The 144,179-nt window shown below is 34.4% G+C and overlaps 4 protein-coding genes across 5 annotated transcripts; 3 read left to right on the forward strand and 1 right to left on the reverse strand.

Moving 5' to 3' along the window:
• The first annotated feature begins 14,918 nt into the window (after window positions 1-14,918).
• On the forward strand, window positions 14,919-99,066 carry LOC128243290 (neuronal acetylcholine receptor subunit beta-3-like). Of its 2 annotated transcripts, none has more exons than XM_052960978.1 (7): window positions 14,919-15,107; window positions 76,694-76,887; window positions 91,427-91,536; window positions 92,602-93,062; window positions 94,871-94,957; window positions 95,578-95,693; window positions 96,896-99,066. In XM_052960978.1, exons 1-7 carry the CDS (start codon window positions 15,008-15,010, stop codon window positions 97,364-97,366), a joined length of 1,539 nt encoding a protein of 512 aa, XP_052816938.1. In that variant the 5' UTR covers window positions 14,919-15,007; the 3' UTR covers window positions 97,367-99,066. The 2 variants fall into 2 exon arrangements, with proteins under 2 accessions (XP_052816938.1, XP_052816932.1); XM_052960972.1 differs by lacking the exon at window positions 14,919-15,107 and adding an exon at window positions 38,692-38,965.
• A 9,260-nt stretch (window positions 99,067-108,326) lies between these two features.
• On the forward strand, window positions 108,327-109,471 carry LOC128216573 (uncharacterized). Its single transcript, XM_052923181.1, has 2 exons — window positions 108,327-108,724; window positions 109,355-109,471. Exons 1-2 carry the CDS (start codon window positions 108,497-108,499, stop codon window positions 109,469-109,471), a joined length of 345 nt encoding a protein of 114 aa, XP_052779141.1. The 5' UTR covers window positions 108,327-108,496.
• Window positions 109,472-113,002: 3,531 nt separating this feature from the next.
• LOC128241483 (putative nuclease HARBI1) lies at window positions 113,003-115,997 on the forward strand. The gene is made up of 4 exons (XM_052958443.1): window positions 113,003-113,200; window positions 113,420-113,492; window positions 113,882-114,063; window positions 114,746-115,997. Exons 1-4 carry the CDS (start codon window positions 113,031-113,033, stop codon window positions 114,957-114,959), a joined length of 639 nt encoding a protein of 212 aa, XP_052814403.1. The 5' UTR covers window positions 113,003-113,030; the 3' UTR covers window positions 114,960-115,997.
• On the reverse strand, window positions 115,344-117,772 carry LOC128216581 (myb-related transcription factor, partner of profilin-like). Its single transcript, XM_052923193.1, has 6 exons — window positions 117,380-117,772; window positions 117,055-117,121; window positions 116,698-116,799; window positions 116,322-116,388; window positions 116,043-116,084; window positions 115,344-115,393 (listed from the first exon to the last, which is right to left on the reverse strand). The coding sequence occupies exons 1-6, from the start codon at window positions 117,526-117,528 to the stop codon at window positions 115,344-115,346; spliced, it is 477 nt and encodes a 158-aa protein (XP_052779153.1). The 5' UTR covers window positions 117,529-117,772.
• Window positions 117,773-144,179: the final 26,407 nt, after the last annotated feature.

Here is a 144,179-nt window from a genome sequence, read left to right on the forward strand (position 1 = left end):
CAAGGTTTAGAATGTCTCTGCTTTATGGCATGTCCATGCTCATAATGTTTATCGTTTTACTGCATGCCAGAACAAATAATTGTACTTCAATGGTCTTTGATTTATTTGGAGTAAATATGCAGAGTGTCTCAAACACTCAAACCAATACAACAAGTACTTCACAGAACATATCATGAACTGGCTACTGTAAAATACAGCATTGTTATTCCTGTTATCGATTAGTTGTGGTTATTCTGACAGAAATTGTTCTTTTTATTTTCCTGACTGGTCGCTTTTTATCATCCATCAAAACAGCAAGTCACAACGAGGTGTTGAAACTGTCTGTCATTACACGTTATAATATACATTAACAAAAGTTTTCTTTTGCACAACATGCCTCGCTTACATATTTATACATCTAGTAAAGTTATTTCTGATAAAAAAAAATAGACTGTAAACTAAATACACCATATTGTCTAGAATCCGGACACGATTGTGTCGAGGCTCAGAGAACGTTAGTCTAACACTAGACGGGACCACAACAAGAGAAAGGTCCATCCCCTAGGATAGTAAGGGTATCATCGGATCTAATTATTTTTACATATACAAGTACGTGACACAGTAGGCCTTTCAGAATTTATAAATACCCTGTGTTATAATTCCGGTTAACGGAAAAGACACAAGCATGTTTTTCGTCAGTGTCTTCTATCTTAAAAAAACACTTAACTATGTACATGTGTATGAATTAATTTACCTTTATACACTACCAAACGTTCAGGAGTACTCTCGAACTTGTATCTGTAAACATTGCTGTAAGTGAGAAATCGATGAATACATTACCATGCTAATGGAAATATTACTTTCTTGCATGCGATACTTTACGCCTGTTATCTCAAGTTCCCTAATTTGGGTTAAAGATTCAGCAGTTCCGATCGATAAATAAAACAATATTTCTTTCGGATGAGTAAATGTTTTAAGGGCAGAAAGCAAAAGAATGTCATTCTTCTATCAGACTTTTGTGGAAACAACCGTCATACCTACAGTATTTTTTATGATATTGCTGGTTTGAAACACAAGCAAAAACAGAACAAACACATGTAGTTAATCATTGTAGCCTTAAACTAAACCCTTGGGTACTGGCTTGGAATAACTTGATTGAAAAGTTTATAACCAAAAGGATACATTCAAGACTTTCCGAAAATTGACGTGTTAAAAGTTTGAAAAGTACCGCATATATTTAGTTATCATGGGAGCTTATCATTGGAGCTTGTTTACATTTAGGCTATTGTTAAAATAATGCTTTTTGATGTCATAAATGAAAACATATAAAAGCTTTAAGTTATCTCATTCGTGTATTTAGATATCCAATATATAAACATAAGCCAAATTTGGATTTCTTGTGACCGAATACAAATGCGTCTATCAGCTTTGAATAAATACCGCGATTAATCTTTATGTGTATAGCAACACAATGACATACATGACGTCATAGTCAATAACTTAATTGAACTATAACTTGGACTATTTTATTTGAACTTTTGTTTAAGGTCAGTCGTAATATAATGTTTGATATCATTAAACACATAATTCAATTGATATCTTCTCAACTGTAATACCTACCACAGTGCTAGAAGTTTGAAAATGCAACTATCATTGCTGATGTAAAAGTGTGTTTTTTTGTGTCCGTTCGTCACAGAAAATAAGGATATGAATGTACAGAGCAATGCATAAAACAAGAATTCATATGTAAAATATGATTCATTAAAGTTTTATATCTATATATATGGAAAATGATAGTTAAAAGTTGGCTGATGATGGGGTGTATATCTCGTCAAATGGACCTTAAGGATTCAGGCCACAAGCGGTTTCAGAGGGGGCAGGCGGCGCGCGCTTCCCCTTATATCATCCAAGTCTACTTTTTATGTTAATATCGGAGAATAAAAAGTAATATAATACGCTCAATATGCAGCATTTACGACTTGAATTGTTAAAACGTTCTTTGGAGAGTACCATCAACACCCATGCCTAACAATATAAATTTCTGTTTTTAGGGAGGGGCGCATGTCGAAAGGTTGCGCCTCTATGTTACACCCGCTCTAACGTCAATTCTTGGATTAGCCCCTGGATTCTAAATGTCACGTTTTTTGGTCCATAAAACAGGCTATACGCCGATATCAATAAGCAGTACAACTTTTGTTACATGTTTTTAGTAAAAATATTCCTTGAAAACTTTTAAGATCATGTACCGGAAGTCAATCTGCAGATAGACCTCGCGGCACTTCACCAGCGGCGACCAGCACCAATGCACCAATGCTAGGCGGACGGATGGACACCGATATCAATAGGCTGTTCAACTTTTGTTACATGCTTTTAGTAAAAATATTCCTTGAAAACTTTTAACATCATGTACCGGAAGTCAATCTGCAAACAGACCTCGCGGCACTTCACCAGCGGCGACCAGCACCAATGCACCAGTGCTAGGCAGACGGATGGACTGGCGTCAGTAGGGGTGTGCAGATGGTATGTAGAGGGTCAAATCTCTTTATTTTTGAGGTTTGTTCATGGCATAAATAATTAGCTGATAGTGATCTAATTTATAAACTTGCAAACAACTATATTGTTTTTTAATATGAATCATGAAAGAAAAGTAATTCAAGATTACTATTAGTATATACATCAAGTATATTTTTATAGGAAATTTTAAAACCGAAGGGCCAAAAGAAATAGATGCGGTACTTTGAATCAAAAATGAAATGTGTATACGTGTTTGCTCGAAATGATTTTTATACTGTTTTTGATTAAATTTTTAATATATTTTAAACACTGCGGCGACCGTTTTTATATATACATTCTATTTATATATACGTGCACGTGGACACAACGATTTACACCATTATTGTGTTTTAAACAACATTTTCCATTACAATATCCAGCATCTTTTTGCAAACGACATGCTTAACACATAACGTGTTATTCTTCAATTTCACATAGTGTTAAACTCTTTTAACGAACTAGTTAAAATCACTTTAAAGTGCCGATACCACTCAAAGCATTTAAAGATGTTTGTACAATTTCTTCTTTACAATGTACCTGATCTCATTTCCTTGTATTCGCACGAGAATGTCTCCTGCTACAATATTTACAAAATGAGATTGTCGTCTGCAAAACGCGTTTAGGCTTTTCAAGTAGTGACAACTACAAAACTGTTGAATAAAATCTTTTAGACAAAGTGTCAATAATATTCACTATCCAGACATATAATTTATTTAAAGCAAGCAATGACGTTTTATATATTGTTTTGTTTTCTATCTAGACCCATCTCATAGATGTGAAAGCCCTATCATCACAAGTGACTTGGTCATTAGGCACGATCACAACACAGTCAGAAGTTCCTTAAGCTCTTGTCAACTCATGTATTTATGGGAGATAAACGAATGAATATATTTCCATGTCATTTGATGGTCTGTGGATATTTCACTATTATATCACGGCACAAAATTTCTTCAGACCATTCTGATACTAGTTGACAATACGTCACTAATGGCGTACACATTGGAATCAATTTTGTATATTTATTTAAGGCGCGGAAATAGTAGCATGCATCAATTGACGTTTCACGGGCCGTAGACATAGTGGTTCTACAGTTCAGAATAAAGCTCGAAATCAGGAATTAGAGCTTTTATCTTTAGAACATTATACAGTGGTATAGATTGAGGTTTTGCTCAGACATTTGCATAAATAACAGTAGGAATAACATGCAATTGCATATAAATAAGTTTGGAAACAGTTTCAAAAGGGACCCAAACACCATGACTCTGCTTTGAACATGACTCCCTCATACTCCCCACGCAAAAAGGACACGGGCATAGACGGCATAGGCTAGATAATATCTTCAAGTTATAGACTACCAATGATATACGAATCGAAATATGTCATTAAAAAGTACACTATACAAGAATGGGTAGAGGGAAAAGATTAGATCAAAGAATGTGACAAACATATCGATAATATATACTAACATATACTCCGCGAAATAATCAAAGGGCCTCATTTTGTTATGGGTATATCTTATAAAGTGTCAAGTTCAATGATATACATTACAATGAAATGTGTAAAGTTGGAGCTAATGTTTATATATGGCCGTATGGGCAGGTGAAGTGTAATAACAAAACGGGCAATACATCTACAGAAATGCGTTCAAAATGGATATTGCATAGTTTAAAGGTTTAAATAATTTAAAAATTAATCTCCTCATCTTATAGTTTAAATGGTGCATTGCAAGGAGGTTGTCATATGCCTTTTTCTTGAGTTAGGGTCTCTACCTGAGTTTGGACATCTGGAGCTGGTGCATCTTCCTCGTGAGCACACTCTTCCTCCCCTCCACCATTGTTGAATTGTCCGCCAAAGCCTACCTCCGTGTGGACTAGTACCATGCGCTTTCTCGAACGGGCTCAAGCAAAACGTCTGTCTATGTTGTAATTGAACTGCAAGTAGCTTGAATTGCCAGCAATTTTATACATTTATTATAGCTTGCAGCCGCGTCAGAAATTCGATAATTGAAACAAAAGATCGTACATTGTGCTGAGTGAAACAAATTAAAATTTTAATTTTACCACAATATAAAGACCATTTATATTTTGGTTGTAATATCGGAATCATCCCGAAAAGACAATAACAACTAAAACGGATTAGGTTGTTTTATTTAAAGTGTTCGTTTAATAGCTTTCCCTGAACTCGTTGACCTTTCTATCACTCCTTAGGGTTACTGGCTTCCGTGCATCATAAAACACATAACACTTAACGCTTATGAACGGTGTCTCCGGCACTGCCCAGTGAAAAGATGTTCAATAATTCATAAGGTATAATTCTGGTTGAGGAACCAGTTGTTTAGAAATGCTACCATATCATTTTGGACAACTTTATTTTGTTCATGATGTCTTTATATATTTAGAGAGGTCCAAAAGGCAAAACTCCCGCTATTTTGTTTGTCTAACGTTGTTGGTTTAAGGTTTAATGCAGACTTTTTTGTAATCTTTTATGTAAAATATGTTAACAATAACTACTATTATTATCATTACTATTTAGAAATCTCTTTAAAAAACAAAGTTAGAGTGGTTGAGTAGTATATATTCCCAGATGAGGTCTCTCTGAATGCCTCATAGAAAGATACACTCAATCATTTTTGTTTTGATGAAATTGTTGTTACTTTGTTGTTTTAAATCATATTTTCTTGTTTGTTACGTGCAGTTAAGATCATTCATCATGCTTGCTTTGGCTTAGTGAAAACATGAAAAGTCAATACTGGAGAGAAAATTTCTATTCACATGAATTGACGTCTGCTGCTTTAATACTCTATTACTCTATACATGTCTTTTGTCAAACCCATTCTCTGTAAAACAATATATTGTTTTTTAATTTCGCCGATAATCCAGCCATTGCCAGAATCACCATTAGCATCCCGCCTACATGCATGTAAGAAAATAAACAACAATGAATTCTAAATCCTGAAGAATAATACCATGGTAACTATAGGGAAAAATCGAAATTCACACAGCTCAATCAGATGGTTTCTGCTCAAAAACTTCAGTAGAAAAGTGAAGAGACACACTTGTAGTTTCCTTTAAGGTTATGAGAATCGAGGCAAAGTCCTCTGATATTAGAAAACTAATTACAAATAGCTCTGCTCAATAATTTGAGGCGGGAACTTGGTATATAGCAAGCTACTGTGATTGCGTACATTTGGATTGCATTGGGTAAGTTAAATGGATGCATAGTGATGAATCATGCTGTGTAAGATGTGGGGAAATACATTCAGAATTCTTTTCAGTTCAATATGATCAATATAAAAATCGCAAAACAATTTATGCTCAATATGTTGGTTATAATGTAATTTTATGAATTGTGGAACTTGTCACGTTTATAGTTAAATTCGAGCATGAAATTTAAGAACAACTGTTTTGTTCAGCATAGTATTGCGTTAAATTTCAACAAGGAAGCGCAGAAAGTTCCATTTCATGAGTTGCTTTTCTATGCCCTTTGTAATGGTTTTGCGCGATGATAATATCTCGCACTCTGTAGAGAGTTCTGGAGTTGGCAATTAATTAAAGGGGCTTTTGATGGCTGTAAACTTGCTTAATGATCCAGTGACCTGGGATTTATATGGCTTCTGCATCGGTGGTTCGGTCCCGTAAATTACCAAATAGCATATAATACTGGAAGTTAAGGGAGTTCACTTTTGTATTAGAAATTTCCCTAAATGTTAATCATATGAGTCTAAAGTGTCCAACCCAAACGTTTATAACAATGGTTATTTATTACGTACTTCCAGAGCGTTTATTGCTATATTTTCTATACAATTGTTACTTTTATGAAAAAGGCAGGTAACGTGAATGAGATTATTAATGGGACCGACTTTACAAAATAATAAAGCACTAGTCATAGTCTATAATTGTATGACTGTAAGATGTTCTGTAAACAATGGCCAATTAAGATTGATACACGTCTACCGTTTCAAATCCTTTCCCGTGCACCATTGTTATACATTTGGTTCACTCATCGACGTTAACACAGGTAACATAGGTAACACAGGTAACATAGGTAACACAGGTAACATAGGTAAATACGGTTTGCTCAGTTATGTACATGGGTCACCGTTTGTATGTTGTTAAAGTTATAGGAGCCGCAACTAAATTCATTGCATATGCGTTCTATGAAGCTATAAATCATATAACCCAGTAAAATGTGATAGGACAGGAACAGATTCGATACCACTGCGTAGTTCATGCCGACGTATTTTCCGTCCATCTGAGTAGATTAATGGGTAGATGAAACGAGTATTTAAACGTATTGTCATGACTAAGCTCAATGTTTGTCCATCAGATAGTATAATTAAATTGTTTTAAGTTTGGTAGAGGTCCATAAACCTTTCTTTTGAACTTATTCTGTTTGAGCTATGATTGTCTGTCAATACATACACACTTTTTCACTCCATACTCATCTTTTCTTCCATTACAATATTTCTAGAGATGTTCTCTGTGCACTCTTAATTTTAAAACGCCACCCTCTCTTCTCCACGGGACCATGACAAAAAAATAACATCGCAACATCGTGCTTCATATTGTACATCCGACATTCAAAAATATCTGTAAACTTTATCAGCATGAAAATGTTCACTACCGTCTTTCCAATATCATCGGCAGTACTTTTAGTACTTTAAATAAAATTTAAATCTGTTTATTGCCTCTTCATTATCACTAAAACCCAGACCGCCGTGCAACGTTACTGTTCATTGGTTCAATTGATGTTTCTAATTGAGTAAAACATGTCTAACGTAAACATGTTAGATGATTGTTTCTTGGATTTAATGGGCCGCCCGCGCCTATTGTATGCATAAAGCTTTTACCCCGCCGTGGAGCAAAAATTAAAACATTAAAAACTGGTTTCAATGCCATTAGTGACATTATATATCACTGACATATAACTGACTAACACACATATGGATATTAGCAGAATTAAATGTACTCTGAAACAAAAAGGTCCGGATGTTAAATCATTGCTCTATTTAGAAGAGACTTCTCGGTCCTTTAACGAGCCCAACGTAAAAAATCAAATACACGGGATACATCTTTCCTTTACTGTACTTAAACGAGTACTGAGTATTCCAAAATTATGTGTACTGCACTCTAACGCCGAGCGCAGGGCTAAGAAGTTACTGATAACGTAGATCGGTATGGCGCAGTCTAGGATTGGACCCAAAACCTTCCGCATCCGCAGATGACGCTTAACCGGTGAGCATTCGAGTCGATTTGTGTTTGATTTTGTTATCATGTTAAAATTTCACAAAAAAAACCCCATATTTTATGAAAATAAATTTTGTTTAGAAATAATATATATAATAAGACATGTTTCTAGCGAAACCTTAACTTCGAACGAAAGTTTAATGTTTCCTAATACTGAAAGGCTTTTCTGAACGTGAACGATACACGGTACGGTGTAGGGTTTTCGCAATAGCTATGCTTATAACATTTGTATATAAAAACAAATGTTTCTCTTGTTATTAGGATATTTCCGTGTTGTAAAACGGTTATTAAACCACATGTGGAAATGAACTCTTAAGCCAATGTGTTAATGTAAGTATAAATCTAACAATCATACGACGCATCAGCGTATAATAGAGGTAAAATGGCAGTGCAAACAAATAGGGCGATCACACACAGGTCTTCCCATGTTAATCTTTTGATCACAATCATTAATAAGTTACTTATTTTTCAGTGATACTCCTGATTAAGACGATGATATACAAGCTAGGGGTTACTTTGGATATCTGAGAAAACATATTGCATTTCAGTTACACAAAAATGGTTGAAGAGAAGAAAAAGAAATGTACTGATTGTCTAATCTGTTTAATACCTATATAACTTTTTCCTCAATCAAACATGGAATAATTTATTTTTACAATAATGATTCATTTATGATATCACAAGCACAACACATCTCAGAATATAATGTTTCATAAACATGGAAATGTATTCATCAGCTTCTCACCTATAGTAATGGGATTTGTACAGATAATGAGAACGTTAGGAGAGCACTCTTGGACTGAAATTAGTTGAAAGGCTTGTATAAATGGATAGAAAAAAAAATGTTTTGTCTCAAATTGCGGTATTGTTAGCTTAGTTTACTCTATACTATATTATGAAGATCGATTGTAAAGCTACAAAAACAAGCTTGAATCTATTCCTGGGTAGTACTACAACAGGCGCCAACGTAAAAAGGCAGGTGGTGGAATGCGGACACCTAAACCACTAGTCCCCCTCTCTCTCTCTCTCTCTCTCTCTCTCTCTCTCTCTCTCTCTCTCTTTCTCTCTCTCTCTCTCTCTCTCTCTCTCTCTCTCTCTCTCTGATAACAGTGTGTGTATACCACGTGATAAATTACGTCAGAAGGCATCATTTTGCTGAAGACTTAAATGAAGACTTATATCAAAGATAACTTTTCTTTTACTGTACCATTTTAAACGAATCAAAGTGCAGTCTAGGCCGTTTCCAGAGCCTCGCCTTCGTTTTATTACCGCAATTAGATAAGGTGATAAGTTTCATCAAACTCATTGGCAAACCTGTTTCCAAAATGATGTTTTGACAGTGCTCCATCAGACGGACGTATTGTGAAAAGGTTTGTCGACGTGTTTTAAGAAACTACACACTTTTTCACTCCATACTCATCTTTTCTTCCATTACAATATTTCTATATGGCGAGAGATGTTCTCTGTGCACTCTTAATTTTAAAACGCCACCCCCTCTTCTCCACGGGACCATGACAAAAAATTAACATCGCAACATCGTGCTTCATATTGTACATCCGACATTCAAAAATATCTGTAAATTTTATCAGCATGAAAATGTTCACTACCGTCTTTCCAATATCATCGGCAGTACTTTTAGTACTTTAAATAAAATTTAAATCTGTTTTTTGCCTCTTCATTATCACTAAAACCCAGACCGCCGTGCAACGTTACTGTTCATTGGTTCAATTGAGTAAAACATGTCTAACGTAAACATGTAAGATGATTGTTTCTTGGAGTTAATGAGCCGCCCGCGCCTATTGTATGCATAAAGCTTTTACCCCGCCGTGGAGCAAAAATTGAAGCATTAAAAACCATAAGTGGCATTATATATCACTGACATATAACTGACTAACACACATATGGATATTAGCAGAATTAAATGTACTCTGAAACAAAAAGGTCCGGATGTTAAATCATTGCTCTATTTAGAAGAGACTTCTCGGTCCTTTAACGAGCCCAACGTAAAAAATCAAATACACGGGATACATCTTTCCTTTACTGTACTTAAACGAGTACTGAGTATTCCAAAATTATGTGTACTGCACTCTAACGCCGAGCGCAGGGCTAAGAAGTTACTGATAACGTAGATCGGTATGGCGCAGTCTAGGATTGGACCCAAAACCTTCCGCATCCGCAGATGACGCTTAACCGGTGAGCATTCGAGTCGATTTGTGTTTGATTTTGTTATCATGTTAAAATTTCACAAAAACCCCCCATATTTTATGAAAATAAATTTTGTTTAGAAATAATATATATAATAAGACATGTTTCTAGCGAAACCTTAACTTCGAACGAAAGTTTAATGTTTCCTAATACTGAAAGGCTTTTCTGAACGTGAACGATACACGGTACGGTGTAGGGTTTTCGCAATAGCTATGCTTATAACATTTGTATATAAAAACAAATGTTTCTCTTGTTATTAGGATATTTCCGTGTTGTAAAACGGTTATTAAACCACATGTGGAAACAAACTCTTAAGCCAATGTGTTAATGTAAGTATAAATCTAATAATTATACGACGCATCAGCGTATAATAGAGGTAAAATGGCAGTGCAAACAAATAGGGCGATCACACACAGGTCTTCCCACGTTAATCTTTTGATCACAATCATTAATAAGTTACTTATTTTTCAGTGATACTCCTGATTAAGACGATGATATACAAGCTAGGGGTTACTTTGAATATCTGAGAAAACATATTGCATTTCAGTTACACAAAAATGGTTGAAGAGAAGAAAAAGAAATGTATTGATTGTCTAATCTGTTTAATAACTATATAACTTTTTCCTCAATCAAACATGGAATAATTTATTTTTACAATAATGATTCATTTATGATATCACAAGCACAACACATCTCAGAATATAATGTTTCATAAACATGGAAATGTATTCATCAGCTTCTCACCTATAGTAATGGGATTTGTACAGATAATGAGAACGTTAGGAGAGCACTCTTGGACTGAAATTAGTTGAAAGGCTTGTATAAATGGATAGAAAAAAAATGTTTTGTCTCAAATTGCGGTATTGTTAGCTTAGTTTACTCTATACTATATTATGAAGATCGATTGTAAAGCTACAAAAACAAGCTTGAATCTATTCCTGGGTAGTACTACAACAGGCGCCAACGTAAAAAGGCAGGTGGTGGAATGCGGACACCTAAACAACTAGTCCCTCTCTCTCTCTCTCTCTCTCTCTCTCTCTCTCTTTCTCTCTCTCTCTCTCTCTCTCTCTCTCTCTCTCTCTCTGATAACAGTTTGTGTATACCACGTGACAAATTACGTCAGAAGGCATCATTTTGCTGAAGACTTAAATGAAGACTTATATCAAAGATAACTTTTCTTTTACTGTACCATTTTAAACGAATCAAAGTGCAGTCTAGGCCGCTTACAGAGCCCCGCCTTAGTTTTATTACCGCAGTTAGATAAGGTGATAAGTTTCATCAAACTCATTGGCAAACCTGTTTCCAAAATGATGTTTTGACAGTGCTCCATCAGACGGACGTATTGTGAAAAGGTTTGTCGACGTGTTTTAAGAAACTACACTCTCAATCAAAAAAACGAAGGCGGGACTCTGTAAGCGGCGTAGACTGTGCTACGCTTCATTTAAAACGGTGAAGAAATATCTTTGTTTAAAGTCTTCATTCGAACAAAATATTGTCTTCCGACGTAGCATTATGACGCAATTTATCACGTGGTATACACACACTGGATAATATAGTGTAATATTTGTTATATTTATAACCCGGTGTAGACATTCGTGACAAGGATTGTCCCTTCTGTTTGAATTTGATTTAGATCAACTAGTGCTTTTACATCCACAAATAGTAATAAGTTATATATATATATATATATTAAGAGGGGTGCGCGATCTACGAAATACTAACAAATCAATAATTTGACATAATCCAATTTTAAGGCTTAATCATTATCTGAAATAAATCCTAATACGTAAATTATATGACGTCGTCGAAGGAAGGAAATCCTATAAACATTATTTTATTATCTTCTACAGGATTTCTTTACTGATTTAGAGACATTCATTCCATACAAATTATACATGAATCCTCATCACGAAAATACATCAGTCTGCATTTTTAATAGTCGAACGATACTTTGTCAAAAAATAAGGCAATAAATAAAACAAAACAACGGTAATCATTAACACTTTCAGATAGCAGAAATTCCACTTCTGTGAAAGAAAAACATGGTATATAAATTACAAGACTCGTGCGGGTTTTTGTTAGTAATACTTTAACCATAAGCTTCATAAACTCATTGGCTCAACCCAAAGTATCAAATCAATGCCTTAATTGATCAAGAACGTTTTGGAACGCCCTAACGGACGATTGTCGGCATTCCCAAGCTCTTCCCAGCGTTTAAACATAATCTAGGAAAAAACTAGAAAATAATCTGGAAATATCACAATGAATAATACAATCGTTCGTTTGTTCTAGCTGTAAAAATATACATTTAATTTTAATGTCTGTTTTTCAAATATGTTGGGTTTTTTTATCATTTTAGTTAATGTTAAAAATCTTTTAAAACAAAATACAGTTTGAAAACGTATTTTACCCGGCGTGCTTAGTGGTATCCGAATGTCCAGTCAATGCATTAATATTGTAAACAAAAACTTCGCCTACGATTTGAATTGGTGAATGAAAAAAATCCAGTAATCAATAAGTAATTGAACAATTTTTTTTATATTAAAGATGCACTCTTACTCCCAAATAAGATTTACCACTATTAATAAAATTGTTTTGATATACCAAAGAGGATGAATAAATGTCGAATACAATGGTTCTTATGGAGGATACTGAGTTTAATTTGAAAGAAAGGTACAGAAAACACGGTATTTCTATCTTACGATACTATAGTAGATCACAGTAAAGCATTTAGCATTCACCAATCTTTTAATATTTCTGCCTTTCAGCTTTTAAATACACGGTTTCAATCTTGCTATCAGTTATTAATATTTTCCATGAATGCATTATTTAGTAAGTAGTTAAAGGTTTATCACTCAAAATTATGTTTGTCATTCATGTGTATGCATTGATTTTGAATAAGAGTGTCACTTTAATGTGTACCATATTGGTAAATGCTTTCTTATATTCTCATATCAGACTGTAAAAGCTCATACCACGCGATTAGTAGCACTCTGATAAATTTAAATGCTATTTCCTATTGAGAACGCTAGATATAGAATGTTGTCGTTGGCGACATGGTACAATCAGTTACTAATGCCTTGGAAAAGGCCACTTCGAGCTCGTGTATGATTTTCATAACCCGGGTAGCGGATGCAGCAACAAATACTAGTTCTCATTGTCACGGGCCAAGGACTTCATATTTTCGTTTGTAATTGTACGAGGGAATATTTTTTATCCTAAAACACTGTCGGTTAGCGTAAGTAACATTAAAGAAAAAATCGTGTAGAGACCAAGACAAATGGAGACGGAAACCCTACGATTATTTTGCTTATTCTTTATCAATGTTTATGAGAGCATTGACCAATCATAACCCATAAAACAACTAATAAGTACCTCTACAAATGTAACCTTAATGTTATGGTCCCTTTGTCTTATTTAATATGACTGAGTGAATCTTGGCGTACGTCACGCAATATGATTGAGTGGTTCTCGGTGTACGTCACGCAATATGATTGAGTGGTTCTCGGCGTACGTCACGCAATATAACTTAGTGGTTCTCTGCGTACGTCACGCAATATGATTGAGTGGTTCTCGGCGTACGTCACGCAATATGACTGAGTGGTTTTCAGCGTACGTTGCGTAATATGACTGAGTGGTATTCTGAGTACGTTACGCATTTGACTGAGTGGTTCTCGGCGTACGTCACACAATATGACTGAGTGGTTCTCTGCGTACGTTACGCAATATGACTTAGTGGTTCTCGGCGTACGTCACGCAATATGACTGAGTGGTTCTCGACGTACGTCACGCAATAAGATTGAGTGGTTTTCAGCGTACGTCACGCAATATGACTGAGTGGTTTTTGGCGTACGTCACGCAATATAACTTAGTGGTTTTTTGGCGTACGTCACGCAATCTGATTTAGTGATTCTCGGCGTACGTCACGAAAAATATGACTTAGTGGTTCTCGGCGTACGTTACGCAATGTGACTGAGTGGTTCTCGGCGTACGTTACGCAATATGACTTAGTGGTTCTCTGCGTACGTTACGCAATATGACTGAGTGGTTCTCGGCGTACGTTACGCAATATGACTTCGTGGTTCTAGACGTACGTCATGCAATATGACCTAGTGGTGCTCGAAGTACGTCACGCAATTTATCTTAGTGGTTCTCGGCGTACGTCACGCAATATGACTGAGTGGTTCCCGGCGTACGTCAAGCGATATGACTGAGTCGTTCTCGGCGTACTTTACGCAATATGACTGAGTGGTTCCCGACGTACGTAACGCAATATAACTGAGTGGTTATCAGCGTACGTCACGCAATATGCCTGAGTGAATCCCGGCGTACGACATGCAATATGGCTGAGTGGTTCTCGGCGTACGAAAACGCAATCCTTCAAGGCAAAGACAGCTACATATGCATAACGTATAAATGTAAATACATGTTCAGGTTACCGACACGAACGGTCAGTGAAACATGGGTCAGCGAATCATGGGTCAGCGAAATATAACGAAACATTGGTCGACGAAACATGAGTCAGCGAAACACAGCGAAACAGGGGTCAGCGAAACATGAGTCAGCGAAACATGTGTTCAATTTGAACCATTTCTTGACTGCTTCAGCTCACACTTATCGAAATATTTATAAAAAATATTTCTATGGTCACATTTAAATAAATGATGATGTCACAAACAAGAACACATAATGCATATAAGTGAACCAGTTTGGCCGTTAATAAATATTGAGATAACCCCTGAAACGGTCAATGAAAACACTATGGAATAATTGGACATGCAAAATAAAGAAATGAAAGTAAATTACCTATTCCATCCAAAACACGTCGCTGGTCCCAGCGTACTGTGAAGCGGTTCCCCTTCAGATGGTTTTCCGATAAGACTGATGAATAGGAAAAACTCTATGATATTTCGAGCACTGTGTTATAAACGTTGCATGAGTTGGGAAGTGATTTGTATAAATGTGGATTAATGGAGTTCATTTAAATTACCTGCTGTTGTCTGTGATATGTTTTAAAAGAAAGAATGCGTGCTATTTTGTGGTCAGTTCTGCAGCTGTCTGTTAGTAATGTACTGTACACTGTTGGCCAACTGTCGAAGAGTGCCCTTCTTAAGGACAATTCAAGTAAGTAATATACAACCACTATAAAATTTGCTTCTTATTCACATTGCAATATGATATAATAACAGGTTGTAAGGGTTGCCGATATATTTGCCTTAACTTTAACGTTTGTAATAGTTTATATCTTATAAATATTAACATAAATATATCATTTATATTGTTTCGTGTTTAACTTAAGCAATCTTAAAGAAATTATTGTTCGCACCGGAGTATAACCTTATATAAATTCAAAATCAAATTCTACCAAGAAGATTTCCGAATTTCTTTAGCAATAACAAATAGGAAAAAAAAATATTCGAGGCTAATCAAACAACTGTCTTGCAAATGAAAGAGTCATTAGGAACAACGTGTGTGCGTTTGGACATGTAATATCCGTAAATGGAACAACACTTGAAATAAATCGATATTGGTTTTAGCGAGTTTCAATTTTGTCAGCTTTTTTAATTCCATGTTAAACATTTATCTTATTCAGTTTAAACATAGTCCTGATATTGCCGGTCGTCAAAACTGTTGTTTTTTGTGTGTGTTTCTTATGTTTACATTCAATTAGGAATAACCTATAAAATAAATTAGCTGCAGTTGATTGAATAGTTGAACCATACACGCTTGCCAAATTATATTCTGGCAAAGAGAGCTGTGACGCTACAATCTAGGGATCATGCCTGAACTCCTCTTGGTCAGAATCCCGCTCAGACTATTCGCACGACCATACTTTGTTAATCGCCGCATCCAGGAGACAGTGATATACATGATATTCGGAACCAGAGTTGCGCAGCTATAGCGCTTGACCCTCATTCTGAAATAAAATGATTCCAATGCATCATGATTTACGAAATGGCATCAAAACCAAACCAATCCTATTAATATACTTTAAATTAAATTTCATATTACAGTTTTCATCAACGGGAGGAAAACGTCAAGTTTTAACAAACTTAAAGTGTTAGGTGTTGTTCAGAATGCTGTCATAAACAACATCAAAATATAACTGTGTATCTGAGGCGATGGATGAATTGTTGACCAAATGAACAATGTTAAGACAGAGCTACATATTAATATATAAAGCGATTTATAAATTACTAATATTAAAAAGAATGATAGATTCAGACATATAACGAAAAAGAAAAGACAAAAAAGGTTTATGTAGATATTTATATCCTTTGAAACGAGTAGAAAAAGAAAGGTTTCGACAATTAACCTGATTAAATCATATTAATTCTGCTTTGTATTAGAGCAACATGTGTATAATAACAGCCATGTCTTTTAAATACACAGTAAAACATCTAAAATTTAGACATATTTGAAACATGTTTAGATATTTGACAAGTTTTAAATTAACTGTTTAAGAAAGCTGTTGTGTTGTGTTGCTTTTTTTATTTTAAAATAATTTAATAAAATGAAAACCTGAAAATTATCAAACCCTCTCAGAAGTTTAAACCTATACCGTTCATTCTTCACGTACATATAAGAACAACCTGTTGCTGGGTGGCCTCATTGGTCGTGCTTGAAAGATAGTTTTACAGTTCTTATTTAAAGCTAGATAGATACGTTTTGACAAAAAAAAATTGTCTTGGAACGAGCCAATGTTTTGCGAAAATTCATGGAAAGCAGTTAAATAAGACTGCTGACAAAAAATAAGATTTTTATATTTTAAGTTCAAAAATTGATGTTTTATGCATTTTTCGTAAACCGTTAGTAACGGTTTAGGTCATAAAACATTGTTGAACGGAAATATGAAAATCTACGATTATGACTTTTTGTCAGCAATCTTTTATCATTGGTTTGCAGATATTTACTCAAAAATTTGCTCTTTCAAAGACAAAAAATAAAAAAGTTGTAAAATTGGTAAATCTGTGAGAGTGCAGCTTTAATTACCATTATGGAGTTAATTCCGATGTACAATGATAGAATCGCCAGAACGAAATTAATTCATTATATATTCGACGGGTTAATTTGCCGCTATACAGGATCAAATATAAACGCATCTTATTTCACGAGCCTGAAAGTCAAATATAAACTATAAAACAACGAGATGAATGAGAAATCAACAAGAGACACAACAGGCAAGGAGAGCTACATCAATGTCATTATGAATATCAAGAATTACATTTTAGCGAGGCAAAGCTATTTAAACAATGCATATTCAATATTTACCATTGTTGTTTCTCTTTAGGCATGAACATACATTATGTGTTGTCTGTTACGCCATGGTTTGGAATCGACGAGTGTGATAGCGATTTCCAAAATTCGTAGGCAAATACCAAAACATATGACCCTTATGAGTTTTTATATTTAAATACCAAAAGTCGACTGGTAAACGCCAGCATCAGCCTTACTTCTCACCATGAGGTAATGATGGTAATAATGATGATAATGATGATGGTGCAGCAATGATTGAGTTATAACATTCAAATCAAGGTGGCGATTATCTTGTTGATAATGATGAAATCGATGATGACTACGAAAATACGTCTATTGCATTATATCGGTCTTGTCAGATATACCCTTCGCTACCAAAATCGATAACAATACTTCTCGATATCGAACTACGGCGTAATGGTTATCGAAAGTAGACTGAGGCACATAACGTTACATGCGTTCGTATCTATTAATGTCACTTCATCCAAGCCCCTACCCACAGTCGAGATGGACTATTGCTTTGACACGCATAATAACGAACCAACAAGATGTTCAGAATTCAAGTCGGTTTTTTTGGAATGAGGTCCAATAAAATGTGCCGTGTGCGATGTTGACACTTGATTATAAAGGTACAATTCCAAGCGTCTGCTAGTGTCTGGTAGCCTTGGCAGTTTATATTCATATCCCACTCCAATACTCATAAAATGCATTTAGAACGTACTCAAAACCAGACAGACATGGACAAGTAAGTGAAACAAAATGTTGACTACTTTTTTGGTTTAGTATTTTTGCCAACTACACGTGTCCGCCCATCAATCAAGATTTTTAACAATTTAAAAAAAAATATGAATATCTTCTTTGAAGAAACAACACCTTGTAACTGCTTATTATCGGTCTAAACCATAAGTCGGTAAAACCATAAGTCGGTAAGCAGGGCAAAGCCTGACTATGACTATATTGTATGAACTATCAAGAATAAATAGATATATTAGTGAGTGGGTTGTCAGGATTAATCAGTTTTAAATTAACCATTAATTAATTCACAAAATATAATTGTTTTTTTACATTGTTTTTGCTAATGTTAAAAATTCGTAAATGTAGACAAATCGGCGTTATACCCATTTTAGTCTAATAACAATAAAATTGAGTCTGATCAAGAGCTTCGAGATGGTTTGAATAATATGTGTTTTAAAATATGATACAAAATAATTCATATTAAACATAATTATAGGGAAAACAATATAGAAACATTATAATTAAGTTGAAATTAAATTGTCCATTTTGGCAAAACCAGGGTCAGGAATCACGTGACTTCAACGGGGTTCTCACGTGGGTCACCACGGATCAAACCCGATGTAAACATGAAAAAATGGCGTTCATTTTTAAAGGACTTTTTTAACATAAAAGATATGAAAGTATTTCTTTCTATTTAAAAAAAAACTGTGCTATTTTTCTGCTTCTTCACGGGTGAACTATTTTAGATTTGCTTGTATCTTAAAGATGCAATCCTTGGCAAAAGTTTCAACTTGACGGAATTTTGTAGAACCATACGCTGTGTGCGCCGTGATTTTTTGTTTTACATGCAATTCTTAGTTATGAGTAATATTTTACAAGTCAGACTAGCGCTAAAAATTGGTTCTGTTCATTAATTTCATAAAACGAATTGTTTGAAAATTGTCGCTGAGTTTTCTTCTGTCAATCGTTCGAATTTCTTATGATTAGTACAAATAAGGAATGAATTGCGGGGTTGATGTCATTATTGGGGTATGAACGCAATTGGGTTGGTCAATGTGTGTGGAGTCCGAAGGACTCCACGCGTACTTTGACCAACCCAATTGCGTTCATATCCCCGATAATGACATCAACCCCGCAATTCATTCCTTATATTTACACCAATGTTCATTATTTCATTCAAGAATTGTTAAAAAAATACTTCATTTCATTTAAGAAAACCTTTCAGTAATCCGTTCTTACCCATTCTGTTAATAGAACGACCCGACTATAACCGGGAACATTATTTTTCAAATGACGTTACAATAAAGCGGGAAAAGATCAACCACTTGAAATCACTTTAAAACGTTAAATTGAAACACTTCTTGTACCAATATATTTAAAATATAATAAACTAACACTTTTAAAAATGTTGATCTATATTTTACGGGACCTGCAGACACAATACAACCAATAACAAGATCAATAGCTTTCATGTATATTGTTATGCAATGAATTACGATCCGAACATATCCGAAGATGTTGCGTTCATCGATTGATGAACGCAATTGCCGAAAGGCAGTTCATTTAAGGAATGGAAGTTGAGGTGTAAATATTGTGATTTAACGCCACTTGGCTTGAAAAACATAACAGAATTGTTGATGAAATGTAAAAACGTTGTCTGGTACAGGTATGAAATAAATTCTTAGGTAGAGAAAACGAATTTGGTAGAAGGATAAAGAACGGGGATGGTTGTCGTTATGCGGAGGTCAAATCGAGATGTGTGTTTAAACAATGTACTCCTACCTAGGTTCTGCGCAACGGCCTACAAATGGACAACTCGCCACGGAACCGATTTTTATTGAATGTCTTGCTTCACTCAAAACATCTGAAATAAGGTTATCAGTACTATTTGATACACTCTTCATGTCGTTATCAAATAAACATAAATGTGGTCGGGTTTTTTATTGTTTTTGTGTTGACGTTTTTTAACAGCAGTAGACAGCAATTTACAGCAATTAACAGCAAATATAAATATTTCATTTTCTGTGCATATATAAAAAAAACATTTAACAACGTAATCAACTTGTACAAAACATGATAGAAACAAAACTTAGGATAGAAAAAAAACGCTTTAAGTTTATATTTCTGACTCACCAGGTTATCTGCATATATCTCCTTGAAATGATTAAATCATCACCTTGATAAGCGATATGTTCCATGTATTTCTTCTCAGTGATAGCTGTGAAACTGATTAACATTTCCGTATTTTGTTCTTTACGCGTAATAAAGAATAAAATTCCAATTGGCATAAAGCAGACAGGTCTGAAGGTCATTAGATATGAGTGTAAATCTCGTTTAAAAATATTTTAATTGTTCTGAAGACTGTCTGCTAAAATTAAAATCAGTTTCTGCTAAACTAAAAAAGAAAAAAACTTTGAATTTAATTTTCGTAATTCATAAAGAATATGTAACATACAACAATTTACAAAGGCCTCAATATAATTCATTTGGTTCAGTATTGTTACATTAACGATACAATTCAATACTTAAGCTACTTTGTTCGTTTTGGTTTGGTATAATAAAAGACATTTCAATAGATTTCCAACTTTATGCTTCAGTGTCCTTGGAATTTCATTGCTGTCATTGAGGAAACATTAAAAGTATAACTGCCTGTTTACTGCCCGTGAATCGTTTTGCATTATTTATGCATATATTTACGGCATGTGATCTATAACAATGCTTTATTTGTCAGAACTCTTCGCTAATGAAGAACTAAAAGTGAATGCTGTTCTTGTTACTTGATGACAGAGCGTTGTTTTGAAAAAGCCATAGTGCTGAACATTGCTTGGTGAAGTGTATGCGGTGTAGCAATGGATACGGGAGTTGTGGGAGTAGAACCTTGGACAGCCCCCGCCTCGTCCTAAAGATTATTCAATTCATTGATATGATTTCGGTAACTAAATCCTTAACTAAGAAAGTATATACATACCATCAAACAGCATGTAAATTTATTGATCCGTGAATCTCCGGGATGTTACTGCAGATGACAATAAATTGAAAGGCTTTTCAATTTGCAGTATTGTCCAGATATTCAAGATGATAAGGCTTTCAAGTTGCTGAGCCAGTCAGATTATAAACAAGATATACAACAGAACGTCGTAAACGTTTGTCTTAAAGTGCTAGTTGCAATACAATTTGTGTCAAATAAGAGTATATTAAGGATAGCGTAATTTGTTCATAGGAAACGAATGAGGCAAAAGGCCATTGGTTCGCCCTGTATTACCCAAGGTCTGCAATGTGCCGAGTATAAACCTGTTTAGACCGTATTAATTATAACCAACCTCACATCGATTTCGGCAAGCCGGGCAGCTGTGTTTTCTCCGAGGTCTCTGGTTCCCCCCCCCCCCCCCCCCTCAACACAAAACCACTCTCACGCGCAACATTCTGCCAACGACAATGATTTAGCATTAGTTATCATAACTTTCTTCACACTCGTTATATAATACATAATGTTTAAATATTTTCATATAAAGTAATTCATCGAAGTGCATACAAGTATTATTGTCTTCTATATAGAATATAATAGATATTCACATAAGGACATATTTAGACGGTAATTAATCTTTAAATTAATTGTTTTAAACATTTCAATTATTGGTTAATGTAATGAAATGCAAACATAGAGTTGCATATGCTTCTAACTAGATCAAATATATATCATTTTCATGTGCAGTAAAAGGAATCGACGGTGCATTGGAACTTTGTCAACAGCAACCTTACGTCCATTCTGGCTCAGTGTGCTAAAATATGAAGACTACAAATCTTTAAATGCAAAAGTAACTTTACTCCCTTCAGCTTTCTTATCAATAATGCAATTAAACCTATATAGAACGAAGACCGACATTCAAATATCTAAAACGGTACAAGGAGCAAAAGTACGGAGTCTAATGAGAGATAAACAAGAGTCATTCAAAGGCAGTTTACATCAATGATCATATATGAATATCAGATATTATATTTTAGGGAAGAAGAACTATGTTAACCATGCATACTAAATAATTACCATCGATGGTGGTGATGATGATGGAAATGGAAACGATTGATAAAACACGCCTTGTCAGTTCTGTATGAGTTGTGCATTCTATGTCTATTAACAGAATAAACATGAATCTGATTCAAATCATTTAAAATGCATTTCAGTGTATTTTGACTGTGTTATAAATGTACTATGTCTGATTGTGACAATTTATTACACAGGTTCCATTTCAAGAGTCTGCTTTTCAGGTAGCTTTAATCGTTTATATTTCTATCCTACTCCAATACCTATCAAAAGACATTTAGAATATATATAAAACCAGACAGACAGATGGACTGGTAAGTGACAGAAAATGAAGAGGTTTTTTTATTTATTGTTCGTATATATTGAAACTATCTGTATCCATCCCTCAACCAAATTTTTAACTAATACAAATATACGTATTTCTTCTTTGAAGATAACACACCTGTCTTTCCATCACCCATAAAACTATCATTTATCAAATATTTTATCTCATTTAAGTGATTGTGTTTATAAACCATAAACTATAAAGTTGGTAAGCCAGGCGCAGCCTGGTGCCGAATGCATTGTATAACAAATCGAAGATAAATAATATATATATCTGTTTGGTGTAAAATGTCTCTATACTAGCTAGCGCGCATACGCAAACCGTTAAACAACTATAATACTAATACACCAATAAATGACTAAATGGCATTTTGGCGGTCGTTTTCGTTCGAAGCTTTGAAAACGGCAATTTAATAGCTCTAATTCTGTTTTTTTCAAATAGTAATTTGGCTTTTGTAGACATATCGATTACAAAGAGCGTGCCTTAATAAGCACTCCACGATTAGTAAAACAATATCTATTTCAATATATATAGAAGAGAATACTACAAACATTTAACATCGTAATAGAGAACGTTATACAGAAACATTAAAATGATATAATTAAATGATAAAGATTGTACCCAAACAATGAAAGATATATAGCTATATATTATAATTTACTTCTACCAGTACTAACATAATTCCAGGACAAGTTAAATACAATTGTTTATTTCATGCATACCGGTGAAAGAGTGAAAAATATTAGTAAATGATAACTTGATCATTTCACTCTGGCTGGAGTGAAATGATAACCCTTGCTCATTCCACTCTGTAAAGACAACTCGGGACTATTTTTTCCAGATTTGCTTCCCTTGACTTTGAAAAAATACATGTATGTCACAAGTACATGTTTCTTGTCGTCTGTAGTGCAGTAATATATACACATTGACCGAATCGTATTGAATTGTCACAATCAAATTATGCAATAGTTTTAATAAAACAAACATTTTTTTTTGCGATTGATTATAACTATTAAAAAAGAACAAGCTTACCAATTTATGTATGAACTATTTCATGGAAAATACTGTTACAATTGGTAGGTATCGGTTGAATATTTACTTGGCCACATGTGCTAGTAATAGAGTTGATAGACCATTTCTTCCTACAAACTCTAACCGCGTACATGTATGCACAAGCATTTTGAATTTGACCAATTTCCAGTTTACATTCATCAGTTCAACAATACATTTTTCTTTTTAAAAACTTTCAAAGTTTGCGCTGCATCCCTCTCAAAAGCATCTTCTGGCACATCCTCGACATTTCCTCTGGGGTCTTCATAAACACACGGGAAAGAGGCCACAGAAATTTACTCTAGCGGGGTAACACACGATATATGCATGAAATAAAAAGAAAATTTCCTCTATGTATTACATGATGACGAGTGTCAGATCCGTTTTATTGCATGCGTTTTCCCGGTAATACATAACAAAAATGTCGTACCTGTTCCATCGGCTCCATAAATGAGCCGAACACCAGAAACGCAATGCTATTTCCCGTGCTACATGCATTGCAGAAATATGTACTTCTTTATTCCAATAAATTTTATTATAAAAACAAATGAGAAGTAGGCACGCGCATGACTTGCTAGTAAGTATATTTTACAGTACAAGATTTTCATAATAAACCGGATTCACTGCATAGCATGTGATAAAAAAACTGACACGATGTCTTGTCAGTCTGTTTAAATTTTTGAATTGGGAAATTTTAAAGCTGGGTTAAAACGAAAGTTTGAAAAATGTACAGGACTTATGAAGGGATGTAGGCTTTTTTATTTGTGTGGGTAAAACATAACAGCGAAAAATGCTTAGGCCGAGAGAGAAGAATCCGGTTGAAGACGGAAATACGGGGAACAATTTAGAGTACCTTATCAAATACATCAACATTCTATATTGTTGAATCTAGGACCCTGACTTTACAGATGGATACCTACAACGATACTGATATCTAATTAATGTATTGTTACCCTTTTCGGCATAATGTTGATTTGAAAGGAGTCCTAGATACTTGCATACATATGTATTTTTCCTCATTGAAGGCCCCTTTTTGCCCCATAATAGAGACCATTGGACCGCGGCCTTCCTCTCGGGCCCTTAAAACTTTCATTCACGGTACCATATCATTGTGTATAATTTGCTATTATCATATAATCATAAGCATATTTGCCTTTTATTGTCTTTCCCGTTCTTTGAAACAAATGAAAACAGCAATTAACAGCAGTGAGCAAATATAAATAGTTCACCTCCAGTGCATTTGTAAACGCAATGGAGCAACATAATTAACTAGTACAAAACATGACAGAGGAATCTTCTGTCTTTGCTATACTTTACCATAAAAACAACAACACAAATGTGCAATACCAGACGAGTTGTCTATTAGATGATGACGTGCATCCAGGTTAAGTAAGTATAAAACGAGCACATGTATTTATGTAGAGAACAACACAATGAAAGTCACTGGCTAATAAAGTCCTATGCAGTGCAACCGACCGGCCAGGCAAAACCAGAGACGGTTAACTCTGGAAACCTGTGTTTGTTTGCCAAGTGTCGATCCACAAAGTATGAATGTCGAACCTCATTCATTTGTCTGGTTTCAAATATGGATATAAAACAGTGGAACAAAATCACTAAAAATATTGAAGTGAAGATTTAGGTTACGAAGTGAACTTAGTGAAGTCGACTGGTAGAATGACACTACACGCTAATATACCAATATAGCAAGAAATTCTCGTGCAAGACTGACAGCTACTGTATTAAAATACTATCATTTCGCCAAGACAAATATTTCACGCTATACTAACGAAACGCGTGAAATGAATATGGTAGTTAGTTATCTATCCAAACTATTGTATTAGCTTGTAGCCTTTATGATGTTAATTAAAACAATACAAAACTTCAAACGTTGTTCATAGTTCTGAATCACCAGGTTTACCCGCATTTATCTCCTTGAAATGATTAAAATCGTCACCAGTCATCAAGCGGTGTGTATCCGTGTATTTCTCCTAAGGGATATCTGTGAAACTGATTACTATTTCCTTATTTTGACCGGAACGATATCTGAATTACTGACAAGAATAAAACGTGACAATATAAAGATTTACAATTGCGTTGTTCTAAACGCTTCAGAAAGAATAGAAGTCATCCTGGCAAAAAGCAGCTGGTGCCTGGTCCAATTCGGCCTAGTCTTTTTCGACCTTCTTTTGAAATGAAGCGTGACAATGGAATGCCGATTGGTAGTATGTTGTTCACAACTAATTTACGGAATATAAAATAGCCGTTAAAGTGTTAATGTAAATGTCAAAAGACCTTTGATAATTGAAAATTGCAAAGGATGCACATGATGTCTGTAAATTTAATTATACTAATTATATCTTATTGTTCTTTGTTCTAAGGATTGTCTGCTAAAATCAAAATCAGCTTCAGCTAAACTTGTAAAATGTATTTCATTTCCGTTATTCATAAATGGTTTCCATAATTATATTATTATATTTTTCGAGTGGTTCCGGATAATTCATTTGGTCCAGTAGTGTTTCATTATAAGTACAATTCAATACTTAGACAACTTTGTGCGTTGGTGGTTTGGTATTAAAAGCGGCATTGCAATACACTTCCAACCATGTGCCTGTCTGCTTCCGTGTCCCTGGAGTTCCATTGCTGTCATTGATGAATCATAGAAGTACAACTGCCTGTCTACGGCCCGTGGACTGTATTGCATCATTCATATTTACGCTCTGTGAACTATAACAAGGCTTTATTTGTCAGAACTCATTGCTGATGAAGAACTATGAGTTTTGTTTTGAAACACCAGAGTATTGATGCAGCGTGAAGGCTTTATTTGTCAGCACTCATTGCTGATGAAGAACTATGAGTCATGCCGCGGTGCAGCAACGGATTCAGAAGTTGGCGTTTGAGAGTTGCCCACCTTATTCTACCTAATACTGTCCGTTCTGGCCGTTTATGGTGACAGCTCTTCTTTTAAGATTTTTTTTCTTGGATGCATAAAAAACGCAAACAACAATAGTGTTACCTTCTGTTTGGTTACAACCTGTGCTCCAATTGATAAAAACTAGAAGGTAAATGTCAGATTTTAAAATATATTGTTTTTGTTGATTTATTTAGTTGATGAAACCGTTACCAAAATGATCACATTGTGTATATGTTATATATTTTCTCTCTGACAAAAGGTTTTTATCGTTTGTGACCCATGGTGACCCATGTGTTAACCCCTTTGAAGTCACGTGATTCCTCCCCTGGATATATTTCAATCGATTGAATAAGCGCAATTTATCTTCTTCTAAATTAACGCCCATTGGTAAATTACTACGTGGTAACAGTTGTGTTCATCTGAACCACAGGGTTAGGGTTTTATAATTGTAATGTCACTAGATTTTTTATGCAATTGTCATATGAGTGCCTGTTAATTTTATCCGGATCATTGTACACTAACTATATTTGATGGTATTTGATGGTTATGCTAAATGCATTGGATCCATCAGCCATACGAAGCTACCATATCAATAGCCAAATTATGAAAAATGTAGACTGAACTATTTTAAAAGTAAACATGATGCACCTCCGATTTCAGACTACATAGTAATCTATTTTGCAGTGTTCAATTATGTTTGCATATCGGACAAAGAAACAGTAACTTATATGGGTAAGAAGAAACGATAACGTTTGAATTTGAGATAACACTGCGACAGAATTATTAGTTTCCTCGAACCCACGATCGCTTGTGTGCTCGGTGGACATTCATAAAATGCCTGTGAAACCACTCACTTCATTATTTCATAAAGAGAATAGTGCTATCACCAATCAAAATATTACAGCTTTGCGACGGCGTTTGTACATCTGCGGTGAATTTGGACATTATTCTTTTACAAGGAAGTTCTCTGATTTATGATAATATTATCGTTTTATGGATAAAGGCAGACAAGAGAAGTCCCTGTATGTCGAGTAATTAACTTGTTTCAAATCATTTGATAGTTCTGAAACAAACACCAGAACCTAATCAATAACGGCGAACATCCAAATATGTAGATTAGGTATTTTTCAATTTAAGTGCAAATTATTGTGGAAGAACATGTTTGTATGTTAAAAGATTTGTAAAGCGACATATTGCAATTCTAGTTTTAGCTAAGATAGCATTGATGAAGTACTTTCCTTTTATCAAACAGCAACCAATATAAGGGTATAGCACTTATAACAATAACATTATTATTGTTTTCTAGGTGAAAATTGCAATAAGGCAATCTTATAAGTTACAATCTAATGCAAAAAGCTTGGAAACATAAAATTTAAAGTCTTATTTATGTTTCAGCAATGATATTTTGACAAAACGTTTACGCCAAATGACAGAACGCTGCTAAAATCATAACAATAGTTAAACAATAAAACTCAATCCCGATAATCCCAATGAAGGAATATGAAAAATACAACCGAATACAGACTTCGCCAACATAAACTCCTTCGGAAATGTTAATTCTAGCTGCCAAGAGTACACCAGATAGTGATACATTTGTTGAATACAACGTGTTCTTTCGACCCCCAAGACAAAGGGATGTACGAGTAGGTGACAATAAATGAAATAATATGATAACAACACTGGTAATCACCAATACTTGACAGATGTAAGACGTTCGACGTGACAACGCGGCTACACTACTCGCACAATAGGTGGTATAGAAGATAACTGTTTGTTTCAGTGTAAGATCGTTCTTTATTTCACCAAATGAACGCCAAAACCTTTATTTTAGGAATGGCATAGCCTAGAGTGAAATATTTACTTTTGGCGTTCACGAGCTGAAATGTGTTGCAATCTTTAACTGAAGCAATCATTTTTTTTCTTCTTTTTAATATATGCCTAGTAAAATGTCAGTGTATTGTAGCTTAGGAAAGTGCACACACTTGTATGCGATCGAACGTAATTTCGGAATTGACGTCGTTGAACTTGAGTCCCAGACCTATTTGCGGTGAAGTTTAATGTAGATTTGAAAGCGGGGTGAAATTTCAAGAGGGAGAATTACAGTATCAAAATGTAATTTAATTGATTTTATACAGTGATATATTATTTTTATTTCACTTATAAATCCCTAAAAACAACCAAAAAGCATATTTTTATAAATATGTTTATCAATAACGTATCCATAACCATCATCTTATAATTACACCGTCCAATTCATGATTAAAACCATGCAATAAGACTACACCGAGTGAACCACGCACACTTTTTTCACATTTTATAGCAAAGTAAACTGCGAATCATGGTCTTTGAAAACCTAAATGCGTTTATTTGAAGGAAGACGCCACTTTCACGTCATAATTGAATATCTTAAAGTAAAAATTTGTTGTTGTCAAATATTGACAAATTTCCAGATAAAGAGTATGTTTAAAAAAGTATTTTTGTCTTGTATGAAGTATACTGACGCCTTTGAGGGACTGTTATCATCGATCGTGTCGTACTATGGAGTTTTCAAATCGTGATGGAAGAACATATCTTTCTAAACTTTAAGTTGTTTTTGTCAGTTCGAAGAGTTTATTTGAGCTTGCTAGCAAACCGTTAAATCTTACCTGCAACACTGGCATAATATCGAACTGAAATTCTTGATCTGATTTTTCTATGGACAGGTCGCGGTTTAAACTTTGACATTGCGCAATGTAAAAGACATTTCTAATATTCTAGGTTTATGTTTAAAGTTGCCCAGTTTCGGTCAAAGATAAAATGAAACAAAACACGCTTAGAAAGATTGCGGGAAATTCTACCTTAAGGATAATTAGACTGCAAACTTATTGTTTATATTTGATCATTGTATTTGGAAGCATGACCGGTCGCAGCTCCTGTAAAACATTAGCTAAAATAGCATTTTTACATAGAGAAGTATGTATACGATATCTAAACACAACGGTTACTAAGTCAATGGCAGTTGAATACGTTCGAGTTTTTAAAACTCTTACCTTGAATTGATGCTATCGATAAGATCTTACTTATCATGAGAAAAATTAGATTAAATAATCTGCCTTGTAAGTGGTGTACAAATAAACAAAAATATTGTGAGTTGGTTTCATTACCAAAGTTACATGAGTCTAGTCAAGTATAATTCCTTTTAATAAGCAAGTGTAGTTTTATTCATGAAGTTTATCTGTGTTAACTAAAATTAAATTTTAACGTCGTATGAATTGATACAAAATCAACATCGAAATCAGCCACGATGTTTTTACAATATATCTTAAGCCGGGTAATACAGGAAAAAAGTAAGCTTGTGGAAAATATGAAAGGAGTGTAAACGCATTGCAAGTTGGCGTGTTTGTAGCTAAGCCTCAACTATTTATAAAGAATATACAGCTAATAAAAGTGTGATCGTTTCTTATTTTCCTGTACCATAGGTCGACAAAAAACAAATAATGTTTTTGATATCTGTTGAAATTTATATGCAAAAAGCTACAGAAACATGCTCAGTAGCAAAAAGTTTAAACATAAACCCGGTTTAGTGGCAATGGGCAACGCCAAAGACATAGAACACAAATTCACTAACAAGTAACATAGATCAGCACACAGCTCTACAAACAGCACAGTGCATAAATACTATATATATATATATGTATTAACTTGAGGAAACTAATCAATAAAACAAATAATAATAAAAAACGAAAAGGTAAACCCCAAGTACTTCATGGGTTAAAGTTAAAGTGCAAAAGATCAAACTCAGCATATTTCATTACGCCCGTTTTTTCTTCAATTAAAGCAATGACCTCATTAAAGGCAATCTCCGTAGATATTAATTTCAATCGGTCCCCGTGTGGCCTTCTTTCCAAGAACTTTTTAGGGTGAAGTGTGTCTTTGTCAATTTGCTAGAATTATCTAAAAAAAAATAGTCCCATTGAATGAATTAGTGTTATTCTGATTAAGAATGACAGGATGAACTGACGGAGATATCTCCTGAAATCTTATGTTACAGCCAAGATGCTATGCAACATGAAAAGTACTGCAATTGGATATATATGGTAAATGCCGACCCTTGTATCTAATTTCCGAAATATAAGGAACATGGTGTTCTATAGCCAACGACAAGAGATAAATGCCCCATTACACTTCAGAACATATGATTTAGGCAACCATCTCTTCCGAAAACTAAAGTATCATATTAATAGATTATTTATGAAGTATTGTTTCTGTTCTCATTTTAAATTTTTGCTATAATTATGCATCTTAAATTTCGTATAAATCATACAAAAGTGAACATTTCAAATCGACAACAATGTTTTTCAATATATTATAAGAAAAGAATATAAAGACCACGGGAAGTCTTGGACAAATATTAGCCAAATGCAGATACATAGGACGCTGGCTTATTTGAATTGGAAAGTTCTGAAAGAGTTTACCGGATGGCAACTAAAGTAGTTAATGGGTTTTGCTATTGACCCATCACAGCAAACGTTCTAGCAAATAATAGTATGATTGCTTATTACAATTAAGGGTGAAAACGGATATTTCAAAAAGTACATTAAACGGTATTGGAACAAAAGTCTAATTGATTCGTAATTGGTTTTATCGTGTTTAATTTTGATTTCATGTTAAACACGAACCAAATTTGATTTCTATCGTTAAATTAGCGTATGCCAAACATGTTTGCGTTGGCTCATATTAACAATGTGTTTGTATTGTTAACATGTTTACTTATCTAATTTATAAATCACAATCGTTGTTTGCAGAAAATAATTTGGTTCAGAAACATTTCATTGGTGTATATCATGCAAGTATCATACACTAAAGGACATAATTTTTAGTGTAAGTAAAAAGAGGATCCCGATTACCAAACACAACCTGCTTACTGAAAAAAACGAAGATGTGAGTGTGCAGTGACCGTTTAACATTATAAAACCTTTTAAAAAAATCGGCAATACCAGATGTGTTCAAGCTTGTTTGTGGTTTATTTTATTTCAAAACAGGGATAACACTTACTAGTAATACAAAATAACATTACAAACGCCGGCATGGTTTGCCTACTACAGGGATCAATAACTAATTCTGGGAATTATTGTAAGTCTGTCGGGCCTTTGGGATTAAATGTAATGTTTATAATTTCTAAACATAGTTCTCATCAACTCAAAGAAGAGATGACTTTAAGCATTTATTTCATGTAAGCGTATTTTGTAATATATACAGATATGATTGTTTCTTTTGTTAAGTTTGTGTGTTTAGTCTTCATTCATTGACAATCCATCGTGAAGTTTTATGATTTCGGATCGACGGGAAATGTGCGTGATCATGAGGTGACTTCTCAACGTTGTTACTGCTTCAACCATAAGCATTAAATGATACGGTTATCAGGTTGTTTATACCAGTTAATGCAATGGTTGTCATGTTCGTCAAAACTATCATTAAAATTATTTTTAAATATATTTCCCCTAAAAATACGAGTTTGTTACATATTGCTTTTTTATCTTATTCTTAAAATTAAAATTATCGATCTTATTAAGATAGAAACAGAACCAAATAAACCAATATGTCGGTCTGGGGGTTTAGCGGTATATAGCAATTCGTGTATGTTGCTCATGCTGATCCTTGACGAACAAAAAAACAAGGACAGTTATCTTACATTTAACTTGTCGACAGAATAAAGGATCGGGATTTTTCTAGTGTTTCCAAAGATTCGACGCTTTTTCAAATGCTTCAGCTCATTTTACAGCATCTACAAACAATCATTACTTTTCACTGACTGTAATCTTCAACAATTATTGATAACGATATTCTATTCTCAAATATTTGTACATTACAATTCCGGCCCAAACTCAAGAACCACGTCGACATCGTCCACTTCCTCCACATTTGCGTTGCCTGACTTATCTGGTTACTTCTCATTTGTTCACTACTATGTGCACAGCGTTCTTCCAAAACTTGACCAATTCAATTCAGCGCATAAGGATTTCGGTATTCTTGCATGTTCTGGGACTTGGTTTAAAAAAGATCTCCCATCATAAGGGATTCTCAAGATTGATCATTAAATGTCCCAAACTTCATCTGCGTAAAGTAAATCACCTGTTTCGTCATTGGAGGCAAACACCGATTCCTGTGTAGCCTTTCTTCTAAGTGTACTTGCGTGAAGTCGCTGGCATTAAGAACGCCCGATTCGTCTCCTGTTTCAATTACGTGTGATGAGTTTATTCCGATTTACGATGACAGGACGTCTGAACGAAATTGAACCGTTTCCGAAGACTTCGAGAAATTTATATGCCTCAAAACAGTAGTTAAATATCATACTCATCCTATTTTACACTCACCGAGACATTTGAAGAAACAAAACAAAATCGGCATTCCGTCTGCGCTTCATACGTAGATTTCTTAGTTTATTTTTAATTTTATTTACACGTTGAGTTTGATACTTCGAGACTACATCCAACGTTGTTGTCGAATTTTATCTTTTACTTTTGACCAGTTTCAGTTTATAGGCAAAATCAGGAAATGCATGCGCTTGGTCAAAATTTACATCAATATTTATGCGAAAAGCTACAGAAACAAGCTGAAAAGCAAAAAGTTTAAACATAAACCCGGTTTAATGGCACTGGGTAAACGCCAAAGACATATAACATAAAATCACAAACAAGAAACATGGAATAACAGCACAAAACTCCACAAGCAGCACAGTGCATACATACTATATATAAAAACTAGGTATGTTTTTCAAGGATTGTTAGGTACCGCCTTGGAACAGTCAGTAAAATGTAAATTTACTGGTGGTTTAAACCAGTTTGTGTGCACAACCTCAAATTTCACAGGAAAGAAAATAGAAATTAATGATGAGTGAGCAATTGTACAATGTTTCGAAATGATAAGCAAAGTAACAATGAAATGAATATGAACCGGGTTTTTTTATCTGAACTCAGACTTGAGGCTGCTAGTAATAATTACCCCTTACCTATAAAAATAGAAAGAATTTGTATTCGTCTATTAATTTGAGAAAATGAACAAACTTTCTTTAAAATCTAAGTACATTTGATAAGAACACTAGATTAAAATGGTTATAAGGTAAATCTTTTGTTTATAATCATTCGTTTAAAGGAAAGAGGGTGCTGGCAAAAGGCAGTGGGTGCATCAACCTGCTATTTAGGCCTAGCTGGAGCACTAAATCGTTGCGTATTATGCAAAGAGCAAATAACGATTTCGTTTCGAAACATAGAATTATTGTGTTCCCATTTCGTCGTGGTCCTACATGTGATAGATTACTATGAAGCGTGCGTCTCTCGGATGATTTTCCGATTAGTCTTGTATAGGAACCCGGCGATTGAAGACTGTTTATGATATTAGCACTGTGAACTTAAATATTGGTTTTAGTTGGATGACAGTGAAGTAGCATGCTAAACCTCAGAAACATGATTTGTATAAACTGCTATATAATGATGTTAATTAAGAAATTATGTTGCGCCATTAATATTTGTTTTTTTAAGAAAATGCGTAGTATTTTATGGTCTGTTCTACAGCAGTATATTAGTATCGTACTTTTCTCTGAAGGTCAACTGTCTAAAAGTGCCCTGATCAGCGAAAATGGAAGTAAGTAATTTAAACTATGTAAACAGTTCGCTTATATTTTGCGATTTAATATGAATCGGAATGATCAACTCATTATTGGGTTTGAACATACCCCCACCATAAAGAGAGTATTGTTTTATTTCTGCATGAATTTATATACACTCATAAACAATGTCGTTCAACGTCAAATTAAAAGATCGACACTACTACATTTCAATATTCTTAAGAAGTTACAGTTATAAAAAGAATGTTAAGTAATCAAATCAATGAAAATATTGCTTCAAATTAAAAAGTATAACTGGAGAAAAATCTGAGAATGTCTGAGAGTTCTGAGAATCTTTTTACCGTAGTGAAAATCCAAGTTGTTTTTCTATCAAAATATCAATGTAAACTGTCTAGCAAAATGAAGTTCGATAATCTTTTTTACTTAATTGAAAGAAAACAAATATTGAATCGTGTTTAATCGTGCTTAACATGACCTAAATTTAAATGTATTCATCAATATCGTTATCTGTCAAAAAGTTGAGGTTGGCACGTGTAAAAATGTGTTTATTTAAGAGTAAGATGTTTCTTGTTATCTAAATATTGAATAATAGACGTTTTCCAGTAAGTCTTTAGAACGGCAATTATTTTAAAACTGACCGATGACTTAATGCCACATGTACGCTATTTAAATGAATTAAATCGGTGTATTTAATGAGCCGGTCGGGACAATGCAAACAAAGTCGATTCCTTAAAGGAATATATAGTTTTCATAACTTGAGCAGTTGAGGTAGACATGGTTAAAGGAAATGTAAGATCGCTATAGCTGATGCTGTTAGGCTTGTACAGATTCTGACTTATTACTAATGTTGGAAAACGTCCCCTTTTCAGGTTATATACTACTATGTGTTTATTTAACAAGCACATATTAAAACCACAAAACCTAAATGACTTCTTAAGTATTGAATTAATAATATCAATATTGTGCAGTAACACAATTAAGAGAACTGGAATTCCAATTTCAGGCTGTTCACCATTCGAAGTCGTAATTTTTGTTCATCGTAAAAATTAGTTTTAATGGGTCCCTGGGTGGCCTGTTCTGAAACTACACTCGAGTGAAATCTGTCTGATTCGGTTTGTCGAAGTAATCACATGTTTCAATTAAAAGTAACAAAGTTATTCCTATTTACGATGACATGATGGCCGCAACATAATTGGCATTTGTTCTCTGACTTTAGGAGGTTTATCTGAACTTAAGTTTTATAATACTCTCATGTTGTTTCGACAAAAATGTTCAGTGACCAGCTTACATTGCTTCTAGTCCCTATACGTTACAATATGTATAAAAACAAACAAGTACTTCAAAACCAAAACAGCTACAGTTTCGCTTTAAACACCTCTCGTCTACACTTTACGTGTTTGTCTTAATGAGTTGTAATCGTCATCAAAAGCCAACCCGACAAGGAGAGACCTACAAAACAGCACACATTTGTACATGAATGTTTGAAAATTAAAACCAAATATGCATGTTTAGATATTGCCAAAGACGATATATTATTTGTGATAAAACATATACATTTACAAACTTTATGTTCAGAAACTAAATAATTCAATAGGAAATATTTGTTTACAGCTATAACTTGGCTATTGTAAATAGCACACGTACTGATCTGTCCGTAATTGTCTGTTATGTTTAAGACAAAATAAAGCGTGACACAGAGGCTTAATTATAAAGCGCTTGTTTCTCTAACCGGAAATATACCTTATTTATTATTTATTGTGTTTTAATTGGACAATGGCGCAGACACCGTTCGCTGATTTCAAGTGTTTGTGATTTATGATTCACGAGAAGTGATTTTCACTCAAAGGATATAAACACCGTTCAATGGCACAACGTCGATGACAGAGAACCGAAACACAAACATTAACAAACAAGAAACACGAAACAACAGTACAAAACTCCCCAAACAGCACACTACATATATAATATGTAATATATATGGCGTGTATCATGAATTGTTAGGAATCGCCTTGGAACGGTCAGTAAAATGTAAATTTACTGGGGTTTGAGTTAGGTTCTGTGCACAACCTCACTCTAACCCCAATAATCTCAAATAAAGTAAAAGCGTGAATGGTCAATCCTATCGAAGTATGCTTGAAATTGAGGAAACTCAGCAAATGATAATAAAACTAAAAGTACTTCTATGGTTATAGATGCCAGCTATGTCTGCAGACGAAAGAATACAATTTAGAGTACCTTATTCAAACAAAGATGTGATGCAGATAATGTTTGGAACTATAACACAATCTACACAGTCTGCCTTAGTAAATAAAAGGTTTAAAATATAGTTTATCCGAATAAAATAAAAACGACGCGGACCTTGATAATGCAGATGATATTCAAATAGCTTTAAATGTTCCTCTATTCAAGCACATAGAATCAAAAAATATGTTTTAATAATTCTTGAAAACTGCTTCAGACTGTTATATTTAATCCGCAAAACAAGTCATTTCAAGTTCTTTTAAAGATCCGAATCACTCCATTAAACCTGTGCAAACCTTTAGATTGATATGTGCTCGATCCACGTTATTGGCGGGTTCTTGCAATATGGCGTCCTATGTTATACTATTAATGATGAAATGGAAACAGCTCGTAGGCGCGTCCGTTCGAGAGTTTCTCAAACAGTTTTACCATAGAATACGACCATGTGCTTGTTTCAAATATCCGTCCAAATATTTGATATCGCATATGCCGAGTTAGTGACTTAATAGTTTGAGTACTTACATCTTTTAAGATGAAGCTAAGCCCATAACTTGTTGGTATAAATTGCGTTTTTTTTCATTATTTCGAGTTTTGAAGGTTTAAATGGAAAATATTTTGAGGATAATCACTAACACTTTATTTGATCTTCTATTCTTATCATCAAGTGTGATCAATTATTTGGTTTATCAAAAAAGAAACATTAATAAGAATTTTTAGAAAATGTGACGGCTCTTCTAAGACATTAAACGAGTCCTTTAACATGATCAAATACATACCTTTACAGCTGATAGCTTTGAAACGTGCCATTCAAACTTGTTTATAGTTGTTTAGTTTTGCACCCTTCAATAAAAAAACAATTGATGAATTTTAGTTATCGCAATGTTTGCGTTCGGAATTTGCCGATATTTCTCATCAAAACGTGCATTATAATACAGCGTATTGGCTCATCCTCCACGCCTTGGCTCAAGCTAACTGGCATTTGGCTCCAGCTCAGCCCAGAAAAAGAATATATACATGCTTATTCCGGTAAACAGTCGGTCACTTTTATTCCCGACAAAATAAAAGCACTTGATAATACTGGTTTTATCTCAAATGTAAGCTTCTTTGGTGAAATTAAGCTGAAAATTGGTGAAAAGTTCTACTTTCGTTTGTAAGCATGCATGTGTTTGATGGGAAAAATCGGTTTTATAATTCTAATTATAATAACCGAAATAAGTGTGAAGATTAAACATATGTATATGACACTGCATTCCCCGATTTCTCAAATAAGCCCTAATAATTGTGATATTATATAAAATAACGAGTCATACCTACGTTTATGATAATATCCGTTCTCTTGCTCTAGCTGGGAAGTGTCATTGGCTCTTTTTTATACACATCTCCTAAAAGAGCTGGAGCCACTGTTTCGCATCCGTGTAATAAGGGGTAATGCTTAGTGTGTCTTAAAAACTCTTTGCACTAGAAAACAAATCCCAGACCATTGCGTGTAATGGTGAAGTGAAATTGTTTGCAAACATTAAAACCATAAATCTCATCTCATTTTGCAAAGTTCTCGCTTTTTGAATGTTAGCTTTTAGTTTCTTAAAACGGCCGTTCCTTCGTGACATTTAAATGTGTATAATAACTTCGTCATTTCATATGTATAGTTCTTACCTTACTTTTTCACATTGTAATAGTTGTTATAATACTTCAAATGGGTATTTGATTTACTTAATTTACAGGAGAGATTATCTTGTATTCCAGATATGTTTGAAAGTAAACTGTATATCATGTTACTGGAAATCTGTCTGGTGTTTGTTCTTTGCTTGTCGAAACATTCACTTTGTGACGTGAAGCTTGAAAAGGACGTCCTATGTTTTAAACTTACATAAGCTAATTATCATGGACACCTCTAACAAATCCTTTAACATTTCCTAATGATAACTGTACATTACAAAACAGATATGTATAGTTTATTAAAACTTGTATATGTTATGCTGTGTTGCTAACAATAACAAAAACAGTATCGTAAATGTCTAAAAACAAACTGAACACTTAAACACAAAATAATCACTATTATCATTTGCTGGTACTGAAACCAAATGTGTAAATTATTTCAATGTTATAAGATATCGTTAATCATAATTAAGTCTAAACGTTTTAAACATGCCTGAATGCAGGGACAATTATTTGTACAATCAACGGTAAGCATAACTTGGCGGAACACGTAGTATTTATGTTTGACTATAATAGCTTAGATAGCCAGAAGGTAAATTTGCACTTCCAGAGATCTGTTAACAGCTATCATATATTTACTTCAATTTCTTACTTACATAATTCAGTACCAAAATACATTGGTCCAATACTAATCAAATGCTCTTAAATTCGTGGGAACATTCTATGATCGATAAACATTCAAATATCAAATCACGGATTTTAGCTCAACGAAAGTCATTAAGATTTTGAAATGTTCCTAGTTCTGAAAGCTGACTGTTATGCGGTCTGCTCTTGGGTGATTCTCCGATCGGTATTGGATAGGAACCTAGCGATCGGAGGAGTTGTCTATAATATAAACACCGTAATATTAACTATTGACTTGTTATTGTACGAGTGCGAAACAGAATGTTAAAGCTCTGAAATCAGGAGGCCGGGATGTGATATACGTATAACATTCGAACTAATAGAAATATGAATATTTCATGTTGTGGTTTTCAATGGATAAGGTGATATGCATTGATGACAATGCGAGGTATTTTGTGGTCTGTTCTACAACTATATATTAGTAACGTGCTGTATACTGTTGGTCAACTCTCAAAAAGTGAACTAATCAAGGAAAATGATAGTAAGTGATATACATATCGAAATACCATTCCAGATATATAAACATTGTGTTATTATAGATCTTTATATTTCTTGATTTGTTTTATTTATAGAACAATGTATGTAGTCTAGATTTCGAACAACTTTTTCAATTCTTACAACTCGGCCACAGAGTATTTCAATATAGCAATTTCATGCAGTAATTTTGCAGAACAGATTCAACAATGGCACACAAGTATAGCTCTACCTTGTTTGCCGTGTAAATAAAGGCAACGTCTAGTCCTTTATACATATATCAGCCGGATGACAATCCCAGACATTGATGAATTTTAAAATTGACTGATCAAAGTAAATTCTCTTTGAAATAAAAGTATGATTATTTACTCCGTTTGTGGCCTTAAGCGAATGATATACGGAAATTGAAGAAAGCCGATTTAAAAACGTCATTTTTTTGCGTGTTTTCCTTTCAATTTCATGTTTAACATAATTTTTATTAAATTCTATACCTGGAGTTGCCGTTGCTCGATAATAAATGCGTTGTTTCACGTTCGCATTTATTTCAATTTGCATTCAAATTGGAAGATAGACCCTAATGTTTAAAAATATTATATATAATCATGTTATAAAATATCTTATAATTCATGCCTTAATCATTTCATCGTCGTGGTAAAGATTTAAAACCTGCATTTCTTTAATCTTACAGAACAGAGTAAAAGTAAAACTGATAACTTATTATAATATTCTTTTCTTCAGAGAAAGGTTTATAATAAATTATCAGTGCGAGATCCAGCAACACTTTAATATCAGTCGCTGTTTAGAATTTTTGACTCATTTTTAGACTATCTGCGCATGCGCGCATGTAGTCTTTAGACTGCAAAATCCGAAGAACTACTTCTTTTCATGTCGTTTTAACCCATTTTTTTGTCTCAATGCGCTCTATGTTTAGAAGAATGACGACGAAATCATAAAAATAGATCAGTTGTATTGCGATCCGAGTATGAGTTCTTGCTTGTTCGGTTATTTCCGCACTGTGTTTTTGTATCCCGGCGTTTTATTTTTAGCAGAATGTAAGTATTTTTAGATCGTTATATTTATCAGATTAATGTCGGTCAAAATAATGCTCTGATAGGAAGGTAACATACTGATATTTACTCTGAGGTTAGCCCAAGATGTTCTAGAAATTATTACCGACTGCAAGTGTCCCATCGCCTGCAGAGTTGTTATTATAACCTGGTGTGACCCTGAAGCACGCTTATTTGTAATGGTGTATTTTTTTATATTACTTTTATGAGATAAGATACAAAAATGATTGTCTAAAAGTAAAAATGGTTGTATCTCAGGTTTCGCGTTGCTAATGCTTCAAATACTATGATTTGCCTGCTATACAATAACAAAATGCTATTCATTCTATGATTTTTAGGCGTATACTTTTCTAATAAGATGCTTTCATTTTTTGCGTAAAAGCTTCGTTCCGGTGTATTCTTGGCATAGTTTTGGACATTAGCCTTTCAATTATTCTTACACACATGCCCTGATACGACAGTGAGTTATGCATACGTTTGATGAAGCAAAGTAGTTCGGATTTTACTTGTTAAACATCCAAAGAGTGCGAAGCATTCATAACAGCACTAGTATTATTTCTACACAGATACTTACATAAATAATAAATAACATTTATTTATCAATAAAAAGTGAAAAAGCACAATCATATTCCCATTCTCAGAACAGACTATTTCCGATAATCTAAAAAAAGTTTCAACTACATTAACTGACCGATTTTCTAAAAATAGTTTCTTCATACATTAACTGACCACATGTTTGTCCTCACCGCGGGAAAACGACCATCTGATAAGCTCTGCATTTTGATTGGAATTATTGCTAAAGTGGCTCGTAAAGATAAAATCATTTTCCTTAAACAATTAAAACGTGTTTGTTCATAAAACTTGCCTTACGTATGATATCTAATCAAAGCACCGAAAACCCTTTAGAAGCGATTGAAAGGGTAGTGCATTGTAACTTTGAATACATGGGGATACGTCAACTGAAGTGATAAGCTGTGCATTTTGTATGGAATTATTGCTGAAGTTGTTTATAAAAAAAAAGATTTTTCTTAAAAAAAACGTGTATGTTCATAAAAGGAAATGATATATATGATATATTGTATTTCCCTATCGTATGATATCTATTCAAATCATCGAAAAACCTTTAGAAACGATTGAAAGGGACATTAATTGTAACATTAAATACATGGGGATGGGGGATTACGACAATTGAAGTGACATTTACATAAACAAAATGACACAAGACGCCATAAAATAGATATAGATTGTTTTCTCGCCCAGTGTGGGCACAAGCGCTCTTGGCCCTCGGCACATTTTTCACTTTTATCTATGTGCCCTTCAATCATTCCCACAGTTCAAATAAAATTTGCAACTCTCACATATTTGTCCACAGATAGTCTTTCAGCGCCTCGCGCTTTGATTACTGTTTGCGCTCATATCTTTTGGCATAGCTGTATCGTTTGCTTTTACCAAGGTTTTAAACTAATCATTTTTGATCAGCCTCTTATTTTTTTTATTCGAGGCGTCATCGACTGGCTTCGGCTTAAGTACTGAAAATAATCTAAAGGATAACAATATATGCCTTATATTATTTCCTATGGTTTAATGTAAAATATGAACATGCATTTTAATCGTGGCGGAATTTGTCAAAATTACATCAAAAGCTGTCTCATTTCAATCTAAAACAAACAGGTAACACTCTTGAACAAGGTAATATGTTTGTCTACACATTTCGCTATCAGGCAAAAAGTTAGTAAAAAACGTTCGTTATGCCAAATGCAACACGCATTAACATAGTTCTTATAATGAGAAAATATATCTAATATTGAAAATAATTCACAAAAACACAAAACAGTCACACTAAAAAGTCACACAAAAAAGCCACACAAAACAGTCACACCAAACAGTCACATAAAACAGCTACATAAAACATCCATACAAAACATCCACAAAACAGCCACACAAAACATCCACAACTCAGCCACACAAAACAGTCACAAAAAACAGCCACACAAAACATCCACACAAAACAGCCACAAAACAGTCACACACAACAGTCACACAAAACAGCCACACAAAACATCCATACAAAACATTCACACAAAACAGTCACACAAAACAGTCACACAAAACAGCCATAAAAACAGTCACACAATACATCCACACAAAACGTCCACACAAAACAGTCACACAAAACAGTCATACAAAACATCCACACAAAACAGTCACACAAAACATCAACACAAAAAAGCCACACAAAACAGTCACATAAAACATCCACACAAAACAGCCACACAAAACATCCACACAAAACAGTCACACAAAAAATTCACACAAAACAGCCACACAAGACAGCCACACAATACAGCCACACAAAACATCCACACAAAACATCCACACAAAACAGCCACGCAAAACAGCCACACAAAACAGCCACACAAAACAGTCACACAAAACATCCACACAAAACATCCACACAAAACAGCCACACAAAACATCAACACAAAACAGCCACACAAAACAGTCACACAAACAGTCCCACAAAACAGCTACATAAAACATCCATACAAAACATCCAAAAAACAGCCACACAAAAAATCCACAACACAGCCACAAAAACCGTCACACAAAACAGTCACATAAAACATCCACACAAAACAGCCACACAATACAGCCACGCAAAACAGCCACACAAAACAGTCACACAAAACATCCACACAAAACATCCACATAAAACAGCCACACAAAACATCCACACAAAAAATCCACACAAAACATCCATACAAAACATCCATACAAAACAGTCACACAAAACAGCCACACAAAACATCCACACAAAACAGCCACACAAAACAGTCACATAAAACATCCACACAAAACATCCACACAAAACAGGTCAACAATACAGAAACACTTTGGCATTATTGCGGGATTTGTTTCAGTTTACCAATATATCCTACTATTCTGCTGTGGGTTTATAAAGACACCATCAATAAAACGAAATTTCCAAACAATTGAGCGGATAATTTCTAGATAGTTAGTTTCCTATCTGGAATTATTCCTTATGAATTATTGAATGCCATTAAATTCCACAGTGCCACAGACACATATTCATATAGTAAACTATTTTTGTGTTTTATGATGGACGTCACCAAGTTTTATTGTCAAAGAACTGATAGGGAAGTCAATAATTAATTTAAGAGCCAGCAAACCGACACCCTGAACATTAAATTATTATCACTTATTTGTTATAACATATTAAACGATCATGCAAACTATTCAGAAGACAAAATTAATCACAAAGCCAAACCCAAACTAATGAATTGTATTAGATATCTGATTGAACGTGTTCAAAAGGAATTATTCAATTCAGTCGCCTTTATGTATGCCTCACACTGGAGTCACATTTCGATACAATTGAATAATTGAACTAATCTGCTTGTTTCCGCAACGGTAGTTTACCACAAATGAATTTTAGCCCTACGAGTGTCTACTTCCATGTCATTGGATGTGCATTGCTCTCATTTATTTATATTAAGGTATGCTACTGCCATTCTGTGCCCCGATGAATGTATTGTGATACGCAAGATATCACATACGTGTCTTGAATAATTACAACGCTGTACTCTTCGCAGTTGATAAATTATTGTCAACCTGTCATGCCCGAGTTGATTGTGTTTTAGGTAGAGTTATCGACCATATTCTTATTATCCTTCTTGAATAACATCGAAGGAGCATTATTTTTGGAGTACTTGGAGTTTTTTCTGACAGTGTACTGTACAATTTGGAAAAAGGATATATTTAAACATATACTATTCGGCAAATTTGAAGAAAAGTTTTATCCCAAATTTCGTTATAGTATTTAACGCCATTATAAGTGCCAGTAATTAAATAAATATAGCTACATAATAGTATTTGTCATCTGTGTGTCTCCCGAAAATAACCTAGTTTACAAAAGTTAAGAGTTCTTTTGATGCTATTAAAACTGCAGGTGATAAGACTTTTGCAACGTCGTTCTTATAAAACTATGAACACGTTATAACAATTAGTTGCGATACATCTCGAAACGTTTGAAAAATGAAGAAAAAAATTATACCGTGAACTATGTCTTTACAACTTTCAATTTTTATTATTTCATTACCATCTATATCCATTAGTATAATAGGGTTTGGTTAAGTATAAGATGAAATTTCGAAAGGAGATGTCGAATATGAATGTTACTGTTGGAAGTTCGATGTTCTCTATTCAGGCAATTTGGTTTGTGTTATACATTGCTTGTGAGCATATGGTCTCACGTTGCGTGACTGTAAACTCTGGCTCGGGTTATACTTGTAGTACATTGTGACAATTCAGTTAGTGGTTTAATTAATATCGTTGTGAGGGTCAGATACATGCAGTTTACATGCCATTAAAACAGAAAACAGAAGTCCCTGTGTGTCAAGTAATGAATTATCTTCAAATAAAATGAGAACCAAAACAGAATATAATCATGAATGACGAATATAAAAGATTAATTTAACATATTTCGAACGTCTATATCACCTACTATGAGTTCCCCCCGTCCTTACCATCCAAAGTCCCCCTTAAACTACCGCAGTGACAAAATAAGATTAATTACTTTAGTCGAATATTAAAAAAATAAACATATATATATAATTATATATATATATATATATATATATATATATATATATATATATATATATATATATATATATATATATATAATTGATACGTTTATAGAATTGTCAAGTTGAATATTATAGTTTGTGTTTTGACTGAGGCATTTAGAGATTACTTTTCCTTTTAATTGAACAGTAACATTTTATCTATAAACATTTCAGAGACAATGAGTCAATAAAACAAACTATTTATAAAGAAAATGATAAGCTTCAAGTGGAATTTTGTAATTGAGTCAAGTTTTGTCGATTGATCAGGAGCTCTTTATCAAACTCTTATGCCTGTGCAACAGTGCAATGATAAAAAAGAAATGGATACAAATTATTATTGTAAAATCTTAGTAGCAGTTGATTTAATGTATTGCAAATAAGTCATGTATTCTTCATCATCAAGCAAATCCAAAAATGTACTTGTAATATACAGAGGCGCAGAATAATATCAAAAAATAAAAAATGCCTGTACACTCAAATGCAAGTTAAAGTTTAAAATATTTTGATCAGAAACGGTATGTTTAAATTTATTTTTGAAGACGTATCGTGGGCAGACGGAAAGATCAGATCGCTTTTACCATATTTACGATCAATATAATTATAGTGTTTTTATGTCGAAAAACTCATTTTTCATAAAGCGTTAGAAACACCTTCAGCCACTAAACATTCATTTTCAAAAGTTAATATGATAAATGACATATGATATTTTGTCAGCAGTCTTAAATCACTGGTTTTCAGATATTAACGCAATACTGGCTAATTCAAAGTCAAAAAATTGAAAACTTGTCAAAGCGGTCAATGTTTGAGAGTGCAGCTTATAAGCATCTCATATGTAACTAAACAAATCGTATACATATGGGGGCGTCACACTTGGCAATACGTTAATAACTTCTGATTTGACTTTGTTTTGGACGTGAAGACTGGCACAGGTTCAATTCAAACAAATAAATAGCAAAATAAGGAAATTATGAAACTAAGATAATTTCCCTTTACAACTATTTTCGCTTGGACCCAGAAGCTGTCATCCACCGGAGGATTTTCCGATAGGTCTTGGGTACAGAAACCAGAGTATTGGAAGAGTTTTCTATGATGTAATAAGCTGAATGAAAGTATGTGCACTAGCTGATTATAGCTCTAAAACTATTAATACTAGTCGACATAATCGAACTTTCTTTAGAGAAAATTATCTGTATAAATACGGAAATGAGAGCAATTTAAGTTTGCATGTAGGGCTAATCAATGCCAAAAGTGATAAGTGATGAAGAAAATGCGTGGTATGTTGTTTTCTGTACTGCAACTGACTGTGAGTAATGTGTTGTACACATTTGGTGAACTGTCGAAAAGTGCCCTGTTCAAGGATAATGGATGTAAGTTGCCTTTGCGTATTCGCTAACCTTATAAATATTTCTTTTTTTCGACTTCAGTAACATGAAGTTGAATCCATTGTCGATGTGGTATACATATTAACAAAAGTCAAATCTGCAAAATAGCTGAAAAGTATCTTAATATGTGTTTCAACGAAATAGGTTAGTCAACGGTGTCAACGATATTATAATTTTATTACCATTATGGATCAAAACGACTTAATCATAATTGATGTGTGCTTGTTGTCTTTCCTGATTTTAGATTTAAATGTTAAACTGGAGTCTTTAAAAGAGTGTTGAATTTGTCAAATATTTAAATTTTTACTTATGTTAAACGTGTTCGTTTACAAATCATTTCCAAACTTAGTTCGTAGAAACATAATTTGCTCGTAAATCAATTCCTTGATTCGCAACATACAAATATATGACCCACATGGGCATGGAGTGTTTAAGTAAGAATAAAAAGCTGCTAGAAATGTTTTCAGCGGCCCATACAAATACTCTTACATCGTTTACGTTATTGACAACATGCCTCCTCGCTGTTTTTAAAACAGAAATATTCTCTGTTGTGCACAAATATTGTCTACACCAATGTTTGAAATTCAATTGAATCATTTTAAGTTTGTTCGTCGGTCATTTCAAACAAATGTCAGGGTGTTGATTTTGAAACATACATCGAAAAGCCTCTCGGAAAATGTTAAATATGTACAACTTAGGTAATGCGTAATAAAAATAAATTGGCACATGTTCATAACTGTTGCATATCTTGGTGGGAGTGGTAGCGGTGGAAGTGGTTGTGGTAGCATTATTGTAAACATTCGTTTAAGGTTCATGTGCTTCTTCCAGTAAAATTGAATCTAATAAAAGAGTAAAGGTTTAATGTTAGGAAGCCTTTAACCATTATATTTCATGCCCCGTTCAAGGAAATAATTCTTATTGGTTTTACAACACAATTTATGTATACGTAGCCATGCAAAATATATGTTGTATAGAAATTAAAAACTATGTCCATGCATATATTTTCTAAGCACAAAACACGTTGCACAACTTCATCTAAGCGAAATAAAAACAACAACAACAGTATTTTCTTTTAAGTCGCAATTGTGCAGGAGAGCAAATATCATACATATTATTCTAATCCGTTCCTCTGTGGCCTTCCTGTCAAATCCGTACTTGAATGAAGCCTGTAATATTTCGCTTGCTGAAATAATCTCGTTTTTTTCAATTAAATGTAAAGCATTTATTCTTGTTTACGATGATGAACAGAACGAAATGGGTCCCTTTTCAGAGATTTCAGAAGTTTATATATCTCCCAGAACTAGTCGAGTATCTTAGGAGTCTTATTTTACTTCTTTATTTACATTTATCTGAAATTTGTGACAAGTTTCCGTTATTTAAATTTGTTTTTCCAGTTTGAAGAGAGCAAATACGGAACAATATAGTTTTGTGGACATCATAGTTTGTTTAAATACATTTGTCAATGATTGTGAAACCAGTTCACTTAATTAAAAATTGCATGTATCACTCTTGTTGGCAATATATTATAGTGGTCTTGTATTGTGAGTACCCGGAGAAACATAGTCGTCCGACTTAGTGATCTTTCATGAGCCTCACATAACCCCAGCAAGAACAAAGAGCTGATATGGGATTGCGCCAACCACTTACTGGATAGCCTATATTGAGATATCACAAACGCGTTGTCCTATAGTTAGATGTTGATGTGTTTAATGATACACGTCAGGCAAAATCATAATATTGATCAGAATCCTTTTTTTACATCATTAGTTGAGATCCTATATATCAGTGTTTACGTCACTTGCTTTAGGAGGTCCCACTTACTAGTGTACCATACCGAAATTATTTTTCATTTTTCTAAAAATTTGATACAATTAAAGAATTGGCTTCTTTCCTGGTCGGTATTCTATGGCAACTCAATAAATCCTGGTAACATGATTGCATGTTTTTGTGCTCTCGAAGGTAAATGAATAATAACTGTTTACGCTCTGTGAAATATATTGCATTATGAAATGATAATAGTTTGGCGCTGTGAACAATTACAAGGGTTTGATTCATGTTCGTATTGTGCCATTGATGACGTATTATCATATACTTATGCCGGAGTGGGTTGTGTAATTGGAAGGATGTCTCGACCATGGTGCTGTTTGAACTATCATTCTGTTTGTCAAGTTTGTTATATACGGCGCTAACCGCTGTAGCCAGATGGCGTTTAATAAATATCCTCCAAAAAATGTATCTTCAGTTGTGGAGTACGGTGACCCTTTATAATATATTTGTATATATACTATAGGCACAGGCACATTTAAAGCTTTAGACTAATGTTTTGTTTTTCTATAAAATCGAAAGTAACCCTTTATTTGGAAATTCCTGCAGCTTTCTCGTAAGTCGGGTAGTGATTTTGTATTAATTGAATGTCATACATGTAACAAGAATGGCAACAGCGTATTTTTATCTGTGTTGTGATGCAATATGTCTCTCGATCAGTCTATGTAAGGTCATAGTCTTGTGCCTTTAATTATGGTTGTAAATGTATTGACTTCTGCGATTGTCCCTGTAGTTTTCAATGGTATCAGACTCCGCATTTATTTACAAATAGCTTTGTCATTATCAAGAGTTGATGAGCAAACGTGCACCAACGAATAGCATTGTTTGGCCCTATGCATTCCATATTTTCCTTATAAATAATTCGTAAACACAACAAAATTACTATAACGTCTTAAATTATTAAATTATCCACTGAATAGATATGCTTAAATACTTAATACAATGTTAACATTAATGTTAAATAAATTTTCCAAACATTTACAAACAATTGTATAAATATTTTACAAGTTGTAAAGCTTGATAATGATACAGAGGATTTTTTTCTCATTTCATTGCTTTATTTCACGCGTATCACAGAAAAGCAACGAGTGAAAATATGTTTTTTTAAGATCACGAGTGAAATGAAATACAAGCTTATACTAAAGTCAACATTTTTCCTTTTTGTTTAATGCTTATTGTCGGAGATGGTTTGGAATTAAATTTATTTCACCCCGTCACGCAGTTTAGGTCCCCGATGACGTTTATTGTCGTTCCTACGCAAACTTGTTGCAAAACAGTGATTAAATTTTTATTTAAGGGCTAACTTGAGCTTGAAGTGTCCAATGTGAGCTATTGTGATTCAGTTTTGTCCGTTGTCCGGCGTCAACAATTGCTTTAAACAACATATCATCCTTAACCGTTTGGACAATTGTGATTAACTTTACAGGGATGTTCCTTTCAAATCCGTTTAAAGAAAAACATTCAATGCATAACTCTGGCTGCGGTGGAAACCAAAAGGAACACATTTTATATTGTGTATGTAGCATCATAAAGCGGTCTTCCACCAAGTTAGTTCATACTTGCCCCGCCTCAGAAATTACACGATTCCTGTAGACTTATAGGAAATTCCACTTGGAAAACATTCTTGTCTCAAACCGCATGGCCTAGATCTTTGATATTTATTATGTTACATCTTATGAAAGCCTTCTACCAAGTTTGTTCAAAACATGCCCCTGGTACCACTCCATTACCATATTGCTGTTTCAAAAATACGTTGCTTAAAAGTTAAAAATGTTAAAATTGATATCCTCAGCTCGCTGTGTAAATGTCAGTTGTTATTTCACTCATAAAACTCCATATGTAACCGAAAAGCGTGAAAGAATATATTTTGACTTTTCGTACTTTTGGAATACAAAGCAATGGGTAATTTATCAAGCTCAAATGACATGACATTTTGTGCTATGATCTAATTTTTAAATATCTACATATTATCATATTGTAAGGACATATATCCATCCGTATATCCACGGAATATACTGGAGTTATCAAGAGATTAAGGTGTTGTAAACTTGCCTAATGATCCAGTCACTGGAGATGATAAGGCTTTTGCATCGGTGAGCTTGTCTCATAAAACTGGAAATTACATATCACGCACAGCTCCATACACTCGCCTTTTGTCGAAAAGTATGTTTGATGGTGCAGAATGCAGACACTTTATGTCAAATAGGAAATACTACAGGATAACTCAATTTGGTTATCGATAATGCAACAAGCAATAATGTAATGGTTCTTCAGGTCGTGTACTTTTGCATCAGTTTATTGGTGATTGTTTTGCATGTGACTATGTTTTTTCTATCCAAACCAACGACGACGTGGTTCAAGCACCAAACCAGTGGATAAAGTATACCATATAGCCTATAATGTGAAGGTTTTTGTTTGGTTATTTTTGAATATTTTATTCATACAAGGAAGCCCTAGCAACTCAAGATTTAGACATTTTCCTGCGGTCAGTATGCTTTGCGTCCCAGCAGAACTTTCTTGACGTTAAAATATATTTTTGAGTTAAACAAGACGACTTAATCAAAAGAAGGCTGATACATTGAACTCGTTTTGCAGATCATATTCTTGATATATTGTAATAAACGCGTAGCCGAAAATATAGAAATAACTTTTTCTTTAAGTGAAATATAATATCGGTTTCACTTAATAAGCAACAAAAGATATTTCTTTGATATCATGCATTATGTTTTTAAAAAAACATTCATGAATTTTCTGTTTTAAAAATGTTTTAGCTCGGTTAAGTAGGACAGCGATGACCTTAAATATGTCTAATATCTTCCCTTTCGCAACCAACACTTATGTCATTTTAAAGAAGCGTTAATGTGTAGCCATCTAACTATCTCCATCTAACATCTCAGGTGCAACAGCAAATTGTTTAATACAGATAAGTTGTCGACGGGTTACCTTAAAGCTAGTGTGCATTTGACTGGTTTATATTAATATTTTGACCAGTCTATATTGTTTACTATTCAATAGACAATTAACATAAACAATTCCCTGCCTGTGAAAGGAACAACGTAGCAAAAACTGTATTCTTTATCAGTAGTTTGTTCTTTACCTTTCCTATACTCAGCTCTTGGCTGGAGCACCGGAAGTTTGATGCTGTGAATTCATACAAGTACGGAATTGAAATAGACGCATATGTTTTCGGAGTGTTGAAAAGCCCTACCCGGCTGAATTCGTCTGCAATCCGTACGTATCGAACACGCGGAACTAAGGTTTCATGTCGTGCACGTCCAGTAAACGTCCCAGTTCGTGACAATGCCGTGGATATATTTGTCGGGGCATACTCATAAGTTTCAGCCTGTTTAAAAGCCTGTCGTTCGTAGATAATATTTATTCTTGAACTATGAAAACAATGTGAACGTTAGCGTCAACATGCAAGAAATAAAAAAATATCCCAACTGCATGAATAGTTTGAATACACTCATTAGGTAGTTAATTTGTTATTAGAGTACGAGGCTATTATCGAAGTAAAACATTGTTTAGCGAATTGTTTACGTTTGAGATTTGATAAAAAATCGTTTTTGATAACTGTGTAGACGATTAAACGGAAAATCTTAGGCCACTAAAAATTTAAATAATTGGAAAATTCATTTCATTAAAAAGGTGTAGACTTCCATTGAGAATTTCTCTGTTAAGCCCTCATTATGAAAATGTGAACAGTTGATTTGGTTTATTTGATGACTTCCATTTCCCAGGAGTTGTGTAATCAAATACCTGCAGTGTGTTTTTTCTCTAGATTCATCTTAGTTTCAGGTAAACATTACGTCTTATAAAAAGTGTGATTCGCTGGTGTTTGAAGATGTTAAAACTATCAAGTTGTTAATTTCATGCGTGGTCGGAGAATCATTACACCCACTTAATAAGTAGGATTTATGTATGCATCGTTAACATTGAACACTTGACATCGAACAATCATGAAAGCAAAATCACTGACATCGGTGATGAATGGAAAAAGAATGTTACTGCTTTAGACATGTCGCATCAATAATTTAGTTGTTACACCAGTAATGTAGTACAATCCTACCTTAAGGTTTGCAGAATTCAATCACATATATCAAGTCTGACTCAATGCTCGTTTCGCTTGAATGGAACTTTTTATTAGAAATAAAACATGCACAGAGCCAATAGCGGAATCGAGCACAAGGCTCTTCTTTCCGTACAACAATTGTCACAGATCCGGATATATTCGATAAGAAGCGTTCATCTCCGAATCCGTCTTGGATTAACAATCGTCCAGATCCGGATACCTTATAATGAAGCATTCATCTTCGGATCGTGTGTCAGATCAACTATCGTCGCATTTCCGAATATATTATGAGGAGGTCTTCTCCGGATCGGACTCAGATAGATATGATGTAAGCACCGTGAAAATAATAATTTGGATAGTATGAACTAGCATGTCGTGACTTTAAAGTTAGTGATCGGTGATGTTTTTTGTATGCAATTCGAAATTATGGAATGATTGCAAGATTGCATGTGGTATTCAATGTTTTAAGTCATATGCATTTAAGAAACGAACATTATTTTGTGGTATGTGGTCTGTGGTACAGCTTTGTGTTAGTCATTAATGTACACTGTTGGTAATGTACATTGTTGCGAAAGGCATTGTAAAAAGCCGTGTACTGTCTGCAGCTACTCTACAGTGGTCAGAACGAACTTTATCCGACGATGACTTTAGACGCTTTAGGATTTTACACCCTAGCGTTACACATGCAATTGTGTATCAAGTGTTCGACTTCAGTTATTACCGGCACATTCAAACCTGTATTGCAAGACTATGGTGCAAAGTGCCTACAGATAGCATTCGTCGCTGTGAACATTGCAACGAGGAAACAGACAATATAGAGACGCATAAAGTGTACTCGTGCTATAAGCATGAACGTTCGAGATGGCGTTTTATTTCTGACGTCGAAGCGATCGACATGGATCTAGCCAGTGTACTTCTATCAATGGACAAAGACTCGTTCTATCTGGCCCTCATTGGCGCCGAACTGTCAGTGCCGAATTATCTCAGTGTACGCCATGTATTTTTAAGGTGTGCATACACATACATCCATCATTGCATAAGTACATAATGCGCTGCAATGTTGTTGTAAAGAATATGGACTGTCTTTTCATATATATCATGGTATATAATATGTGTAGACTATTAAACATTATATCATATCTAAATCAAATGTTCATGTTTAACCATGCATACATAAGTATTTAAACATTGTATTGTATTGTAATTAGCAGTTATTTAAGTTGTTTGTACATATAATGCATATCATCGATTTCGGTGGAAATAAAGATAAGTTGAGTTGAGTTGAGTTGAGTTGTCAAAATAACTGATAAAAGACAACGGCATTAACGTAATGCAACTATCGTAAGAATATAACGTATACCGTTGAAATACTAGTTATATATGAGAGTTATCTATATTTTCGCTTAAAGAAATGAATTGTTTTATATTTTTTGAACTTATCAACTATTATATAATTTTCTTTTTTAAAACGTACCTTGTGAATTTCGGCCTTGAAGTATTTGAGTGTTTGTAAAACAATACAGTATTTGAACATATCAGCAAATGCAACCAAATATGACGCTTGCTCTTCCGCTCTCTAAAGGTCCCGAGCGAATCGTTACGTATCAAACGGAAGACAATCCATGTGGTTAATGGTTTTTAGTTTAGACGCATCAAAGTAAACTATCGCGACAATACCAGTATGATAGTCTACTACATGTTTGGCTGTAACGGAAATTATACGGAAATGGAACAAACCACAATTGAATTGTATTCTGTGTTTTCTTTTCAATTGTATGTTCAACATGAGCTTTAAATCTATAGCTGAAATCGTCGTTTGTGGAAAGCGTATGCTTTGTCTCAAGTGTTTCCTGCATTGCACGATTTTGCGTTTATTTGAAGAAAAGTTGGACAAGTTGAAATGTTAATATTCAGTTTAAAGGGGCTGCACACCGTATGATGAAATAGCGGAAAAAAAAAAGAAAATTGTCGAAAACTGACATAAACTTGGTATCGATGTGTACAATGCATTGAAACTTACTAACTGAAGTACCATATAGTTAACAATTAATTTATTTGTCGTCGTTTTTTCGTATTTTTCCATTAAAAAAGATTACTAGGTATGTCTAGAATTCATTCATTATGCGTGATTGGCTAGTCGATGTTATCACGTGATATTACCGAGGTAGGTATATAGCTTAAATATTCCAACAGTTTAGGGTAAGCCTTCGTAGCACAGTGGATACAACACTGGACTGCAATTTTGGCGACACCTGTTCGAACCCGGTCTCCGACCCGATTTTTTTTTACATTTTGGTATTTTTTTACAATTATGATATCAAAGAGTAAAACATATTGTTAAATAATTGTCCTGAGTTTCGCTACAAAAAAAAGCGTTTTTTGGTGCCAATCTGGTGTAAAGTCCCTATAATGTGTTCACTAATACAAATTCATGAGCCTCGTTAAATCGTTGGTGTCCATCAATTGTTGAATACATTGCATATCACATAGGCGTGTTAGTACAAAAGGGTAACCCTTTCTTGTTCAAATAGCGTGGGTTTTCAACAGAAATAATGTTCTAAATATGTATGAGCAAAAGTGCTAATGTATAGGACTAGCTTTGGTAAGACTTTACATTATTCAAATATACATGTTGTATGTCTATGCATAATTGTTTGACTTTCTAGAAAAAAAGATAATTAGACTTCAAATAAATTAAGACTTCTCTTTATAATCCCTCTATTATTCAACGAATTAACAAATTATGTAGACTAAACATATGTTTTAATATGTTTAATACATAGGTGTCATATTCATACAACGACGTGAATCTTTTATTCGCCATTGAATAAGATTGTTAATCCGTCAAATTCATCAGTTTCATTTACGGCATAAGTAGTTTTTAATAAAATTAACCGGTACCTCGTGGTGACCTCTTTAATTGTGTTGCGTCTATTACATTTGTTTTTATTTATGATGAAAAAATAAACATTACGATTTTTGTATTTGTTCTCAGACTTCAATGCTATTATACCTCTTAACACTAGGTGAAAAACATCATCATTCTATATTTTATTCCTAGACCCCTATCATTTGAAAAACAATATTGGTCTGACCTTCATTTATTGAATTTGATATCATCTGTTATTTAAACGTCGAAGGAGAAACGCAGGGACGGAAGACGGGGTGCAAAAAATTAGTCTAGACTAATAATGAAATCAATGCCACTACGATCCTGCTGATAATATGTATAATACATATCGATCCAGAAAGGAAAAACCCCGAATAGAAAACATCTAGAGATACAGACTAGACACAACGTAGTTTAAGTAATAATTAAATATCAATATCATAACGTCTGTACTTCGATGCATACGTAGCAAAAGCCATTACTGGCCTCTACTGACCAACATGGTTCATTATTTGTTGTAGATTGTTCCCATCCACAATGAATACATTCAATAATAAACTAAGCATCCATCAGTACATGGATCTTTAAACTATAATGAAAACGTCAGGGACAGTAGCCAATCATTTATCTTGTTCAAGCACACACGGCTAGACCTAACAGACACTATAAACGAGATATACAGAACGTACAAACAACACAGATGGACCACAGTGACATCGAAACATCTTAATAATATGTGGGGTCAACGCCGCATTGGAACGACTGATCGAAACATGAGTCCACTTGGAAGGGGGGGGGGGGTAAACTAGTTTATCTGGACACAACCCCACACTTGTCCCAATGACACGAAATCCGATGTGATCAAATATAAATGATACCTTATGGTTAGAAATTGGATCATGGCAAGAGGACTTATAGCGTCTGAAATTATACATTGGATACAAATATGTCCATTTACCAGTTATTTCTGAATATAATTATCAGCACTCATTTTGCAGACACCTGTAAAAGTATGCTGCATGACGTGTATGATATAACTTTAAGTAGCTCTTGATTTGCTTTATTACGTTTTAAACGAACTATAAGTCATCTGATTAATGATCTTATTTTGTTATATTAGAAACGCATTATTGTTATTTCGAAGCCAAAATTTCCGATTATTATCAAACGGAAGGTTGAACAAAATTAATTTGAAGAAAACGAGAGACATATTTCAGCTATAATATTAGTTTATCAATATTTCATAGCCTGCATTATCTATATAGAGACACTATCAACAAACTGAAGCTGTCAAAAATGATAGCGAATAATTACCAAACAACCTGTATTATTCCATATGCAGCATTGCATTTGATTGGTTAGAGCCGCAGACGCCATTCACTAGCGTTAAGTGTTATTGGGTTTTATGATGTATGACAGCAAGCGGGCTCTGGCAAATGTGATGTTTAAGTCAAAGAGTCACGTAATAAAGTTGTGTGAAGTTAGCTAAACATACGACATTGGACATTGGACATTTAAAATCGAATGTTGTGCTGGCACGACATTGGACATTGGACATTCAAAAGTGAAAGTCGTGCTGGCACGACATTGGACATTGGACATTGGGATTTCAAAAATGAATGTCGTGCAAGCACGACATTGGACATTGGACATTCAAAATCGAATGTTGTGCTGGCACGACATTGGACATTCAAAATTAAAAGTCGTGCTGGCACGACATTGGACATTGGATATTCAAAAAAGAATGTCGTGCCAGCACGACATTGGACATTGGGAGTTCGAAAATGATTGTCGTGCTAGCACGACATTGGACATTGGACATTCAAAATCGAATGTTGTGCTGGCACGACATTGGACATTGGACATTCAAAATCAAATGTTGTGCTGGCACGACATTGGGCATTCAAAATATGTCGTGCTGGTTAGTTGTCTAGTTAACAAATATCAATTTTAGACCCATGATAGACAGAGACTTCGAATGATCCTTTAAGAAAGATTTTAGCAGTTCACCCGTCCATGAGCTGAGTAATACGGGACCAGTACTGTTGTCGAATTTAACTGTTTGTTTTATATTTGAACAATTATTGAGGGCGATATTTATGAAATGTTGTAGATGTTAGCACCAATAAATTGAAATCCAAATTGAACATAATTATAGTCATTGTACATATAAAGGCAGTAGATATATAACTACATAATGATCCTTTACAATTGTTATTGTACAACCTCAATATGAATTATTGTTTGGTGGTACGCAATTTTGCAATCGATTGTGTGTTTTTTTATTCATAAATTGTGTTGATTGCATTTATTGTTGATATACAGCATACGTCTGATTTCAATTTGGATAGTTTTAATCCATCAAAGGTGGACACCCTGCTGAGAGCCGGAATATGTTCAGTAAAGGTGTTATATTTTTATTGCTCAATATAATCCGCAGAAACAATAACGCTTTAACTAGCTCTTTCATTTCACATTTTATTACTTTTATAATCATCAAAGACTTTTGTTTGAAAAATAATTTATACAAGGTTTGCATACTTTTGGTGACCAATAAAAAAACCTGATATTAAAAGGAATAGGCCATTTTGTAAACAGATATAAGTAAACCTCAGAGAATGAATGAGTGTCAAGCGGTTGATTTCAAACCGTTTTGAATTTGAATGTCCAATGTCCAATGTCGTGCCAGCACAACATTCTATTTTGAATGTCCAATGTCAAATGTTGTGCCAGCACAACATTCGATTTTGAATGTCCAATGTCGTGCCAGCACAACATTCGATTTTGCATGTCCAATGTCCAATGTCGTGCACGACATTCAGTTTTGAAATCCCAATGTCCAATGTCCAATGCCGTGCTGGCACGACATTCATTTTTGAATGTCCAATGTCGTGCTGGCACGACATTCACTTTTGAATGTCCAATGTCGTGCTGGCACGACATTCATTTTTGAAATCACAATGTCCAATGTCCAATGTCGTGCTGGCACGACATTCATTTTTGAATGTCAAATGTCCAATGTCGTGCCAGCACAACACTCGATTTCGAATGTCCAATGTCGTGTCAGCACAACATTCGATTTTGAATGTCCAATGTCGTGCTAGCACGACATTCATTTTTGAAATCCCAATGTCCAATATCCAATGTCGTACCAGCACAACATTCGATTTTGAATGTCCAATGTCCAATGTCGTGCCAGCACAACATTCGATTTTGAATGTCCAATGTCCAATGTCGTGCTAGCACAACATTCGATTTTGAATGTCCAATGTCGTATGTTTAGCTAACTTCACATAGCTAAACATAAAGCAGAACCAGACATTTAATTGTGCATTTCAGTTATCGAATTGTTTGTTAAAATTGATATTGAATTTTCAGAAGGCATCATAAACCAAAGTATGTCTTGTTTATTTGACACATAATTGTTGAATATCGATACAAATGAATGATCGGGATATTTTCCGGTTTGTATTCTAGACCATCTCAATAAACTTTAGCAGGTATATGTTAGGTAGCTGGTTCTACTTTAAGTTATCTTCAAAATTGGCACTAATCATTGTTGGTGTTTGTTGGCACATTTGGCAGAATCGATGAACGTAAAATTAATGAACAGAAAATTGAAAACTCCTTGATTGTCATTGGCCCAAAGAAAAATGCAAAAACCAAATTTCGTGTCCCTTTCCGTTTCCTTAGTGGTCTATTGCTATTATTGATGAATCAATGAGGTTCAATTATACTCCTGTTATTCCCCGTAAATGTATCTTATTATGCATAGTGATGAACACCTCTCTAATTGTTAGCATGTGGCCGTGTGATGGCTGGCAGAGGGAGCTGATTCTTCCTCAATACCGAATAAATGTGCATTTTGATGTAATATACGTGGACCTTTCTAATACTTTAAAAACGAGTTTCCGTTTTAAACATTTATAGGTCCAATGTCGATCATTGAGAAAATCTAATCAAACAATCTTGCAAACTTAAAGCGTATTTTGAGTATAAATATAAAACGAGCTATTTAGCTTTTTAATGATCAAAGAACTTTTTTTTATTAAATGCGGGAAGCGAACAAGGTTTTAAAGATAGATACCGACCATAAAATAGCATATGAATGTATACATCCGTTAACTTCCTAGGTGGAACCTGGAGTTGACAAGAGATTACTGATCATTCGCATCGGTGACCGGACATATAAATCTGTTAATAAACTACAACATATGGCGTCATTGGCTTGATTTCTTTTATGTAGATCTGATATTGCAGATAATAAATCAAATACTCTAAATATATTCCACAATAGTATTTGACATATGCAATGTGTAGTATACTGTTTGCAGATGACAGTCTCATCCTTCAACGTTTCTTTGTATACAAATGGACACGTCAAAACAAAAGAAAAGGAGAAATACAAAATAAAACCTCTTTTATTAATACTCTCAACACCTTCATCAGCACGTGCATATATGTTGTCAACGAGTTGTTCCGTAAATATTTATGCACAAAATTTGCTTTCATTTAACATTCATATTGGACATCCGAGAAGGTATACTTGATATCACTAATATTATGTTTATTTAGAAAATGTACAAGTCGCTAGTACGAAATGTCGTATGTAAACTTATCCAACACCGATGATCTTAGCGTCTGATTTATTTAGCACGGTAAGTATTTGCCATATTTACGCTTGGAGCTATTACAGTGTGCAAATGAATACTGTTACATTTGATATGGCAATATTCGAGAAGCTGTTTAACCAAGTACGTGTAAATATTTTTATTCTGGAATGCGGTATAGATATGTGTTTGTTCTTTGATCATATTTCAGCCCAACGGTATATTTAGATGGCCACTGTAGATATGACATTAATACTCAAGAAAAAATGCGTTATCTATAAACACTTGTACATATATAGGATCTGACACGAGTTGTCATTTAATACAATATTTTATTAAACGAGTTTATGAAATTTGATAGTAAGCGAGCCTCTGGCGAGCTTACTAACAACTTTCATGGACGAGTTTAATTAAATTCCTGAATTAAATGACAACGAGTGTCAGATCTTTTTTATCACATGCTTAAAACGGTGTTTTTATTACCAATTAAGTTCCACTTTCTGAACCGATTGTTTGATAGCCAAAGTACTCAGAGTAGAATGTCAATGATGCGCCATATAAATAGTTTCAAATTAAAATGACTAAAGTAACTAGCAGTTATCAAGTTTTAAAATCTGATAAAGCGCTTAACAAGTCACAATATAAAAATGTGTAGTAAAATATCCAACAACATGAATAACGAACGATTTTAACCAAAAAAAACCCAATAAGTACACAATTTGATGACGTCACACTCAGAGTACATGCATTTACGCGGCTTATGTGACCTATATCGGTCTGGTAAGTTTTACTGTGTGCACGGATTTAAAAGTTATTCGCTGTCGCTTTCTACGATGATTTTGCAGCGTTTTCTTAGTGTACATGGCGTTTCACAACATGCAGATGATAACGGCGAAGCCTTACTCTGTACTGCATGGATGTTAATGTTGAAAAAGTTAATTTCCACCAGGAATGTTTCCAGAGAACATGATGTTCTAGCCGTCATGGGATGTGTAATGAGATGTCTGTGCTGGGGAATTCGTATTTGTGTTTTCGGTAAACGACAGCTGATTAAATTGGCAAGCAAATGGCATTGATTGCATATTGCTTGTGTTGGTCAAGTTGGAGATGTTTGAAATGTTCTTGTGGTGTTTGTCACTATTGTGGCTGTATTTGTTGTCTGACTGGATATTTTTGTGATCTGCATTATCTGGTTGGCGGACCATTGTTATCAGAAAGTTTTTGTACAAGATGCATTCTGGCACTATGATTCGTTAGCCATTTCTCTCCCGGAAGTCTTACAGCTTCATTATTACGGTAAGTATTTGTTGGCATTTAAATCATTTTGTTTACAAACAATGCGGAGGGATATCTAGGTTGCGTGTGATTAGTCTGGCCAATAGAAATGTCTGATAGGTTATCTTACACATGTGTAAGATGAAAATATTCGTAATGGGTATATTACACGGAAAACAAGGGTAAGCATGTGATAAATATATATCTATGTTAGAGAAGCGAAGCTGCTTTGAACCTAATACTGAAAATAAGGCGACAACACGATTCACGTATAGCATCTCTGAAAATTAAATCCTTCCGGTTTATATGGTAATGTATTCCTTAATGTCCGCCTTACAGCAGTGTGATTTGTTCCGACTCGGGATCATGTTTTGAAGTAAAATATTGGACTAAATTTACTCCATTTAAGTACATGTTAATATAGTGTACATAACGAAGTGTCAGCACCATTTAAATAAATGTTTTAGTATAATTCATGAAAAAGACCTGGTCCGTTTCAATATGTCTTACACTCCAATCAAGTAGAAAAATAGCAGAATCAAATCATTATCTTTGTCAAAATACATATTTCTATTGTGTTTTAATTATTTATTTTGTGAACAGAAATAATGCCACAGGCTTTACATACTAATATTAAAACGTTTTAAGTATCGAATTGTTGTACAGTAGCCTGGTTATAGCTGTAACTGTCAAGACCTCGATGATATTGCTTTGAATCTATGAATTTAGTTTTCGTTCCCACGTAGTTCTTATTCAGTTCCTGTAAGATGTAATGGATATTCGATAACAAAACGAAACATATGCAATTATGTTTGTACCACCCCAAAAGTTACGTTTGATCAAAACTAACGCGTCAGGTAAACATTTATTACCCGCAGTTAGTAGATGTTAGCAGACAATTACATTGATTAGAATGGGAATTGTAGATATATTCATCTCCACCTTCTGCGCGGGCGGATTCTATCTTTCATCCCTCAATTTCTTTTGATGGTGGTGTTCGTTCAATACAGTATCTTAAATGAACGCTTGAAAATGTGGGAATATTGTGAAGTGTTTAGTACTGTTTATGGGAAGCTAGAAGCACCAGTAACAACATATTGCAACATTGTGTCAATACAGCACTTAGCCGCGTCACTTAAAATGTTTAAACATCTGTTACGTTGACGCCTAATACACACACAACTCATGAATGAGTCATGATACATCTACACCGCAGCGTTGTTTACGCAATAAGAAATTGTCTTAAAGAACAGACAGGGGAATATGGGAAGTTTTCTCTCTGATCTCCACGCAAAATACAACACGAATAACCATGTTGGGTCACAATCTTACAAAATCAGTATAAAATGTGTCTCATAAAAGTAATTACAACGGAAACGAATGGCAATGAAACATTTCCAGTGCGTTAGATCGTATTGCTGTTTTCTTTAAATAGTTTCGATATAAACAACAATAATGAAAAGTAAACGAAAGCAATTGAGTTAGAATCAAGTTCTGAACAACATTGATATCGTCCTCCCCAAAAGCACACAATTATACGTGATAAATAATTGGCGCATAACATGTGTAAGAAAAAGGTTAAGAACATGGACTTTTGATGTCAGTAAATTTAAAAAGCAAGAAGGAAAAAGAAAGGGTCAGAAAGTATCTGACTCACTGCTTCAAGGAGCGATTGGTCAACATTGCTTTCTTATGACGATTGTAAACTTACTGGTCTTGCAAGGCCCATACGCTGTATTTCAATAATGCCACTGAACTATGAAGACATGCCCATAAGCTTGAATTCAAACAACAAAAAAACAACGCTGGGCCTTATAGACATTTCAAACATTTCGAAAATGTTTTACATATTTGATAACCGCAGCTTACGGAGCACACAACGCGACAGAAGTCATATGCTTGAAGATTGGTATATGATATATAACGCATGGAGACGGTCAGCAAAACAGTGGAGTTGGCTGAGTGGTTCAGTTAGAATATGGAAAAGCCAAGCATCACACTTGTCCAGTCAATCATAGCGAACTGAATCATGTAAGGCTTATATGGGCAAGAGCTTATTATAAAAACAACTTCTAAATAAATAAACCTTCAGTACTTAACGACCAGATGCAGACATTAAAGAGATTGGGAAACATGTACACATGTACTTGTACAATACATGTGTGCGTGTGTGTGTAGCTACATGGCATGTCGTTCCACAACCTCTCTTATACTTACAAATTCCGGGCTGACAGTTTTGATAAGTCGAGGCCAAAAACAATTGTTTTGCTTGATTAGATTATATGTGTGTCTTGAAATAATAAAGTGCTCGACAATCAGATACAGGCATACCATTAATCAATTAACAATTAATATGAGTATATGTTCTAATGGCATTTAGATATGGGACATCGCGCGCATTGTATTTTTCTGCCATAAATTTAATCTCGTTTCCTGGAGGTAATACAATAAAATGGAGACAATTGGGTTTAAAATAAAACATCCTGCAATTCTCACTAATGATCGTTTAGAGAAATATATAGTTTCTAAAACAAGTGAATCTATAGTAGTTCTGCAATTATGCCATACCAAATTGTGTTCATGTTTAGCGACTTTCCTTGGTATGCAAATCTATTAAGCTATCCTGAAAAAAACTAGCCTCTGAAAAAAAACGAATACCAAATGAGTAGCATGGAGAGTTTATGTAGAGTAAAAAAACCAGTGCCTCTTTAGTCCATTCTGGACAATTCTCAATTGTAAGACAGATTTTCACTGCAAACAATTTCAAGTAAAGCGTTTACGTATGTCTGTTGACATCACACAGAATGCAACATTTTCTGATACCAAAGGCCAAAACTACTAGCACAAACCATGAAGCATTCACACTTGTGTGCTGGTATTGGAAATTAAGGTAAAAAGTAATAAAACCTATCCAGCAACATCGTTTAACATATAAAAAATGAGGTTTTCGATCGGGAAGCGCACACCCTTTCCGCCTGCGTACGCTTAACACAGAAACGATGGATGTCGTCTTACTTGATCAACATGGATATATATACATGATGTTATTGAAACAATTGGCTGTGCGATATCGTACGATACACATATTAATCTCTATCTACATCAAGCCAACCGAAACATTCCACACACAAAGAGGCATACCATTTGTGTTAACTTGTGCTTAAATTGCTGTTCAATGTTTTTCGAATATATAATGTTATTTTATTAAAAAAAATGAATGTTTAACATTAATACGATAAAACCATACAGCACATTACGTTTTAGTTTGATACATTGCGCCATATCATTAATACAGCACCGGCGTAGCCTTTGGTAGGCCGGTTACATTGCGTATGCCGTTTACACGAAGAGCATCTGAAGCAGTCTGAATACAATCAAAGTGCTGAAAGCACTGATGGACTAGGGCTTCATTTAGGGGAATGTTGATAACCATGTTCTAAGCATTAAACAAATCGGCTCACATCACAAGGGGTCACTGTTTAATGGGCTAGCTTAAACTATAGACTAAAACTGCTTGCAAGCTGCAAAGGAAATTTTAAAAGTGTGGGTAGAGGGAGGGGGGGGGATTAAAGTGTTTAATCAGATAAAGTCATAGTTCTTTTGAAAATCTCAATGTCGTTAAATCAGACCTAAACAAATTAATTTACGTGGTTGGCGTATGTTAACCAAAGTACACATAATTGTTTAATTTGATTAAATCATTTCATATCAAAGGTTTGTTATTTGCAGTTTCAGAGAAGATTTTCAATGATGTAATTATATCCTATATAGAAAACCTGTCACCTCTTTTTCAGGGGAGCTTTAAACCACAGGGCCATACTTTGGATAATATTTGTAAAAGACATAAATAAATGCAACAGTAGGCCATTCGTGTATTGTCCTCTGTCTCCTGTGTCCTGGTAGCTCACTATCTCAGTAGTTGCAAATGGTTGTAGGTTCATGATTCTCCTGGTCATTGGTCATACAGAAAGATGTTGAATGTAGAATCAAGAAGCTTTCATTTCAGGCACTCCGAATTGAATAGATTTGTAACATTTGGAGTGCCTAGAATTGATACAGGTTACTTTTTTCAAATCTATGATTTAGATTGCAAAGTATAACTTATATAAATAAATATATGTTCTTAACTTCTAATAAGTAATTAGTTAATTTGTCAACTGCGCACCAAAACACTGAATCTGTATGTATACGCAAGCTTATGCATCAGTCAATTAATTTTAACCATGCACCCCACCCCCACGGTCCAGGGAATAGTGGGGACTTTTACTTTCGGTCAAGCCAACCCAAGCTAAAATCCCCGCCCTGCAGGGATGATCTGATGGCATAGTCCCCACCAAATCCCCCCAGCACCCAAGGGACATTAGGTTAAGCCACATCCGCACTGTATTTTCCACGAAGACCCGATACTGCGGGGCCACCTGAAAGTAAAAACACGGCCCATTTCCCCGGTATAGCCCCGGATGTGGGGACCCTGGTTACAATTGACTGGTGCATGCTGATCCATAGTAATCCAATCTCATGCCAAGACGATTTCTGGTCTGACATCTCCAGGTAAGTTATTCTTAAGCATAAAAAAGCCTGGACAGCTTTTGAGAAAGACTGTTGTGAGGTAAAATCTTCATTACTTCACTATGCCACAACATTGGGTGATTACTGATTTTCATTCTTGGCGAGGAAACAAAAAGTGAGCTCAAAGCGTCTTCAGAAAAAGAACTTTATGCACCAGTCAAATGTAACCACGCCCGCCCCCCTCCCCTCCAGGTCTGGGGAATACTTTGACTTTCAGTCCAATCAATCCCCTATAAAATCCCTGCCCTACCCTGCGGGAACGAACTGGTGGTAAAATCCCTGCCAAATAACCTCGCAACCCAAGGATCTTAGGTAAGGGTAATTCCCCGCTATATTTTGCTGGAAGACAAAACCACAGCAATCATCAGGCACTGCGTGGACACCGCTGAAAGGTGAAAACACTGCCCTTTTCCCTAGTATACCCCGAGGGGGTGGTAACAATTGACTGGCGCATAATAAGAGTAGAAATCAAAAGTGAGCAGGCAAATGGCGATGGTTTATCACACAATGTCATTGAACAAAATGTACTTACACTGAGAATGGCTCCAAGACATTTCTATGCACATAGGTACACACTCATCATATTCATAAGCCAGATGCTACGCACATATTCATACATTTGGCTTCATTTAAAATGAAACTTTATAAATAAGTATGCGCATATTTGATATTTCTTTATCTCCATTACACAAAATTGAAATCACATGATTTTATCAAACGAACTTGTATTGCTTGAAATTCTACGTGTCAAATTAAACAAGCTATCCACGGTAAGACAATAAATCCGTTTGATGGTGGTAATCATTCAATGGCGACTTTATTGATAAATTTCTTCAATATAACACGTATAAAATTCACATCATCAGCATCCGGAAGTAATGATAACATGTACATGTGTGAATCATTCGACCGCTCTGATCAGAGTGAATGAGTCAATACAGTAGACTGGTACCCGAATTTACTTTTCCTCAAGAACACAAGTTATAACGTTATACAGGTACGCGGCATATGGTTTTTTATTTTACATTAATAGTATTTAAACAATCAATACCAAAAATCATGCTGTATTTAAAAAAGTGCTGAGTGACATGCAATGATTAGTTAAAAATAAACTTTGTATTTAAAAAGAAAATGTCACGGCAACATGCAAATTATGTCGAAAAAAAGAACAGCCCTGTTAATAAATTAATACCAACATTCTATACAAAGGATAACAATACTTTTTTAAAAAAACAACAACAAATATCTTGGTTGTTTACTACTTAGACCGCAAGCATGATTATGATTTACGTACCCAAAAGACATATCGAATGCGCGACGGGCATCGTGGTTAGCTGATACTGGTCTCTTTTCGGATAAAAGAGAAAGCGGCTACCAGTCTATCAATCAAGAGCTTTGAACGAAAAATGTCGATGCGTACTTTTCCAATATGTTCATATTCTTATTGCATTTAATCAGACCGTATGCAAGAACATTCATGTAGTTAACCCGATTAACTCACTCGCTACATACCCATTTCTTGTGCTTCATTAAAAGAACATACAATTAGCTTGTCTTGTTAGGAGAACTATTTTTATTGGATGTTTTCATTGTAATCAGTTCTGGTACTACTTTGATTATTCAAATTTGCTAACGGCAATCTAATCAAAATACAGCGTATGAATACATTACGTCAGTGAATCCCCAGATTCGGCTTGAAAATGCAGACATCGCGATTACGGCTATAAACTAGGCCACAAGTGCCCTAGTCCAAAAAGGCGATCGAATAGTTCCCAATAATAATGTGTTTGTCGTTTGTCGGCCAATCGACACACGGTTGTTAACGCCGGTGATTTTTGGATTGTAGCCCGGCATTCGGAACTCCTCGGCCATTTTTATCGAAAACAACCTCGGATGTATGCCGGCACATCAGAAGTAATTCGTAAATTTTTGAATTATATCATTAATAAAAGTAGTGTTTTACCGTTAATTGATCTGAGTTTAAATTGATTGCCAGTGAAGTGTATTATTGTAAACATAATAAAGATACCCAAGAGTAAAGTCATTAAGTTTAACTGCTAAATAAAATTGCTATGCGATCTACTTGCAGCGGACTTAAACGTACCACTTTTTGAGTATGAAAACCTTCCAAATACATCCGAGGATGTTTTCGATAAAAATGGCCGGGGAGCTCCGAATGGTAGCCCGGCTTACTTTAGCGTTCGCCTCTAAAGCAAATAAAGTGAATAAACATATAAGTCCGTCCATCTGCTAGCTGAAGGGGAGTAATTATAGTACCCCGTGTTTGCTCAAAATCTCCTCCATCGATTGAACTTGTTTCATATGATCAGTTCACCAGGTTCATGTCCGGATCTTATCTTGGAATCTCGTCAGCTTAAACAAATTCACAAAAACATTCAGAGTGTCTGAACGTTACATGCCGAGTTGGCAATTTTCTGTATCCATTGTATTGCCAAATGCAATCATGAATATAAAGCCGGTGTACACGGTCAAATTTGGTTTGCAAACCTTGTGCTTAGTAAACAGTCTTATTTATGAAGTTGTATTTACAAACCATGGACGTTAACAAACAGATGAGGTGCTGTCAATGTTATCATATGACGTTTTAGTTTAAATAATATATTATTTCTTACAGCAATAAAAGTTAAGACGAAGATAACGTAACTTATATAAGGTGAAATATATAAATGAAACAAATCAAAATATGACATTTCAAAGTATATGTATTACGAAATAATTTACACAAAACTACCAACCAAACTTATTTTATTTCCTCTCTAAAAGCTATAATGAATTGATTTCATAATATAATTGCGAGTTGTATCCTAAACAAATTCATGAAAGATACTTTGATAAGTAAGTCAATTGAAATGAAAGTTATTTCTACATTCACTCATTCTTATCAGAACCGTTATCATAAAACCCCAGAATTACCCCGGAAACGTATAAACAATCAATAATGTCTATTTTACCAAATAATGCTCGGTTCTATTCCGTAACCCTCCCCCAAGGGTTTCGCCCCATCAACATGGTACAACTTGCAAGGTGTACATCGGCGGTTTATCGTGTACTTTTAGTGTGTAAATGCCTTATGCGAGTTTCACGGCGCATCACCATAAATGGCCTGTGCTTCTCCCATTCCTCAAACGCGAATTATCAAACAAACGAGATATTTTCTCCGACAAAGACCGTAATTGAGAAATGTTTTTTCGCACACAAGATTTATTTTCGTGCAAATGTGCAAACCCCGCGCAACTATTATCATATCAGCATCAATGTCTATTGTTTAGGAACGAACATATCACGTTTAAGAATATAAACAAAGATTTTCCTAAGTAATACGGATACTTGCAAATGTTTATAACAGTATATTTGCAAGAAAATTTGAACATTGATCTTAAAGCTTATCAATTTAAACCTTGAATATTAAATCTATAAGAATGTGGTGATCTTTGCATTGATAAGTATAGATAGTTTGTACCGTACATCTTTTGACGGTTTGTACCGTAAATCTATGGACGGTTTGTACCGTAAATATATGGTCGGTTTGTACCGTAAATCTATGGACGGTTTGTACCTTAAATCTATGGACGGTTTGTACCTTAAATCTATGAACGGTTTGTACCGTAAATCTATGGACGGTTTGTACCTTAAATCTATGGACGGTTTGTACCGTAAATCTATGGACGGTTTGTACCGTAAATCTATGGACGGTTTGTACCGTATATCTTCGGAAGGTTTGTACCGTAAATCTATGGACGGTTTGTACCTTAAATCGTAGGACGTTTGTACCTTAAATCTATGGACGATCTTTGCATTGATAAGTATAGATAGTTTGTACCGTACATCTTTTGACGGTTTGTACCGTAAATCTATGGACGGTTTGTACCGTAAATATATGGTCGGTTTGTACCGTAAATCTATGGACGGTTTGTACCTTAAATCTATGAACGGTTTGTACCGTAAATCTATGGACGGTTTGTACCTTAAATCTATGGACGGTTTGTACCGTAAATCTATGGACGGTTTGTACCGTAAATCTATGGACGGTTTGTACCGTATATCTTCCGAAGGTTTGTACCGTAAATCTATGGACGGTTTGTACCTTAAATCGTAGGACGTTTGTACCTTAAATCTATGGACGGTTTGTACCGTAAATCTATGGACGGTTTGTACCTTAAATCGTAGGACGGTTTGTACCGTAAATCTATGGTAGGTTTGTACCGTAAATCTATGGACGGTTTGTACCGTAAATCTATGGACGGTTTGTACCTTAAATCTATGGACGGTTTGTACCGTAAATCTATGGACGGTTTGTACCTTAAATCTATGGACGGTTTGTACCGTAAATCTTCGGACGGTTTGTACCTTAAATCTATGGACGGTTTGTACCTTAAATCTATGGACGGTTTGTACCGTAAATCTATGGACGGTTTGTACCTCAAATCTATGGACGGTTTGGACGGTTTGTACCTTAAACCTATGGACGGTTTGTACTGTAAATTTATGGACGGTTTATACCTTAAATTTATGGACGGTTTGTACTTTAAATCTATGGACGGTTTGAACCTTAAATCGTAGGACGGTTTGTACCTTAAATCTATGGACGGTTTGTACCTTAAATCTATGGACGGTTTGTACCGTAAATCTATGGACGGTTTGTACCGTAAATCTATGGACGGTTTGTACCTTAATAACGGACGGTTTGTACCTTAAATCTATGGACGGTTTGTACCGTAAATCTATGGACGGTTTGTACCTTAAATCTATGGACGGTTTGTACCTTAAATCTATGTACGGTTTGTACCTTAAATCTATGGACGGTTTGTACCTTAAATCTATGGACGGTTTGTACCGTAAATCTATGGACGGTTTGTACCGTAAATCTATGGACGGTTTGTACCGTAAATCTATGGACGGTTTGTACCTTAATAACGGACGGTTTGTACCTTAAATCTATGGACGGTTTGTACCGTAAATCTATGGACGGTTTGTACCTTAAATCTATGGACGGTTTGTACCTTAAATCTATGTACGGTTTGTACCTTAAATCTATGGACGGTTTGTACCTTAAATCTATGGACGGTTTGTACCGTAAATCTATGGACGGTTTGTACCTTAAATCTATCGACGGTTTGTACCGTAAATCTATGGACGGTTTATACCTTAAATTTATGGACGGTTTGTACCTTAAATCTATGGACGGTTTGTACCGTAAATCTATGGACGGTTTGTACCTTAAATCTATGGACGGTTTGTACCGTAAATCTATTGACGATTTGTATCTTAAATCGATGGAAGGTTTGTACCTTAAATCTATGGACGGTTTGGACGGTTTGTACCTTAAATCTATGGACGGTTTGTACCTTAAATCTATGGACGGTTTGTACCTTATATCTATGAACTGTTTGTACCGTAAATCTATGGACGGTTTGTACCGTAAATCTATGGACGGTTTGTACCTTAAATCTATGGACGATGATGGTGACCCCTACATTGATTAATATAGATTGTTTGTACCGTTAATCTATGGACGGTTTGTACCTTAAATCTATGGACGATGGTGGTGACCATTGCAATGATTAATATAGATAGATTGTACCTTAAATCTATGGACGATGGTAGTGACCCCTGCAATGATTAATATAGATAGTTTGTACCGTAATTATATGGGCGATGTGTGTACCTTAAATGGAAGATTAAGGTGACCCTTGCATGGATTGATAAAGATGGTTTGAACCGTTAAACTGTGTATGAATGTGACCCCTCCAATGATGAGTTATGTGACCTTATGTAAAATATTAAAAAAAAGTTTTGTTTATATCAAGTTTGCATTAATCATATCATGGCAGTTCTGAAATGGTCGGTAATTTTGGGATTGTAAGTCATATGGCAAGTAACCATTAAATGAATCTAACGTTAGCGCTAGAAATTACCGTTAGCGTTTAATTTTAAAAGCATTCAAACACAAACAAATATTTGGTAAATACTCTCAGCATATCGAACTGTTAAATCCCACGATTTGGATAATTTGTTTCTACAGTAAATGGAATGTTAAACCAATTTAATGATACCTCTGTTGACTATTACCGTTTTCCCATAAATAAGCAACACAGAACAAGTTGTTAACTTTGTGTTTTTCAATCTATTCAATCAAATTACAATTGGTAAATGATGTACAAAAAATCGGAGGAAGTGAAATTTACATAATGGATTATCCTTGCAATGTTTTTCGAAACCGTCGGAATAAAGAGATATTTTCCTTTCGCGTTATACCGAATCGTCGGATATGTGACAAGATTTAACACATTCGCTTCCCCATGTTGTTAAAATTGATAATCTAGTACAGTTTACCTTCTCAGCTGATGTTTTCCTTTTGTCTGTACTTAAAACATTGTCAAAAACATCAACTTCCATCAACACGAGAAAACAGCGTTCCTTAGGCAAAAATGAACACTTTAGGTGTCTCATGCACTTTATTTCTTTATTTTTAACCTGATTATGTTTTATTCTATTTTGGATCAAAAAAAAAATGATATAAATATTGTATTCACACAATTTATTGTACAAAAGGACTTATTTTCAGTTTATAGTGTCTAACATGCAATTCAAATTGTACACGATTGTGAAAATCTGATTTTGATTCATATACAGTCTTAATAAATGTTAAATTACATCCTTGTTAAACCATAAAAGGTGTATTTACATCTAAACTGTATGATTTGTAGACGATGTACGTTCAACAAGTCTTAATAAACTGTCTATTCTTTTCGTCGTTAACGGACATGTGTACCATACACAAAATTAATAAATAAAACCCCTTCATGACCATTGATACTGGTTTGATCTTCCATGGACATAGATTTACCGATCGTGTACTTTTAACACAAGGATTAAAGCTACGCAATACTGCAATCAAAATCAGTCGAATAACTGCTAAAAATGTCCATGGCTTTCTTACTTTGTATATGGACGCTTAAAATATACTTTATTTTTTGTTTTCAGCTTGCGGTTCCAGACACATTTTGTGGTTGCACTACATTAAAAAAGATTTATATAAAAAAAAGATATGACCAAATCTAAAAAATGAGCGAGAGCAATACCAAATGAACGCTCATAGGCTAGATGCTATAAAATATCGTCTTGACAATTTCTCCACTTACTCGTTTTCCCAAATCCAGTATAGTATACGTACAGTCCATGAACAGTGTGATGGTAGAATACCAGCAAGATACCACTCGTTACTGATGTTTACCAAGTAAAATTGAGAAGCTGTAAAATTGGGTACAACTTCTTCACCGAACTCTCATTGGCTATGATATCAGACACCATCTTGGCAAATTCTCTTCTAACTTGCTCTCCGTAAATTTAAAAAAGTAAACGTAAGGCTTTGTTAACCAAGGATGACAGTAATTTCTCCAATTTACGTTATAATCATATATGCTAATGAAAAAATGTCAAACTCTACAAATTGTATCCGTTAAATTGATTACGGTATCTGATATCCAAATATATGACATAAGAATGCCTGGTGAACCAACTTTATTTTGGTATCAGTTTAAATGGTTTTATGAGAACAAAAATACTATGTACTATGTAAAAACATCCGATATTGTGGTTTACAAAAATAAAACTTTTATTGTGTTTAGATATTGCAAAATAGAAATCTCAGAAGTATTTTTTTATATAAAACATTACAATAATATAATCATAAGTGTGTATTTGGTCATTTATCCCATTCACAAATTGCAACAAAACCGAAATTGAAATATAAATTTCGTGCGCACGTCATCACGAAAATGGATTTGTCGTGACTGTTTAATAAAGCAAATTCTCTGCATATTCTTTGTTGCATTATATACTAATTATTTTCCTTTTTTAACTAAGAAGTTATGGTTTAAGTGTTTTTTAAATACAATTATTATTTTTACAGTGTTATTTTCATGCAATATTTGAATTGAAACATAATGCAAATGTTATGATACCGATAATTGTTAAATATGAGTACATATAGGATATTGGTCCTATATATGATATTTATTGATGAATCAACAAAACCACAATAGGGTACACTGTAAAACATAAATACAGCGTTGGCCAACAGCGGTGCACGTTTTCTTTTGAATCAAAGTGTATACTAAAATAATCGTTGGGTAAAATGTTTCAGGGAACCAAGGTATGCCTGGCTAGAAAGCACCAGGAATTCTAGTTCGAATAAGCATTGAATTAGGAAAATATTCAGCGCTTGTGTCTCCAGTAGACAAAAGTGATCAATCAATCTGCAGACGAATATTTTGCTTGTTAGTAAATAAATGAAAATAAAAGATATCAAAATGAATATATTTTTAGTGTATTATTAAATCCAGTAGCATGCTGATTGCCTTGCAACCATGCACGTTCAATCTTCATAGTAAAAGCTTAAATCATAAATCTTAAATATAATTCAAGCAATCTTTAACGAATATCAGCGTCCAATTCTCTAAAACTGGTTTTCTGTTTTGATTAGTAAATCTTTTCCTAAATCGATATTGATTCGTCCATATTTATCCAAGGATAAGTATTAACCAATTTAACCATTTGAATATAAATGCAATCGACGATGGTCTGAAGTATCTTCCATGGCCAAGAGTGTAAGATAGGTTCATTCCGACCCGAGCGTAGGGTGTTTTGCGGAAACAAGGTTTCTCCCGCCTCAGTCAAACAAAATTAAGTAAAAATGTATTTTTTGCTGGAACTCTTTTGTGCGTAGTGAAAATAAATGCGTATAGACATGCAATAATTCGTGGATATATAATACAGTGATTCAGATCTTGTTAATAGTCAAACTGGTCTTCATATAGTTCTAAGGAGAGTGAAGCATTATTTCTTGAAAGATGCGTGAAAACCTTTTTTTGGTGACATTTGAAGCGAGAAAAAATTATTTAGCGTTCTAAATATTGCCACAAGACAATGTTCCCATGATGCTACAGACGACAGTCTTCAACAAGGGAGGTAATTACAATGTGGTGACCATTAAAAAAGAGTTCCATAAAGGCATTTTATCTTCGCCCGTGGGCAAGATAAGAATTTTTAGCATGGTTAAATTATGGGATCTACTTATCTGAGTTGGGACAAATATCGATCTTTTTCCGAAAGTTATTTTTTTAGTTTGACATGTCTTTTTTATTTTGGTTATATCGAATGTGCGTAATCTCGATGCATTTCCCGAGATTCCAGCGACTTCGAGATAACGAGGTTTGACTACCAAAAGATGGTCAGCATAACAAAGTGTTGTTGTGTTTTTCTAATTAATTGCGTTTACTATCCTGTTTCTGACATTACCAAGACAGTCATTTAGAAAAAAACTATAGTCACATTTTCATTATTTCAAGAATTTGGAGAATCAATTAAGATTAATATATAGAATGCTGTTTTAAAGGACGTCACCAGATCAAATCCTAGAAACAAATCCAGTCGTTTATTCAATAGTCTTTATCCAATTGTTATGAAACTTTGTCGGAATACACGTTTTCATGTTTCTTGAAACAATAATAAATATGGATTATCTCCGATCAAAACCTAGGTCACGAGGTAAAATCTTAGAAAACACACGCATATCATTAGTCCAACAGTTTTCATCCAATTGTTATGAAACTTGTCTCGAACAATTATGAAAAGTCACGGGATTTTTCGCCCGAAACCACTTTTAAGTCGAAAATGAGAAATGAGTAATTTCTGACAGTCCTATTTTTCCGGATAAAAGTACTGAAGAGAATTATGGCAAAAACTAGAAGGGCACTTGTTTATGAATCAGCTAGACATTTGGTGAAGTTCAAGAATTTATTGAAACATTTGTATTCAAAGATATACATCACTACAATATTCACAATTACCGCATTATTACGACATCAACATATTTTCAAAACCATTCTAAATTATAACTGAGAAAATAAATGAAAATTATTTGGTTACTATGGCAACCATTATTAAAAAGGGCGTTTTGGGGGTTTAATTTTATTTAAATATACAATAAATGTCATCTGCAGCATTTAATAATTATTTATTTGTTAATTGATATCCTCAAACCTTACTGTAGCAGTTGTATGTATTTGATATTGAAGAATATGTCAAAACAAATGAAAACTGTTCTCCAAGTACAGCAGTTAATTGACAACTACACCAATTTACCTCAAATGTGACTTTATGTAAAAAAGTATGTAATACACGATGTCTTATTATAGAATGTGTGACTAGCGGACTTTGTCCATGTAGTGTTTATTGTTTTATTGTCCCTGAAGTTTCTTATTGTTTTCATAAAAAGAAATGTCTGCAACATTTTTCTTGGTATTTAAAAAACTTCAGTGAAAATGATGACAGCAATGAATTACGATTAAGAGCATTCGTCATATTGTGTAACAAAATTACAGATTGCGACAGTCTTAAACATGAATTCAATCCAAAAGCCTTTTATTGTTTGCTCAAATATATCACATGAGTCCAATTGATGTGAGAGGTAACTCATTAATCATCACTGATGGTGACATTCACGCAAAGAAGCGTTTTCAGTGAATATCACGTCAAGATGAATAAAATTTCTGGGTGCGAAAACGAGCGTTTGTTATAAATTAAAGATCAGTTAGCTGTTATTCGAAAAGGAATAGATATTCAAGATGAACTCTATGGCTATATAAATATAATGCACCTGCTAATATTTAGGTTTAGAAATCTTATAAGTTCTGATTTTGTTTCCTTAAGGCGGTAGACACTAATCTAACATAAACGCTGCTGGTTCCCGTTAGAGGTGAGGCTACCAAAGCGCTAGTTTTCTTTTGTATACTTTTGATATTTAAAGTCGACAGTTCAGACTTAATAAAATGCTTTTATATGACTACGACCGCTGTCATACTTATCCACTTTGAATAGAATAGAATACATTGAAACCGTCCACATGCATTTTGTGTTCAAACTGAAAGTTACCATGTATCTTATAAATATCTCTATCTCCATTGGTTAACTGTTATAACAATTTATATCGGAGTGGTTCGTTGTCAAGTCAACTGCGGAATTGATATGTTACTAAATTCGAATGATGTATCGCGTACAACAAGTTATTTGGTAATGATATCAGTTCTAAGCTGTCTTTAAATTATTATTTTTGTAAAACTATCAAATGACAGAGTAATGTCATCCTGCTTAAATTAATCGTCGACACTTTCACCTTGACCTATGCCTAGCTTTTCAATTATCGTATGCGGTTATAGTTTTCTGAACACCCAAAATTTCACTTAAAAATATTGAACAATTTAGGTGAACATTCACAAACCGTCTATAGATTGTGGAAACGCTCCTAATATGTATGACTTGACTATAGTTTCATTTGATTAAGATTGTAAACGTGCATCTATTCCGCTATTTCAGCGTTCATTCAGACGTGCCATGAGAAGCGGCTCATCCGGACGCTACTGGATGAGTATGAGGCTCGCGGCCGGATGGGGCGGCCTATCGACCTTGAGAACAGTACACTGGACGTATACTTCGGCCTTACACTCATTCAAATACTCGACCTTGACGAACGCAACCAGGTCCTCTCTACAAACGTCTGGGCGGGCTATGTAAGCTACTTTATTAATATTTATAAACAAATGGAGACATACATTAATTGCATTGTGTGCTTCCGTAGAAACACTCTTTCAGAAAATCTTAACTTGTTCGGTGTTAATATTGATTTTGCAAGTTTGGGTTTAAACGTTCTAAAGAGTGATTGAAATAAGCGACAATTTATGAGAAATGTGGAAAATGTTCGATAGATATAAGGTCGATACCAGGTGCGTACTTGCCGAATCATGGCTGCCTTTTTCAGTACTTGCTATGCTGCTATGTATTGCAGATAGATGCAGTGTATAGGATAACAAGGGGAGTAACTATTCATATGCATATACGAATGGCATACTCGAGTTGTCTGTACTATAACTTACGCTAAGGGCTTTAATGGTACCCTGTGGTTCTTACCTTTTAACATACGACAGGTATGCGCGTGGGAATGTAGTGATTTTCAATAGACAACTGGCCATAGGAAATTGTGAACCTGTATTCATATAGACGTAAAAATAACACCTTTTTACTCATTTAAAAATTATATTTCCTCAAATATTTTCTAAATGAACACTGACATTTTATTTCTAACTGCGTCATCAAAATGACGTCACAAACATACTTTCTTTTGCAAACTGATTTACGAGCTAAGGTGGTGTGTTTGGAAGATGAATATCCTATCCTTAAATTCCGATGGCTGTTAATCTGCAGAAGTTCTTTTGAACTGAGTAATTAGATGATTACGTGATCCGGGTGGAGAAACGTTCAATACAATGTTTGTATATTATACAGTACAAAGTGCATATTTATTCGGTATTATAATTTTTAGTTTGGAATTATAAGATTTTTTTTATTTTAAAAAAACAGACTGAGTTTGAAAATCCGGTGCCAGTGATCTAGGACATGTTCGGGCTAATTAACGCGTTAATGGGACGCACACCTTAAAGGGACGCACACATTAAAGGGACTTACTCATATTTGGTAAAATGACTATTTTAAGACGAAATAAAGTGTGGCGCAACATAAGGATTGCCAAGGCTAAGATACTGACGGCTGGCCAACTTCAACAAATGTTGCTCAAATATTGTCTCTAAAGTCCAGGTTGAAAAGCGTTAGTAACGCTTTTCAACAAATGGCTTAAATATTAATTTATCCCTCAGTTAATGTTAGAGTCGAGGAGGGCGACCGTTTTTTCTCAGTTTTCTTATTTCATTCTTGACTGTACCGGCGTTGATTCGCTTCCCAATAACATCAGGTTTTAAATACTTTGATTGTATTTTTTCAGCAATTTCGGTATCAAAGAGTGAAATGATTATAATATAAGTGTTTTCAGATGCTTAACAGTGAAAACAAATGGTCTAAGGACGTTAGCCAGTCCCTTTAATACTAATACTGTTCACCGACAATAAGATCTATAGAGACGAGATATCAAAATAATGAAATTCCAGAGGAATCATGTGTAGATCATTGTTTTAGATCTCATTTGAAATTAGTTTCAGAGCTCAGCATGAATCATAGAGAAAAGGGTTTTAGACTTTCAATGCATATCAAACTGTTCTACTTTTGGATCTGTTTGCTAAATAGATCAGGAAAGCCATCACATAGAGTTCAAGACTCAAATCGATGTCAATGGTTTCTTCAAGTTTGTCTTTTAAATCAGTGAAAGGCTTAAACTCAAATGTTGATATTAAATGTAAACAGAACATTATTTGAGATATTTCCACAAGCTATTTTTGCTGATGAAATAAATTTGACTTGTTTGCATAAAAGTTAGCCTTGAAATTAGTCAGCATCCAATTTGAATACGAACTTTATTACTAACACGTTATTCTGTCCTTATTGAACAAGTTATTATTCGTATATTATATCTATGAACCTCAGTTACCGATCTGACAAATGTACTGTATAATATATATATGTGACATTAAATATAGTAACGTTTTACTTCCGATTAATTCCCACCAAAACGGGTATTTTCTTTTCTTTTTGTTCCGTATTCGTTATCCTTTAAGCGAAATGGCACAACTATTTTGGCTTGATCGACCCTAGCATTAACTCACTTGCTTGATCGATCCTGGGCGTACTCACATGCTTGATCGACCCTTGGTGTACTCACATGCTTGCTTGACTAGAGTCGTACTCACATGCTTGATCGACCCTTGGGGTACTCACATGCTTGCTTGACTTTAGCCGTACTCACATGCTTGATCGACCCTTGGGGTACTCACATGCTTGCTTGACTTTAGCCGTACTCACATGCTTGATCGACCCTTGGTGTACTCACATGCTTGCTTGACTTTAGCCGTACTCACATGCTTGATCGACCCTTGGTGTACTCACATGCTTGCTGGACTTTAGCCGTACTCATATGCTTGATCGACCCTTGGTGTACTCACATGCTTGATTGACCTAAGCCGTACTCACCTGCTTATTTGACCCTGGGCTTACTAACATGTTTGATTGGCCCTGGTCATACTCACATGCTGGATCGCCGCTAGCCGTACTCACAGGTTTATTCAACCCTAGCCGTACTCACATGTTGGATCGACACTAGCCGTACTCACATGCTGGATCGACACTAGCCGTACTCACATGCTGGATCGACACTAGCCGTACTCACATGCTGGATCGACCCTAGCCGTACTCACATGCTGGATCGACACTAGCCGTACTTACATGCTGGATCGACACTAGCCGTACTCACATGCTGGATCGACACTAGCCGTACTCACATGTTGGATCGACACTAGCCGTACTCACAGGTTTATTCAACCCTAGCCGTTCTCACATGTTGGATCGACCCTAGCCGTACTCACATGCTGGATCGACACTAGCCGTACTCACATGTTGGATCGACACTAGCCGTACTCACAGGTTTATTCAACCCTAGCCGTACTCACATGTTGGATCGACACTAGTCGTACTCACATGCTTGATCGACACTAGCCGTACTTACATGCTGGATCGACACTAGCCGTACTCACATGCTGGATCGACACTAGCCGTACTCACATGTTGGATCGACACTAGCCGTACTCACAGGTTTATTCAACCCTAGCCCTACTCACATGCTGGATCGACACTAGTCGTACTCACATGCTGGATCGACACTAGCCGTACTCACATGCTGGATCGACACTAGCCCTACTCACATGCTGGATCGACACTAGCCGTACTCACAGGTTTATTCAACCCTAGCCGTACCTACATGCTTGATCGACCCTAGCCGTACTCACATGCTGGATCGACACTAGCCGTACTCACATGCTGGATCGTCACTAGTCGTACTCACATGTTGGATCGACACTAGCCGTACTCACATGCTGGATCGACACTAGCCGTACTCACAGGTTTATTCAACCCTAGCCGTACCTACATGCTTGATCGACCCTAGCCGTACTCAAATGCTGGATCGACACTAGCCGTACTCACATGCTGGATCGACACTAGCCGTACTCACATGCTGGATCGACACTAGCCGTACTCACATGCTGGATCGACACTAGCCGTACTCACAGGTTTATTCAACCCTAGCCGTACCTACATGCTGGATCGACACTAGCCGTACTCACATGCTGGATCGACACTAGCCGTACTCACATGTTGGATCGACACTAGCCGTACTCACAGGTTTATTCAACCCTAGCCGTACCTACATGCTTGATCGACACTAGCCGTACTCACATGCTGGATCGACACTAGCCGTACTCACATGCTGGATCGACACTAGCCGTACCCACATGTTTGATCGACACTAGCCGTACTTACATGCTTTATTGTTACTAGCCGTATCCGCATGCTTTATCGACACTAGCCGTACTTACATGTTGGATCGACACTAGCCGTACTTACATGCTTTATCGTCACTAGCCGTATCTGCATGTTTTATCTACACTAGCCGTACTTACATGTTGGATCGGCACTAGCCGTACTTACATGCTTTATCGTCACTAGCCGTATCCGCATGCTTTATCGACACTAGCCGTACTTACATGCTTTATCGATCCTAGCCGTACTTACATGCTTTATCGTCACTAGCCGTACCCACATGCTGGATCGACACTAGCCGTACTCAAATGCTTGATCGACACTAGCCATACTTACATGCTTTATTGTCGCTAGCCGTACCCACATGCTGGATCGTCACTAACCGTACTTACATGCTTTATCGTCACTAGCCATACCCACATGCTGGATCGACACTAGCCGTACCCACATGCTGGATCGACACTAGCCGTACCCACATGCTTTATCGTCACTAGCCGTACTTACATGCTTTATCGTCACTAGCCGTACCCACATGCTGGATCGACACTAGCCGTACTCAAATTCTTGATCGACACTAGCCATACCCACATGCTGGATCGACACTAGCCGTACTCACATGCTTGATCGACACTAGCCGTACTTACATGTTTTATCGTCACTAGCCGTACCCACATGCTGGATCGTCACTAGCCGTACCCACATGCTTTATCGACACTAGCCGTGCCCACATGCTTGATCGTCACTAGCCATACCCACATGCTTGATCGACACTAGCCGTACTCACATGCTGGATAGACCCTAGCTGTACCCACATGCTTTATCGACACTAGCCGTACTGTCATGATGGGTTTACACTTGCCGTACCCACATGCTGGATCGACCCTAGCCTTACCCACATGCTGGATCGACACTAGCCGTACCCACATGCTGGATCGTCACTAGCCGTACCCACATGTTGGATCGACCCTAGCCTTACCCACATGCTTGATCGACACTAGCCGTACCCACATGCTGGATCGACCCTAGCCGTACCCACATGCTGGGTCGTCACTAGCCGTGCCCACATGCTTGATCGACACTAGCCGTACCCACATGCTGGATCGTCACTAGCCATATCTACATGCTGGATCAACACTAGCCGTACCCACATGCTTTTTCGACACTAGCCGTACTGTCATGATGGGTCGACACTAGCCGTACCCACATGTTGCACTGAACGTCAATCATTTACCAATAAATGTTAACCAGATTGAATATTTGAGAAACGGAAACTTAATGTAGGTTTAAGTTTATTTTATTCACCATTTTAGATAATGCGATACCCAGAAAAACTTGGCGGCTAATCTTTCTTATGTCATACTGTCATGTAAGCAAAATCAGCAAGAAAGCTCTACTTACATTTTCAAGCTTTTAGAAGATTTTATGCCAAGAAATAGGACACTTCATGTATTGTTTAAAGCAGATAATATCAGAAAAAAAACCATTTCTTTGTTATCCAATGGCCATTGGTGTTCACGTCTTAAGAAATTTACCAGATGAAATCAGACTGAAAGGTGTGCCGTGGTTGGTCTTATAATTTAATTATTTTTGCTTGATTTTGAGGAATGCTGCTGTATGTTATTTTTTGCTGCGAGTTAGACGGTAGAACTGTTTTTATTCGGTTCTAAACTTTATGTTTTAAGTTTTTTGCATTGAAGATATGAACTGTGCATTCTAGTGTAGATTTTTATCATGCAAAAACATCAAATCACTTTTCGGAGGTAATCAAGTCGACATGAAAACTGATCGTAAACTAGTCAGATCTCTAAAAGGGCAAACAAAAAAGGACGGGGATAAATTAGACATTGATGGGTCGATATTATTTTTTTCAGTAGTAAATCAGTGTCATGTTTAGGCTGGAGGCATTCGTTCTGTATTTTTGTAATTCGTTATGCTCAGCAGAATAATTCCGGCAGCAACCGAGCATGACAATATATAGATAAACCATCGAATCGTTAATATCAGGACCCACAAGGAGTCAGATTGAGACTGATTTCAGTATCTTTTTTTAGTGCTCAATATTTTATTTTGACGAATGGTAGGCAGCATTTCTCAAGTTTTCCACTATATTTATTTCAGTTAATCAGCAGTCAGCTATCAGTGACTTAAATCTGGTGTTCACGGAGATGATATGTCACTGCAGGTTTAAGTAGATATCAATTCGTGTCTATTATACGTTTATATGCGATTGGTTTGCATTAGTGAACATGTTTGTATGTGTACAAAATGAATAATGTAAGAGGAATTCTATGTTTAATGTAAAATTAGCAATGGTATGAGAGTAATAAACCTTTATGTTAAAAAGAAAGAAGAAACAAAATAGCAAGCACTTTAAGGTTAGTAAATATCTTGATCATATTACCGTATTAAAATAAAGTATATATTAACAAAAGGACCCATCCGCTCAACTACCTCAAGTACGAAGTTAATAGTCCATCCATCAGTTATCTACCTTTACCGTTGCCAACTGACATCCAAATTAACAGGGTACATACACTGGCCAATCTACCTCATTTTGAGGTCCTCTGGAGTGAGCGTTCTTCAGATATTGACAGGAAAAAATCAACTTAAGGTCACCAGGAACTTGACATGTGACCAACTGACCTCAATACCTATAGAGTTCATAATATTCTGGCTATGAAAACCCTGCCTCCCAAGTACGAGGTCACCCCGATCTTGAACTTTGACCTTGAACGGTCTTGAACAGCCTAATACCACGACCTTGACATTGACCACCTGATCTAAAAACCAATGTGGTTTATTTATGAAGATGTGTAGTAGTGAAATATATGCATGTATCAATAAACCAGGACCCAAACCGATCGATAACTTTCGCACTTGTTTACTGCTCGGCCCAACTATGAAATATTCAGCGTCCTCAAATATCACTATTTGCATTTTATATTCATTTTCTGAGACTTTTATTCGTATTAAATTCATGTATGTGGACCATGTATTGACATTTATTGTGGTTTTAAAATCGTTGCTTAGTTTCCATGCTTAATTAAAAGAACTCATGGACAATGGTTAAATACTAAATCGTATTTTATTACTGAAAAGTATCCACTTCATATAAAAACGTTCTCAAGAAGAAACAATGTCTTGTTTTAAAACATTGTTGAGAAATATTTAGGCCAAACGCTTTCAAAGACTACAAAATTGGTTCGATTTTAACTAAAATATCTGAAAAAAATGCCCACCAAACATACTGCATGTAAGCCATAGTATAGCTGTGACAGTATTCTTTTTAATAAAACATGTTTATAATTCGTTTGTCAACGAGTTTATTAACTCTTAAAACTAATTCATGGCGCCCTTTGATCTTTCTTGTGAAGTAATATATGCCAATATTACTTTATATATACATTTATTTATTTGCTGTATAAATGCAAAATATATATTATAATTTTGAATCTGTTACAATTTAGAAGTAATTTCTATTATTTATCATAAACGAGATTCATTGGCATGACAAACTGAATGCATATGGAATTAATTTAGAAAAAATCTCAGTAATTTTGCTGCTGATGTTGCTGTTGTTGTTGTTAAAACATTTCTTTAAATAATAGCATCCTCCACTGCGTACACAAATAAAAGTTACCCTTCAAACAAGCGGTTTGTCCTTGATCTTCAAAACTAATTTTCTGTCGGAATGTTTATACATTTAATGTTTGCACACTGTTGTTTTTTTTCACCGCTTTATGCGCGTATTGTTTTCGGAAAAAAGAGATTTTGCTTTGTTAATGACAAGCCTAATGTCACGTTCATAAATCAATGTAAATAGCAGCTGACAAAGAATTGAACAGATCAATCATTTTGCTAGAGTCTTATCTATCTTTTAGTACGATAAGAGAGCATAGAATTTCACAGAAAACTGAAAACAAATATAATTATTCATGAACATCTGAGAATCAAGAGGACTCTAAATATCAAAGTATCATGGTAGCTATGTAAACGATCATGTGATGAGTGTGAAGAACAGGGGCAACTTTTGCCAGCTGCTGCTTTGCAGAATGAGGGGGGGGGGGGGTCGCTTGAAACGGATTCAAATTTTCATTAAGGTGTAGTAAAAGTGTATATTTTCTTAAAAGCTGCAATTTAAAGCGACCTTTATTCAGTTTGGTTGAGATTTAGCATTTTAGGGCCTTTGTACAGGTTAACGTTTATAGTCAAGGCGTGCGGTGTGGTCCTCGCGCCCAATGCCTTTGATGCAAATGAGCTGTATAAAACAGTGTATTGGTCTCATATCTTGGAATTATAATCAACAAATCGCAGACTTTTACTATATACATTTCATATAGGTCTTATTACCTTGCTTTCCAAACATAAACTGCTATCATTAAGTCTTCCACTTGCTAGTATCCAATTTCCACAGCGGATATACTCCAATCGAAGTCCAAATTACGCCCTTTTAGATGTTTTTAACTTAGAAGTTAAGTCGGCCATACACCACCATCGGTTGCATCACTCATGCGTGCCGTGATCAGCTTTTCTAATGTACCTCAAAGTCGTTCCATTAACAATTTGTTTGTGACAGCGGATTTGATGACCACCTAACATGACTGTTTACATAGTATGATTAGAATCAACTTGAAAGGATGATGTAAAAAATATTTTCCTTTACATCTTGAATTCTTTTGGACAGACAAACTATTTTCGGAAACCCTTTTCGTATGCATTTTACAATTCGTATCTGTCAAGTGGTGCATACTTTGAAGACATTACCCGTCGTCAGGAATTCGTAGTATGAGGTGTATCTACTTCATCAATTTGCTTTCTACTCTAAAATCAACTTCATGCCATTACAGTATAATTTATATTCCAGACATTAAGTGATCATGTTTTGCTGTAAAAAGAAACACTATAGATATTTGATTTATGTTCTGATTACAAGTGGTTTTAACGCGTTTTTATAATTGTTTTTATCAACGACTAAAGAAGCTAAGCATGTTACCTTTCAGATGTAAATAGCCTCGGTTCGATATTGAAACTGTTCATGGACAGATATATTATACGTAAAGCACTGTCGGCGTTCTTAGCATAAGCTAAAGCAGCATTCTCAGGGGGTCCAACGTGAAATGTGTATTTTCACCTGGTAAGTAAGTTATATCACCTTTCTCACAATATAAATACGCCTACCCGGAGACCACACGTGTAAGCGTCTCTCGGTTTTTTAACCTCTGTTTCTAGAGGACTTTACAAAAAAGTTATTGAATGTATAAACTGAACGATTGATTGTTTACAAAGTGAAAATAGAAAATTGCGTGACTTGAAACTGTGTTTTCGGCCCAAGTTAACCATTCTTGTACCTGTTTAAGCTATTTGTTATTGAATATTTGCATTATTGATCTTTTCGACCGCTACTGCACTTACATAGGTATTATAAGGCCGAATTTTTCATGTTTAAACACCTTTTATGTTGGGCGACGAAGTTTTATGCAGATTTTGTGTGAAGCAGAATCAGAATAAGCGTGCTTTAAAGCTGCATTTTCACAGATGAAACAGTTTGACAACTTTTTAAATTATCCTGGAACGAGCCATTTTTGCGAAAATCCATGGAAACCCGCTATATAAGACTGCCGACAAAAAATATATATTTAAATTCAAAAATTTATGTTTTATGCATTTTTTTTAAATCGTTAGTAACGGTTTTAGCTATAAAACATTATTATTTTAACGGAAATATGAAAATCTGCGATCTGATCTTTGATTAATAATCTTTTAATATCAGTTTACTATTACTTACGCAAATAATTGTTCTTACCAAGACAAAAAATAAAAAAAGTTGTAAAAACTGAATATCTGTGTGAGTGCAACATTAATAGCGTTCTTAAGACACATTTTAATTAGGGATGCAAACGAATGGCAAAATTGATATTCGAATATTCGATCACCGAAATACATATTTTGGAAAATGTAGTAAACTACTATTATTATTCGCTTAAGTAATAGCCCAGGCAATTTTACACTACTTTGTCGCGCGGTGGACCCTGATTTTCCTAAATGAGCCTTTGAAATTCGATATTTTCAGGAATAAAGAAAAACAGTACATTATAAACAGACAAACAACAAAATCAAATAATTTCACTTCCGTTGCCTTTATATTTGTAAACAATGTGAAATAAGATGCATTCCTAGTCAAATGGCGTTTTGCGCCAATGGAGGGTCTTTCCGTAGGACAAGCCGCCTCGTTCTGAGATTGACCTCTAATTTGACGAAATATAAATTTGGAAAACTCAAACCAATTGGGGAACTAGTAAAATAATAAAACGAAAACATATCTGGATTTGACTCATCTATTGAACAACAATAGAGAAAAATTATCCTAAAACGCTATACTATATGTTTACATTTCAAAGCACGAACATTGTATCGAAACATGGAAAACAGTTTAAAGCACAAATATGTAACAACATTATTGTAGCACATGGCATTCATATCATCACGGCAATTTGAGCTATGTTGCACAGCTTAATTTCCAGCCAAGATATAACATAAGTGTTAAAGCCGATTCCTAGTCAGATAATGTAACAGGGGGACTTTTTACAGTACCCGACGATATGTCCCTAAATGACATATGACACGTGTTTAGTGTATTGTCATCACATTCACACCTCTTGCATTAGGGGCCAGTCGTTGTAAAAACAAAACGAACAAACTTTATGAACAACAGCAGTGTTGTAGGCAAAAGGTTTTTTATTCTCTTTATTGAGAATTAGTATTATTACTTTTTTTCGAAAATTCGAATACCGATTTTGACATTCGAATACCAAACGTTTGATCGAATATTCGAATATTCGTTTGCATCCCTAATTTTAATATTAATAATAAAAGGAAATGTGGTACCCGATAAGAACATACCACGTGTTTTTAATGCAAAATTACACACCAGATACACCTGTGTACTATTTTAGCAAAATTGTACTCTAAAATTCACCATTTTACATTGACCGAAGATACATTTATCGTATGGGAAGACCCCACAGCCTCTTTTAATTCATAGACGATGTTGAGGGTATAAACACTTCACTACGGTTCACTGAAATACGTGTTCCAATGTTAAGGTAGTCTTAAAGGGTCTAAAATAAATAGTTGAGTGGGTTATACATTTGCGTGAAATTCCACTATCTATAATCCTGCATTGATAAGAATACCATATAAAACAAATTATTTTAAACCAGATTAGACAACATAAATATCATTACATTTCAGTGAAAGTAAGTCATTGTGCTTTATTATTATATCATAACATTTATTTCATACATATATTTTGTTATTTATCGTTGTACCCAAAGATCCATTGCAAGACAACTGCCGGGGTTGGTGGGGTTGGGTATGGGTATGGCTAGACTTAAACTGCTTTAAAACGTATTTTCATTGGTAAGATAAAATTAGACTGATAATGTTGCATTCATTGTATTTGCCGTATTGCGGGACGTTCGTGTTACATCAAGAGTTCTTATATTTATTTACCGAGTAATAATTTCATTTCCGAGTTCATATAGATGAATTGCTGGAATACTATACAAGTAATTTTGCATAACAAATACACGGTACGTTCAAATTTCCTTTTGTTATAATTATTAACATGTGTTACAGCTTATGTCTTAATTAAACTATTATTAACGCATGCATATTCTGATTCTGCTTCACACAAAAACTGCATAAAACTTCGTCGCCCAACATAAAAGGTGTTTAAACATGAAAAAATCGGCCGTATAATACCTATGTAAGTGCAGTAGCGGTCGAAAAGATAAATAATGCAAATATTCAATAACAAATAGCTTAAACAGATACAAGAATGGTTAACTTGGGCCGAAAACACAGTTTCAAGTCACGCAATTTTCTATTTTCACTTTGTAAACAATCAATCGTTCAGCTTATACATTCAATAACTATTTTGTAAAGTCCTCTAGAAACATAGGTTAAAAAACCGAGAGAAGCTTACACGTGTGGTCTCCGGGTAGGCGTATTTATATTGCGAGAAAGGTGATATAACTTACTAACCAGGTGAAAATACACCCTTGAAACACCGACATTCCTTTCAACGCCGCCATTTCATTCGGCTTCACACAATTTCCCTCACTTAAAATTCGGCGAACACATTTCACGTTGGACCCCCTGATTCTGTTTTGCAGAATCAACACTCCTATATATCAGTGTGTGTATACCACGTGATAAATTGCGTCATAAGTGCTACGTCGGAAGGCAATATTTTGCTTCGATTGAAGACTTAAAACAATGATAACTTTTCATTTTCTTTACCATTTTAAATGAAACATAGCGCAGTCTATACCACTTACGGAGCCACGCCTTCGGTCTTTTACCAAATTTTGATTGATAGTTTAGTTTCTTAAAACACTTCGACAAACCTTTTCACGATACGGCCGTCTGACGGAGCACTGTCAAAACATTGTTTTGGAAACAGGTTTGTCGAAGTGTTTGATGAAACCTATCACCTTATCAAACTCCGGTTATAAAACAAAGGTGGGGCTCTTTAAGCGGCATAGACTGGCCTTTGTTTCATTTAAAATGGTGTAAGTGAGCGAAACGTTATCTTTGATTTAAGTCTTTATTTTAAGCAAAATATTGCCTTCCGACGTAGCATATATGACGTAATTTATCACGTGGTATACACACACTGTATATTCAATAAGCCCAAAGTCTCACACAATAACAGTACACCATACGAGGTTTGAACAAAGGTCACTGTTATACATCCAGGGACACAATTTTATTTTTGCATTAGTATGTTGAACGGTTTGAAAAGTGCATAAAAGTTTTGTTTAAGCCAACAAGTGATTTGTTAAGTCTTTATTAACATTAGTTTAAAGGCCAGGTGGCAAAACAATTAAATAAGTGTGTTTTAAAATATTGATATTAAAGACGCTTAGCTTTTGATTAAGCATTTTGATTTGAAGACATAAATGCTTAAAATCTAATATCAATATAAATCCTGTTTAATTATCACGTCATACAAACTTGTGTTAATAAACACATGTAATATGTACATAACTGATGACAATACGGACAATTGGGTTAGGATCAACCTATATGAATATAGTAAGTTTTTGAACACCAGTGAAGCGCTGGTTTCCGACCATCTAAAAGTTGTCTCCCCGACAAAATTGGAACCCCGGTATCCCGCATAAAAGGCGGTGATACAAACATAATATCCATGAACAAGGCATAGCCACTTATCCAGATATAAACCTCATTGGACATGTCATTACAGATTGGCAAGCTCCTTCAAACAGTTTAAAGTCCGCACGTTCTTTAGAACTGCCGCTTATTATCGTCGCCCTATGAGGAAATTATCCTAATCTAAGCGCCAAAATACTTTGGGCTTGGTCTTGGGTGACGCCGAGAAGTGCCTTTTCGGTTTTGAAGAGACACTCTCGTCTCATATTCTCGCATTTCGACTTCACAAAATACTTCAAAGTTCACAAAGACGCGAGTGGGTATGGTTTGTTGGCAGTGTTTCTGAAATGGTTTAAAGAAGAACACACAGAAAATATAATCGCTTGCAAAAGCTAAGCTATCTGTCAATGCGAACCCAATAATCCTGCATATCATCTGGAGCTCCTCGATATTAAGTGGACTGTGACCCATACATTTCACGATTGACTATTCGGCAATATGTTTGTGGTCACGACGGAAAACTCCTTGACTTGCATATTTTCTACTGCAAAAGGTCATCTTCGATTGCATCTGTTGCTGCTTAGTTTTACATTATGTTTGCCAGGTGCGACAGCTCCTTACCTGGCCAATGAAGATATCGTTTCCCCGCCTTTTTGGGTGGTGTTGTTTAGCATATTGTTTTACCTACTTCTTACAAGAATATTGTTTTTCGTGATCTCTGTCGACGCCTCTCTTTATACTATTCCTGGTAACAAGAGCACATTTGTCACCAATTGCTAAGATTTCCGTCTTTTAGAGGTCCGACCGTGTACCAGCGGAAGCGGCAGGGACTAGAGCCGGCCAGAACAAGGTCCTTTACGCCAGAAGATTTCGCGAGAATAAACTTTCCGTCGTCGATATAGTATTTGTCCGCAATAGAAGAGTGATCCATACAACATCGTTGTTATTCCGTATGGAAGACAGCTAGTATTCAACGGCTAGCTGGAAACCCGCAAAGCACCATCTCCATCCCGGAACCGAAGGAAATCCCTACACCTTTTCGAGAAAAATTAGGACTAAGACACTCCGTGCTCCGCAGACTTGATCATCTGGATATGATGCCGATACTAGTTTGTCGGAAACATCCGTGCACATTAATCTACATAGTCGTCATCATGCACTTCTAAGCCACAACTAAACTTCGGTCGTGGATTTCTTCCCTTTCCTAAGTCATTCTCCTTTTCTATGTTTATAACTCGCAATATCCATTCACAGTTCGCACTCCGGAATTCCCCACACCAGTTACGGTGTAGCCGTCCGTATCTTTTTCAAAGCCGTAGTACTAGACTTCCGGCCAAACATTTTGGAGAGTGTGTGTCTTTAAAGCTTACTGAAAGAGATGTATAATACTGTTTTTTATATAATAATTATAACGGTATTCAACACTTTTGTCATATCATCCTAACATTGAAAATTATGTTATTTATATGTAATAAGGAAATGTTTCAATATATGGCATTTTGTTGGTCTTTTAATTTTTCCTCGTAGTAGGATATTTGTTTATATTTCTTTTTTATTGAGAATAAGTCCTATGACCATTTGATTGAAAGTCGTGCTTGCGATATATTGCAGTTGTGGAAGGACCTGTATTTACGCTGGGACCCCGAGTTGTTCGGTAACATCAGCAAAGTGAGGGTACCAGCTTCCGCTGTCTGGCTTCCAGACATAAAACTATATAACTAGTAAGTATCTTGCAGTAAATGAGTTTACGTTTAAATCGTTCACTTCTTTTATGGCGTCTGATCCTTTAGTCATCTATATTGACATCACTTGTATTGTTTACATAGTTTCCATTTTACTGTTTTGTAAAAAGATTAGATGCTTTTCAAACATAATAACATGCTTTATAGTATTTTTTCCAATCTCATCTTGGTGAATATGGAAATCATGTTTTTTTTTTTTCTCGAAACGTTTATCAAAACAGACCAATGTATCTGTTACAGTGTTTGACCGTACGCACAAATGTTGTTTTGAATAGTGCCTTTATCAAATTAAAGGTAATATTATATATAGGTTTAACGTAAGTTTATAAAAACTTGAAAGCATCACTTTCTCGACCTCCTCTACCATTTGCTATATCTTACCTCATTTTTATGCTTAGCAATACATGTGAGTTTCACCAGAATCATCCGGAGTAAGTAGATAATGTGTCAGCCAGATATTTGCATTTTTAAACGTTATCACCTTTAGAAACCCTGGTCATATTCCTGCATATTTCCCAGAGGTCGTCATAAGCCCATTAACCATGATTTGATTGACTGCTAGTTTGTTATTTTTAAATTTATTTTTTAACAAAGAAAATATATTTCCTTTATCTTCGTGTGATTATTGTGTTATATATTTTTGATATCATTTCCGAGACAGGCGGCTGATGGATAATCAGATATGGCAAAGAGATAAGATATCACTTCACAAGCAATGTTTCGGAAAGAACTGTAATGCCGATTATAAAGCAATTGGAATTCAGTTCCCTTTTTTTAAAGTTTGAATATCATTTACGAGACGGTGAATTACAGTTATAAAACGTACTGGGAAGCCGCCGTCTGTCTGTTTAACATATGTAACTGACTGGGATTCCTGACTTGACCCTATATAGGCTTAACTTGAACTCCGTGGAATGAGTGTGCCAGCTCAGTGCTGACAAATTCCAACCGTAATATAAAATCGTAGTAATGAAGATGTAGCCATAATTGACCGAATTAATTTCGATAATTATTTTACCATTTTACCCCTATTTTGTTTACTAGCGCTGATGTGAGGCTGGAGGAGCGCCGGGACGCATTTGTGGTCCTCCAGCACGACGGCAATGTGCAATGGCTGCCCCAAGCCATCTTCAAGTCCTCCTGCTCAATCAACATCCAGTATTTTCCATTTGACCGCCAAATCTGTAAGATGAAGTTTGGATCTTGGACGTATGACGGCAGTAAAATTAACTTGGAACTTCTACATGACAATAAAGAAGGGTTCGACCTGACTGAATATATTGAAAGCAACGAATGGACAATTGTGTCATCGGCGGCGATTAGAAATGTGATAAAATACCTATGTTGCCCAGGTGAACCTTTCGTGGACATAACGTTTCAGCTGGAAATACGACGACAACCTGCATTCTACAACTACATTCTCATCCTACCCTGTATATTGCTGTCATCGCTTACGTTAGTTCTTTTTTGGCTACCACCGGAGTCGCCAGCAAAGATGCAATTAGGTTTGTGTTTTGTTCAAAGGTGTAATAGTGTGCGTGTGTAAAAAAAGAATGTAAGCAAAAAATATTTAACATTCCATAATTTAATGAAATTTCTTATTCAATAAAACAATAGTGAGCTTTCATGGTTGTATGGTAATTTTTTATATAAACATTTTACTTATTGCAATGGAAACTAAAGGGGCCAGTAGCCAACAATGTAACGATGACCTGGTGAGGGGCACACAGCGTCACAACACAAGGGCAAATATTATTTATTTTGAAATATCGTAATTGTTTTCGTTCACTGGATATATTATAGTATAATTGTCAAATCATTTAGCAATACTAGCAAACTTTAACAAAAAGGCGACTACATTTATATTTAAGTTTGCTAGTGTTGTTAGATGCCAAAACCTTTATGAAGTCTGCAATATTTTTTAGAAAGCTGACATATAACAATATATATGGTAAAGGCGTTGCATGAAAAAAGCAGCAAACTGATCTATAAATACATCAAATGTACACAACACAAAGTGTTTTTACATGTTCAATTTGTTGATTTCAGTCAATCTGACCAACAACGCAAATTTTGGCAGATAAAAATCTTTTAAATTGTTTGTTACTGTTTGTTACTTTATTCTGATTAAATAACGATGATGCGATAGAAATATAATTAATTCCCGAAGGGCGGTATTATACAAAACTTATGACTGGTCAAAAGTGGATGTTGCCATCGGCAAAAAAAAACAACCACAAAATATAAACATTACGAAGTTAGTTTGGACAGCAAACGAATGATTGGTGAAATGATTTTGAAGATTGGTTTGTAAATATTTATTTTTAAGGCTTCCCTTTTGCATTTACGTTACTTGTTTCCTTATAATCGTAAGCTTTAATATAAATGTTGTGACAAATGTGAAGTTGGATATCTATTATCTAGTTTAAACCCAAGAGAGCTCCTGTTTCACTGAGAGTCCCAGTGCAATTATCAATGCCATATAAGCCATATTAGCCATACTATAGTTCCTTTATACTGGATATCTGTTGAATTGGCTTTTGGGCTTGTCCGTGTAGTTTCATACAGAGGTTGAAGTAGAAAAAAATGGCCACTATTTAGTGTTTATAATCATATAATACGAAGTTCAGACATGACTGCTATGTGTATAACGCCTTTCTCCTTGGTGCATGCGGAGAAGCTCATCCTTTTTAAAGTAAGATATTAAACAATAAACAACTGAATATGCCTGTGGTATTCCGATGTCTTGCAAAAATATTTCAACGTTTAAATTTATAAACTAAAAGCAGTATAAGCAAAATAAGGATAAACGAGTGAAGCGTTCGGTCATGTCAGATAATTAGTTTAGAATAAACTGTTTTAGTGATTCTCTCTATGAGCATGATGCGTTTATTGTTGGCATGAACGAAACATTTTTAAAACAATGCTGACAACTCAAGAGACTAGGTGTGTGTTTGGTCAAACGGCGTTTCAATACCATAAATATCATATGATATCGAGGTAGCCACGGCGTCATTTATACTGTCGCTGTTTAAACATGAAATTTTAGATGGCGTTAAATTATCCGCGTTATTTCGCAAGGTGGTAGTTGGATTGACCCAGATGTATCCATAATTATATTGAATAAGATCATTTGTAGATCAACCCGTTATGACGCGGACATGCTCATTCATATTGGCACTGCACTAGTAAAACATCATACTGAACTAAAGAGGAAACTCTCCCGCAATCATCTAATGAAAATGTCAAAATTTACTTGTTCTGATTACTTTTCTCATGAAAATCATGTAAATGTTGATTCCGACTTTTCCAGGTATGAACATATTCGTTGCGTTCTTCGTGCTGCTGCTTCTGCTGGCTGAATCCACACCGCCGGCCTCCTCTTCGATACCGCTTATTGGTAAGTCGTACGTGGTTTAGTAGAAGAGCAAGAACAGCTTCATTATGGGGTCAAAAGGTTTCACCTTGTACCAATGATATAGAAATCACAATTAAAGTCGACGCAAGTCCGTATGTACCAAGTATTATCTGTTCAGCAGATTAAATAAGACAAACGATTAGGTGGGCAACCAACGACGTCTTTAATTGGGATAGAAATAGCTACAAAAACACTTTCAATTGACACCAGTGCTCAGTAGGCATTTTACACATTCTTTAAACATACACTGTACTTTAAACATTTTAAATAAATGTATGTATATTGACAAAATAATTGTATCATTTTATTTAAATGAATTTTGTTGTTGTAGAGGGGAAGAGTTATATCGTATGGATATAAATATGAACGTTTTATAATTAGTATGAATGACAAGACCTCCTTACTAATACTAGAAGTATATTCTTGAATGTACCTTAAGATAAATTTCTGCTTTCAAGTAATTATGTTGATATGTATTTTGTTTAAATTGCAAATAACTTTAACAAACTGGCGTTCAGCTAACAATGGCATTAGCGTTCTTATTAGTTTACTTTTTCCATAATAACTTATTTAAAATCAATATGTAACATGTTTAATTCCAGGTGCTTACTATTGCCTGAACATGATCCTGATCACACTGTCCGCCTTCCTGTCTGTGATCGTCGTCAATCTCTATTTTCATGGCCACAGGTCCGAAGTGCCCTGGATTGTTGAAAAGGTAAACCGACCCGATTCTCTTCAATCAAAACAGTTTTTAATACATATATGCTGTGGACATAGTGCTGATTCATAACTCGGACTACCCAACTAAAATACATCTGGGTCGGGCCACTGCAAGCCGAAACACTAAACATTAGATTTTACTTTTGATTTCTATTGGCCTTGAAAGTAATTTATAGCGTTGTATAGCCCGTCTATGTTATAATATTATATTGGATATTCTCTCTGGACGCAGTTCCTTGAGTCATTCTTGCTTAAAATTGCATCGTTTACTGATAAAAAGGCTTATTTCAGACGTAGACATTGTTCTTCCAAATTATTTTGAGAAGTCTTCTTGGTGATCGTTCTGTTCCGATTATTTCAAGAGCAATTTCAATAGGTTAGAGTCTTGCAAAGGCTTAATACCACCTGCGATTTAGACTTTACTGCGAGAGTTGCCCGAAATTACAATACTCGAAATATAATGCTTCGAAGATGTGACAATCACTTCAAAAGAAGACAACGTATCTAAATATAGTTTTTGTAAATTCATCGAAGTGCCTATCTATATCATTTCTACGTGTTACGAACGCCATTATCATTATCGGTACAGTGAAAGAACAGAAAGCTTTTACAGTGTTATTTCTGGATAAAGCCTACCTCAAACCCAATTAATCAAGGCAAATAATATATTTTGGGGCGCCTAAGACAGGCATTTAATCTACGATATTTGTTCTCAGGAAATTCCCGATGTTTTAGAGACGTATAATTTACGCTTAGTTAGAACTCCTTGTATAAATTTATTATCTACTCGATTTATTTTATTTCTGTTTTGAATCCTTAAGGATCCTCAATTACATCAACCATGCGTCATCCTGCATATGCCCGCTGATTTATTTGAATTTATTTTTTTAACGTAGGATGTGGGTTTGTTTGCAACGAGATATTTGTAAATTTAGTAAAATGTATTTTACAATCATTCACCGACAGTGTTGCACCAGTTTGTCTTGCTGCTGTCCAATAATGGTTTTGAATTAAGTTCTTGCTTGATGAATTATTTGTTTGATTTTAATTATATAACCGTCTAGTGCCTTGACATTTTAAACCTATTTAAACGTTAACATTTTTGTATGTATCACTTAGTTTGATCAATGTGAATGATTTCTTTAATCTATTTTCAAAATGATTACCAACATCGTTCATGATTCCCGATTGTTGCAGATCGTAATAGACGTTCTTGCACGGCTGTTCTGCATGAGGAGCCACGTGCGGAGTGCTAAGGACAAGCACCCGGAAGATCGAAAGTATCAGGGGCTGCCCCATGAAACGGAGTGCCACCTCTCCAACAACGTCCACAACGCAAACGAGTTGAATCACATTCACGAGTCCGTACTGGATGATGAGCGGCGCGCCTTTAGCCGCCTGGCGGACAAATGTGAGCGGCCGGCGGAGGTGCGCTGGCTGGATGACATATCACGTAATATACATGACATTAAGAGTCACAGTGCCTATATGATGGGGAAGCAGCTAAAAGTAGAGAGACAGAACAAGATCACTCAGGACTGGAAGCTCGTTGCGATCGTGCTTGACAGGTTCTTCTTCTTTGTGTATCTGATTATCCTTATAGTGTCCGTATCAACTTCATTTGACTTTGTGCTTTTTGGCAAAGATGGCAACAGCAGCTCAGATTAATGACGTGTTCAATTTATCAATTTGGAAAGACTCGCATCACAATACATTATGGATAATATAATACTTTTTACACATACGAGCTTTGAATAAGTTTGAAAGTAACTAAGACAGCTAAAGCAGTCAAAATAAGGGTTGTGAAGTGATTTTTTATAATAAATTGTCATAAACATTTAAACGTATATATCATAAATGTGAATCCTGTTTTACAGAGCATAAAAGTGATAAACTCGTTAGGTAGAAATAAATAAACTTATTTACGCGTATTATTTTTTTTTCTGAAAAAATGTTTTATTATTTGATATTTTCTTACAATAATGTATTCTTACGCGCCTTAGAATTTAAAACATTCGTCAGTTCATAAAGCATTATTCTTGTATACTTGGAAACTGTACAGTACATGTTTTGTTCTTTGCATTACATGACATTTTAAGAACAGTGCCGTCACGCATGGTTCTAGTTAACAAGATATATTGTAATGTTATTAATGCGATGATTTCATATTGGCACAGTTATTTGTCCAAGGTTAGCTGTATTTGCCTGAAACCGAAAGGTGAAGGCAAATACTGCTGACCGAGGACAAATAACTCGGCCAGTATGAAAACGCCTAATAATATTTTATTTATAAACTGTAACGTATGCTATGACATTTTGAATAAAACATTCTAATAACTTACCTTAAGTTTATAATGAAGCTTATTTATCCCTTATTCGTTCATGGTGTTTGCTGTAATATACTGGAATTGGCTGATTATACCATGCATCCTTTTAGTGACATTGCACATTCTTATAAATAAAGCACTGTACAGCCTAAGGAAGCATGTCTTTTTATATCGTAGATCGTTTGCCAAATTTTTCATCTTTCCTCTGCCATCTTTTCGGTTTTCAAAACGATAATTATCGTAAAATCCACCAACATGTTAAATACAACTGTATTATCAAACCATACAAATTGGTTGAAGTATTTAATAGGCTAGTCATTCCAAATATTTTTAAACGAGGCACACACACAATTTTCAAAACAGTCGATAACACGGAAAACAAAATGGCTGCCTTTTTAAATTAATTTCCAACATATTTCTCATATAAGGGCGAGTTTCGACAGCCAATGAAAATGGTCCATTTCTGTAATCATGTATTTGGCAAGTTGTGTAGCCAATCAAAACGTCGAAAACTCAGTTTGGTGGACTTTGGTCGATATTGGGCGAGTTTTGGCATATATTTTCGTCAATTGTCTAGTATTAGTGTTATGAGTGCCCCTGTATCGCATCAAATACGTACTAGTTGATTAATACTAACTGATACAAAAGCATTAAATCATACGGTTTCCGAAAAGCTTGATATCATACGGTTTCTGCAATGAGCATCATGCAGTATAGTCTCGTTAATGTAGATACATAGAAGTCCCTTCATTGAGTTGTAAAGCACATTTATCTATATTATGTTGGTTTTTTTTTTCCATTTTTCACGTGTTTGTTTGATTTATCTTCAACATACTTTATACAGATGCTTCTGTACATATTTACTATTTTCGTGCTATAACCATCATTAACATTGATTATTATTTTGTATATATCTATGCAACACATCGCCTTGTAAATCTGTATATTTTGCCATAGTTTAAAAACATCCAATGTTTCAATCAGCTGTTGAACGTAGTGATTTGTCTCTGTTGCAGATCGTGAATAAAAATTAAAAAAATATGTAGCAACATGTGTTCAAGCTTAAGGGTTTGAATCAGATACACGTATTGGTGTATGCAAAAAAAAATCTTCATTTCTTGTTATTTTCATATCGTTGCTTGTTTTAAAGTTGATAAGTACAATTTTGAGTAATAGTAAACACACTTACATAATTGTCATTATAAATACATTTAATGTAATTAAGATTATGCTGTTATGGCCAATGATTGAGCAACTCAGTGCAACAGTTTAACTAAACATTTTAATAGTAATAAATGTCGTTCGGAGTTATTGTATTGGCTTATGTTACAACAGGGACAGGCCAAGTAGTCGAACATGGTAACAAAGACCCCAGTAGAAGGCACGAGGCTAACATATACTGAAAGAAAAGATCACAAGATGCTAACAACACATTCGGAGCACCTCGGCCATTTTCTATGGAAAACATCATCGAATGTGTAAAGGGCAGTTTACAATGTCAAAATTCTTTACATTTTACTACACTGCAAATAGATCGCGTGATTATTTCAAGATAGAAGTTAAACTTAAGGATTTTTTTCTTGGGAGTCTAAATTGTTTATGCAAAAATAAACTTCAGTTTGATCTTTGAACTTCAAAATACACGTTTGAACACTAAACTAATTACTGATATTTAAAACTGAAGATATCGTTCATTACAAACAATCCGTAAGTCATAAAATGATCAGCTTTATCTACCTTGTGTTTATTGCTTCTGTTTTACCATTTTAGGATCAGTAACTCTACGACTTATTGTAACTTGATATGTAATAAACATTTTGGTTGAGCGAATGCCAGATATATTAACCATCAGACTTCCAATTACGTTTAACCATGTATTTCAGTTGAAATATATATTAAAAATCTTAATACTAGAAAATTGTGTCTCAATTAGTCTTACATTAAAATGTTTTCTAAAGTCCAAGCTTTATGTTAAACTATGGGTAAAATATGTATCCCAATAAATTAACGACTGGCCTATTCATTGACATTATCATTTAAATGTTCTTGATTTTAATTATAATTGGGCTGTTACACTTTTAGACAAACTAGCACTAAGATCCATGTTAATATCATGTGGGAATTTGGGATTTTAATTGACTTCATTAAAAAAATAATTTAGATTAGAGAAGTAAGTGGAGAGTAGTTGTTCTAATTAATACTCTTATTTGCTGGTGTGTTTTTTTTCTTATCTCTGTAGCCTGCAGGCAATGAGTTCGAAGACGGAGGCAAAGTTGTTGTTCCATCTAATGTTTCATCTAATGATGAAATGCTGTTAGCTTTCAGCGATTTACATTTTATCCGATATAAAGATGAATAACTTGGTCTAGAAGACAACGAAGTATTTTGTTCAAATTATAATGTATCCATAGAGTTTCTTTAAGTCATAGCTTGCCGACAAACATGTGAAACGACATAACATTCAGGAAAATAGGTGACGCTAAAATATAGTTTTAGACGTTATGACAAATCAAAAGCGAAACTTTGGCAAAAGTGATAGTAAAAAACTTTTTAATAAAATAATTAAAATTTAAGAGTCGGGCCATCAATATTTGGGCAAACTGCTATACGATCCAAACACTATTATGAAACCAAAGAGCAAACTTATTAAAACAAAAGACAAAGGCTGATCAACAGTAACACCAAAATCAAAATCGTTTCTACCTATAGCCTGGTATGGTTTACCATAACTCAAAATATGATACATTGATTCATTGATTTTCAACAAACCTCTGTTTCTGTGTACGTAAGTGTAAATTCATTTTTGCATCGATTTTTCAGAGTTTGGCAAATCTAACGACCCTTGCATCTAGGGTAGCTGTTGGATATTTAAACTTTTAGGTTGTGTTGAAATGGGAAAGAGACTCTTAATTATTTTTTTTAAACTTACCTTTTGTATACTTATGTTTTCATGTTATCATGTTAAATGCATTGTGTAAACACCAAATATCAACCTGAGATGAACACGAATGTTAGTAAAACATATGTATTTTATATGAATATATACGACCCCACAAAAGCAGCAAATATACCGTTTTATTCTCTTCAGATTTTTAATGTCAGTGTCGTACGAGCGTTCAGTTCCTTTATTTCAAAATTTTACTTTGTTTAAATAAAACTTTAAAATAACGTACAGGGCGTTGCCAAGAACATCTTAGAGTTTTATGAAAGCACACTATTAGCAAAAAAACGTTACTCAGGTAGCCACTACATCCACATGAACATATATATTGGACTTGTGTTTTCAAATAGCTTACATTACAATTGAATATTTCCATGAAAAACTACAGAAACAGGTTCAGTAATCGAAAGTTTATACGTAAACCCCGTTTAATGGCACAGGGTAAACGCCAAGCCATAGAACACAAAAACAATCACAAACCAGTAACATGGAACAACAACACATAAATCCACAAACAACACACTACATATACTATTGATAAAAAATCTAGGGGTGTTTATCAAGGATTGTTATATACGTACACTAGCCTTGGAACGGTCAGTAAACTGTAAACTCAGGTTAGAACTAATCTGTGTGCACAACCTCACTCTTATCCAAACAATCCAGTAAAGTAAAAACAAGCGTAAATGGTAAATCTTATTAAAGTAAGCCATACACATTCGATAATTAGTTTTATTTTATTTCGAAACTGAACAAAATCGTGAGTCCGAAATATGTGCAAATGCTCGTGAAAACGTTAAGCAAAATTACACATATTGTTCGTAGTAAGAAGTTATAAGTTCATGATTGTATAGTATTCTTATAATATTTATTTATAACTATTTACTAGTTGATCAGTATTTTAGAAGTTAATGGCAAATATCTTATGTAACCATTTTTAAAAATTAGACTTCGTCATCAGGAGGGAATTATGACTTCTTAACGATTCCGTACTGTCATTTTTATACAAGATAAAATATACTAGGCATTATTGACCTCATGATTAGGTCAATGCCTACCTTGAGGTAACCATCCAAACCTCTGCCCGGCCCCTGTCCTCACAACCTAGCATCACAGAAGGGTAAGTCCATATCAACCAATTATATTCCATTTCCCATAGAAGCATTATATCAAAGACGCAGAAGAAGCATTTACATGTATTGTGAATATTTAAGAAGAAAATGTTTGTATTATAATAACTCGCTTGGGTATCATAATTGCAGAAAGAGGATATACTAAAACTAAAGAAAAGCGGTAGAAACAATTCAACGAAACGTTTGGTTGCAAAGAGGATAATATAATGCTGATTAAAAATTAACTTGCTGAATTTGCTGAAACTTAACTTGATGAGCCTGCCCGATAATTCCGACAACGAATTCACGAGCTTGGATGAATTGATAAAATACAAGCAATCATGTGCATTAATTCGATAATACAGTGAAATATACAGGGACAAGCCCAGTAGTCGAAAATTCAAAAGTGATCCCTGTTTAGGGGCACAAGGCAAGAACACAAACATATAAGCATCACATACACAAAAACAATCACCAAAACAAACTTACACCACACACATATACAAACACCACATATACAAACACCACATATACAAACACCACATATACAAACACCACAATCATACCATAACCTCATCAAAATAGATTTACCGTTAAATGATGGGATAACCGCCTTGATTTATATTTTTATCGTTTCAATTTTTACTTAAAACTGTGTTCGTCACCTGTACAGAGTCTAATACGAGTTCTTACGTAAACCTTATACTCCAAAGGGCAGTCGTGATGCTAAAGCCTGGACACAAGCGCCAATGGTCACAGCCACCTGCCTGCCCAATGGCATATCCATATACATTAACTAGGTTTTCCACTTTTCCTTAGGAAAACTTAGTTAAAAATAATTCTCTAAATACATTGTCATATCTCATGCCATAGAAATGACTAGACAAGGTGACTTGAAAAATAACTCACAAAATAAATATAGACAGTTGCAATCAAATATAAACTACAGCTATCACTCTTGCAATGACTACACGATTGGCATTGGTAGCCATCTTAGTTCTGAAAGAGAATTTACAAAAATCCTACACCGTATTGTAAACCATTTCAGCACCAAATATGTCACAGAAAATTCCAGCCAGCGCCAGATTGATTTTAGGCTTTCTCAGAATTTAACACCTATCTTTTTTAAACTTGCAGATTTTCCTTTTTTTAGATATCTTGTTCAAATTAAGACAAGTAATAGAAATACAAAAGACACTTTTACTTCTTTTGTACTGCAAATACTGATTGTGTCAAATTTCTTATATAGCAAAAAATAGTTCAAGAAAGTACAAGAATATGCAATAGTATTTCATAGACAAATACCAATCAGCATAAATATTTAACACTTGAATGATTTCCATATATAGTTTAAATATACACATGAGCATCTAAAACATCTACAAACATTTATTCACAACACAAAGTGTAATTAATAGCTTTTTCCAATCACACAGTTTGACACCATTTTTTTTATCCTTTTTGACTAATATTTACAAAATATACACAATCCGGCTTGTTTGATGGGGGTTTTTTTGTGTGACTGGTAAAACTCATGGGATTGCATGAAGCACATAGGAATGTCAGTCAGGTTAATTTTTAGCGTCATCCTACTATCTACGAACACTGACTCATCGGCGACCAAGGCCTCCACCACGAGCACGCCCTCGTTGCCTCATGGGGACAGGAATTTCATGATCTGCTACATCGGAGGAATCTGAAATTTTAAAAAGCAATATTATACATAAATGTTCATTGTAGTTTAATGTAGTATGCATTACTGAAACAGTTTGATGATAACACAAGAAAAGTGGTGCTCGTTTCTTGGCCAAACTTTATTTTTCTATTACTGTATATGCATTGCATACGAATTAAATAAACACTATACTCTGATATGTAGCAAAATAAAAACAAACATGCATAAATTTTTAAATGTATATTTTGAAGGCATCAAATAATACAAAAAATACATCATATGTGCTAACAACAAAGAAGTTAACATACACACCTGATGTTTTTACCTGGACAGGTGTAGTAGGTATATATAACCGATTGGAAACTGTCTTTACAAGGTAACGGTCATCCGAATTCCCGTCAAACATGTCCGAACCAAATTCAAACTTTGGATAATCACTGTCATTCACGATGAAATTCATCACTTCTTTCCCAGTATATACGTTAACTTTAAGCGGAAGCCAAATTAAAACAAAATCATTTGTCCAAAATTTAATCAAACTTTAAATGGTGGTAGAACAAATTAGCGCTCGTAAAAAAATAACTATTTTTTTTAGATGGTGCGGGCGCAAGTGATAAAAAAAAATAAAAATATTTCTTATTATTTCTTAAGAAATAGGTGCGGAAAATCCGATGAACAAGTTATTAATTTGGTGTGGCCTAAAGCATTTTAATATTTTCCTTAAATAATTTGATTATTTATTATCATTACTATTATTATTATTATTATTATTATTATTATTATTATTATTATTATTATTATTTTTATTACTATTATTGTTTTTACTATTATTATTATTATTATTATTATTATTATTATTATTATTGTTCATAGTTCAAGGTAAGGCTGCTTAATTGCAAGACGGCTTTACGATTCCCAGTCATTCACTCGTATTAGCAAATTCAATACAGGTCTTCTATCACCCAAATAACCTTTGTAAAGATTTATGCCAAGAAAATAGAACAATACATGCGTTTTCAAAAGAAGTGTTGTTGAATGCGGATAACACCAGGTAAAACCATTTGTTATTTCAAGTAACGCCCGTTGGTCAATTAGTTACCGGAAAAATGCAAAGTTTGGGTCGATTGTTTTTGATTTTCTGAGAAATTTCTGGTCGCACCGTTTGGTTTCTAACTTATTTGACTCAAGAAATAAAGAAATATTTATGAATGCACATTGAATATTGATGGAAAGCATGCATTAAACATCAACTTTCTTTTCGGAAATACTAAAACCTGCATAAAAACGAATCGTAAACTAGTCAGCTTGCAAGCGGGGCAATCAGGACAAAAAAGCCGGAAAATACTGAAACGTTGATTGGACGATATTCAATACTTCAGTTGTAAATCAGTGTCAGGTTTAGGCAGATGACATGCGCTTTGTAGTTTTGTAATTCGTCATGTTATGAATCACCCGATCATAACAATATGAAGATAAACTACCGAATCATTGATGCCAGGGCACACAAGGAGTACGGTTGAGACTGCCTCTTCATCTTTTAATGACTGGAAGTGCATTACAATTACAATTTATTTTATAAGCACGATGAAAAGGTTTGATGTCATATATAGTCCGCGAATATCACATTGGCAACACAAGGGGATACATTTATTTTTACAAAGCGTATACATAACACCGATTGTGGAAATTCCTACCGGTAATCGGATGGAGAGCTTAAGTCAATATTCCGTCTTAAAACTAATAAAAACAAGAACTAAAGTGTTAAATTTCATATTACAAGCCTATCTTAAACCAAGATCAATTGAAAAACAGGGGCAAATATTATCCTACTATTCTGATATTTTGGAACCTGTAAGGATGCTTGCAAATTAAACAAATCAAACATTTGGTGAGCGCTAAGAGACACATTAAATCGGAATAAATCGGGAAAAAATAAACAATACTGCATTTAGTACCTGGGTTCTTCAAAACGTTTGTTTTACAAATAGCATTTCAAATAATTTATATTTTATCATACTACTTAAACTATTAAATTCGAACATCAAGTCTAGTCTTTATGTCAAAATTGTTTAATCCACTGCCTGTGGTTTGAACTACTTATACAATGTGAAATACGGTTGTTTCATTGTCATATTTACTATTGCCAGAATACGTACATATACCTTAACATTGGATTTTAAATCAAATTATCAATACATCAATTAGCCGATTTTTTCTATGTTATTACTTTATAAAGTCAAACGGATAATTTAAAACTGTATATACCTGTAAAGGGTTATTTTTCAAAGTCAAATGTTCTATAACATCTTTACTTTTTTAGTGTATTATTTTCTTCAGCATTTGAAAAAAAATGTTTCCAATGGTTTGATAGAGACATGCTCTACCAGTACGAGGATAAAACTACTTTGTAAAGTTTTGGCCTTTTGTTTTGTTTTCTCTAAATTCCTTAGTAATTCAGTTTCGTTTAAAAAAACACTATTTTAAATACCTGTTTTGTATGCATATTACATTAAATTATTTCTCAAAGGGATGAACACTTCAAAGACATTACCCTCAAGAAGTCCTCAAGAATACCATACAGTACATAATGTGAGGTTAATTTTATTTCCAGTCAATACGCTAACTCGTCTTAATTCCTTTTTGATGTCAATATGATATGTTTTTATTACAAACATTACGTGGAAGTGCTTTGACGTGCCAAACTAATCTGCAATTATTTTATTGATGAGCGTTTAAAAATCGTATTTATATATTTATTATTTTCATCAATGTCTGATGCAGTGAATTATGCAACCTTAAATTCATTTTATGCGGAATAATATTGATTAAAACGTTTAATAATCATTAGAGATAATGGAAGCACTCTTAACGCCTACAACATCAGCCTTTTTAAAAATTCATTTAAATTTGATCATTGCACCCGAAAGACTTTATAATGTCCAAGTAAATTGCATTGAACCTTTTGAACTATTTTGAATATGCATTAAAGCTCGACGATATGTTTAGTCTGGATTAAACATACATATCACTTGCTTAGGTATCTTATCATCATATAAAACAATAAAAATGTTATATAAACGACGTTTACGTATTTGTTTACGCAGACCTCAGGGATACGGAATTCCGTTAAGACCATCAAATGTTAATGTGTTAATCTGAAAGCGATACTCGATATTTTGATGATGAAAACGTGAAATCGCGATGCTACGACCACGAAAACGCGACAAAGTCATAACAAAAAAGCGAAAATACGAAAACACGACGATAATAATGCGATTTACTATATGCCTATTAATTTCCTTTTCCATATCCAACAGTGAAAATACAGCAGGCCGCACTGAAACCGTCGTTTTTCTGATTCTGTATTATGCTAGTCGAGGAACTACTTTCGCGTCGCTAAAAAGCGTGACAAAAATAACTGGTAAGTCTTAGATACATTGCATTACCTAATTTTAAACCACCAGTAGCGAGTAAAATATTCAGGGACATTGTACTCGAAGAAACATGAGGGTAAGCACGAAACAGACAACACTTCCGATCTATCTAGAAAACTAGTTGTTTGCGTATTCGAAGATTATAATTTATAATGTAACGATGAGCAGCTCGCAAATACAGAAAAAGAAGGCAAATTCGCGTCATCGATAGTAATAGCAATTGACCGACGGACTTGCCTTAGTTCTGCATATAATGATAGTCAAAAACTCAAGCGAATATTCACTTAAAATAGTCTACAGACGATTTGTTTGTACTCGTAAAAAAGCATCGTTTATGTTTGGGGTGTTTCTGCTGTGACTTTGTTTTCGCATAAGCAATCTCCTATTACTTTGTTCAGTTAAGTGGATTCTGTCAATTTTGACTTGTTTCGATGGAGTCCCTTGACTTCAATACACAAAAGTACCTAATATATTCATACGCGCAAGCCATTTCATATTAAGACATTTGACAGATAGCGGTAAATTAAAATCAAATTGAAATCGGAAAATAAAAAAAGAATTAATAGTAGGGTATAAAATAAATGAAACATAAAGATAGGATGCTTTTCTGGTGACCTGCAGCACGTCTTTTTTGGTGAGTTTACATGTATCCGTCGAGACCCGCGTGTTTACACACCAAACTCGACGTCATACAAATCACCAGAAAAGAGAATATTTATGTCTTTTAATGTTTTTCTTATATCCACTAGAAGTCACAATTAAGACAATATTTTGTCAACATTCCCCTGGGAAAAACATTCACCCAGTTTTAATTTACCCTTCTTACCGTGAACATGTAGTGATCAGGGAAGGTTTGATATACAAATTTCTTTGATCGGTTTAGAAAACTCACAGGAAGCCTTAATTTATAGCGTATTGTGTCAAAATCCTCCCTCTAAACACAAAAGTGGGACGAATCTTGCCAGCCTCACCACAGTCGGTCTGATTTCGGTCACGTTACGCCCCTGAAGTTTGTTATCGGGTTACTCTGGATAATTTCAGGAATCAAAAAGAGATATTCATAGACATATATCATTCAGAATATAATTGTTTTGAAGAAAGGCTGTTGTTTACGCACGAACCCCAGGGCCCCGTTTCATTAATGGTCGCATCGCAAAATTAGACTGCGACGTCGCAAATTTGCCGATCGCATCGCAAAATGCGTTTCATCAAAATTGCGACGTCGCAAAGAGCACCTGCTGGTCGCAAATATCGGTGCTTTTTTTGCGACGTCGTACTACCAGTCGCAACTTGACTTTAAGACGCAAAAATGGCCGACGCAGTTGCGGTTATTTTCCAACAACGACGTTGTCGTCGAAGAAAAGTGCCCATAAGGCGAGTTTTTAATGCTCGCATTTCATCGATAGTGGTACGGGATCTTGATTTTGTTTCCCGTTACCGTTTGGATCGGGTGTTGTTTCAAAATTTGCTTGAAACAGTCGGCCAGACTTTGGAAAAGACCTATCGCGGTGGACATACTATTCCTCCCGACACTCAAGTAAGAGTCAAATGTACTTTACATCATTATTTAATGTACTAGTCGGTACGAAATCGAACGGGAAATACGGTGTACATAGGTATGTATGAAATCAACATCCGGTTGACCTTCACCGTCACTGAGCAAAATGCAAATACGTTTGGGATAAATGCAGCTAAGTTTTCCATCTTAGATACGTTTCTTTCTGATAGTTTGGGCATTCATAATGTAGATATACAGCCCCTTTATTGAATTATCTCGTCATTTGCTGTTTAATTCGCTAAATTGTATGTAAATGGACAATTCTATGGATATTGGACATCACAATCTGTCAGACCCAGTTGTCATTTTTAATGTTGACATATCTGTTCTATTTGAAAAGTGGTAGGAAGTGTTTAGTCTTAACAGTACTCAACATGAAAACCAAATATGCTTCTGTCATATCATTGGAGGTATATTAGGTGTTATGAAATGGGTGCCTATAGCCTATAGGTGTCATGTACAATGTAGAGTAAGCCGGAGATTCAAGTAAAACTTTATCATTTCATCATCATTTAAGAGAATACATGGTTCTTGAATTAACCCCAGTGAATACTCTGAATGTAAATGTTTGCGTGTTATTCTCATATTAACATTGAGAAATTATTTCAGGTTCTTGTTGGTCTTCGGTGCCTGGCAAAAGGTGCCTTTTTTTCGGAGGTTGCTGACACACACGGAGTGAGCAGATCGAGTGTCTGCAGAATTATCCATGGATTTGTCGATGCTTAGTCTAAAATAATAGACGTGTTATACGGGATTCTTCCAATCCCTAACGTCTAAACGGGAATGTGCAAAAAACGGGGGTGTTTTAAAAATATTGAAATTGTTTTAAGTGAAGTATTTTATTGTTGAAATTGATCATAAAGAGTAATATTCATAATTTACCATGTAAGTGAAATGTTATTTTGCACTAAACAAGCATTTAATGCATAAAAACAAGTTGTTTACCTTTCCAATAAAACGAAAGTTGACTGACACAAACAACAATTATGCGAAGGGGAACAACTCGATACAATCGTAATAACTCGGCCTCCTCCGACAAAGCTTCGAGATAGACCTCGTTATACAATCGTAACAACTCGGCCATGGCCGAAATGTTCCGAGCGATTTAAAACTGTGCCCTGAAGCCTTGCAGGTGCCCTTCATGTATATATCGTTATGTTTTGACAGAATGAAATGAAGAAAAGCCGTCAAACTCATAATTAGAAGTTGGATATTTATTTTTTGTGTACGGAACTAAATATAAAATAACATTATCTGGTAATATTTCTTGTTTTTATGATATTTTATAGACGCTATATGCTTTAACCCGGAATCCTGATCGGAACAACTACCCACTTTTGATACTAAACAATTTGTACGTGAAGGATTTGCCATATCAAAAATCTAAAAAAAATCCGTCAACGTACAATTATTTGGACTAGTCGATGCTGTAATCAACAACGTTGACAATATCAAGTAACATCACTCATTCACCTTTCTGTTCATAATTAACATATTGATATTATATCAATTCTCTACAGAAAATCAAATGCCATTTAGGATAGCATGGTGTGAGTGCATAACATAGTGATGTAATTGTCCACTAAAGGCTGATGTAAGCATACTTGCTTATGACAAAGACGACCAGAATTGGTGCACGGCTTAAGCAATACAATTTTTATAGATTTTTACCATGTTCGACAAGTGGGTCTCATCTTGGTACTACATGATGGACTGTGTATGTAATAATACAATGCAATCTTGTAATAACCCAATAACAACTTTGTTCACAATATTTTTGCTAGACTGTGAATAGTAATGAAATAAGTATTTTTGAATTGTTGATATTGTCAAATTCAATGCTCATACCTTTTGTTTCAGAGTTACAGTGATAAAACAATCATTGTTTACTGACACCTATATCCATTCATCTTATACACCTAGTCATTCTAAAATGCCGTCCAGGCTTTTTTTTTTAATGATGGTTAGCCTGGAACGTCATTCATAACAAAATTCGTAAACATGTAAAAACTGTCTATGAAATGAAATGGTCTTCATTTGTATTCTGTTGCTTAAGACTGCCAATAAATACATTAATTCTTATCAATAACAATATCCATTTTGTAAATTCACAAGCTATTTCTTCAAAAAAGTAATTTAAATACCTGATTTCAGTTGACAGGAGCTTTCTTACTGCCAAAAAGAAAAAAGGTTACACACAACTATACTTTAAGGTTTCAATCTGAAGTAGTATTTTTAGTATGGATTACCTTCCCCTAACACTATCATTATCAGTTACCACACTTTTGTACTTAATGAATTTGAAAAACATTTATCGTCACATACAGGATTCAAGATGTATTTACAAACTATTCTATGGGCAATGTGGACAATGCATACTATTATACACATGTATTTAAAATAAGACTAAATATTAAAAAAAAAACATGTATATCAACGGCATTGTTACACTAAGTGAATCAAAATGTTTTATTGTGTAACCTATTAATCAAAATTTGACTTCAACACGACAATCCAAATTTACAATAATCAGAGATTTTGCTGACTTATCAATTTATTATGTGTATATATATAGTTTCGCTAGAACAGATGTTTCATGATGATATTTATATTAACAAATACCTTATTCCTCACATCAGAAAACCTATACAAAACTCAACTAAAGGGAATCTTCAGGAAATTACTATTTTTAAAGGAATTGATAGAAAAACATAATTACAGAACATTGTTGTTTGCTTTTTTCCCGACTAGAGTGTGTTTTATCGTCAAGCTTAAAGCTTATAGGAAAACAACTAGAGTTAGAATTGTTGTGTGTTTTTTTAAAGAACTATATTGGTAAACAGAAGTAATGCTTATGTGTTTAAGGGGTTAAAATATGACAAAGCCGGGACTCTGTGTGAGAATTGGCCTTCATGCCCTTAGAATATGCCTCGGGTTGTTATGGGACACTTGTGCAATCTTCGCCGACTTTACATTTAAAATGTCATCTTATAGAAGGTCATATGCCCAGTTTGTGACGTGAACACGCCAGCGGTTCAAAGAGATGCTATAAAATTTAACAAAGCTTATAAAGGCAAACCGGTAATTTTACCCAGTATTCTAATTTCTGTCATACAAAGTAAAAGCACACATATAGTATTTATAATGTATGGTCGTTTTTAGACGGGAGACTAGGTGCGTGTGGGAAAGGGGAAAGAAATGTAGAAATGTTTTTATGTCAAAAGATGGCAATCAAAAACCTCCAAATAATTGCAGAATTTCAAACCGTCATGGCAGGTTTTTGTCAACATACATACAAATGGTCGTTCACTGGGTAACACCAGAAAACTTACTCGCCTACTGGTAGGAAAAAGGTAGGTAGGAGAGAGACTGTACAATCACCAGTTGGTACCTGAGGTTGCTCTTACCACAAGTTTGTGACAAGTAGTACTTAAAAAAGTTTTTTGTTGTGTGTCAGAATCTGGATGCTTTAAAGAAACCAAACAAAGGAATATTAAGCATACAAAAGTTCAAAGACATCCAAGTGAGCGCAAATGAGGGGTAAATTACAAGAATAGAAAATAATGATACGAACTGAAAAAAATGCCATGCATGCAAATGAAAATTCTTCCCATACTTTGCATGATAACATTCCACAAACTTAATGATATTGCTATTTGATTCATTTTGCAAAAACTAAATGTCCTTGTTCCAATATGCTAACAAAAGTAATAAATGTTTGTAAACACTTCATTCTTAATTGTTTTTTGAATAATTTACAGGTTTACAGTATGTTACCTTAACAAAACTACTGCCAATGACACTACAGCTCGTACTAAGCTGTACTAAAGTAACTAATAGTCATGTGTAACCTTAAGCAGAGAAAAGAAAATGCATTTGGATATTCTCGGCTACATTCGTTAACAAAAACAATGGTGTTTGGTGAATTTTGATGGTGTTTGAAAATGTATGTTGTTTTAACAATTCGGAACGTGATTATTTTATAATATATAGTGCAATTGATGTAAAAAGGATTACTTTTAACAGGTACAGTGTTCTTTTTTTGTTTAAATAGACTAAATTGGAATAATTTCAATAAATGTGCGACCAAATTCTGATCGGCATTTTGAACATGTTTACGAATTTTGTTATGAATGACGTCCAGGCTAACCATCATTAAAAAAAAAGCCTGGACGGCATTTTAGAATGACTACTTATACACCTATATCTGTTAATGTTATACTTTGCTTATATTTAAAAGAAACACTCAAAAATTTGCAGGTTTCCTGTTCAGAGGGATGACCAGATGTCAGTGAAGAGGGGTTTCTACAGGAAGTGTAAATTCCCAAACATTGTAGGTGCTGTTGATGGTACTTTAGTACCGATTCTGGCCCCAACAGCAGATGAAGAGTCATTCGTATGCCGTAAGGGGTTTCATGCCATCAATTGCCAAGCAGTGGCTTCCTCAGACTTGAGGTAGGTGACTTATTCCTTTTGACATGAAATAAATCTTGAGATGCAAAAAAACAAAAACAAAATAATTTAAATGATATACTTGCCTATTTGTTTATATATATTATTAGTATAACTTTTCTGGAGCATAACTTGTTGAATGAATTTTTTTGTTAAATCAATGATGTTAAATGAAGAAAATGGCTTTGTATTAGTTAATGTTTTAATTATTGGCAATTTCAGATTCATTGACATAGTGGCAAAGTGGCCTGGTTCCTCACATGATGCTGGTGTTTTTGACAATTCGGTGTTAAAGGTATAAACAATGCATGGTTAAAGAAGTAATCATGTCTCACAATGTGATTTTACTTCAATGTCATACACAGGTCTTGCATATTATTTTAATATGCCTTGTTATATAAAGTATATGAACAACTGCAATTATTGTATCTACTGTAAAGCTGGCCTGTTATCTCTTCGAAAGCCCCTGTTTATTTTCATTCTCTTTTTTCGTCTTAATTCATTGAATAAGGGAAGGTACCGATAAAAGGCCCTGTATATATATATATAAAGAAATCATGGCTGTGTAAGAAAAGCTTGAAATAATGTCAATTTATATAAATTTTATATTACAATGTACATGGAGTGTCACCCATATTTAATTTATTCTCACTTCAATATGCAATGTATTATATCTACATGTAGGACTATCTAGAAGCAGACTTGGAGGCTGTACTTCTAGGCGACAGTGGGTACCCGCTGAGGCGTTATTTAATTACTCCTATTCTGCACCCATCAAATGAGAATGAGGAGAGGTACAACAGACGCCACAAGACTGCAAGAGAAGTTGTTGAGAGGGCTTTTGGTGTTTTGAAGTCAAGATTTAGGTAAGCCATTTTTAGCTCGACTATTCGAAGAATAGGTGGGCTATACTACTAGCCCCAGCTTCAGCGTCCGGTTAAAGTTTTAGGGCAAGTTAGGATTTTCACTTATAAGTCCAATACCCTTCATTCAATTGACTGTATAATTCACACAGTTGTTCAGTGCCATCACATGATGAGGTTAGATAACTCTATATTATCTTTTATACAAATTATGGCCTCTGATTGACTATGAAACTTAGGTTCAAGTTTTAAGGCAAGTTGGGATATTTATTAATAACTTCTATACCCTTCATTTAATTGACTTAATACTTCACATAATTGTTCAGGACCATCACCCAATAAGGTTACATAACTCCATATCCTAAATACAAGTGATGGCTCCTGATTGACGTAGGTTAAAGTTTTAGGCAATTAAAAGTTAAGGGCAATTTGGGATTTTAGAAAAAACAACCCTCTATACCGTTTTTTCAATGCACTTAAAAAAAATCTAAATTATTTTTGAATAGTACAAAGACTATATTTTTGAGTATTTCCCGATTAACTTTAAATACAAATGGTTTGAATACAACATTCAGCATCACCACATCTAGTAATTTTTACTTAAATGTTTATATTTGTTTGTTCAGCTATTCATCTGTATTAATGGTTGTGTTTTTTTGCTATATAACAATTGATTTTTTTCCAGATGCCTACACAGATCGGGGGGTGTGCTGCCATTTTCACCAGGAAAGAGCTGTCGGGTTTTTTTAGCCTGCTGTAAACTACACAATCTGTGTATTGACAACAATATGCCACTTCCTGATGCTATTGTTTGTGCAGATGACCAGGGCATTCAACAAAATCAGGAGGCCACAAGACCCGGACTAACCACAAGGGCACAGTACATTCAGCTGCCATAGCTTTACAAGATAGTGTGAACATTCCTTTCAATTTTGTCTATCATCCATAAACAATCTTCTCATTATAAGACTGCATAAGTTTTCATATGCAAATAGATCACATCAAGGATAAGAACAGTGCACAAGAACCATTCACATGTTTGCATAATTTTTAATTTATCGGCCTTTCTTTTTTTATTCATACTTATTTCTTGTCTGGAGCAGAACTTTTTTATGCATTGACTGGAATTTTCCTACACAGATGGGGAAGTGGTGGACTGCACAATAACCATTACTCTGGCTGGCGTATTTTTAATCTATAGATATTAATTGTTGATATTAATTGTTGGCTTTTTATATTACAAAGTCCATAATTTTTTTGCAGTATAATACATTTTAAAAACATCATATCCAGAAAGATGTCATGGTGTAGTCCACAAGAACCATAACTCTGGCTGCAATATTTGTTGTTGTTTTTTAGAAGTGCACAATGCACAAGAACTGTTTCTCTTGACAAAGTTAGATATTTGACAGTAAATTTTGAGGCCTTTGATTATTCTATTAAAAGCTGCACTCTCATTGTTAGGTTGTGTTTATTATATAGAAATTTAAATGATCATCAAACTATCTTTTTGTGCCTGCTGTGCCTTGTTCTCTTGCATTAATGTGTCCTTATTTTTCTAATTTTTCATCCTTGAACGAGCCAATCTTTGCAAATATCCATGGAAACCAGTTATTTACGACTGCTGACAAAATTAAATTGCAGGTTTTTATATTTAAGTTAATTTTTTAATGTTTTATGCATTTTTCTTAAACCGTTAGTAAACGGTTTAAACCATAAAACATTAATTTTCGAACGGAAATATGAAAATCTACAATCTGATCTTTTGTCACCAATCTTATATCATTGGATTGCAAATATTTACGCAAAAATGTACTCTTTCCAAGACAAAAAATGAAAAAAGTTGTAAAAATGGTTATTCTGTGAGAGTGTAGCTTTAACTGCCATAAAGTATTGAACATTATGGAAATACTTTTATAATAAAACATGTTTATAAATCCTTCTTCCTCATCTTTTATTATGATACAATTGTTAATACATACCTTCTACCTCATCTTCATTGGCCACTCCTAAGAACTTGGAAACTAAAAAGTAATACATAATGGCTCATTACATTTCACTTATCACAAATCAAAACAATGATATATAATGATAAAATAAATATATTTATATGTCAACACCAATATAAAAAAAATGCTTTTGATATAATAAGTAAGACATTATTAAGTGAAACAAATGACAATTGAATAATTTCAATATTTAAATATTTAAGTTAAAAGATGTTTCATGTTGCTGTTTAGTGGGAGTGTTTTACAACTCACATGATCTGTTAGTGTCCACTCCAGTCTGAATACCGGTCACAGATACCGCTGGAATGCATGATAGGACCTGTAGCAGAAATGAGTGACACACATTAAAGAAACAGCATTCACTGCACCTAAGCTTTAATGTAAAAGATAAGAATGAAATTTACATCTTTAGAAATATAACAAAAAATGATTGCATATGTCTGCCTGTCATTTTTTAACTATATTGAAATTAGAAGACCCCCCCCCTTCCGACACACACACACATGGTTCTTTTTTAACTATAGGCAAATAACAAATTACCCACCCTTCCCTCTCCTTGCACACACTTACATAAACACACGAACAATATATATTTCTCAAAATGTTATCGATGATTTTGTTAACATACCCTTTCCTCCAGCTCTGTTAGGATAAGGGTTTTTGGTATCTCCCCCAATCCTGAACTCCTCAGGGCTTTCAGGCGACCCTGCTCCTTTTTCTTTGTTCGACTCTGTGATGAGTAGAACAATTCTAGCATTTTATATAAAAACAAGCATGACATGCATCAGGAAAATTGTTTTGAGTAATTTTTATGAATGTTTTGGGCTAGAAATATTGATCAATATCACTATACATTGTAGTTGTCATAAGAGTAGGTTGACCTCATGAGTCATGTAACTTATATAAATAGTGATATAATTTTATCATTGTTATTTTAAACATACTTATATATAATTACTAAGACAGTTCAACATATAAATAATACCTTCAAATCCTTCCACTTCTTGGACATTTCATCAATCGTCCTCCCATTCCCGCCAACACTGTTCACACTGATATAAAAATGTTGTAGAGTTGAATATACAGTAATATACGTTATTCTCTGTTATAACATTGATTAGATGGCATATGTCGTTCTACTCGTGATATATAATCATTTTTATGACCCGGGCTGACTTAAATGTGTAATAATTTGAACAAGATGCATAAAGATAAAACTCATCATTGACAGCATTGCATCCACTAACTTAGTATTAAAGGGGTAAAAATCTACGCACATTGAAGTGGCAGCTACTGTACAAAATACAAACCTCAACAAAATTTCATTTAGAACTCTTTTCTTCTCTGCCTCTGAAGAACTTGGGCCGTGCTTGGAAGTTAAAAAGGTGCTGTGTTTTGTGTGCCCAGTAGCGAGTTCTTCCAACTCCCGCGACGACCAATTTTGCTTCCTTTCTGACATTGTGAAGTTCTATGCAGAAGTCCGTCTGTCAAATCTGACAGATGGCGCGTAAACAAACAGGTACTCGCAGTGATGCTGTGACGTCATTTCGTAGACTGCGTATCGCAAATTATCGATAGAGGAAAAAGTCGCAAGCTCTATTTTGCGACGCGATTAATGAAACGCAAATTGCGCTGTGTCGCAAACTCGGTCGCATTTCTTGCGACTTGCGACTTTGCTGGATTTGCGATGCGACCATTAATGAAACGGGGCCCTGCGCACAATAAGATATAACCATCTGTTGCTTTCCTTTCACTCACTGCAGTAAGATTTACTGGAAATCTGGAGCTCTTCAAAAAGTTAAACCTGCATTATTTACCATCTAATGAACACACTAATATTTACTAAAAGCATATGTAATCTGCAATTTTTCATGTTCATGTGTTTAATTAGCCATGTCAAATGTATGTATGCTGCATGTTGTTTTTTTATCCTTATTGCAAAAGTATGTAATTTATTATAATATTCATATATAGTATTCCCATAAACACCTTTAATTAGCCCCCATATATTATATTATAAATATCACATAATTATCTGACTGACTGACTGACTGACTGACTGACTGACTGTGTGACTGGCTGGCTGGCTAATTGATTGATTTATTTATTTATTGATTGATTGATTGATTGATTGATCGATCGATTGATGGATGGATGGATGGATGGATGGATGGATGGATGGATGGATGGATGGATGGATGGATGATGGATGGATGGATGGATGGATGGATAGATGGATGGATGGATTGTATATATATTAAGGATAAAAACACAAAATCAGAAAACTTGTATTTGGTGAACGTCATTGTTTAGTAAACGTGCTGTATATATGTCATTAGACATTGCCTGAAATAGTGAATATTCAAACAATTATATAAATTATGTTCAAATTGTGTATAACAATGTTTATATATGGCCTTATCAAAACGTTGGAAATATTGATATAAATATGTTTTACATGTTTTTAATCAGAAAGTTATTGATTAACTTATACAAAACTCAAAATCAGAATAAGAAAATGGCAAAGTTATGCAAATTATACATATTGAAATATGTTCAAATTATGGAAAGAGTCGTGGTAGCCGAGACGATAATATTTATTATAAACCCTGATATGAAAGGCAGTACTTTGAGTTCAGAAAAACAATGATTGTCTGAACATCACTCTAGTGGTATCTAATGCTTCAAATACTATGAATAGCCTGCTATACATCAACAATGCATCTATTCATTCTTTATATCATAAATGTACTGCCTTGCATGCGTATGTTTACAATGAAAATAAGAAATTGTCTACAAGAAATATAATGTAATCAACCGATGCTAACCATTTTTCATTTATAAAGAATAAGAACAAGATGCACCTCTACCGTCGCCGGATTGGTGAAAAAATATCAGGCGCGTTAATCGTCTCGGCTACCACGACTCTTTCCATAACTTGAACATATTTCACTATCCATAATTTGCAATGCATTGCCATGAAAGCGTATGTTTTATTAGCCCACAACGCCAATACAGGTTATTTTGTGCAATCATTTCCTTTTGAAAAACACACATTAAAATACTATACCATTTCCCTTTTCCCCATCTCAGGTTTTTTAACAATTTCAACTTAGAAATAGATTAGTGTTAGCGGATTTCTACTTGTCCATATTTACCCGAGAGCAACACAATCATTCGGTGTACGTTCACGAGTATTTTTCGATTAACAATCGCTTTGTTATTTTCCCGCATTCTGCGCTTTGAATATTCGTATTGGGCAGAAAATGTTCAAGCCTTCAATAAACATATCATCTACTGGAAACCCTGGTCATAATTACACATATTCTCCAGAGGTCTTCGTAAATAATTAACCTTGATTTGATTGAAAACCTGTTTGCTTTTTTAAGATTCGGCGAAACCACAGGCGATATTTGCTTTAATCGTCTCGGATTTTGGTAATTTCATTCTTGTATTATATAGTAGTTTAATCTTCTCTGAGGCAGATCGCTGAGGGATAATCAGAAATGGTAAAGATATATATTTCCGCAACATGTGCGGGAAGAACTATGAGGCCGTATTGATATGTTTAAGAACGTTATCTATTGCCATATCCAATTAAGCAACTTGTATTGATCTTACTTAACAGTTCTTTCTTCGATATCTGATGATTATAATTAATAATTTGATAAACACAGTTTGATATAAACAATGTCTGGTTTGATGTATACGTTTGTGAGTGAAGTATCAAATTTTTGTCACATGCTTAATTTTCGATGTTTTATGAGCTTTCTTTTATATTACACGAATGGTATGTAATCATGTTTGTATGGTTAAATTTCATAGAAGTATTTGTTTCAAATACATAATGGACAATCTCATTAGCCATGAGCTTGTTTAGCAGATACTTCATGAGACAACGTCAAAGTGCAATAAAGATGGATAACATATAGTTTGAAATTGCTCATTACTACATAAATAATGTTGGGTTTCCGTCTTCAAATGGACAGCGAAACAGTAAATCCGGATGGAGAGGTCAAGTGAGTAAACAGGTGTATGAATATTAAACCTTAAAATTCTCTTAACTTCATAAAAAAATATATCAATATTGTATATTAATGTATAAACGCTATTACAAGGCAAGCTATTGGTGTTCAACAGAAAGATAATAGAAAACAGTATATGCATTTAAGCGTTGCACGAGAAAGGCAGTTAATTGAACTATATATCAAGTGTATGCACGAGGTATGGAGTATAACTACGTATCCAATTTGCTGATTGGCAGAGATACTCAATCCTTGCATCGAGTAAATTAATGTGTCTGAGATAATGTCTAACAAATAGAACAAAAAGAATCATAACCGGAAGTTGTCGGATTCTTAGTTTGTGGAAATTACAAATATACGATCGATATATAATTTGTTCCACAAGAACTGTACTTAATATATCAGTTATCAAGGGTCAAATTTGGACGTTTCAAAATGGCAGATATTATGTTAAATGTAAACCTAACCAAGTAAGTTAGGAAAGCAAACAAACTCACGTGAAATTATCTTTCAGATTTTTTAAAGACGTTTAATGGCATTTGATTCATTGGAAGATCGATGTTATAAAAAGCGAATTGTTGGCAGCATCCGTTTTTGTCATATTCATTTCATTCGTTTGAAACATCACACATTTTTCTTAACGCATACAATGTGGTATATGGCAGTGAAAATCAGCTTAAACCCGAAATATTTTTAACTTCAATTTTTTTTTCATAGTTTGTGCACACATGAGCAACAAACCCCTACGCGTCCTATCGAAGTGAAGGACCCTCGCGTGTCATATACATGTTTATCTGTATTTTTCTCAAAAATAACATTCCTTAGCATCAATCTTTATTTTCTCTTAAAAGGAGGGCTTCCAGAAACAGGTTCTACAAGAACAGAGATCAGCTTGTTTTGTAGAGTTTTGACATTTGGTTTTTTGCATTTCTTTAAAGCATTCCTCATTATTTCAATTTTGTGTAGACAAACTATTTTAGGAACATGTTTTTGTAGGCATATTACATTAAATTATCTCTCAAAGAGATGAACACATCAAATACATTACCCTTCTTAGCCCTCAAGAATTTTCCGCAGTACATACTGTGGCGTATTTTTTACTTTCCATCAATAATCTTGCCTTGAATCCTTTTCATGACTTTATGATTTGTTTTATACTACCGACATTTCGTGAAAATGCTTTTGACGTGCAAAACTAATCTGCAATTATTCGATTGATGTACTGATTACGTTTATGAAACAGTTTCAACTATTATTTTCATGAATGTCTAATGCAGTAAAACATGTAATTTAAAAGTTTGAATGAAACTAATTATTGTTACTTGTGATAAAGGCCACAATCTAAACGACTGTAACACCGGAAGACTTTTGAAGAATCTTTTAATATTGAAGTTAGATTAGGGAAATTTCAAAACAACTGTTTTTGCATTTAGAATCTGTAAGCGCCAAGATTTCCAGAGATGATCGATTTCATTATTTTGAAAGTTTTGCACAATTTATATTCATAGGATTCAGTGGCAACACATCTTGAATGATAATTATAAAGGGCTTGATTATACAAAATCGGAAATTGAAATGCAAAATAAAAACAAACAAACAAATAAAGATACTCATGAGAAATATTGACCAAACCGTTGGCAGTTGGCGCATGAATATCACTCGTTATGGGCATATACGAGGGTTGTCCAGAAAGTTTTGAGACTGTGTCTGTATTTCAAAACGTTTTAAATATAAATCAACAAACAATAAATAGCTGTGTATTTAGACTATTCACGAGTTTCCTTTTGAAACATGGAATTAAATAATCTCATAATAAGGGGGGAAATGGTTGTCAAGACAACCCATCTTGCGCTTCACGGATCACTTTGAAATTGACGTTTTCTGAAAATTGTTCACAATTCATATATACTACTCCGTCTGAATAAAAGAAGCCAAAACGTCATGTCAAAACATAATATGACAGTATGACGTCAGCTGCATCACTGCGTCAATTATTAACGCAATCTAACTGTAAACATGGCTGTAACGATCAGCGGAAGTAGAGAGGCATTTCGAAGATGTCGGAAAAAAATCCAACGTTGACGCACGCACGGAGCAGCGCGCTATGATCAAACACTGTGTTCGCAGCGGGATAACTCCTACAAATACTAATACGTTTCTAACACGGGATAAATAAAAGCCAGCATGTTCAAGGGCTTTGATATTTCGTTGACATGGATGTTTCAGTGACGGGCATGGAAATGTGTGCGATTTAAAGCGGAGCGGCAGACCGTCAGTTGTGAGTAAAAGTGACGCAAATTCAGTACAAGAAGACCGGCGGAGGAGAGTGAGGGAAATTGGCGAATCCCTTCAGCTAAAACGGACAGCTGCTGTTAATAATATCAAAAAAAGAGTGGAACGGACAGATATTCAAGCAATTGGTTGATTGTCACCGTAAGTGTGTACGTGCAGAAGGAGCGTATTTGGAAAAAACTGTAAATGACGTGACGCAATAGGACAACGAAGTGCTCCGTGGCTTTTTGTAATGATTATTGTATACGTTCACTTCGTAGTACATTGTTGAACCTTTCAGGATTTGTTTATATTAGAAACAATTGACAGCTGATTAAATTTTAAATGCATCCTATGAGTGGTAAGCTTTTTATGAATGCAGTCTCAAAACTTTCCGGACAACCCTCGTACACTTGTACAGTCAATACAAAAACAAACAAAACGTACTGGAAAATGTGCTTTTATATTTTATAATCATTCCGATATATTTTTAATATTTACAATCTCTAATTCATTCTGGTTTTGGAAACTTATGAAACCCCATCCATTGTCAGTGTGTGTGTGTATCACGTGTTAATTGCGTCATAAATGCTGCGTCGGAAGGCAATATTTTGTTTCAAATGAAGCGATTAAACAACGATAACTTTTGTCGACTTTTTAATTTTTGTCTTGGAACGAGCAATTTGCTTAACTGTCTGAAAACCAGTGATAAAAGATTGATGACAAAAAATCAGATCGCAGATTGTCATATTTCCGCTCCAAAATTGATGTTTTATGCATTTTTCTCAAACCATTAGTAACGGTTTAAGCCATAAAACATTAAATTTGGAATGGAAATATAAAAATCTGCGATCTGATCTTTTGGAAACAGTCTTTCATCACTGGTTTGCAGATATTTACGCAAAAATTACGCTTATTCCAAGACAAAAAATAATAAAGTTGGAAAGACGGTAAATATGTGAGAGTGCAGCTTAAAACACTTCGACAGACCTTTTCACAAATTATCCGGCTTATGTAGCACTGTCAAAACATTGAAAGAGCAAATGGAACGGGTGTTAAAAACACTATTTAGTTAAAACAGGCATACAGGCAGTATCATTATTTGAAGAATTTCAGAAATAATGGCTACATGCAGAAGCTTCGTTATGTTGTTGAAGCTGTGAATAAATCTATGCATTTGTTACTTCATGCAAAACTTTCGAAACAGGTCTCCAAATCGCCGAAATCTTTAAAACTAAAACTGATACTAGTTAAAAGAGTAGTTTGTCAACATTACCTGGGGAAGAAGATTCCTTTCAGCCTTTTACAGTGAATATGACCAAGTTATGATAATGGTAAGGTTTGTATTATGTTTCCTTCATTTAATACGGTTCAGGGAGCCTCAGTTTATAGTACATTGTGTCAAAATCCCGCCACCATACGCTGTCTCAATACTTAATTTAAGTGGTTTATAAATATCATGTGATATGTACTGTTGTTGAATTGTCGTACTTTCTTAAAGTCTTTAGTTTGTAGATACTATTCCAGTCAAAAATATGTCTTGTTAAAACAGATCATCTACTGGAAAACCTGATCATTTTATTCCTTATTCTCCAAAGGTCTTCGTAAGCCTATTAACCATGATATGATTGAGAATCCGTTTGCTGTTTTGAGTTATTTCAGTAACACCGCAAGAATAATCTACTTTTATCGTCTCAGTTATTTCGGAAATTCATTATTGTGTATTTAATCCTGGCTCTCAAAAAAAAACAGATTGCTGATGGATAATCGGTAACGGTTAATACCAGAAGCAATTTTAGGAGGAACAGTAACACCATTGATATTTTAAGAACGTTATCTGTTGCCATATCCATTACAAAAGCTTTTATCAATTTTAAAACACTTGTTTTTTCATCTTATGATTGGAATTAATAACAATCTTTGCTCATAAAGCAATCAAATGTAATTAAGATAGCCGGGACATACAGTTTTGATATTTACCGGAAAAACCGCAATTGATTTAGGTTTTAATTGAGAGGTAAAGCGCACTTAAACCTTAGCAAAAGATTTGTTTCTACTAAAGTAACTGATTGGCATTTCAGCGGGCTAATGGAACTGTTTGGTGTTTTTATGAATTGTTTAGATGTTCAGCCAAATCGTATTTCGGTCAGATATGTCGTATTTCATCAGGTCAACGTTATCGTCTTTCTAAATAGTGTATACATTGTAGAATTGTTGTGATCTTTCTTAAAGACAGTCCTTATAATACAGAATACAATAAAAAACGCATAATGCACATATAATTTACAAGACTAACACGGGCTCAATTATCAAATATTGATCATTGGCAAATAGGCAAATTCTCGCCAAGCTTCTTTGGTTTATATAAACCAGTTTAGAGAGACATTTATGATGTATCTAGATTTTTTCAACTTGACACTAGTATTTGAATATATGCAACAGTATCATTTCCCTTGCTTCTTACAGTTCTTTTTTGCATATGAACGGTGCATTTAATCTGCTCGTAAATATGATTAGAAATTGAATGGACGACTATAAAGAGGACACGATTGCCAGGCACGTATGTTTGTTTGAATGAGCACGACGGCAGTGGTAGACCCAATGGCCATTTTAAGTCCTTATTCTCAATAAACATCCAGTTTTTCAACTAAGATCCCTAAATATATAAGATGAAGCTGGCCACTTGGACGTAGGACGCCATTCATATGAACTTCAAATTCCTTTATGACAAAAAGAAGGGGTTGATTTGACTAAATATAGAGATAGAAACGAATGGACTATAGTGTCATCTGCAGCAGTTAGAAATTCGATCAAATACCTGGGCACCCATCTGAACCATTTTGGATATACGTTTGTGTCTAAAGTACAACAACAAACTGCATTCTACACTACAATTCTCCCTGTGTATTGTTTCCGTCGCTTACTTTAGTTAGTTTCTGGTTATCCCGAGAGTCACAAGCAAAGATGCACTTTGATAGGTGTTTTGTTCGTGGGTTTCTATTGTGCGCGACGTATCGATGTGTGTTCCTTTCGACCCCGCCCCCCCCCCCCCCCCAATAATATTCAATATTTGACACGTATGTCAGATCTCTTTCATATTACCCAGATGGTGTGTCATCGTGTATGTATTGTAAGTTTCGTATAAGAAAATGCTCGAATAATACATTTATCAAGCCTAGTTTCGAATACATTTATCGAAGCACAGGGAGACACACAGTGTCACAGTACAAAAAGCAGATATCATAAATGTTGAAATTTCTGAATAAATAAAGGTTTTTGGAACCGTTTTGGACAGGTCAGCGGTAAAAACTAATGTGTGAGTTCTCAACCTAAACGTTGTCCTAACTTTATCAATATTAAAACAAAATTGGGCATAAAAAAGGAATAAGCTTTCTAGAAAGGCAAACAAAGCCATTAAACAGATATATAACATGAAACAATATTTGTAGTAAAGCGTTGAATGAGAAAGGCAGGAAATTGAACTATATATCATATATACGAAGTACGAAACATATCTTCAATTTGATGATTGGTAGAGGCACCCAATCCTCCATCGAAGTAAATTGATGTGTTTGAAATAATGTCTTACCAATGGCTCAACGTCAGAACGTTAGACAGAAAGTTGTCTAGAACATATTGTTATTGCAAATTACAAATATACGATCGAAATAGAATTTGTTTCACAAGGACGGTATAATACATTGGTAATAAAGGGTCTAAATTGGACGTTGCTTAAGGGCAAGTATAATGTAAAAGATAAACCTAAACCGATTAAACTCCGAAAGCAAACGAACGCTTGTGTAATTGTTATGTGAATGTTCTGTAGACATTTAATGACACGTGATTATTAGGTTAACACTCAAAAGAAAATCGATGTTGTAAAAAGCAGCTAGTTTGCAGGATCTATTGTTATATTTATTTTCATTAATTTGGAACATCACAAATTTTTCTAACGCATCGAATGTGGTAGATGGCAGCAAAACTAGCTATAACCCTTTCTTTCCATTTCAAAACGTTGCCAATATGTTTTGTGCACGAATGAGTAATAAATCAAAGAACGGTCGTCATGTATTGTAATAAATGTTTATTCTCTAGCACTTGATGAAAATGAAATACGTTGAAAACTCGTGTGTTCGCCATTTGCTGTACTAAACTTAGAACTATTAACTATGTTTGTAAATAGTTTAAGATTTAAGTTTATTGGCAAAAACGGCATGGCCATTACAAACATTAGTATGGCGACATACATACTATAAACTTATGCAAAAACACACAGATACCAAAGTGTCATTTGCTAAGACAGAAAAAGCAGTTAGTTAAGGGAGAATTTTTGTATTTCATTGCAACTATAATATATCTAGCTGTATTTAACAATTTTCTGTTTGAGGTTGATAATAAGAAAACCTTCAGGATATCTATGGAATGTCAAGATGAAATACGTAGAAATAAGAAAGTTACATCTTAGTCTATTGTGAAGTATACAATATAAAGTTTAACTCACCTTTATTCACAGTTACGTTTCTATTGACTCTAAAAGCATCTGTATACCTACCAATTTGAATTTCTGTGCAGATAACCTTAATCATGTCATATAATTTCTTAAACTATCGTCTTTGATTTGATTTGATTTGATTTGAATTGTTGGGATAAGAGTGAGGTTTGTGCACATAAACTGGTTTAAACCCCCAGTAAATTTACATTTTACTGACCGTTCCAAGGCGGAACCTAACAATTCTTGATAAACATACCAATTATTTATATATATGTAGTATTTATGCACTGTGCTGTTTGTAGAGTTTTGTTCTATGTTTCTTGTTTGTGATTTTGTGTTCTATGTCTTTGGCGTTGCCCATTGCCACTAAACCGGGTTTATGTTTAAACTGTTTGCTACTGAGCATGTTTCTGTAGCTTTTTGCATATATATTGCACTAAATAATTTTCAAAAGAAAATAAGTGACTGTATAAAACAAAACAAAAAAAGCATAACGAATTCGTCTTGAAATCCTAGTTTAACTCATATTAACATCAAAGTGTGTTCTTACATTCCAGTATTAAGACCAACGAATTGGTAGCGAAATTCTGCTGTTTGCAATACACAGTACAGTGAGGGTTCGTTAATTTACTCCTAAAATATATTTCAGGAGCATAAAAAGCAGTATGGGTACAGAGGCAAACAAAGAAAATCTGTTTTTGACATCCAAACTATCACTTTGGCAAATAAAGATCAGTGTAAAGGTATATACAAATCACCTGGACTTAGGATCTGGACATCACAATATATTTTACAATATAGATTTAAAGATACTTCGACACACAGCATATCCCATTTATATCATATTACATAATGTGAAGATCTGCGAGATTTTTTTTCACTTTACTTGATTAAACATTACAGTCGTTTAAAACTTGCTGCGATACAGTCATACGCAAGGCATAGGAGCTTTCCAATGCATACGGATCAAAAGTCTTAAAAATGTATTTAATTGTTGACATACTATATTTTTTTATCTTTAACTTTCAACATTTAAGAGGCTATCCAAATGGATATAAGCGTTTTAATAGCTGAATTATGTCTTTCCGCCCAAAATTTAAATATTTAGGTACTGTGTTTATTTTGCAGAATCTGGTCGTTGCATTAACATGATTCCAACCAACCTGTCGTGTCCCCGTTCTAACTTGTGATTGTTGTCAACCTCATGTTTGGCCATAGGTCCAAAGTGCCCTGGATCGTTATAATTTATGATGTTGTGGCAACTGATTTATCAACTCAGTACAGCAGCTTTTGCAAATCATTGTAATATTAATAAATGGCGTATGAAAATATTGTATATGCTTTTGTTATAACAGGGCAGGCCCTGAAGCCGAACAAAGTAACACACACCACCTATTAAAGGCATAAGGATAAGGCTAACGTATACTTAACATGAGAAACACAGAGTGCAATCAACACATTCGGAACGCCTCTGCCATTTTCCGTCGAAAACAACGTCGTTATTATATATTTGATATTACTTTAGAAATATTCCAACTTAGGGACTAGTTCATAAATTGCAGAACAATGCTTTCAAAAGTTTCCACGTTGCATGATAAAATATGAAGTTTTGTTTGTTTAATATAATTTTACACTTTAATTGTTAATGAAACCTTAAATTACAACTATATATATATATATATATATATATATATTTATTTATTTTTATATATATATATATATATATATATATTCATACGCTATTATTTTCACTAAGCACGAAAGAGTTCCAGCAAAAAATACATTTTGACCTAATTTTGTTAAACTGAGGTGGTAGAAAAAGCATCTACCATAGCCGCTCGTGTAAGATAGGTTCGTCCCGACCCTCGAGCAGAGTGTTAGCGGAAACTCGGTAAACCTCGTTTGCACAAAACAACCTACGCTCGGGTCGGAATGAACCTATCTTACACTCTAGGCCATGGAAGATACTTATAATCTTTATCAAAAAATGTAGGGGTCGCCGCCAAAGAATAATCAGGGAAACAAGACCTTACAGCTGTCCCAATATTTATCAATAATTGTTTATTCATACAATAATCCTTATTGGAGGCAGCATGAACTTGGCATCAGTGCTTAAGTGAACTCGAATTTCATTGACCTCTCCAAGGCGGTTATTCCATACTTTATCGGTAAAGATATTTCGTTGCGTATTTGGTCTGTTTGTGATGTTTGTACCTGGGGTTTGTACATTTGTGGCTCTAGCTCATTTTTGATTTGCGCTGTAAACAGGGTTTATAAATTGATTTCTTTCTTTTCTTTCATAAACATTCAGGAAGTGTTGGTGCTTTCATCAAGACAACCGATTCGTTCTACCCATTCAAGCATCCTCTATACAGGAAGTTAACAGGCGCAAAACGTTTATAAATCAACTGGTTGTTTATCATTCAATATTTTGCTAATTGCAATTATCATAACATTAAAATGAATGTCTATTACTTAAGAACAGGAATTTCCTGTCCCAGAAGGCAAACAAACATTTCTGATAGAAGAAATTTACTTGAATAAGATTTATCCATGTGTGTGTGTTACAGTAAAATTGCTTGCTAAATTTTAACATTGTCTTTAGATGTTAACACTATCATATTTACACCTCAACTTCAATTCCTTAAATGAACTGCCTTGCGGCAATTGCGTTCATCAATCGATGAACGCAACATCTTCAGATATGTTCGGATCGTAATTCATTGCATGACAATATACATGAAAGCTATTGATCTTGTTATTGGTTGTATTGTGTCAGCAGGTCCCGTAAAATATAGATCTACATTTAAGAAAGTGTTAGTTTATTTTATTTTAATTATTGGTGCCAGAAGTGTTTCAATTTTTACGTTTTAAAGTAATTTCAACTGGTTGATTTTTTCCCGCGTTATTGTGACGTCATTTGAAAAAATGTTTCCGGTTATAGTCGGGTCGTTCTATTTACAGAATGGGTAAAAACGGATTACTGAAAGGTTTTCTTAAATGAAATGAAGTAGTTTTTTAACAATTCTTGAATGAAATAATGACTATTGGTGTAAATATAAGGAATGAATTGCGGGGTTGATGTCATTATCGGGGATATGAACGCAATTGGGTTGGTCAAAGTACGCATGGAGTCCTTCGGACTCCACACACATTGACCAACCCAATTGCGTTCATACTCCGATAATGACATCAACCCCGCAATTCATTCCTTAGATAAAGAACTTTTTTACGTCTAGGACATATGAAGTTGTTATTGTCAAACAATCGGTTAAACTATGGTTAAGCCGTGCACGGCCTTGTGTTATTAAAAATATGATAAGCTTTATTTCTTATCTATCAAGTTTTCATTACTTTAAATTAAACATTGTGTGTTCGGTAACTCAACGACTTATTGATACTTGGTATGCAATTAGCATTTTAGTAGAGCAAATGCCAAGATATATTAACCATCAGGCTTTCATGATTCATCAGCTATACCACATGTTATCATCCATATAAATTAAAGAATATAACAAATCGTAATACTAGAACATTATTTTTAATATTTAACTGACATTAGAATTGATAAATAAGTTTCCAAAAGTCAAAGCAGATGAACATGTACCTCAATAAACGGCAATTAAACGGCTAGCCTATTCCATAGCATGAGCAATTGACGGTTCTTGAGTTTAACGATTATTAAGCTGTTACCCTTTAAGACCAACAAGCACTTAGATCCCTGTTAAAATATTGTGGAAATTATTTTATTTTTTAATTGACTTCTTAAAGAAATAAATAGAATCCAGATTAAAGAGGTAATTGAGGGCTATTTGTTCTAATTGATCCGCTGAATCAATGGTGTGTGATTTTTTCTTATTTCTGTAACGTGCAGGCAATGAGTACGAAGACGTAGGCAAAGTTGTTGTTTCACGTAATAAGCGTAATGAAAACTGTTGGTTCTCAGTGATCCAATATTTACGTGGTAAAGTTGATCTTTAAATCAACAAAGTATGCTGTTCAAATACGCCTACGGCGTTTCTATAAGTCTTTAAGTCATAGCTTGCCGAAATACAACACACCATTGATGAAATAAGGTAACACTTACATTATAACAATAAAATTTTACCTGTATGGCAAATCAAAAGTGAAAAATTGTCGAAAGAGATAATAAAGCCACATTATAATAAAAGCTTATCAATTTAAGAGTCGGACCATCAATATTTGAGCATACTGCTATACGATCCAAACAATGTGATCAAACATTTTTTTATGGAAAAAGTCAAATGCTGATTACCAGTAACACCAAAACCAAACCAAAATGTAAACTTTATGAAAACAAAGGCATGCTTCAACATAATTAAATCTCGTCTATCGATAGTCTGGTCTGGTTAACCACAACGCTTTATGACACACTGGTTCATTGATTCTCTACAAACCACTGTTTTCTGTGTTATTAAGTGTAAATACATTTTTACATCGATTTTTCAGCAGCCCGAGTTTGGTAAATCTTGCAAACCTAACGTCTGGGATAGCTGTGGTATACTTTGACATTTAAGTTTGAATTAAAATGAAAATAACACTTGTTGAAATTAAAACTTACTTTTTGCACACATATGTTTTTTAATGTTAAATGCCTTACAGCAAATGTTGACCTGAGATGAACACAAACGTAAGTAACATTAGTATGTAAGCTAAATATATATGACACAACAGGAGTAGCAAAAAAACGTTTCTTCGCTACACATTTTTACTGTCAGTGTCCCTCGAGCGTTTCTATACATTTATTTCCACATTTTGTGTTGTGGAAAATACACTTTGATAGGCATTGCATATATCTTTAAATAAATGTCTTAAAAACTGCAGTAAAACTCGAAATGTACGTGTCCTAAAGAGACCCATCTGGGCTGTGCATTAGGTTCAGAGCGTTGCCAAGAGCGTCTTAGAAATTTATGAAAGCACAATATTAACAAAAATAACAGTAAATCCTTTCAGAATGTTTACTCAGGTAGCCCATAAACTTGAACATGTATTGAATTGGTGTTTTCAAATAGCTTATATTGTGATTGAAGCCAAACACATTTAATGATTAGTTGATCGGGGTTTAGTTTTGTAAGAAATGGGAAAGAGGACTGGATTTTTGTTTCATTAAGAAAATATTTAATTTCAAAACTGAACCCAAGTGTGAGCCTGAAATATGTGCAAATGGCAGGTAAAAAGTTAAGCAAAATTACACATATTTTCGCAGTAAGAGGTTGTATACTATTCCTATTAAATTAATTTATAACTATTTACTAGTTTGGCAGTATTTTAGACGTTGATGACAAATCATTTATATTAACATTTTAAAATATTACACTCCCTCACTGGAAGGAATTTGTTATGAAATTTCAATGTTTAATTTCCCATAGAAATAAATATATATTACACTCAGAAGAATCATTAACATGTATTGTGAATATTTGAGAAGAGGATGTTTGTATTATAATTACTCGCTTGGGTATATTATTTACAAAAGGAATATACTTAAAACTAAACGAAAGCGGAAAAAACAATTCAACAAAACCATTGTTTACAAAGGGGATACTATAATGCTGCTTTTACGTTCATGTGCTGAATTATTGATCACTTTTTTGTGTCAATGTTAACTTAAAACTTTGTGGTGTCTTCTATGAGTTATATAGTACACATTTAGCACAAAGCATTTTAATGTTTTCCTTAGGTTATTCAAAGATTGAATTATTATTATTATTATTATTATTATTATTATTATTATTATTATTATTATTATTATCGATATTATTTTTATCAATATTATTATTAATATTCTTGCTGTTGTTGTTGTTGTTGTTGTTGTTGTTATATTTTTATATGGTATAAGGATGACTACTCAATTGTTAGACGACTTTACCATATCGAGCCATGCACTCGTTTAAGCAAGAACAATAAAGCTCTCTCATAGTGACACACAATCGGAAGATTTTATGCTAAGGAAATATTTGAAAAGATGTTGAGTTCATTGCCGATAATATCAGACAAAACTATTTATTATTGTCCAATAAACGAACATTGATAAGGTCGTTGAAGAAACGTTAAATAAACAGATAATTATTTAAAGAAAACAATGCAAAGTTTTGGGTTGCTTGACTTTGTTTTTGCTGAGATATAGCGTGTCGCTCCGCTTGTATTCAAGTATGTGACTCAAGAAATAAAAAGGAAATATGTATGTTTGCATATTGAGTGTATATTGGAAACATTCATACCTACCTAAAGCCTACATGAAAACGGTTAGCGTCAACTAGTCAGCTCTTAAACAGGGCAGTCAGGACATAAAAATCTGGGAAATATTGGAACGTTGATTGAACGATATTCATTGTTTCAGTAGTAAATAAGTGTCAGGTTTAGGCATGAGACATTCGTTTTGTATTTTTGTAATCAGTTATGTAAAGCATCATTTTTCCGGTGGCATCCGTGCATGACAATGTGAAAATAAACTATCGAATCATTGATGTCAGGGCACCAAGGGTCAGGTTGAGAACGCCTCGTCATCTTTTTAATGACTGAAAGTACACCAAGTGCATTGTGGAAAGTCATATTTGCCATTGATTGTACAAATATATATGATGGCGGTCTGGGTCGCTTTTCTTGCCAGATTCCCTCGCTCTAATCGGATGGAGCGCTTCAGTCAGTAGTCTGTGATACAAAATAACAACAACCAAAACAAGTATCTAAGTATTCGTCTTCGAATTAAATTTCACTTTCCAAGATCATCTTACATGAAGATCAATCTAAAAACAGGCTGATATTATCCTGTTATTCTAATATTAAGAACCTGCGAAGATGTTCACAAATAAAATATTTGGTCAGCGCTAAGAGACACCTTTAATCGGACTAATCGGGGGAAAAGTTGAACAATACTTCATGTATTACCTGAGTTCTTCGTTCGTTTTTTATATTCCTCTAACTAGACTGACCGTGTATTTCTCTCCTGTCATTTAGACCGGCATTAGTTTCGCAATTTCGGGTCTAATTGCATTACATGTCGACTGTTCCGTCAACTAGTCATTTTCATTTGTGCCTATTGGAGGGTTATTGAACACATAAATATGCGCAATAAAACACCTAGTGCTGCACTATATTAGATAACGTCACATATGGACAATTAAAATAAAATTGCGCCTTCGAAGATTTTATTTACCTGAATAACTAAAAAAGCAAATACGATCGAATTAAATGCTGCTACCAAGCAAGAAGCTGTTTACTACTCTGAGTAGCTGTAAGTTAAACGCTGTAGCATAAACATATTCATAAAAAATGTCATAGTCAGCGAAAAGGTGAGACCCGTAGGGATGTGTCACAACAAGGCGTCAAATGCCTGTGGTTAAAACTAAAATACAATAAGCTGAAGTATATTGGAGGCAGCCCGCTTTACATGAACTTATTCTCTTTCGTTGCCATATTCCTTCTTGCCAAAATTGTTCCAATATACCTGAACATTGGAGTTGATATCAATTAATCAACCAAGCAGACAGCTGATTTCTTTACGGTTATTTTTTTAAAAAGTCAAACAGATATTTTCATAAAATTTATTCCTGTATAAGACATTTACTAAAAAATATACACTGTGTTACATCTTAAGGTTATAAGTAAATTACTTACAACAGCATTTGAAAGGAAATGTTTCCAATGACTTGATAACTTTGATATTTGGCGACAGGCTCTACCGGTACCGAGATAAAACTAATTTGTTTCAGCCTAGTACACTGTTTGGTCTTATCTAAAGCATTCCTCGGTAATTCAATTCTGTATAGACATACTATTTTAAGAATCAGTTTCTGCATGCATATTATAATAAATTATCTCTCAAAGAGATGAGCACTTCAAAGACATTACCCTTCTAAGTCCTCTAAAATACCATACAGTACAAACCGTAAGGTTAATTTTGCTTTCAATTAATATGCTTACTTCTCTAAAATCCATTTAATGACATATGATAAGTGTCCTATTACAAACATTATGTTGAAGTGCGTTGACGTGCCAAACTAATCTGCAATGATTTGATTGATGAGGTACTTACATGCGTTTATGAAACGTATTCATATATTATTTTCATCAATGTCTGATGCAGTTTAACATGTAGCCCTAAACTTAGCTTTACGCTGTAAAAGCTTGATTGAAACTAATTCTTTAGTGATAATGGCTGCACTGTTAACGCCTATAACACCGACATTTGTCAAGAATTTTGATAAGTTCAGGCAACCGAAGGACTAGAAAAATAAAAAATAACTACACGAAGAAAAGTGTTTTTTTTTCTAAAAGACTTATTATGATCTCCAAATGGATGTCTCTGTAAATTGCATTGATTTTTGTGAACTTCTTTGCATCAACATTAACATCAAATCCTTTTGTACCTCATCAAAGATAAAATAAAATGTATTTTATGGAAGCTTCAATTATTTGAGCTTAGCCCAAGATTTTCAAGAAATAATTACCGACCGCCAGCTGTGTCCAATCTTCTAATTGACAGCTCTGCAGGGTTTGTTATCATTATTATATATAATATTACAGAAACAAGCTCAGTAGTCGAAGGTTTAAACATAATTCTTGTTTAATCTCACAGCGTAAACGTCAAAGACATAGATTACTTAAACAAAAAATTTAAATACATTGGCGTGGCCCTGAAGCGCCCGTTTATTTTTTATATAACTTTTATGATAAAAGAAAAAAAACGATTGTCTGAATATCAAACTAATAGTTGTTTATGCGTTGCAAATGCTTCTAATACTGTGATTAGACAGCTACAACAACAATGTTTCTTTATATGATGTATTTTATTTCATTGGTATGTTTATAATATAATCTTCTCTATATTTACTCGAGAACAGCACAATAATTCTGTGTACGTTCATAAGCATTGTTCGATTAACAAACGCTTAGGATTTTGATTGTTCGTAGTCGGTAGAAAATGTTAAAGCAATGTATATGCCTTGTATATACGTATAATCTTCTGAAAGCCTTGGTCATATTTATGCTTTTCTTCTCCATAAATCTTCGTTAGCCTATTTACCATGATATGATTGACAACCTGTTTGTTTGTTTTTTAGATTAGTTTTACGTTTAAGCGATACCGCAGGAGATATTTGCGTTTATCTTCTAAGATTTTGGAAATTTGATTTTTGTGTTACATAATCTGTTTATCATCCTAGAGGAAGATCGCTGATGGATAATCAGTAAAGGTAAAGAGATAAGATATCTTTACTCAACATGTGTGGGAAGAAACTACAATGCCGTATTGATATTTTAAGACGTTTTCTGTTGCCTTATCTGTTTCAACAACTTTTATTAACTTTCAAACAGTTGTTTTTTGTCGATATTTGATGACTAGAATTTATAATTTGATAAACACAATTTGATATAAATAATCTTTGATAATAAAACAGTTGAAATTCAGCTTGCTTCTTTTAGTCTGAATGTAATAGATTGCGTGGAAAAACAGTTATAAAATTCACCGGGAACTGCAATTGGGATAGAGGAACGAGAATTGCACAACAAAACATAGGCAAGAGATATCTTTCTGCTTTACTAAGGTAACTGATTGGCATCTCAGGACGATCCACTTTTTGGACTGATATGAGTTATTATGATTTGTTTTAGCTGAACTATAGAATTGTTATGATCTCTTTCGAAGACAGTTCTTATAATAAAGAGTAGTATAAAAACAAAGTGCAAATATACTTCACAAAACAATAAACTAACATACGCTTCCTTATCGAAAACTTTCCCAAACAAGGAAATACGCGCCAAACTTCTTTGTTGGTTAACAGTAAGCTTTATATAAAAAACAGTATAGAGAGACATACATTAATGACGCATTTTGACTATGTCTCCTTAAAAATGGTAATTCAATACCGTACTAAAGTACTCTTTTTCTTGCTTCATACAACAAACTACAGTATGTAATTTAAACGGTGCATTTAATGTTTTCGTACATATGATTAGAAAATGAATTATCAGATAGAGAATACAATTGCCAGGTACATTTGTTTGAATAATTGACCACCAGAGGCATGCAGTGGTTGCCCCAGGTCACCTTCAAATCCTCCCACTCAATTCGCCACTTGGACGCGTAAGTAATATTAAGTATTTTATTTCAACTAATTATAACGAAAAAAAGAATGGAAAATAGTGTCATCGGCGGCGGTAAGAAAAGTGATCAGATGCCTGTGGTGCCCATGAGAACCATGTGGATGTACCTTTTATGTTGGTAATACAACCACAACATGCATTATACAAAACCATTCTCATTGTTCTCTGTATAGTGCTGTCATCGCCGAATTTAGTCTATTTCTGCTTTCAACCAGAGTCGCCAGCAAGGATGCAGTTAGTTTTACGTTGTTCGAAGTATACCTTGATTAGTGAGGAATCACGTTTTGATGGACATAAAAAAATAAAATAAAACAATGGACAAGCCGGGTAGCCATGACCCTGTTACAAGACACTTCATAAGACTCACAGCGTCACATTATAAAAAAGAAAGATATCAAGTAGTTTGGAATGTCTGTATGATTAAATATATGGTTTACCGAATCAGAAGTTTACTTGGATTTTAAACAAGTGTATGGGTACTCAACCTAAACATTGTTCGAACATTATAAACAATAAAATAACATGAACAGGTATAAGGTATAAGCCTTATTTAAAGGCAAACAATACTGTTCAACAGAGGGATAACATAAGTTAACATATGTAGCGAAGCGTTGCATGAGAAAGGCAGGTAATTGGACTATGAATTGGTAGAAGTACCCAAACCTTGTATCGAGTAACTTGATGTGTCTGAGATAATGTCGAAGCAACAGAACAAATAGAGTCAAAACCAGAGATTCTTAGTTTTCTGGTTCATAGTTTGTGGAAATTTTGAATTTACAATCGAATTATAATTTGTTCCACAAGTACTGTATTATAAATTGGAAACTATGGGTCTAAATTGGACGTTTTTAGAGCACGTTTTATGTACAAGATAAACTTTACGAAATGCATTCGGAAAGCAAACGAACAAGCGTGAAATTATTTTTTGTGATCGTTTGTAGACATTTAATGACATCTTATAATTAGGCTTTCAATCATTTTAAAAAAAATCGATGTAATAAAAAGCGGCTCGTTGGAAGCATCCGCTTTTGTCATTGGTATTTTCATTAATTGAAAACATCACACATTTTCCTAACGCATATAATGTGGTAAAATGAAATGCAAATCTGCTATAACCGTAAATTATTTTTTTCATTTTAAAATAGTTCTCAAAATATGTTTGCCCAAATGAGTAATTAAGGACGGAAGGCAAGTATTGTAATTATTGTATAATTATCTTCTAGCATAGAAATTTGATGAAAGAGAAATACGTTGAAAGGTCTTGTGTGTGGTATTTTTAGATATTCAGCTTTAATGAACTTAGAAATGTTAACTTATTGTTATAAATAGTTCCAGCTCAGAGTCTGGCCATCACAAATATAAGTATTTCGACATACGGACGATCAACACATACAAAAAACACAAACAATTAAGTTTCATTTTCTAAGAAAGTAGTTAGTACTTAAGAAACGGTTCAGATGTAAAATTGAATTATTTACATATTTGATTGAACTTATATAATCGTTTAATACGATTCAGTCATACATGAGATGAAATGATTGCAGAGGCTTTTTAATGCATATAGATAAAAGTCATATAGTCAATGTAATTAGTTGTCGGCTTTTATGCATATTCAAAGTATTTTGATTGATCTATGGAAATCAAAGAGGTTATCCAAATGGAAATACTGACATTAGCGTTTTAAAGCTTGAATTGTGTCCATCCGCAAAATCATAATTAGATACAAAGTTTTATTTTGCAGCGGCTAACAATTACATAAACATAATCCTGAGCACACTGTCCGGCTTCTAATCTGTGATTGTCGTCAACCTCTTTTTCCACCTTTGCATGGAAAGTGCAAACTAAGCAAAAACTCATTTGGGGCTTGAGCTGGTTTTCTGGCTTCCAACGCAATAGTTTTCAATTAGTGCAAAAATCAACATATCAGCCTTATCACACTCTAAATGACCGCTACAGAGGATTGAAGAAATCAAGCATCTTATATGATCCATAGCTATCCGAGAGAGTAATATCAGGTAAAAAAAATTCATACATTCATAACTGATCACAATTAATTGTATTCCTGGAAACTTTAACTGTCTCATAAAACCCCCATAGGATGTTGAGCTTGGTAAAGATTAAGCATAGTAACAAGTGTTTGTTCACCCAACCACGACCATACACCTAGTGTCATTTTACAGTCATATCCAGTCAAAAGGGTGTGAACAAACGGGTGTTCCACCCCCACGCACCCAATGCCTGTGGCTGGATCTGCTTACATAATGAGCTGTATAAAACAGTATATTGGAGTCATAATAGCGAACCTTAACATATACGTAATTCGGAAGTTAGCGCGTGAAGACATAACAACGGTTATATCGTTGTCATATTCACTCTTGCCTGGTTAGAACAACTAAAACACTGTCAGTAAACCTGAGCATTTGATTTTATATCCATTTATCCATACACCAGACAGCCGATTTCTTTACGGTTATTATTTCATAAAGTCTTAATGTATTTTCAAACAATTTATACCTGTAAAATGTAATTTCCTCAAAATTATACATTCTGTAACATCTAAACGTTTAATGTATATTACTTACTACAGGATATGAAAGAAAATGTGTTCAGTGGCTTGATAGTTTTGATATTTGTCGACAGGCTCTGCCAGTACCTAGATAAACCTTTTTCATAAAGTTTCGGCCCTGTGTTTTGTTTTCTCTAAAGCATTCCGTAGTAATGCATGCTCGTTTTGACAAACTATTTTAGGAACCTGTTTTTACATATAATATTAAATTACCCTTTAAAGAGATGAACACTTCAAAGACATTACCCTTCTGAGTCATCAAAAATACGAAACAGTACATAATGTGAGGTTCAGTTTACTTTCAACCAATATTCTTACTCATCTTAAATCGCTTTGATGACGTTATGATATGTTTTATATTACAGACATTATGTGGAAGTGCTTTGACGTGCAAAACTAATCTGCAATTATTTGATTGATGAGGTTATTTCATGCGATTATAAAACGTTTTCAAATATAATTTACATCAATGTCTAATGCAGTTAAACATAAACTCCTAATAACTAATTTAAGCTGAAGAAATTAATTGAGACTACTCATAGTCATTAGCGATAATGGCAGCACTGTTTACTCATATAACATCAGCCTTGTCAAGAATGATTTTGATATGTGTATTGCACCCGAAAGCCTAGAAGCCAATTAAAATAACTACAGGAAGAAAAGTATTTTCTTCTGAAAGACTCAATTTCAACTATAAATGGATGTTCCTGTAAATTGCATTGATTCTTGTGAAGTATTTTGAATATGCATTAAAGTTCTGCGATTCGTTCAGTTTGGATTCAACAATTACATCAATTGCTTCAGTACCTTATTTAAGCATCATATAAAATGTATTTCATAACTGTGATATGAACTGTTTACGTAAATGTCATGTAAGCTTATTAATACATTGTTATTTTGGAATTAAAAGCGCATAGCATACATTTTTACTCGCTTGGGTTTACTTTAAAATTCAAAGGGTAAAAATTGCAAATCGTAAGCCTTACGGTTTATTAACTCTTTTTTTTCTCTGCATCCCTACGTTCTTATTATTGTGTCGAGCTCACTATTTCCACTCAACTCATCGGGACAAAACAAAAACTGTATAGGAAAATGGGCTTCTATTATCAATCAGAGTTAGGGGGGTTTCTGCTTTACAATATTGATTGATACAGCTTCCTGTGCTGTATTTAGGATATAAGTACCTATTTGTGCTATAAGTTCCTATTGGTGATAGTAGCTAGTGGTGTTATTAAAGACCTATTGGGGCTATTGTGTGCCCAATTTTGATGTTTCATGTGATATTTTGCATTATAAAATTTTGCTTATATTCACTAAAAGCCACAATTAAGAGGGTTATTCGTCAACTATTCAGTTTGTTTAGATTTTATTAACCCTTTTACCGTGGACATCACCATGTCATCATCAGGAGAAAGTTAATATACATCTTTCTTCGCCTCGGTCGACAATATTTACCTTAGTTTGTCACCCTCAAGGATGTCAATATTTATGTTATAGTTTATGTTGTCTGCAGTGTTAAATGTTCATGTGCTTAACTCGCCTTTGCAAACATATGTATGCTGCATGTTTTTATCTTTATTACTTGCATGTGACTTATTATAATATCCATATACAGTATTCTCATAAACACCTGTAACTATACTCCTGTCAATTATTGTAATAAATACAATATAATTATACTATAAGAATCACTATTTCAAATCATAATGTTGAAAAACAAGATTACAAATTCTAAAATTTATAGTTAAATGTACATGGGCAAGATAAGAATTTATAGCATGATAAAAAAATTCGATCTATTTATCTAAGATGGGGTAATAAAGTATCTTTTGCGTTGCTAATGCAAAAAGGTTTTAGAACGATATCCAGCTGAAAGCGACGCTTGGTAAGTGACAAAAATGTACAGCCGCTATAATAATCTCGGCCACCACGACCATAATTCGAACATATTTCAGTATCTATAATTTGCAAAGAGTGCCTTGCATTTACCCACAACTCTAATACAAGTTATTTTGTGCTATTATTTTTTAAACACATATTAAAAACATCTGGAAATGCTAAACGATTTCATTAGTTTTCCCTTTCAGATATTTTATTATTTCGACTTTAGAGATAGCTCTGTGTAAATGGATTTCAACTTGTCCATATTTACCCGAGAACAACGCAACCATTTTATGTACGTTCACACGCATTGTTCGATTAACAATCGCTTTAGTTTTTGCCCGTCCTCTGCGCTTCCATTATTCATAGTGGGTAGAAAATGTTCAAGCAAGATGTAGGCCTTCTACAAATGTATCATCTACTGCAAACCCTGTTCATCATATAATTATTCTCCAGATTAATAAGATTAAGATATGATTAATTTCAGCGAAACCGCAGGAGATATTTGCTTTTATCGTCTCAGATTTTGGAAATTTCATTATTGTGTTATATGACCTTTCTATCATCTCTTAGGAAGATCGCTGATGCATAATCAGTACTGGTAAAGAGATCAGCAATATTTCCACAACATGCTTGGAAGATCTATATAATGCCATTTAGATATCTTTAAGACGTTTTGTATTGCCATATTTATTTCAAAAACGTTTATTAAATTTGAAAGATTGGTTTCTTTGATATTTGATTTGGAATTATTAATTTGATAAACACAGTTTGATACAAACAATCTTTGTTAAGAACGTCATTGCTTCTTTTAGTTTCATGTAATAGATAACGAGGACATAAAGTTATGGAATCTACTGGAAACTGCAATTGTAATAGAGGAAAAGTCTGAAGATAGCACAACCAAAACTTAAACAAGAGATTTTTTCCGCTTTACTAAGATACTCGATTGGCATCTCTGGGTGCTTATGACGCTACGCTCAGTGATGGCTTTCAAGCGTTCTTAGGACGTTCAGCCCAATCTCATTTTTAGGATGGATATGTGTTGTTATTTTTAGTAGATTAATGTGATCCTTATCCTAAATAGTGTAGAAATACTTAACTGTATAATTGTTATGATATCTCCTTAAGACAGTTCGTAGGGACGCATGCAGGATTTGACTTAAGAAGGTGGGGGTAAAATAGAGGCGTTACCTTTAGGCTTACGCCATTCCCTCAGAACCAATATTAATTTTGTTCAAAGATGGGGGTCCCAAAAAATGTTATCAATTTTAAGGCCGAAATGGTGCATTTCGGGCATATATTTTTTCTCCAAAAATAAAAAGTTAACTTGGACAATTTAAGGGGGGATGCGCCGGATGGCAAAATATTAACTTGGAACTCCTTTATGACAATAAGGAAGGGTTTGATTTGACAGAATATATCGAACTCAGTGTCATCGGCGGCGTTTAGAATTGTGATCAATTAACTGAACAATCATGTGAACCATTTTGGATATACATTTTGTGTTTGAAATACAACCACAACAGGCATTCTACAATTACATGCTCATGTTTCACTATATTGCTGTCATCACATAACTTAGTTAGTTCTTGATAAGCCACAGAGTCGTCACCAAAGATGTAGTTATCTAGGAGTCTTGTTTAAGGGTTACTTTTGTGCGGGAGGTATCGAGATTAAGAACAAAACGTTACTCACATATTAAATATTCGACAATTATATTAGCACTCTTCCATGATGTCATGTGTTTTTGGTAAGTTTTAGATAAGAAATCGTTACAAATACTACCACAGTCACGCCCAGTAGCTATGACCTTGTTTAGAAGATATTTCTTGTGACTTAGATCGACACACAGTGTCACAGAACAAACAAGACATAATAATTTTGAAATTTCTGTATAAACAAATGTTTTGGTGACCGCTTTAAACCGGTAAGCTAAATAGTAGGTCACTGGGACGTTTAAACTAGAATATAAGTACTCTACTTCAAAATTGTCAGAGTTTTATCAATATTTAAAAAATATATGATTATACAGCTATGAGCTTTCTCGAAAGGCAAACACTATTCAACAAAACGATTACATTAGACAACATTTGTAGTAAAGCGTTGAAAGAGAAAGGCAGATAATTGAACTATCTATCAAGTGAAAGAAGTACGAAATAAAACTTCAAATCCAATTTGTTGATTGGTAGAGACATACAATCCTTCATCGAAGTAAATTAATGTGTTTGAAATAATGTCTAAACAAGAGTGCAAAAAGAACCAGAGATTCGTAAAGTGGTCTGGAACATATTGTTGGTGGAAGTAAAAAATATACGATCGAAATAGAATTTGTCCCACAAGGACGGTATTATATATTGGTAATTAAGGGTCTAAATTGGGTGTTGCTTTAGGGCAAAAATTTTGTAAAAGATACACTTAACGAAATAGGTAAGGTCAGCAAACAAACCCGCGAGAAAATATTGTGTGAATATTCTGTAGACAAAAAGTGACACTTGATTATTACGGAATGCCGTTAGGGCCATCGCCTAAGAATGTGTTGATCTGAAACGCGGCACACATTAGTACGATGATGAAAACGCGAAATCATGAAACTACGATGGTGAAAACGCGGCAGTAGTATGATGAAAACGCGACGGTACGATAACGAAAACGCGATCATACGACAGTACGATGATGATAACGCTATACACTATCGTGTTTTCACCATCGCACTTTCGCGTTTTCATCATCGTAATATCGTGATTTCG

The sequence above is a fragment of the Mya arenaria genome, chromosome 2 (genome assembly GCF_026914265.1).
Source record: "Mya arenaria isolate MELC-2E11 chromosome 2, ASM2691426v1".
NCBI lineage: Eukaryota > Metazoa > Mollusca > Bivalvia > Myida > Myidae > Mya > Mya arenaria.

Coding starts and splice junctions, on each gene's coding strand:
- LOC128243290 (XM_052960972.1), top strand. CDS start 38,860: ATGACAATGCGAGGTATTTTGTGGTCTGTTCTACAACTATATATTAGT. Junction 91,537..92,601: donor GACATAAAACTATATAACTA/GTAAGTATCTTG, acceptor TTTGTTTACTAG/CGCTGATGTGAGGCTGGAGG. Junction 93,063..94,870: donor GCCAGCAAAGATGCAATTAG/GTTTGTGTTTTG, acceptor CGACTTTTCCAG/GTATGAACATATTCGTTGCG.
- LOC128216581 (XM_052923193.1), bottom strand. CDS start 117,528: ATGTCAGAAAGGAAGCAAAATTGGTCGTCGCGGGAGTTGGAAGAACTC. Junction 116,389..116,697: donor TAACAGAGCTGGAGGAAAGG/GTATGTTAACAA, acceptor TTTCTGCTACAG/GTCCTATCATGCATTCCAGC. Junction 115,394..116,042: donor CAATGAAGATGAGGTAGAAG/GTATGTATTAAC, acceptor CAAATATTGCAG/CCAGAGTTATGGTTCTTGTG.
- LOC128216573 (XM_052923181.1), top strand. CDS start 108,497: ATGGCCGACGCAGTTGCGGTTATTTTCCAACAACGACGTTGTCGTCGA. Junction 108,725..109,354: donor CTATTCCTCCCGACACTCAA/GTAAGAGTCAAA, acceptor AAATTATTTCAG/GTTCTTGTTGGTCTTCGGTG.
- LOC128241483 (XM_052958443.1), top strand. CDS start 113,031: ATGTCAGTGAAGAGGGGTTTCTACAGGAAGTGTAAATTCCCAAACATT. Junction 113,493..113,881: donor TTGACAATTCGGTGTTAAAG/GTATAAACAATG, acceptor ATCTACATGTAG/GACTATCTAGAAGCAGACTT. Junction 114,064..114,745: donor GTTTTGAAGTCAAGATTTAG/GTAAGCCATTTT, acceptor ATTTTTTTCCAG/ATGCCTACACAGATCGGGGG.